This window comes from Cenococcum geophilum (assembly GCF_001692895.1).
Source record: "Cenococcum geophilum 1.58 unplaced genomic scaffold K441scaffold_17, whole genome shotgun sequence".
Lineage (NCBI taxonomy): Eukaryota > Fungi > Ascomycota > Dothideomycetes > Gloniales > Gloniaceae > Cenococcum > Cenococcum geophilum.
Window position 1 is genome coordinate 2,431,928 of NW_027137575.1, and position 142,296 is coordinate 2,574,223.

General features: G+C 40.7%; 16 protein-coding genes across 16 annotated transcripts; 9 read left to right on the forward strand and 7 right to left on the reverse strand.

Annotated features, from left to right (window-relative positions):
- Positions 1-47,147: 47,147 nt before the first annotated feature.
- Positions 47,148-50,742, forward strand: K441DRAFT_695948 (uncharacterized protein). Its single transcript, XM_067652850.1, has 2 exons — positions 47,148-47,520; positions 47,570-50,742. The coding sequence occupies exons 1-2, from the start codon at positions 47,284-47,286 to the stop codon at positions 50,528-50,530; spliced, it is 3,198 nt and encodes a 1,065-aa protein (XP_067504962.1). The 5' UTR covers positions 47,148-47,283; the 3' UTR covers positions 50,531-50,742.
- A 2,005-nt stretch (positions 50,743-52,747) lies between these two features.
- K441DRAFT_676919 (uncharacterized protein) lies at positions 52,748-55,284 on the forward strand (the record flags this gene model as incomplete). The annotated part of the gene is made up of 2 exons (XM_067651006.1): positions 52,748-54,553; positions 54,616-55,284. The coding sequence occupies 2 exons, from the start codon at positions 52,748-52,750 to the stop codon at positions 55,282-55,284; spliced, it is 2,475 nt and encodes an 824-aa protein (XP_067504963.1).
- A 1,214-nt stretch (positions 55,285-56,498) lies between these two features.
- Positions 56,499-57,846, forward strand: K441DRAFT_658921 (PR-1-like protein). Its single transcript, XM_067648440.1, has 2 exons — positions 56,499-57,047; positions 57,211-57,846. Exons 1-2 carry the CDS (start codon positions 56,778-56,780, stop codon positions 57,622-57,624), a joined length of 684 nt encoding a protein of 227 aa, XP_067504964.1. The 5' UTR covers positions 56,499-56,777; the 3' UTR covers positions 57,625-57,846.
- Positions 57,847-58,025: 179 nt separating this feature from the next.
- On the reverse strand, positions 58,026-60,612 carry K441DRAFT_609986 (uncharacterized protein). The gene is made up of 2 exons (XM_067645525.1): positions 59,293-60,612; positions 58,026-59,220 (listed from the first exon to the last, which is right to left on the reverse strand). The coding sequence occupies exons 1-2, from the start codon at positions 60,150-60,152 to the stop codon at positions 58,227-58,229; spliced, it is 1,854 nt and encodes a 617-aa protein (XP_067504965.1). The 5' UTR covers positions 60,153-60,612; the 3' UTR covers positions 58,026-58,226.
- A 258-nt stretch (positions 60,613-60,870) lies between these two features.
- On the reverse strand, positions 60,871-64,619 carry K441DRAFT_82905 (kinesin-domain-containing protein). Its single transcript, XM_067654480.1, has 2 exons — positions 63,248-64,619; positions 60,871-63,189 (listed from the first exon to the last, which is right to left on the reverse strand). The coding sequence occupies exons 1-2, from the start codon at positions 64,122-64,124 to the stop codon at positions 61,130-61,132; spliced, it is 2,937 nt and encodes a 978-aa protein (XP_067504966.1). The 5' UTR covers positions 64,125-64,619; the 3' UTR covers positions 60,871-61,129.
- Positions 64,620-66,872: 2,253 nt separating this feature from the next.
- K441DRAFT_557140 (WD40 repeat-like protein) lies at positions 66,873-69,722 on the reverse strand (the record flags this gene model as incomplete). Its single annotated transcript, XM_067643364.1, has 3 exons — positions 66,873-69,406; positions 69,457-69,484; positions 69,546-69,722. The coding sequence occupies 3 exons, from the start codon at positions 69,720-69,722 to the stop codon at positions 66,873-66,875; spliced, it is 2,739 nt and encodes a 912-aa protein (XP_067504967.1).
- Positions 69,723-70,249: 527 nt separating this feature from the next.
- Positions 70,250-72,374, forward strand: K441DRAFT_557077 (uncharacterized protein; the record flags this gene model as incomplete). The annotated part of the gene is made up of 4 exons (XM_067643359.1): positions 70,250-70,285; positions 70,384-70,758; positions 70,816-71,057; positions 71,129-72,374. The coding sequence occupies 4 exons, from the start codon at positions 70,250-70,252 to the stop codon at positions 72,372-72,374; spliced, it is 1,899 nt and encodes a 632-aa protein (XP_067504968.1).
- A 1,679-nt stretch (positions 72,375-74,053) lies between these two features.
- Positions 74,054-77,639, forward strand: K441DRAFT_82956 (uncharacterized protein). Its single transcript, XM_067654481.1, has 6 exons — positions 74,054-74,119; positions 74,190-74,588; positions 74,661-74,964; positions 75,036-75,876; positions 75,943-76,278; positions 76,390-77,639. Exons 2-6 carry the CDS (start codon positions 74,415-74,417, stop codon positions 77,141-77,143), a joined length of 2,409 nt encoding a protein of 802 aa, XP_067504969.1. The 5' UTR covers positions 74,054-74,119; positions 74,190-74,414; the 3' UTR covers positions 77,144-77,639.
- Positions 77,640-77,803: 164 nt separating this feature from the next.
- K441DRAFT_658944 (N-terminal nucleophile aminohydrolase) lies at positions 77,804-79,270 on the reverse strand. Its single transcript, XM_067648441.1, has 4 exons — positions 79,115-79,270; positions 78,907-79,064; positions 78,532-78,781; positions 77,804-78,382 (listed from the first exon to the last, which is right to left on the reverse strand). Coding segments are annotated over exons 1-4 (612 nt in total). The 5' UTR covers positions 79,117-79,270; the 3' UTR covers positions 77,804-78,180.
- A 123-nt stretch (positions 79,271-79,393) lies between these two features.
- On the forward strand, positions 79,394-81,703 carry K441DRAFT_658945 (WD40 repeat-like protein). The gene has a single exon (XM_067648442.1). It carries the CDS (start codon positions 79,423-79,425, stop codon positions 81,244-81,246), a length of 1,824 nt encoding a protein of 607 aa, XP_067504971.1. The 5' UTR covers positions 79,394-79,422; the 3' UTR covers positions 81,247-81,703.
- K441DRAFT_686801 (geranylgeranyl transferase-like protein type i beta subunit) lies at positions 81,569-83,123 on the reverse strand (the record flags this gene model as incomplete). Its single annotated transcript, XM_067652023.1, has 4 exons — positions 81,569-81,901; positions 81,957-82,348; positions 82,399-82,444; positions 82,494-83,123. The coding sequence occupies 4 exons, from the start codon at positions 83,121-83,123 to the stop codon at positions 81,569-81,571; spliced, it is 1,401 nt and encodes a 466-aa protein (XP_067504972.1).
- Positions 83,124-83,611: 488 nt separating this feature from the next.
- On the forward strand, positions 83,612-86,415 carry K441DRAFT_556774 (rho-GTPase-activating protein-like protein; the record flags this gene model as incomplete). The annotated part of the gene is made up of 6 exons (XM_067643346.1): positions 83,612-83,657; positions 83,709-83,890; positions 83,945-85,100; positions 85,154-85,249; positions 85,301-85,486; positions 85,562-86,415. 6 exons carry the CDS (start codon positions 83,612-83,614, stop codon positions 86,413-86,415), a joined length of 2,520 nt encoding a protein of 839 aa, XP_067504973.1.
- Positions 86,416-106,424: 20,009 nt separating this feature from the next.
- Positions 106,425-107,552, reverse strand: K441DRAFT_686803 (alpha/beta-hydrolase; the record flags this gene model as incomplete). Its single annotated transcript, XM_067652024.1, has 4 exons — positions 106,425-107,009; positions 107,149-107,151; positions 107,185-107,244; positions 107,301-107,552. 4 exons carry the CDS (start codon positions 107,550-107,552, stop codon positions 106,425-106,427), a joined length of 900 nt encoding a protein of 299 aa, XP_067504974.1.
- Positions 107,553-109,756: 2,204 nt separating this feature from the next.
- On the reverse strand, positions 109,757-110,604 carry K441DRAFT_83148 (uncharacterized protein). Its single transcript, XM_067654482.1, has one exon. The coding sequence runs from the start codon at positions 110,146-110,148 to the stop codon at positions 109,894-109,896; it is 255 nt and encodes an 84-aa protein (XP_067504975.1). The 5' UTR covers positions 110,149-110,604; the 3' UTR covers positions 109,757-109,893.
- Positions 110,605-110,705: 101 nt separating this feature from the next.
- On the forward strand, positions 110,706-113,208 carry K441DRAFT_635278 (uncharacterized protein). The gene is made up of 2 exons (XM_067646427.1): positions 110,706-111,799; positions 111,850-113,208. Exons 1-2 carry the CDS (start codon positions 111,003-111,005, stop codon positions 112,820-112,822), a joined length of 1,770 nt encoding a protein of 589 aa, XP_067504976.1. The 5' UTR covers positions 110,706-111,002; the 3' UTR covers positions 112,823-113,208.
- Positions 113,209-114,231: 1,023 nt separating this feature from the next.
- Positions 114,232-116,090, forward strand: K441DRAFT_610012 (uncharacterized protein). The gene is made up of 2 exons (XM_067645526.1): positions 114,232-115,315; positions 115,472-116,090. The coding sequence occupies exons 1-2, from the start codon at positions 114,325-114,327 to the stop codon at positions 115,627-115,629; spliced, it is 1,149 nt and encodes a 382-aa protein (XP_067504977.1). The 5' UTR covers positions 114,232-114,324; the 3' UTR covers positions 115,630-116,090.
- Positions 116,091-142,296: the final 26,206 nt, after the last annotated feature.

The following is a 142,296-nucleotide window of genomic DNA, read 5'->3' on the forward strand; positions in this document are numbered from 1 at the left end:
CTAATCTTCTCCTTCTTATAAATGCTACCGTCATTATTTTTAAAGGGCTTTAAATCTATTTATTAAGTACGAGTTTCTACAAAGTTTATAAACTGGCAGAAGTTATAGCGGTTAAACTATATTTTATTCTAAAATAGCTCTATATTATTATATTATATAATATATAGATCTTAAGTCTATTTCCTTAGGAAGGTTTACAGCTATAACTATATAGTAATTTGCTCTTTTTTAAGCTAATTAAGTATAATTTAGTTTAGTAATTAGTCTTTAATCTTACTAATAATCTAATATATATACTCTTTAGTATTATCTTATATTATTAGCATATTAAAGAAGTTATCTACCTTACAAACCCAATCGCCTAACTACTAAGTATTAGGTCTATAGCGGAGTTCTAAACTACTAAAGGCCTTAGCCAGTTAATCTATATCCTTTTTCTATTTATAGTATAGATACCTCTTTAAGTCTTTTATACCTTTTTAGGTAGATACTAAGTAGCTTTTAAAAAGCCTTTAGCCTTAGCTAGGTTATAAAAGATTTTATTTAGCCTAGATTAAGCTTTACTAAATTTAAACCTACCCCTAGAGGTTTCTAATATATTTATTAATAGCTCCTTCCTATATAGCTTCTAAGAGCCTTATAGTAGCTTTCTAATATCTATCTTAAAGATAATTAGTTTAGGGCTCTTAACTTTTTAACCTTAGCCTTAGGGAAGCTCTAGATATAGAGGTAGTATTAGTACTAGTAGCTAAAGTGGATTTCCTAATACGGCTTAGGTTTTAAGTTAGTGGTTAGGTTAAATTACCTAAAGAGGTAGGCCTACTTAGCTTATAAGCAGTCTATATACTACTACTATACTAATTATAGGCCAGTAGTCTTCCAGGAGGGTTCCAGTTAGGTCCTTAGTTAGATATATTAGTATATTTCTCTAGAATTTCTAGCTTAAGGGAAGATCTTAAAGTTACCTCTAGCGCTTAATCTTCTAATTAGCCAAGGTAGGGCTAAAAGGGCTTTAGTTATTTTCTAGTAGCGTTATAACCGTTATAAAGGGTATCTATATTTTCTTTAGTAGTAACTATAGGTGTATAAGAGTCTTTAAGCTCCTAGAGTATCTAGGTATTAGGGCTTATTTAGCTATCTTACCCAAAGGGTTATATTATCGCAATCTCTTACTATTAGAGGGACCTTTTTACCTTACCACGACGGCTTTCTATAAGGTGCCTATAGGGTTTCCATTTAGGTTGTCGCGAGATTTTAAGAGAGAATAGTGGTTATAAATAAAAGATATAAATAAACAATCTAGTCCTTAAAGCCAACTACCCTTTTAGGAAGAAGTAGAAAGGATTTAAATATAAGGGGACTTTATAGATAGGGAGCTATAAGGATATAATTGTAGAATAAAATAGATTAGTAAGAGAGACAAATCCTTAAAGAGGTAATGTAAGGGGATCTTGTAGACAGGGGGCTATAAGGACACGATTGGAACAGGATAAATTGGTAAAAGAGACGAATCCTTAAGGAGGTAAGGCCTCTGGGATTGTAAAGACTATATACTACAGGCATGTGCCTCCGGCACGTAACCGGCGACTATCTAAGGGGCGTCTAGGGGTTGTCCTAAGGGCAACCCGAGGTGTCCGCAATAATATCCCTTATATTACCCCCCCCCCCCTTCTTGCGGTTAGCCCTTGATCGCTATTACCTTACGGTAAGGAGATTATAAGGGCTCGTCCCGGAAGAGGTTTAGAAAGATATCGGAGAGGTGTTGGCATGCTACTGTATATTATCTATCTATCTAACCCCTACTTTAAACTCCTAAAAAACCTTAATAAGGAAAAAATATAACTGGAGAAAAGATATAAGGATTGCTAAGAGACCTATTAGAAGCCTACTAGAAGTATACTAGTGACTACCTAGGCTAATATAGGGATTTTTATACAACTCTGCTTTTAAGCCTTTATGCCAGTCTATAATTAATTACAAGTATTATAGGTAATTTGGTGTTCTAGTATAGTTCCGTAGAACCTTTTAGTATAGGGTTTAACGTATAAAGCCTTAGCTTGCCGTTGTCTTTAACTGCTAAGATATAGTCTATAATCCTTTCTTATAATCCTTTTCTTATAATCCCCTACATTACTAACGTATTGCTCCCACATTTGCCCTTAGGCTATTAGATGCGGTTAAGGTATTAATTAATTAGTTAAAGAGACTTGTCTCCTAAGATTTAGTATATATGGTTTTAAATCTAGTGGTCCTGTGCCGTATATTTAGCGTAGCTCTACTGCCTAGTAAACAGGGACATTTCGCGATAGTAATTGTAGCTATTATACGATTGTTAAGAACGTCTATAACATTATTCTTTAATACTATAGTATCGTTTTAGGTCTAATTTAACCTATATACGACTTTAATTTAACGTCTTAATTGCCTTCCCCTAGCCGCGTAGTTAGTTTTTATAAGGAAGTAATGGTTAAATGACTTATACGCGTATTTCCTTCCTTCTAAATAGCGCTATTATAACGGAGTTATATTAGTAAGGTTACAGCTATTTACTAAAAGGGTATTAGACGGTGAAGTATAAGACACTTTACTTATTAAGCTTAATCCTTTTCCTTAATACTTTACTTCCCATTATTAACCTTCGTCCAATTTAGACGTATCTTTAATATATTATTAAGATTTTCTTCTTTTTTATCATTAATTTAATATGCCTCTTTATTCTCCTACTAACTGCTCTTTTAAGTAAATTCCATAGCGTATCCTAGCCCTACCTTTATATATGGAACCCTAACCCCCGCTAACCCGTAACTGGTATTAGTCCTACCTAAATGATTTTGCCTATACGTCTTTAAAAGACTAGAAATCTGATAACAGGATTCTAGAGGCTTATAATAAGACGTACTGCGTTAGATCTAATACCTTTAGTCCTTATAATCAATGCATGCGTACTAAGAGCGGCAGTTGCGTTAAGGTAAGTTTTTCTATCCTTAATAGATTTCTATTGCTAACTTTAAGCTTTAATAGCCTAGGCCTAAGTAGCGACGTTCCTTTAGTGTCCTTGACTACTATATCGCCCGGGCTCTCTCTTATTTTAGCGTAAATGCTAAATGACTTAGCCGAATTTAAGACTATGCCACAGCCATCTATACTGCCTATAATTCCTAGCAAGCTAGCTAGTAACGCCTAATGCGAAAGTAAGGTTGGTATACTGAGGATAGGGTAAGGGATGGGGGTGGTAAGAAGAAGGTCGCTGTCTACTATAGGAAGGAGTTTGCGTATACGCGTTAAGTTTTAAAAGAGTATAATATAATGCGGTATTAGGTAGGTTACCCTTTGGGTACCTAGCGGATAGGTAACTAATAGTTGCCGTAGTAAGGTCTTAGTGGTTCTGGACTATACCAGCTAGCTAATATCTCTGTTTATTCTAGGCTTAAGCGTATTTTTATTAACTATAAGCTTACGCCATAAGAGCTTCGTTGGTATTAGTTTGGACCTAATATTGGTGTTAAGCATTTAAGAGTCTCTGCTCTAGCTACACCTTATCGTCCTGCCCCTGTTTTTATGCCTACTTATATACCTACTAAGGAATCTAGATCCCATTCTTGTTAGCTATCACTTAGTGGCCTAATAGATACTGATCCTACTTCTAATAATGAGGTATAGTGGCTTTTTAGATTGGGCATTTATGGTTTAGACTTTTGGGATTCGTTCTTATATATAGTAGCAATTGAGGACCTTAATTAGGTGCTTAGAAAGGCCTCGGAAGGCTTTTAGGAAGGGCTTAAAAGCCCTAGAAATAATGTTCCTGGTATAGATTAATAAATGGGAATGTAATTCTAGCAAAATGCCCTATTAACTCTATGCTATGTACGTAAAAAGGCTGAGGACCCGTCCTGCCTTGGGCCGTAGCCTTATCCCTATGGTTTTCGGAGCTTATCCGTTCCATATCTAATTTGACCTATTTACTCTTTTCGCGAGCTTTCTTTATAGGTCGCGATAATACCGTAGTATTAGAGCGCTTTCTATGACTTGCAGATTGTGGACCTTGGTCCTAATATTCTTTTAGAATATCTTTGCAATAATTGAGGTGATCCTCTAGTTCCTATATAGAGTCCTTAGCGGGCTAGCCTAGCTATTTGACTTTAAATTGAAGCTTGTTCTTAACAGACTTATAGTATAGTATAGCTTCAACCTTATACCGCTCGCCCACCACCTTAGGGTGTTTAATTAGGCCTAGACAGAAGTTCTTTTTTGGCGGTAGTCTATGCCATAGCTCTAGTAGGTTTATATAAAACACTAGATATATACGGGCTATAGATAGGGGTAGCTAGAGACGATAGGCTAGCTTACTAATTCGTTCCTTAACTTGGAAGGGACCTAGGTATCTTACATCGAGCTTCTTTAATAGTTAACGGGTCTTAATATTTGTTAAATGTAATAGAACCTCATCGCCTACTCCGAAATGCTTGTTTTGGTGCTTATGGTTATACTAAAGTCTCTGCTGCTCTTAGGTATCTTATAGGCTCTACTTTATATACTTTTATTACTTCTTTTATTCCTAGAGGTATTCTTATACTCTTTAGTGGATGTCCTTAGACTTTCTAGTAGGGTCCTATAACTAATTATGCGGCCTTAGCCAGTAATTGTTGAGTATATTATAATAATAATAATAATAATTCTTTGATTAACGTCTGATACGGATACTATCTAGCCCCACGCAGACTACTCCGTACATAAGGGAAAAGTAATATTAACGGGAAAAAACCCTTGCTGCTAGGGGGGAGGAAAAACCCTATAAGCCACCTCAGTAGGATAAAAAAACCCCGATTTGCCATGTCCGTCCGTAGCGGCGGCCCTACGGGTCTACGGCTACGTCCTATCCTCCTTGGATGTTCGAACTTCTTAGAAACCACTGCTTCCTTCTCTAGCTTACCCTAGCTAGGGTTTACTACGTCCTAGCTAGGCCTTGCCAATTAATTACCGTACTGCTGTTTCCCATATCTTGGCCATCCCCTATATACTATTTCTTGTCTGACCATTGCCATATACGCTATACCTTCCCCCCCCTAGGGCCTATTAAAGGCGTAAGGGGGATTCATCCATTCTAACCACCGTAATACTAATAAGCGAGCGGGATATTATATTATATTTGGGTATCTTTTATACCTAAGCCCCAGCTAGGCCCTTTCTAAGGGTCACCACTCCGTTAAAAGAAGATAGGGAAAACCGTGGGTCGCAATCCAGGCTGCTAGGTAGTATTTGGTAGAAAAAACGGCGAGTAACCGCATGCTCCGCGGGCGATCGCCCTAGGGGTTAGGAGGGGCCGTATATTTACTCATTCGTCTACTTACTTATTCGCGATCGCTCGTTCGTTAATATAAGAGGTCGTCAATGCTTTCTATTAGGGGTTGGGGGATGCTATCGAATGCCGTATATCCACGTTGGATTGTATAGGTGCCTTAATAGGAGAATAGCGTAGCTAAATTGTAGAGGGCCACAGTAGTGGTTTTCGAGATCTCACCATCTGAAAATTTTTCACTACCGCCCACAACGCTCACAACCACGACCACCAGGTCCTATCGCACGCTATACAACGTCTCTGCGTTGGCTCTAAGTCTGAACTTCAAAGACCCAGGTTTGTAGCCGTTACCACGTACAGGTGCAGAGTCCGTTTTCAACGGCCTTGAGTATATTATTAAACCCAAATAGTTAAACGCTATAGGCAATCTAGATTGGTGCATACTTATATAATGCATATTGCTTTAAATTGTAAGCGTACTCTGCGTACGGAAGTAGCTTATACTAGTTATCTTACTAGTAGTTTAAATATATCTATAGGTAAGACTCTAGTTCCTAGTTCTAGTGTTCTGTTTACCCATCTATCTACGGGTAGAAAGCTATACTATACTAGTGGTCTATCTTTAAATGGAAGCATAGGTCCGACCAGTATTGGCTTATAAAGACGCTGCCCCTATTAGTAATAATAGAGTGTGGCTAATCTACTTTAAAAAAGCATTTCTCCTTAATTAGGTTGGCGAGCTTTTATATATTAATTGTCTTATTAATAAGAAGGTATTAGATATACTTCGAAAACCTATTAATAAGTATAAGGACTAAATTGTATGTTCGTCCTTAGCTATCTTTAGATAGCGAGAGATCCGTAATAAAGTTTATGGCGTAATGTTGCTATAGCTTACTAGCGGGGGAGACTAATTTAAGTAGACCCTATAGCTTGTGCCTACGGATCTTATATACTTAACACTTCTTATAATAGCTAATATACTCCTTTACTTTCTAATTAAGCCTTAGCTAATAGTATTTACGTTAAAGTAATTCCACTATTTTTACTTAACCATAGTGGCTGCCCAGAGAATCATCGTAATTCTTTATAAGAATCTTCTATTATAGATTTGCTTCTTATAGTACCCAAACCTTACCACCTCTACGTAGTAGGCCCATTGAGTTTAGTTTCTAATGGTGGCGCCTAGCAGCTTCTTTTCCATTACGTTTCCGGTCTACTTCCGCATTAAGGATAGTATAGAAAGCGTCCCTTCGTTACACCTTACAGATAAGGTTTATTAACCTTTTGGATAATTTCTAGGTGAAAGCTGTTTTGTCCTATACTGCTCTAAGTATAAGACTAGATAGTACTATAGATCTTATAACTCTTTAATACGCGTACATTAGGAAGGCCGCTACAAGGTTAAAGTCCTTTAGTTATTATAGGGCTCCGAGTTCCAATTGCTCTATAGCTTCGCTATTAATTTAAAGGGATAGCTTAGCAATTAGGGATGGTGTATTACTAGGTTCTGAGAATGTATTAGGGACGTCCTATCTAGGTATATTTGGACCCTTATCGGTAACGGACCGGGTACTAGCTAAAACGTCAGTAGAAACCAATAGGGCTTACACCGCCTAAGACTCGGTGTATAGAGCTATAGGTACTTAAGTATCCTATACCTAGAGCTTATTCTATAATATAGGGAGTAAGATATTTATTATTTGTTTTCCTTCTTCCATTTTAAAGCCTTTGGCATAGTCTAGCCGTCGTGACGGTCTATTAGTAGGGTTGTTTTCCCCTAGCTTATATTTAATCTTAAAATTAAATTAGGTAAGCTCCTCTACCTATCTAGCTTATTAAGGTGTAAGCTTCTTTATAGTTATAAAGTAGCGTAAATTATAGTAATCTAAGAGTATACGAGTGGTATAGCTCGCGTACTCAAGGTAGTATCGCCACTATTTAAAGTAATTAACTATAGCCAGCAGTTCCTTATCGTGGGTATAATACCTAACTTTAGGTCCCTGGAATTTTCTACTATAAAATGCTACTAGTCTTTAATGGAGCTAGGTAGCGTCCGGATGCCTATTAGGTTATAGTAGGATACTAATAAGGGTAAAATTTAATATATTAGTAATTATTATTAATGGCTAATCTAGGTTAAAATGCCGTAGCAATAGAGCTTTTATAAACTTTGCGCGAAGTTTTTAAAAGGCCTCCTAAATCTTTCTGGGCTATAACTATAGCTTATACTATTTAGTTAGTCCCTTCTTAGTTTTCTTCCTTGCCGCCTTTAAGCTTTTTACTCCTTAGGTTAGGTTTTAGAAAGCTTCCGCAATATAGTTAGATAGGTATTAGGTAACGTCCAAGTAGTTATAAATAAAGCGCCTATAGAAATTGGCAAAGCCTAGGAATACTTAAATATCCTAGTAGCTTTTTAGCTCCGGCTACTCCTAGATTATCTACACCCGTATTAGGTTTATAACTATACCTATAGGCGTTATAATATAACCTAGGAACTTGACCTACTTAGTGTTAAAGATATACTTTAATACCTTAGCGTAGAGGCTCTAATTATCTAAACGTTCCAGCACTTCGCGGATATATTACTTATGTTAGTCCTTGTCTTCTAAGTAGATTAAGATATTATCTAAATAGACGACGTATATGCGGTTAACTAGTCCCCCTAAGGCTCTGTAAATATACAATTAGAATGTTATAGGCGTATTAGTATTACGGAACGCCGCCGTAGGAGCCTCTATAGGAGACTCCCTAGCGGAACCCCGTGCCCCCGCGTACGCTTCGCGTACAGCTTACGTCAGCCACGCGTAGTATATCACCTTCCTACGCCCTCGATCCTTACGATCGATCGCGCAACGTCTTATAGACTCCTTGAATATATACGTCTTGTAGCCATTACCCGCGTCCCGTGACATTACGTTACGCCTTTTTTTTTACAGACACCTAGCCTACGACCAATTCTACGTCTCTACGATACTGCAGGCGCTACTAGAAGCAGCGTGTCTATAAGCAACCTTTGCACTATAATAGTAAGACGATATTCCTTACTAACCACTATATTAAGCCTAAAGAGCAACCTAATACCCCGACCCAACCTATAACGCCAATTAATCCCAGGAGAATTTAATTTATTAACCCTAGCCTTAACCCCTAAGGGTAAGCCTAGCGGCTTAGAAGAGTTATAGTTACGAGTACCCCCGAGTACCTATCACTGCCTTAAAGATAATAAGAGTTAACCAGCCTAGTAGGATAGGTACACCCCTATTGGTATAGGTGGCCACAGTAATAACCTTAACGAGATAGACACCGGCGATATCTTATCCTTTATTAATTACATAGCCACGGAAAAGCAACTAGAAGGGCAGCTACCTATTAAGATCGAAATACGAGACGCCGAGATGTTTGTATAAATGGTAGTATAAGAACCTAATAAATACTACTACCTTTTATAGAACTACCACCTAAAGCTTACACGAGCTGAACTGCGTACTGCCTAGGATTATAATATTATCTAAGACTTATAAGCTAGTAAGGCACTTACTAATAACACACGCTAAGAGACTAAAGATGACCTCAGCATATCTAAGCGCGACGTTTAACGATTAAAGAAAGCTAAGATTGTACTTATTGCCTAGGTTACTAAGAAGGAGGGTATAATTAAATACCTATAGTCTTAGCTTAACGAGCACATCCGTAACGATGCTGAGTACCTTTTTACTACATACTACACCACCTAAGTCTCTATGCCTCCGGCAACCTTACCTACCTAACACTTAGTTAAAAGTCAGCGTTAAGCAGCTTTACCTAATAGGGACGATCCCTATAACAGCGACCGAACTTAAGCTATAATTATAGGGTCTAATATATGATACCCCGATCCCCTAGTCTTTAAAGGAGACCGCAAGGAATACAGCTACTGGAAGATGTAAATCTATAAGAAACTAACCTAGAGCGCCTACCTCTTTCCTAGGGAGGATACTAAGATTAGTTATATTACCGGGCGTATAAAGGGTACCCTATTTAATAGACTCTTCGCCTAGTAGGAGACCAATGGCCCCTAGAAGTGGTAGTCCTACTATAAGGTCCTCGACGATCTTAACTTAATGTATCGCGACCACGACCTAGTGGCCACTAGTTAAGCCAAACTACGCGCTCTAAAGATGAGTCCTACTAAGTCATTTAATAAGTTCTATGTTAAGTTTTAGGAATACACTAGAGTCCTCTTCTAAGACGATGCTAAAGACTAGGAAGGCCTTCTTAAAAAGGTCACCTATTGTCTTAGTTACGCTGCCGCTAGTTATAATTACAATGATATTTATAGTATGGTGGCAGCCCTACTGAAGATTAAACGACGGCTAAATTAGATCTTTACTGCTAACCCTCGCCTAAAGGCTCCTATATAAAAGCCCTTTGGGCCAACTACACCTATATATACTAGGTTACTAACGCCTACTACTAATACTATTACCGGAGCCAATATTAACCTCTCTATACTAACCTTCCTATGTAAACTCCTAGACGGAGAGCGTAAGCTACTTTAGAAGCTAGGGCGCTGCTATAGATGCTGTTAAGAAGGCTGTTATCGCGAAAACCTGAACTGCCTAATAGCTAGGTTTAGTAATCGCCGCCTAATACCTAACTTTATACCTCGAACACCGAATACCTTACTATATACCGTTACCGTATAAGATAAAGAAGCAGCAGCAGTGGAAGTAGCAGGAAATGCTTAGTTCTAGCCCTAAGTCGCGAGCTAGGACACCCTAATAATAGAGGGATCTTATTACGGAGTGAGTATAGGCGGCGATAATATATAGCAAGGTAGATATTATTAAGCTATGTACATAAACTGTATAAGGAGGTCAAGACGTTGCGTAAGGAAAGAAGGTAGGGTATATATTGTTGACTTAGTTGCTTAGTTAATACGTACATAGGCAGAATAGGGTTTAGGTCGTAGTCCTAGCAGAACTTAGTAGAATTTGGTAGAACTTAGCAGAATATGGAAGAATGCCGTAGATTGCCGTTAGATTGCCATTAGATTGCCATTCTACGGTTAGTCTCTAATTGCTAAGTTAGTAGAAATAGGTAGATGTATACAAGGTGTTACGGGGGTGTCCCGTAACAGTACCCCCCCTTTAAACTCGAGCTTCTATAAGATGGGGCTGTAGTAGTTCTAGGTAGAGTTTGTAAAAGTCTTTTATGGCTTATATAAGTCCTATAGAGTTAACGGGTTCCTATAAGGACTTAGTAAAGCCTCTCCATTTTATAAGATATATATATTAGCGTTTCCGTTTATTATACTTAATATCGTTAATTCTTTTAATAAAGTACTCGTTCTCACTATCTACTTTAACTAGTAGGGGAGGTTCTTATATCTATTTAGATAGGGCGTCTAATATAGGGGTAGTAGGGCGGAGGACTGACGTATAGAATATGGGGTGGATTTTAACCGTATTAGGGAGCTTCAGTTAGTAGGTATAAGGAGAGATAACCTTTTCAACCTTATAAGGACCAGTGTTCTTCCAATTAAGTTTCTTAATAGGTTATTTCGTGTTTAGATTTCTTATATCTAGCCAAATAAAATTACTAATTTAGTAGGCTAGTGCTAGGGTTTGTTTCTTATTCACTACGGCTTTATAGATAGATTAAGCCTATATTATCTTATCAGTAAAGAACTATTATAGTTCCTCTATCTTCTCTATAAATTTATTTACTTTTATAACTTATAAGGCGTAATAAGCGGGGTAAGGAATATTACTAAAGGGTTTAAAACCTATTTGTAGGTGCTAGCTGTAATTAGCTAGGAATAGGGAGACTTTCATGGTTTCTAAGACGGAATTATTTATAGTAAACTCGGCGAATACAAGCCAGTTAATCCAGTTATCCTATAAATACGACGTGTATATCCAAATATACTATTCTATTATAGCATTTACGCGTTCTATTTAGCCATCTATTTCTAGGTAATACGTAGTAGATAATAGTACTTTATTACGGAGTTAAGTAGTTAGCTCTTTCTAAAATGCTAAGATAAACTAGCTGCCTTTATTGGAGATAATTGTTTTAGGGAGTTTATAGAGTTTCTATATATAATCTAGGAATAGTTGGGCAACGGCAGGTGTTAATATATTAGGGCAGGTGATTAAGTATCTTATTTTAGATAGTTGGTCTATAACTACTATAATGTTTATACAGCCTTTACTCTTAGGAAGGTTAATAATAAAGTTAATTAAGATACCCTTCTATCTTCGGTCCGGAATAGGCAGTGGCTTTAAAAGGCCGTTATACGTCTTATATAAGGCCTTAGCTTATTAGCAGGTGTAATAGCTAAAGACGTACCTTCGTGTTATATTATACATATTTAGCTAATAATACTCCTATTAGAGTAGTTCTAGGGTCTTTTCTTAGCCTAGGTAGCTAGCAACAGGTAGATTATATACATGTTTAAGGAGTTTAAGCTTAAGCTTATCGTAATTTAGGATAACTAGACGGTTTTAATAATATAAGCGGTTTCTATAGGCTTTATATTTACTTAGAGAAATCTTTTTAAAGCGTCTAATACTATCTTGCATTAGCTTAAGCATCTCTTAAATAAACTTATTATTTAGGTATTCATTACCTATAATCTATTTAATTAATTAATTAGTTATTTTAAGAACGTATACTATAAGATCTTTAGTAGGAGGGTTAAATAGTTTAGGGCGAAGTAGGGTCTAATTTCGGTAAGAGCGCGCTTCTTCTAGGGCTGGCGCATATTATAAGCATTAGGTTAGGGTATTAGGCTTCTAGCCTTAAACGCCTAGGCGGTATATAATTAAGAATTAGAAATAAGACAGATATTCTAACTAATAGGCCTAACGATAACTTAGCTGTTTTATAGTTGTGAAGTACTATAGGTTTTTATAGTCGCTAAGGACCTTAATTAGAAATCCAGCGCCTTCTAGTTTAGGTCGCTATTGTTTAAAATATCTAATAATAGCTAATAATTCCTTATTGTAGATCTCGTAGTTATATTTAGCTAGACTTAGTTATTTTAAAAAGTATGCTATAGGGTATAATACTCCATCCTCATTATATTAAGATAGGATGCCTCTAATAACGTGGTTAGATAAGTCAGCTTTTATAACACTTATTTAGTTTAGGTTAAAGTATTAAAGTACGGGCGCAGTAGTAAACATAACCTTTAGATAGGTAAAGGCCTTCTTATATTCCTTGTTAAAGATAAAAACTTTATCCTTTTAGGTTAAAGCTATAAGGGGTAAAGCTAGGGCGGAAAAGTTATTAATAAACCGTTAGTAGAAATTAGTAAATCCTATAAAGGCTCTTACGTCCTTAACGTTCTTAGGTTCTTACTAGTTTACAATTACTTTAATTTTCTTTAGGTCTATTTATATACCGTTTATAAAAATAAGGAGTTTAAGGTATAGGACTTCTATTTTATAGAACTCGCATTTATCTATATCTAATTGTAGACTAGCTCCGTGCAGGGCTTATAGAATAAGGTTAACGTATTTCTAATATTCGGTTAGGTTATTACTATATATTAGGATGTCGTTAATATAAGCAGTATAGAAAATATCTAGGTAGGGGCGTAGGGTATTATTTATATAATGTTAAAACAAGCTCAGAGCGTTTATAAGGCCAAAGGGTATTATTAATAATAATAATTCATTGCTTAACGTCCGATTTGGATCCCTATTGGGCCCACGCGGACTACTCCTTATTTATATATAGGGAGAAAACTCTATTTAAGAAAAATAAGAAAACCCCGTAATCTATCTCCCCGCCTTTTAGGACTCGCCTACTTAGCGCCTATAAGTCGCCTATAGTGCTCTACTACCTTACTATTTAACCTCCTTAGGAACCACTGCTGCCGTAATAAGCCTACGGACGCGCTAGTATTATAAACTATTACTCTACTACTATAGAGTTACTAGGGGGCACCTACTGCTTACCCCCTTGCCTTTTATTACCATTTCCCTTATAACCTAGAACTAATTTAGCATATTTTAACTAATAAGCCACTAGGTGACCGCCTTAAGGCCTTTTTATATTAAGAGCAGTGTATTATAGTTCTCTATACCAGCTACTAAGAGCATTATTTCTTAATTAATGCGTAGGGGGCATAGCAGTATTACGTGTTTTAGTATCTGTCTTAGCCAGCCATATTCGCATCTCGGGCTACCTACTAGGACACCCACCCAGTAAAGCCAATCTTTTAGTCCTATTATTCCTATTCTTAAAAGTATTGCTATTATATTTTCTGCCTTTATTAGGCCTTCTCGGAGCCCTTAAGTATTTACCCCCTATGGCGTTAACTATGCTATAGCTTAGGTTTATCTTACCTAAGTCAGCCTCTATACCTTTAACTCCTATTTACCTCTCCAGCGTTAGTCTAACCAGTATTATATTGCGGTAGATGGTTTTCCAGCGTTTTTACATATTCTACTTTAGCTCCTTTCTCTGTCTTACTGTTATCTTTACTAACCTCTTACACGTTTCCCTTTCTTCTCTATATAGGCCTAGGCCCTAAAGCGGTACTATTCTTCTTCTACTTTCTTTACCTGTTTCTCTAATATCTCTTTCCTACTTTAGGGTTATTGGTTTGTTCTCCTATGGGGCACCCTAGGGTCCCTCTATAGTTTACTTAGGCGTGTCTTAATGTACTTTATAATATTAGAGTTATATTTATTTTACGTTTTTTATATTACAGCGGCTTTAATATGTAACTATAGGGGGGGAATATTAGATTCCTTCTTAAGCAGTACTATAGCCGTTTGCTTATACCCGCCTATAATACTCTAAAGGTAGGCTATCTAGACCTTTTGAAGTAGTTTAAGGAGTAATTTAGGGGGGCCCTTTTTAGTTTCTCCAATGGCCTAAATACTGGATCTATATATTATAGTTAGCCGGACAACTGCTATATATAGTAGGCGTAACCTCTAGAAGCATGGACCCTATATAGAATTGATAATTCTAGATAAAGCGATAAACTATACTTAGCCTTTACGGGCCGCTTGCGCTATATATGCGCTCTACCGGAGCTTGCTATCTACCTATACTCCTAATACCCTTAGGCCCTAAACTAGTTAACCCTTAAAGCCTTAAATGCAAATTATATGCTAGGGATCTATAGATTGGTTGCGTTTTCTTATAAAATAGATTAGCTAGTATTTCTCTAGTAAGAATTAGACTCTATAACGTTTTACCTATTCTATATAAGTGTTATAGGCTTTCTTTAGTATTCTATAATTCTCTGCGGCTATTAGCCCGTATATAATTAGGTTTGTGTCGTTAACAAAGCCTATCCCCTAGGTCACCCCTTCCTTAAAGAAGTTAAGTAGGTTGCTTATAAAGAAAAGGAAGAGTATAGGCAAGAGGGGTAATCCTTGTGGTATTCCTATTATAACTATAATAGGGGGGCTCTAGTATCCGCTAAAGACCAGTAATATTTCTTTCTGGCCTGTAAACCCTTAGATAAATTATATAATCTATTCTAGGAAGCCCTTTGCCCTAAGGATATATAGGAGACGCTTGTAGGGTATATTATTGTAGGCACCACTGATATCTAGGCTAAGCATTAATACTGCGAAGTCCTTTCGCATCGCCTATACAGATTTAATAGTGGTAGCGAGTAGCGTAAGTGCTGATAGTGTTAAGCGGTTCTTTCTTGCCCCTATTTGGCTTTATAGTAGTAGGGCGTATTCCTNNNCCGTNTCTGCTATNNNNTCCGCTATTACCCTTTCTAAGATCTTACTAAGGGTGTTTTCTAAGGCAATAGGGCGGTAGCTTCCTGGGATTAAGTAATCTGCTTTGCCTTCTTTTTATAGAATAACCGTCGTTATAGATCTTCCGAGTCGCGGGTAGTAGCCTATAGCAAAGTATACTCTAGCTATATCTATAAGCCAAGGTACTATAAGTGGCCTACAGGTTTTTAGGGCCTTATTTAGACAGGTAGTTATATATTAGCTAGTAATATAGTAGAGTTTAACATACCTGCTTATCTAAGCCTCTACCCTAGTTTTCTAGTGCTTTAGTCCTAGTCTGCAAGCAGTTAGCTGCCACCACCACTTATAAGGGAATTTCACTATTCTTTTAGATATCTTATAACGGGTTATTAGCCTAAGTACTAGTCTACCCCCTAGCAGTCTGTATAAGAGTCTCCTCCTAGAGTTAGTACGCTTTTATATAGCTTAGGAGCCTTCCATAGCCTCTAGTTTCACGCCTTTTCTATTATTTCCGCCGGTATAGGCATAAGCTGCCATTTCTAGGGGTCGCAACTCCCATCTTACGCGCCTACTAGCATAATCCTGTAAAGGCGTTATGGCTGCATCCTGTAATACAGACTTAGGCGCACTTTCTATAGTTAGGCCTAGCCAAAACCTTTCTGCCTAAGTAACTCCTATTTACTCCTTAAGCATATCTCGCTAGCGTACTACCCTAGAGACGGACGGTTCCGTCTATTAATATACTAACACGCGCATCCGTTCTCTTAAGCTACGTAGTAGTCTCTTTAGCTAGGACGTAATCCTACCTGCCTACTAGGTGCACTAAGGGTTAGAGCTTAGCTAAGGGGTAAGGTCCTTAGAGCTAGTAGTAGCAGATAGTTATATATTAGCTAGTAATATAGTAGAGTTTAATATACCTACTTATTTAAGCCTCTACCCTAGTTTTCTAGTGCTTTAGTCCTAGTCTATAAGCAGTTAACTGCTACCACCACTTATATAGGGAATTTCACCATTCTTTTGGATATCTTATAACGGGTTATTAGCCTAAGTACTAGTCTGCCCCCTAGCAGTCTGTATAAAAGTCTCCTCCTAGAGTTAGTACGCTTTTACACAGCTTAGGAGCCTTCTATAGCCTCTAGTTTTACGCCTTTTCCATTATTTCCGCTGGTATAGGCATAAGCTACCATTTCTAGGGGTTGTAACTCCCGTCTTACGCGCCTACTGGCGTAATCCTATAAAGGCATCGTGGCTGCATCCTATAATGCAGACTTAGGCGCACTTTCTATAGTTAGGCCTAGCCAAAACCTTCCTACCTAAGTAACTCCTGTTTGCTCCTTAAGCATATCTCACTAGTATACCGCCCTAAAGACGGACGGTTCCGTCTATTAATATACTAATACGCGCATCCGTTCTCTTAAGCCATATAGTAGTCTCTCTAGCTAGGACGTAATCCTGCCTGCCTACTAGGTGCACTAAGGGTTAGAGCCTAGCTAAGGGGTAAGGTCCTTAGAGCCAGTAGTAGCTACTACGCACTACGCCCCGCGGGAGGTTCCCGTTTCGCGTTGCCTATAAGAGTCTCCTTATAATAGGCCAACCGTGTCTTATAGAAGAGGGGCCGTAGAGATACTAGGTCCCGCACTAGACAACCTACTCCCCCCTCTCCTACTAACTAAGCTTATATCCCCCCCTTTTATAAGCTGGCCTATATTTTTAACTATTAAGACCTTATCCAACTGGCCTGTGTTTCCCCTATAGCCTCCCCTATATATATATATTAAGTTACATACACTACACCTATTAAGACCCTCCTATAAGTCGCCTTATATATATGCGCATTAGGTTACGTATACTACGCCTATTAAGACCCTCCTATAAGTCACCTATAAGTCAACTAAGTTGTACGCCATGGGGCTGTTGAAGCTGGCCTATGTTTCCGCTGCCTAGAGCTTTGCCTGTGTTTCTACCTTATTAAGCTATCTAGTCGCCGTTACATCGCCGTCGTGTCGCTGTCGTATCGCTGTCATCTAGGTCGCGCGCACCACGCCTATTAAGACCCTCTTCTAAGTCACCTAGGTGTACTGGATACTAAATAGGCCCTTATAGAGGGGCCTTAATAAGTTCTCTAGGTAGGGCCTTAACAAGTTCTTCACGGTGGCCTTAGGGCCTTAATAAGTTTCGTATAAAGTATCTGCGATATGTTAACCTTAACAAGTTCTTATAAAAAGAGGTTCCCTACGCCCTTGCCGTATCCTCTTAGTTTTAGAGCTAGTGTAAGCCTAAGGGTGTCCTATTATACGCCTAGGGCGCGTCTATATTAACTAGCTAAATAAGGCTAGTTTTAGGCCTGGCTGTGAGCTAGGTAGTTATACGTCGGGCGGTTTTCGTATCCCAGTTTCCCTTAATGGCCCCCCTAGATGGTATGGCAGGAGCCCTAAGTAGGGGCAGTAGGACTCCTAGTGTTGTTAAGGGCGATATACGCGTCGTAGGCTCAACACCACAGAGTCGCAACACCAGCGCGCTGCGCGCGCTGCGACGGCTCTCCTTTATCGCCTCTGCACTTAGCCATCATAGGGAATGATTTCCCGATAATGTTTCCACCCGCGGCAACGTGGACGCGTGCAGTAGGGCTTTACAGGCAAGGGTATTATTAAGTACTTAAATAGTCTATATTGGGTACGAAATGCAGTGAGCTATTTATCCCCTTTTATAATGTGAAGACGGTTAAATGCAGAGATAATATTAAGCTTTGTATAGTAACGAGCCTTACTTAGTTAGTTTAGCGTCTCTTATATTAATAGGATCGGATATTAGTTTTTAATAGTAACGGCATTAAAAGCTTGGTAGTCTATATAGAGGCGTAGACCGCCGCTAGGTTTCTTAACAAAGATTACTAGTATAGCTATAAGTGACGAGCTTACTCTAATAAATCCTTTACTTAGGTTCTCGTCTAAATACTTTTATAGCACTTAGAGTTTATTTTAGGACATCCTATATAAGGGTCCAAATCTGGGCTACTTTCCTTTTTTAAGTATAATCTTATAGTTATATAATCGGTATTCTAGTAGCTTATTAGCTTCCCTTCGTAAAAATACATCTAGGCGATAATAATACTCTATTAGTACCTTCGTAGTAGGGTTAATATACTTCTTTAGTGCTAAGGCCTTCTTAATATCGGCTATTGTAATAGTAAGAATCGTATATTCGGGTTTCTTAGCAAGTTGCGCTAGCGGGGTAGCTCTAATTATACGGATATCTAAGGTGCCGAGCTCGCTTAGATTATCTATAGTTTCTTATTTGGGTTTAGGTTTAGTATTAGGTACAAAGTTAGTATTAGATTTGGGTTTAGGTTCTTTAAAAATCCTTTTTATAGTGAAATACTCGTCCTTCTAGTATTTTTATATATAGAGCTTAAGCTTTTGCTTAGCTTGGGGCGGTATAATACTTAGTAATAACTTATGGAATTTAGTGGAGTTTTCGGATCCTTAGTGGATATTAGTGGAATTCTTAGGCATGGGGTGGGCATTAGTAGAAATCTTACGTCGGTGGAATTTAGTGGAATTCCTAGGTTAGTGGAATCTGGTGGATTCCTCAGGTATAGGGTAAACAGTTATGGAAATTTTAGACTAGTAGATTGTGGTGAATTTTTTAAATTTTAGTTCTAGGTCTAAGTAATAAGTTATAAGGCACTTCTGCTTATAATAGGAGGCAGTAAATAGAAGCTTAAGGTTATCCTAATTAATAGTTACCTTATATAGCTTTATTTAGGGTTATTTAAAAATCACTAAGTAACCTAGGGTAATAACGAAAAGTTTAATTAATTCTTTATAGTTTAGGTATTAGAGTTTTAGGAATACTACGTAGGTAATACAGCCTAAGACGGTACGTTTACTATTAAATCCAAATACGTTAATATGCCGGTTAAGGGGGGTTAAGGTAAAACCATTATCTTATATAAAGATCTTGTTAATAAATCCTATGCCGCTAGCTCCCGTGTTAATTAGGATTTAAATATTAGCCTATTAACCATTCTGCCAAAGACAGCAGTTAATAGTTATACTACGGTCCTAAGAGTTAAAGTTTATAACGTTAAATACGTTTAATGAGATCCTATAGTAGAGCCGTCCTAAAGAGCGACTTAGCTCCAGGACCTTTCTTTTAGAGGTAATTAGGGTAGGGTTCTTATAGGACGTTGGCTGTAGCTTTATTCTTATAAATAGTGCTTACTAGATACAGGGCTAGAACTAGGTAAAGATTAGGGACGGTAACCGGAAAATCAATACAGTAAACGGCTACTGTTATTAGCTGTTTATAATTCGTGTTTAGGCATAGGGACGGAGTAGTAGTTAAAGAGGTAAGAGCTACTTCTATATTTAAAGCAGAGGCCTAGCTTAATGCGTTATTCTTATTTAGAGGACCCTAGTAGGGCGTACCCTAGGGTCCTAGTATCAATATCCATAGCGTTAGGGTACTTAGGCTAAGATAATAACTTAGTAAACGTTTATAGGGTTGCCGTATTATATTATAGAGCGGGCTTTAGTATTAGGCGTAGTATATTATTATATCGTTTATTAATAACATTTACGTAGGCATTAAGGGCTCCTAGTAGGTCTACGCCTATTAGGGAGGTTTTTAGTTTAGGGCTTAGGGATTTAATAAAGCTGTTAATTAGTACGGAGTCGTTCCAGCCTGTTTCCTTTACGTAATAGTTAAATTTAGAGAAGTATACTAGGAAACTTTTCGTTCCTTAAGTTATATGGTTTATCTTTCTTTAAGCAATAGCTTAATAGTTTAGGTTACTATATATAGCTTTAAGAAGTATAACTAGGCTTTACATTAAGTTTGGCTAAAGCGGTTTAATAAGGTTAGCTATATCTCCTCCTAGTTAACTTAGGGCGTAATAAAGTTGGTTAGCTTTAGTTAGGTAACGGTTAGCGTTACTAGTTAGCTTATTTTTAAGCTAGCTTAGAAATAATTAGAGCTTTTATTATTTACTAGTAAATACTAGGAGATCTAGTAGTTGTTTAGATTATTTTAGTGTAGTAGTTGGCTTAGGGTAAGTAGCTACTGTGGGTTTAGGGCTCGCGTTCCACGTATTTATCTCCAAAGATAGCGTTTAGTCTTAAGGTCCTAGCATAGGCATCTTAAGGGCGCGGACTTCTTCTTAGAGGTCCTTAATTAGTTATTAGTATTATACTTCTTATTTAGCTTATTAATTTAATATAGCTTAGTTCTGTTTAAGGGCGTCTATAAAAGACTTCTATATCCCTACTAATTATTTTTAAAGTGCGGATATAATACCGGCGGCCGTTATAGGGGCTTTAGGTTCGTTCTACATGTTAATAATAGTATAGGTAGTTAACGCAACGTAGTATTACGGAGTAAGTATAGGCGGCGATAATATATAGTAAGGTAGATATTATTAAGCTATATATATAAACTATATAAGGAGGTTAAGACGTTGCGTAAGGAAAGAAGGTAGAAAAACGGGAAGAAAGGGTATATATTATTAACTTAGTTGCTTAGTTAATACGTATATAGGTAGAATAGGGTTTAGATCGTAGTCCTAGCAGAACTTAGTAGAATTTAGTGGAACTTGGCAGAATATAGCAGAATGCCGTAGATTGCCGTTAGATTGCCATTAGATTGCCATTCTACGGTTAGTCTCTAATTGCTAAGTTGGTGGAAACAGGTAGACGTGTATAAGGTATTACGGGGGTGTCCCGTAATAGATCTATATATTGGCCTGCTTAATAGATAACTTAGTAAGAATAGACGGACGGAAATAGATAGTTTTACCTATAATAGGAATAACTGCTAAAAAATAATATAAAGACCGTTCTATAATTAACTGTAAAGCTATTAATAAATTTATAGATATCTAATTCGTGCGTAAATATAACCTACCAACCTTACCCCTTACTAAAGCCCGCGCCCTATAACTCGCTAACGGTAGTTATACTATATAAAAGATTACTTATATAGTATAACTCTACCTAGATATAAACGGACACCAAGAAGAGCTTTAGGCCTATGTTATACCACTTACTAATTACCCTATTATCCTTAGAATAAACTAGCTTAAGCAGTATAGCCCTATTATTAACTGGAAGAAAAGAGAAGTAACCTTTAACTCCGACTACTATAGAGAGACCTACCTAGGGTATAGCCTAGCCGCCTCTACCTACTCCCTAGGGTATTAACCTAAAGAACCTCTAATTACACCACCCATAACTAACTGTTACTACGTTAGTGCTGTAGCCTTCTATCGCATAGTATAAAGGAAGAGCTGGGTTATTATAGCAGCCTCCCGCTTACGGCTATATAAACTTAATAAAGAATAGGATTACGTCCTCTATAGTAATAGGATAGATCTAGTGGACCTCCTAGAGGACGACACGCTCGTAAAACTTAATAAACTCTTAACCTTGGACTTTAAGAAGTTTATAAAGCTTAAAAAGGGACTTACTAATAAGGAACTCCGCAAGCTCCTCCCTAAGAGGTACTACGACTTTATTAACATGTGCTTATAAAAGGGCGTAGATATACTCCCCCTATATTGACCTAATAACTATACCATTAACATTAAATAAGGAAAAATGCTACTTTATAAGAGACCCTACCCAATATTAAAAGATGAACTTTTAGTTGTAAAAAAGTATATCGACGAGCACCTTAATAAAGGGTTTATTCGTCCCAGCATATTACTAGCAGCCGCCCCTATCCTTCCTGCTAAGAAGCTAAGAGGAGGTATCTGATTCTATATTGACTATAGAGGACTTAATACTATTATAATTAAGAACCAATACCTAGTACCGCTTATACGTAAGACCCTTAAGCGGCTTAGTTAAGCCAAAATCTATACTAAGCTCGATATTATCGCCGCCTTTAACTATCTCCGAATATAGGAAGGTGATGAATAGAAAACCGCATTCGCATTACGCTTCGGCTAATTTAAATATACCGTTATACCCTTTAGCATATATAACGGCCTAGGCACCTTCTAAAGCTATATTAATAACGCCTTATGGGACTACCTTAACGACTTCTGCTCGGCGTACCTAGACGATATACTTATTTATAGCGACGACCCTTCTAAGTATACTAAGCACGTTTAAAAGGTCCTACAGCGCCTTAGGGAAGTAGGACTTTATATTAATTTAAAGAAGTGCGAATTCTTAGTTATAGAAGTAAAATACCTTAAACTAATTGTTACTACTAAGGGTGTCCGTATGGACCCTAAGAAGGTACGCATAATTACCGAATAGCAAGCCCTTAACTGCATTAAGGACGTATAAGCCTTTCTCGGTTTCGCTAACTTTTATTAAAAATTTATATACAACTTCTTAGGCGTAGTAGCACTACTTATAGCAATAATGTAAACGAAGGGCCTTTTTATAAAAGGAAGAAAAACGTACTTACGCTTTACCTGGACGCCTAACTGCGAGAAGGCGTTCTAAGACCTTAAAAATGCCTTTACTAAAGCACCTATCCTAGCTTACTTTATACTATGATAACAACTCTATTTTAAAACCGACTCCTTAGACCACGTTAACGCAGGCGTCCTTTCCTAAATGGGCGACAATGGCTTCTTCTACCTAGTCGTATTCTACTTGTCTAAGCTTATACTATAAAAGTATAACTACGAGATCTATAATAAAGAACTCCTTATAATTATATAAGCGTTTAAAGAATTCTAACCGGAGCTTTTCTTAGCAGAACTTAACTAGCTAACTAAAGTCCTTATAGATTATTATAACCTTAAGTACTTTATAACTATAAAGCAGCTAAACTAATACTAAGCACGTTGGAACGAGTTCCTCTTTAGTTTTAACTTTAAAATTATATATAGGCCGGGAGTATAAGGCACAAAACCTAATAGCCTAATACGCCGCTTGTAAGATCTTCCTTAGTTAGAGGATAACCCCTATAATCAGTTCCAATAGCAGATAATCCTAAAAGTAAGGAACCTAGCCCTTAGTATGCTACCTATAATAAAACTATCTACACCTTAGCTTTACACTACAGACTTAGAGCCGCCCCCCGAAATTGACGAGCTTATTACTGCTGTATATAATATCTCTATTGACCCATTATTATACTAACTTATTACCGCGAAAACTGCTAGTATCCGTAAGCTACCTACTAGCCTCTAAAACTTAGGCTAAATTAATATAGCAGCCTTAGAAGTAAAGGAGAACAGACTCTACTATAGAGGCCGTCTATTCGTCCCTAATTTAGAAGACCTATAACGGCAACTAATCTAAATAGCCTACGACCTCCGGTTAAGCGGTTACCTAAGTAGAGGAGGAACGTACGAACTCCTTAGCCGATACTACTTCTGGCCTAAGATAATAGACTTAGTTAAATACTTTATAAGCGCCTGCCACGGCTGCAAGCGCGCTAAGGCCTTTTGTACTAAGTACTAAGGACTACTATACCCGCTACTAATCCCTATATGGCGGTGGGCAGATATAGCTATAGACTTTGTTACTAACCTACTACCCTATAAACGGCACGGTTGTACCTATAAGAATATCCTAATAATAATATGCCGACTTATAAAGGAACGTCACTACGTCTTAACCGAAGGTATAGCCGTTAACAACGTCGCAGACGCTTTTTTTCGCGAAGTCTATCGACTATATGGGATACCTAACTCTATTACGTCCGACCAGGGTATGTAATTTAACTCTAACCTATGGAGACGGATTTATTAACGTCTTAGTATCTCCGTTAAGATGTTTATATCCTTCTACTATAAGACTACGAGATAGCTAGAAAACGCCAACGCCAGTATAAAGGCGTACTTATAATAGGTCGTTGCCTACGGCTAGGACGACTGGGTAGATTACCTCCTACTAGGCGAGTTTGCAGCTAATAAACACGTCTTAGCCACTATAGGACTTACTCCGTTCTTCGCGAATAAGGGTTATTACCCCCAATCCGGTATAGAGCCACCAGAACCTATTAATAAGAAACTGCCATACAGAAAACGCCTTAAGATGCTACTTGCCGACTAGCATGCAGACCGTATAAAAAATCTACTTAACTACTGCAGGGAAGAAATGGCCTGGGCTTAAGCAAAGCAGGCCTACTTCGCTAACTGTTATAGAACGCCACCACCGGAGATACGTGTTGGCGACTGGGTATAGCTAGATGCACGCAATATCTCTATATAAAGGCCTATGAAGTCACTCGATTATAAAAATCTTAGCCCCTATTAGATTAAACGAGTTATTAATAAGGGAGCCGCATATAAGCTAGAGCTCCCACCTACCCTAGCCACCCGTGGGATATGGCCTATATTTTACCTATAGCTACTATACCTTTACTAGCCTAACCCCTTACTAGGACAGATATAGCCTAAACCCCTACTAGTACTAATCTGAGATAAGAACAAAGACGAGAACCACAAGGAGTAGACCGTTAAACGAATTATTAACTCTAAATACTTTAGCAAAGGCAAAGGACGGCGGCTCTACTACAGAGCTATTTATATAGGATTTGATATAGATTAGCTAGAATGGTAACTATAGGAAGACTTTAAAAATGTAAAGGACCTAATTAGCAACTTTTACTACGCGAACCTATAGAAACTAGGCCTAAGTAGAGATTTCGTACCTAATCCTCTATAGGAGCCTTTATAGAGTTTAACTGTTATACACTGCTATATAAGGGCAAATTGCCGTTAAATTGCCGCAGATTGCTATTACGTAACTAAAAAATTGTCAAGATATCTAGGAACTTTGACTGCCGGTTAAAGTTATCTAATTGGTTAAATTCTTAGGTGCCAAGCCTTATTACGTAATATTGCCGCGGACTATAAAGATATTAGTTTAGCTTACTGCCTTCCACTAAGCTAATAGCGATTTTCTATCCCGGGGATAGAAAATCCTAATTGGTCCATTTAACGATTAGAGCCGGTAGAACTCCACACCGCTAACCCCTTTAGCGTTATTTCTTTTCCTTCTCTATGCCTTAAGCGTTCCTTTTATATGTATATAGTAACTATAGCGTTACCAGAGCTCCGCCTCTATAAGAGGGGGGGGTAGTATTACGGAACGCCGCCGCAGGAGCCTTTATAGGAGACTCCCTAGCGGAACCCCGTGCCCCCGCGTACGCTTTGCGTATAGCTTACGTCAGCTACGTGTAGTATATCACCTTCCTACGCCCTTAATCCTTACGGTCGATCGCGTAACGTCTTGTAGACTCCTCGAATACATACGTCTTGTAGCCATTGCCCGCGTCCCGTGACAATTAGCTAGCCTAAAAGGCATTACTAGATACTTAAAGTGGCCGTATTAGGTCTTAAAAGCGGTCTTCTATTTATCCCCTTTTTTGATACGGAGCCTATAGTAGGCGTCTTATAGATTTAGCTTTGTAAAGATCTTCGCCCTAGATAGTTAATCTAGCATTTTACTAACTAGTAGTAGTAGGTAACGGTTCTTAATTATAATCTTATTAAGACCGTAATAGTCTACATATAGCCTTATAGTTTTATCTGGTTTTAGGATAAAGAGGATTAGTACGCCTAACGGCGACTTATTGGGCTAGATCTACCCCTTTTCCAGTAACCTATTAAGGTACTCCTATAGGATCTTAAGCTCTTTACGCGAGAGGTTGTAGATAGGAAGGTTCGGCGGTTATTTACCTTCTTCTAAATTAATTGTATAATCGTACTCTAAGTTCTGTGGTAGAACTTTTACTCTTCTACCTAAAAATACCCTTAGTAAGTCCCTTAGGCCTACTAGAATATTTAATAAATTAGGGTCGCGTTTGTCCTCCGCGTTATTGTTAGGTAGGTCCTAAAGCTCCCTTAGGATACTTACAGGCAGCGCTATACGCTGTAGTAGTTACTTGTATATAGTTGCTACCGTATATTAAACCGTTTTATATAGTAGCTAGTAGAGGGTAAGGAACTCCTTAACGTAGCGTTTGAGGTGCCGTAGTATACTCTCTGTATATTGCTTAAGCTAGAGTAACCTATAACGGTTAAAGTATCTTATAAGATCCTTAAGATCGCCGCCTTCCTATAATGTCTCCGTAACCTATTTAGTAGTTCCCTATAGGGTCTCCATTATAAAGGGGTTATTATTTATACTAGGCTTTATACCCATCTTATTACTAAATAGGGGTTAAATCCAATACTCCTTTAGGTATAAAGCGTACACTATTTTACCTAGGGCTATATTCTCTAGGATGTCCTTTAGGCTTATTAGTAATATACACCCTTCTAAATCTTTATTGTTCTACCATTTAAAGGCTTTAGTCTTAAAGCGTATTTTAGGATCTACTTCCGCTAGCTAAGGGTATCTAAGGATAAAGTTATAACCTATAAAGTTAGCCGCCTAAAAGGGTTGCGGGCCGACCACCTTAGTGCGGTTGTGTATATCGGCCACTAACACTATAAGCTTATAAGTACTGTATAGTTTAATCTAATGCTTATCTAAGAAGCCTATAACAGGTTTCCGCCACCTTTATAATCGGATAAGTTTATACTCTTTTACCAAATTATATTATATAAGATTAATTTCGGCGCCGCTATTATATAGTGCTTAAAACTGTTATACCTTACCTATAGGGAGTGTTATTTCTAGCTTAATAGCAATACGGAGAGTCTCTCCTTCTATATCTTGCCCTAGTTGCAGCTAGAAGAGGTCCATAACTAGGGCTTTTCTTTTTTAGATTATTAGTACGGTTGTTACCCTACTTGTTTTTCTAATAGGATCTGCCTTTAGAGTTTTCTTTTAACTTCTTAAAGTGTTCCTATAAAGGTGCCGGATAGGTATTAGGTTGGCCCCAGAAGTCTTTCCCGTTATTTAAGGTTCCTAACTTTAACCCTTCTAAAGTTCTCTTTAAAAACGGCTTTTTTAAAGGTTAGGTCTGCCCTATATTACTATTAGAGTGCCTACGCTTTTAGTAAACCCCTAGCTTCCTACTGAAAGAGGTCTGGTTTCTTACCGTATCTTTAGCGTTTAGGACCGCTTATTTAAAATCCGTATATATAGTAATCCGCAATAGAGCTCCCACGCGCTTTATTTCGTTATAAATTACTAGCTTAATTCTAGCTTAGATAAACCCAATCTTCTCCTTCTTATAGATGCTACCATTCTTATTTTTAAAGGGCTTTGGATTTATCTATTAAGTATAAGTTTCTATAAAGTTTATAAACTGGTGGAAGTTGTAGCGGTTAAGCTATATCCCATTCCAGAATAGCTCTATATTATTGTATTATATAATATACGGATCTTAAGTCCATTTCATTAGGAAGGTTTATAGTTATAGCTATATAGTAATTTGCTCTTTATTAAACTAATTAAGTATAATTTAGTTTAGCGATTGGTCTTTAATCTTGCTAATAATCTAGTATATACGCTCTTTGGTATTATTTCGTATTATTAGCATCTTAAAGAAGTTATCTACCTCACAAACCTAATTGTCTAACTGCTGGGCGTTAGGTCTATAGCGGAGTTCTAAATTACTAGAGGCCTTAGCCAGTTAGTCTATATTCTTTTTCCGTTTGTAGTATAAATAACTCTCTAAGTCTTCTATACCTCCTTAGGTAGGTACTAAGTAGCTTCTAGAAAGCCCTTAACCTTAACTAGGTTATAAAAGAATTTACCTAGCTTAGATTAGACCCTACCAAATCTGGATTTACCCTTAGAGGGTTCTAATATATTTATTAGTGGCTTCCTCCCGTATAGCTTCCGAGAGCCTTATAACAGCTTCCCAATATCTATCTTAAAGGAGATTGGTATAAGGCTCTTAACCTTCCGAACTTAGGCCTAAGGAAGCTCCTATTATAGAGGTAGTATTAGTACTAGTAGCTAGTATAGGCTTCCTAACGAGGCTTGGGTCTTAAGTTAGTAATTGGCTTAGATTACCTAAAGGGGTAGGCCCGCTTAGCTTGTAAGCAGTTTATATACCACTACTATATTAATTATAAGCCGGTGGTCTTCTGGGAGGGTTTTAGTTAGTTCCCTAGTCGGATATGTTAGTATATTCCTCTGGCATTTCTAGCTTAAGGGAAGATCTTAGAGTTGCCTCTGGCGCTTAATCTTCTAATTGGCCTAGGTGGGGCTAAAGGGGTTCTAATTGCTTTCTAGTAGCGTTATGACCGTTATAGAGGGTATCTGCGTTTTTCTTAGCGGTAACCGTAGGTGTGCGAGAGTCTTCGAGCTCCTGGAGTATCTAGGTATTAGGGCTCGTTTGGCCATCTTGCCTAGAGGGTTGTATTATCGCAATCTCTCGCTGTTAGAGGGACCTTCCTGCCTTTGCGCGACGGCTTTCTATAAGGTATCCGTGGAGTTTCTATTTAGATTATTGCGAGATTTTAAGGGAGGATGGTAGTTGTAAATAAAAGATATAAACAAATAATCTGGTCCTTAAAGCCGACTACCCTTCTAAAAAAGAGTAGGAAGGATTTAAATATAAGGGGATCTTGTAGACAGGGGGCTATAAGGACACGATTGGAATAGGATAGATTGGTAAAAGAGACGAATCCTTAAGGAGGTAAGGCCTCTGGGATTGTGGAGACTATATACTATAGGCACGTGCCTTTAGCACGTAACCGGCGACTATCTAAGGGGCGTCTGGGGGTTGTCCTGAGGGCAACCCAAGGTGTCCGCAATAATATCCCTTATAGGTAAGGCCTTTAGGATTATAGAGACTATATACTATAGGTATGTACGTTTAGTATATAACCAGCAACTATCTAAAAGGCGTTTAGGGGTTGTCCTAAGGGCAACCTAAGGTGTCCGCAATAGTATCCTTTATAGAATTATAGACTATATCTTAGTAGTTAAAGATAATAGCAAGCTAAGGCTTTATATATTAAATCCTATACTAAAAGGTTTTATAGAACTATATTAGAATACTAAATTATTTATAATACTTATAATTAATTATAGACTAGCATAAAAGCTTAGAAGTAAAGTTATATAAAAATCTTTATATTAGCCTAGGTAGTTGCTAGTATACTTCTAGTAAGCTTTTAATAGGTCTTTTAGTAATCCTTACGTCTTTTTTCTAATTATATTTTTCCTTTATTAAGGTTTTTTAGGAGTTTAAAGTAGGGGTTAGATAGATAGATAATATATAGCGGTATACCGATAGCTCTTTAAACCCTTTTTAGGACGAGCCTTTATAATCTCCCTACTATAAGATAATAGCAATTAGGGGCTAGCTGTAAGAAGGGGGGGTAATATAAGGGATATTATTGCGGATACCTTAGGTTATCCTTAGGACAACCCTTAGACACCCCTTAGATAGTTGCTAGTTACGTACTAGAGGCATATATCTATAGTATATAGTCTTTACAATCCTAAAGGCCTTACCTTCTTAAGGATTTATCTCTCTTACTAATTTATCCTATTCTACAATTGTATCCTTATAGCCCCCTATTTATAAAGTCCTCTTATAAAAAGCTATAAAAAGAAAGGGCTAGTGTTACGGAGTGAGTATAAGCGGCGATAATATATAGTAAGGTAGATATTATTAAGCTATATATATAAACTGTGTAAGAAGTTAAAACGTTACGTAAGAAGAGAAGGCAGGAAAACGGGGAGAAAGGGTATATATTATTAGCTTAGTTGCTTAGTCAATACGTACACAGAGTAGAATAGGATTTAGGTAGTGGTCCTAGCAGAACTTAGTAGGATTTAGTAGAACTTAGCGGAATATAGCAGAATATAGCAGATTGCCATTAGATTGCCGTAAATTGCTATCTTGTAGTTAGTCTCTAGTTACTAAGTTAGTGGAAATAGGTAGATGTGTATAAGGTGTTATAGGGGTGTCCCGTAACAGTACCCCCCCTTTAAACTTAAGCTTCTGTAAGATAGGGTTATAGTAATTCTAAATAGAGTTTTTAAAAGTCTTCTGCGGCTTATATAAGTCCTATAGAGTTAACAGGTTCCTATAAGGGCTTAGTAAAGCCTTTCTATTTTATAAGATACATATATTAACGTTTCCGTTTATTATACTTAATATTATTAATTCTTTTAATAAAGTACTTGTTCTTACTATCTACTTTAACTAGTAGGGGAGGGTTTTATATCTATTTGGGTAGGGCATCTAATGCGGGAGTAGTGGGGTAGAGGACTGACGTGTGGAATACGGGGTGGATTTTACTTCTCGATTTTATAAGGGCTAGCGTTCTTCTAATTAAGCTTTTTAGCAGGTTGTTTTATATTTAGATTTCTTGTATCTAGCTAGATAAAGTTACTAATTTAGTAAGCTAGTACTAGGGTTTATTTCTTATTTGCTGCGGCTTTATAGACAGATTAAGCCTATATTATTTTGTTAGTAAGGAACTGTTATAGTTCCTCTATCTTCTTTATAAATTTATTTGCTTCTATAACTTATAAGGCGTAATAAGTAGGGCGAGGAACATTACTAAAGGGTTTAAAACCTATTTATAGATGCTAGCCGTAGTTAGCTAGAAACGGGGAGACCTTTATAGTTTCTAAGACGGAATTATTTGCGGTAAACTTAGCGAATGTAACCTAGTTAATCTAGTTATCTTATAAGTATAATATGTATATCCGAATATACTATTCTATTATAGTGTTTATACGTTCCGTTTAACCATCTGTTTCTAGGTGGTATGCTATAAATAATAGTGCTTTAATATAGAGTTAGGTAGTTAGTTCTTTTTAGAATATAAAGATAAACTAGCTGCCTCTATCGGAGATAATTATTTTAGGAAGTCTGTAGAGTTTCTATATATAATCTAGGAATAGTTAGGCGACGGCAGGTGTTAATATATTAGGGTAGGCGATTAAGTGTCTTATCTTAGATAGTTGGTCTATAACTACTATAATATTTATGCAACCCTTACTTACGGGGAGGTTAATAATAAAGTTAATTAAGATATCCTTTTATCTTTAGTCTGGAATAGGCAGTGGCTTTAAAAGGCCGTTATATGTCTTATGTAAAGCTTTGGCTTATTAATAGATATAATAGCTAGAGACATACCTTTGTGTTATATTATATATATTCGGCTAGTAGTACTCTTATTAGAGTAGCTCTAGGGTTTTTTCTTAGCCTAGGTGGCTGGCTACTGGTAGGTTATATACGTATTTAAGGAGCTTAAGCTTAAGTTTATTGTGATTAGGGATAACTAAACAGTTCTAGTAATATAAGCAGTTTCCGCGAGCTTTATATTTACTTAGAGAGATCTTCTTAAAGCGTCTGACGCTATCTTAAATTAGCTTAAGCGTCTCTTAGATAAACTTGTTATTTGGGTATTTGTTAGTTATAATCTGTTTAATTAATTAATTAGTTATTTTAAGGACTTATACCATAAGATCTTTAGTAAGAGGGTTAAATAGTTTGGGACGAAGTAGGGTCTAATTTTGGTAAGAACGTGCCTCTTTTAGTACTGGCGCGTCTTACAAGTATTAGGTTAGGGAATTAGGCTTTTAGCCTTAAACGCCTAGGCGGTATATAATTAAGAATTAAAAATAAGATAGGTATTCTAACTAGCGGGCCTAACGGTAGCTTAGCTGTTTTATAGCTGTAAAGTACTATAGGTTCTTATAATTGCTAAGGACCTTAATTAGGAATCTAGCGCCTTTTAGTTTAGGTCGCCATTACTTAAAGTATCTATCGGGAATGAGGCAATTTGCCCTTACGTGCGGCATATTGCCGTCACGTGAGGCAACTTGCCGTCACGTGCCGTCGCGGCACTAGCGTGGTGAGGAACCTTAAATTCCTCACCCTCCCCTATCTAGAACAATAACTTTTTCCATCACTATATCTACTCGAGTAGTATTGGTGATTTGCCCTGTGTTTTTAATACTAATTAGTAGTTAAATACATAGTTAACTATAGAGTAGCTAGGTTATCGACAGAAGAGATAGTTTTGTATAGGGGTGCTATATGCGCTTATATGGAATGGATCCCGGCGATACTGTGCTACCTTAAACTTGCGGAAAACTAGTAACAGAAGTGTTACTAAGTACTAGGAGATACCAAGTTGCGTCTATTATATAGAATAATTACGTTTACGAAGATTTGGTTAAGTACTTTAGGTTAGAAGTGTTACTAAACCTAAGGTCCTAAGTTAACGTCCGAAACGCGTTAAACAACATCTTAAATTACCTACCTTTGGACAGCAAACCTACAAGATCCTATAAAACCGAAAATCCTACCTACCTTTGACGTATAACACCTCGTTAATTCTACCTACTATGGCGTTAACCTATCTAAAGAAGTACGAGAAAGATATTAACCCGGAGATATAGGACAAAGCCGTAACTAACTTTATAACTGCTAAGCAATAGGACCTAAATAGATTCTTAGTATACCGCATAGAACACTATAAAGATAGCGAATATAATAATACCGCGCTATAGTATTATATAAAGGAGGACTTTATTAAATAGATAAAGGAAACATAGGTTCCTATAAATAAAGATATTGTATAAGACTTCCGTAACTTCCTTTGGGAGTATAGAGTATTTATCCCTATAGATGGGGGTAGTATTAGAGATAATATTTAGGAACACGTTATTAATGCAAAGGAAGAGCATAAATAAACTTTATAAGAGATTAAGCACCAACTACACACTATAAAGAAGCTTAAATTATAATAGAACCCAAGTAATACACCACTAGAGACGCGTTTTAACTCTATTACTTTAGGCACGAGTTCTAATATTCCACATCCATCGCCTCTACCTCTGTCTTTAACTCCCCTATATTAACCAGCTCAACCCACAGCCTTAATTAATAACCCCTAATAAGCGTAAGATCCCCTTGCTTCGCGGTCTAATAACCTTTAAACTCCGCTAACTAGATCTACGTCACTATCGTAGCCTATAATATAATGCAGCTAAATACCAATTAGAGGTACCTTAAAAATGCTTATAAAGCTTATAAAGCTCTATTTAGAATAGGAGAAGAAGTTTAGCGGAGAACTGTATAATATCCTTAATTTAAAGTTACGTATCTTCTATGACTATTGCTAAAAGGTTAAACTAGAACCTAATTAATACCATATTACTTATTTAGTTATACTTAAGGGCTAAGCTAGTACCTTCTATTATAATTGTTTAGCAGAAAAAAGATATAATTTTAACCGAATAATATATAAAATAAGATGCTACTTTAAAACAGAGGAGAATAAGCAGCAGTATATGTTGGAGTAAAGAGAGACTACCTTCCTAAGAATTATTGCTATAAACCTAGGTGCCTCTTAACTTAATTGTCTTTAAAAGCTCTTTAATTAACTCTAGATAATTTAGTGTGGTTTATCCAAATTATATTAAGAGGACTTTAGCCTACGCGATTAAGTTATTAATATATGCTAAGGTGTTAAAGAATATAACCTTACTCTCTTTAACCCTATAAGTACTTATAAAGGAGTATGTACTTAATTAAGATCCTCTATTAGCACCGCCCTACGCTCTTAAGAAGTATAGTAATTTAACGCCTAATTTTAACCTACTTTAATTAACCCGGCCGACTAACATAATTATAACTAGACTAATTAAACATATAGTGGTTGTAGTAGGGGATATAGTAAAGGGTATAATTAACGTTAACTATAAAGCAATTATGGAGGTCCTTATAGAGGTTCATTTTATAACGATTGGTAGAAGAAATGCTACGTTTGTAAGAAGCCAAATTACTAGTTAACTAGACACCCCCTTAATAGATAAAAGGAGGCATATAATAAGTTTCGCTAGAGCGTACGAAACGTTGGAAACTAAGAAGTTACTATAGCCTACTTCTAAAGCTTCCTAGTTTAATATAAAGGCGAAGAAGATCTTAAGGGTAAGATTAACGAGGCTAAACAGCTCCTTATAGATATAGAAATTAAGGACTACTCTCCTAACTAATACTTCACTAAGTATAGTAAGGTAAATAGCATATAAACCGTTGCTGTCCTTAATAACTAATTTACGCTCTATTCTGTTATAAGGTTAGATATCTTTAATAAGCTAAAGGAAAGTTCCGCGTTCTCCTTTAACAACAGATACTCGGCAAACGTTTTTTATAGTATTATACCAGATACTAGAGCCGCAGAAGTATCTATAGTAGGAGAACCTTAAGTCCGAGCTCTTTAGTAGCTTAATAGTTCTATTTAGATTAACTAATTAACGGCAGGCTAATATACAATTTGCTTTAGTAAGGGTACTATAATTTCTCTTAGCATAATTAAGGTCTAAACCCCGTTAGGATATATCACTTTCTATATTATTCCCGCGAATACCCCGTTCCTATTCTACATCTAAGATATAGATAAATTAGGCGTTAAGCTTAACAACCTTAAGAATATGCTTATTTAGGGAGATAATTGGGTACCCATTGTACGTAAGTAGGGTTACCCTTAGTTGCTCCTTTAATAGCTAGAAAGGAGCGTTGCTTAAAGTTACTTAACTAAGTTAGAGCTACGTTAACTACATTATCGTTTTAGCTACCTATCCGTTTACTAACTACTTAGGGTTCTTTAACGAGCAGGTTATGAAGTTAAGGTTAAGGCGATTAAATATCTTATAAAGTACTACTATTACTACCAAATAAACCAGAAGTCCCCTAGCCGATTTAAGTTTACCCTTAAAAATAACTACGACTTTAACTTCTATATTATTATGGATGTTATATATCTTAGCGGCAAGCTAGTACTTTAAGTTATTAACTTCTTAACCTCCTTTTAAGCCGCACGCTTTTTAAAAGATATATTAGCTAGGAACGCATAGGATACTCTTTAATTATACTAGATTAATGTCTACCTAGGACCCCCTAATTAAATCGTTTATGATGTAGAAAAGAACTTTTTATCTATAGAGTTTTAATAATAGGCAAAGACAATAATAATTAAGGTTAAGGAAGTCCCTATTAAGGCACATAATAGTATCGGAAAGGTAGAATAATACTATATACCATTACGCCACGTATATAAGATTATTTCTTTAGAACTAGAGGGTGCTAGTAAAGAGCTTATCCTATAGATAGCTGTTAAGGCTATTAACAATACCGCTGGCCTAGATAGGCTCGTACCTATATTGCTAGTCTTTAGCGCCTACCCTTAAATAACTAACGATTCTTTACTATCTCCCTCTATTATATAACGAGCTAAGGCAATTCGTAAGGCAATAAAGGAGGTATAACGTCTCTACGCCACGCGCTAGGTCAACGACGCACTAGGAATAAGAAATGGCCCAAATACCTTAACTACGCTTAATCTGCCACTCTAATCTAAGGTACGCGTATGGCGTAAAAAGGGAGGATAGTTAGGCCCACATAAACTTATTATAATTAATAGTTAGACTTATACTCTTTAGATACCCTATAGACCTACTTAATTCTATTTAACTATTATTAAGCCTTACTATAAAGATAACAGTTCCGAGCCTTTACAGGATACCCTAGAAGATACCCTAGGAGATGCCCCAAAGAAGAACCACGATTAACGTGCCCTAGAAGGCGACTACGACCCCAATATAACTATAGTAGATATACCGTAACTATAACGCGGTAGAGGTTACCTAAAAGAATTACAAAACCGCTAATACCTTATTAATTTTAAAGAGCAACTTATTGCCGCCATTAAGAATAGAGTTAAGCTGTTAGTAGCCTTTATAACAGCTAAAGAGAAGACTAACTTCGAGCTCGCAAAACAGCTCTAAAAGGAAGGCCGTATTATAACTTTAGGAGCTCCTTTCTAAGTATCTAATAAGTAGGAGATTAACAGTCTTATTATAAGAGAAGTCTTTAAGTTTAAGAAGTATAACCCTACTAAGTTTAATAGGGTTTGTATATTTAGGTTAAGAATAGTTAATAAGATTAAAGGTAAAGCTACCGATACCCTATTTAAGAAGTTAAGGCTANTTATTTAAGGTTATAANNATAANNGTAAGGAAGTAATTCTTATATAATCCCCTATAATTTAACGAGCTAGTTAGCAAGTTATTATTACGCTAGCTCCCTCCTTAATAAAGAATAGAATGGCGGTTTATTTATAAGATATTACCTAGGCCTATACCCAATTAGAGATACGCCTTTAGCGTTTAATACTAGTATACCTTCTAGAGCAAATTCGCCACCAATATCCCGAAGATATAATTATGGTTATACTTAAGCCACTATATAGAATTACAGAGGCAGGAACTTATTAGTGGGCTACTTATAGCAAGTACTATAAAGAGAAGCTTTTAATAACTACTTCTATATTTAATCCCTGCTTCCTTATTACAGCTATAGGAACTCCATTTGGAATCGTTGGCATACAAATAGACGATATAATTATCTTAGGAGACGACTAATTCTTAGCTCTTAAAGAAGATAAGCTAGTAAAGGCAAATCTTATGGCAAAGCCAAAGGAAAGACTTAATTTAACAACACTATTACTCTTTAATAGATGCATTATTTCCCTAAACAAGGATTCTATTACCCTACGCCAGAAAGGTTAAGGTAAGAAGATTAACGTTATTAATATTAATTCTCTAAAGTAAGGATACGTGGAGTAACGCGCTTGTGGAGCTTATATGGCTTCTATCTATTAACCTAAAGCTTCCTTTAATCTCTCTGTTACCGCTTAATACTAAAAACTAACTAAGGAGGACATCCTTGCCCTAAATAAGCGTCTTTTCTAGCAAAGGAGCCATCTTAATTAAGGACTGCTCTATATGCCTATTAATTTTCCTACTGCTAAGCTTTTCGTATTTATTAATAAATTGTTTATAAATAATAAAGATTTTAGCTTCTAGCTAGGATATAAGATTATTATCGCGAATAAATCTACTAGAGAGAGTAACTTTATAATCCACGGTAATCTTATTTATTAGAGCTTAACTAAGAGCAAACGCGTTATTTAAAGCGTTTTAGCGTCAGAGATATATAGAATAGTTGGCGGAGTTAATATAGTAATTGCAATTAGAACTACCTTAAAGATAATTATAGATCGACTTAAACTCCCTATTATCCCTATAATTGTATACACCGACTTATATTTCCTCTATAAGTGTTTAGTTAAGCTTAGTACCACAAAGGAGAAGCGCCTTATAATTAATATTATAGCACTATAGTAATCTTACAAGCGTTAAAAACTCTTTAAGATTTAATAGATTAATAACTAAGATAACCTAGCAGATATAATAATAAAGGTAAACCTAAATAAGGCACTAGAGACGTTCGTTAACACAAATACTCTATATATACGAGTTAAAGGTTAGGTTAAGAGGGAGTAGAAGATATGGCGAGGGCCGCTAAGGCGCTAGTGGTAAGCGAGCTAATAGCGATTTTCCATCCCGGGGATGAAAAATTGTAATTGGTTAGTAGAAGTCCGGGTCAGTAAAATAAGGCGTATTACCTACCAAATTCTGCCATAGTCTGCCTATGGTCGTATTATCGTATACTGTCTGTTTGTATATAGATAGCAACCACAAAAAGAAGAGTTGCCAGTGTTGGGAATAAGGCAATTTGCCCTTACGTGCGGCATATTGCCGTCATATAAGGCAACTTACCGTCACGTGCCGTCGCGGCACTAGCGTGGTGAGGAACCTTAAATTCCTCACCCTCCCCTATCTAGAACAACAACTTTTTCCATCACTGTATTTACTTGAGTAGTATTAGTGATTTGCCCTGTGTTTCTAATAGTATCTAATAATAGCTAGTAATTCCTTATCGTAGATCTTATAGTTATATTTAGCTAAGCTTAGTTATTTTAAGTAGTATACTATAGGATGTAATATTCCCTCTTTATTATATTAAGATAAGATGCCTCTAGTAACGTAGTTAAATAAGTTAGCTTCTATAACACTTATTTAGTTTGGGTTAAAGTATTAGAGTATAGGCGTGGTGGTAAATATAACCTTTAAATAAGTAAAGGCCTTCTTATATTCCTTATTAAAGATAAAGGCTTTATCCTTTTAGGTTAGAGCTATAAGGGGTAAAACGAGGGCGGAGAAGTTGTTAATAAACTGTTAGTAGAAATTGGCAAATCCTATAAAGGCTTTTACTGTCACGGAGTAAGTATAAGCGACGATAATATATAGCAAGGTAGATATTATTAAGCTATATACATAAACTGTATAAGGAGGTTAAGACGTTACGTAAGGAAGGAAGGTAGGAAAACGGGAAGAAAGGGCATATATTGTTGACTTAGTTGCTTAGTTAATACGTGCATGGGCAGAATAGGGTTCAGGTCATGGTCCTGGCAGAACTTGGCAGAATTTGGTGGAACTTGGCAGAATATAGCAGAATGCCGTAGATTGCCGTTAGATTGCCATTAGATTGCCATCAGATTGCTATTTCGCGGTTAGTCTCTAATTGCTGAGTCGGTGGAAACAGGTGGACGTGTGCAAGGTGTCACGGGGGTGTCCCGTGACACTTACATCCTTAACGTTCTTGGGTTCTTGCTAGTTTATAATTACTTTAATTTTCTTTAGGTCTATTTATATACCGTCTATAGAAATAAGAAGCCTAAGGTATAGGACTTCCGTCTTATAAAACTTGTATTTATTTATATCTAATTATAGACTAGCTCTGTGTAGGGCTTATAGGATAAAGTTAACGTATTTCCAATATTTGGTTAGGTTATTACTATATATTAAAATGTCGTTAATATAAGTAGTATAGAAGATATCCAGGTAGGGGCGCAGGGTGTTATTTACGTAATATTAAAACAAGCTCGGAGCATTTGTAAGGCTAAATAGCGTCACTAAGTATTTAAATAATCCATACTAAGTACGGAATGCGGTAAGCTATTTATCTCCCTTTGCTATACGGATGCGGCTAAATGCAGAGATAATATTAAGCTTTATATAGTAGCGAGCCTTACTTAATTAGTTTAGTGTCTCCTATATTAATAGGATTAAGTATTGGTTCTTAATAGTAATGGTATTAAAAGCTCGGTAGTCTATATAGAAGCGTAGTCCACCACCTAGTTTCTTAATAAAGATTACTAGTACGGCTACGGGTGAAGAGCTTACTCTAATAAATCCTTTACTTAGGTTCTTGTCTAGATACTTCTATAGCACTTAGAGTTCGTTTTAGGACATCCTGTATAGGGGTCTAAATCTAGGCTATTTTCCTTCTTCTAGTATAATCTTATGGTTATATAATTGGTGTTCTAGTAGCTTATCGGCTTCCTTCTATAAAAATACCTCTAGGCGGTTATAGTATTCTACTGGTACCTTTATAGTAGGGTTAGTGTACTTTTTTAGTGCTAAGGCTTTCTTAATATTAGCTATAGTAACAGCAAAGATTATATATTTGGGTTTCTTAGCGAGTTACGCTAGCGGGGTAGCTTTAATTATGTAGATATCTAGGGCGTTAAGCGGGCTCTAGTTGTCCGTAGTTTCTTATATAGTTCCTTACTTAATTTTAGGTTTGGTGTTAGGTATAAAGTTAGTATTAGATTTAGGTTTAGGTTTTTTAAGTATGCTCTTTATAGTAGAGTACTAGTTCTTTTAGTATTTTTATATAGTAAGCTTAAGCTTTTGCTTAGTTTGGGGCGGTGTAGTACTTAGGATCTATTTATAGGGTTCGGTGGAGTTTTTAGATCCTTAGTAGATATTAGTAGAAATCTTACGTTAGTGGAATTTAGTAAAATTTCTAGGTTAGTGGAATCTGGTAGATTCCTTAGGCGTAGGGTAGACATTGGTGGAAATCTTAGGCTAATAGATTTTAGTAGATTTCCTAGATTTTGGTTTAGGGTTAGGACGGTGCGTTATAAGGCACTTCTATTTATAACGGGAGGTGGTAAATAGAAGCTTAAGGTTGTCTTAATTAATGGTTACCTTATATAGCTTTATTTAGGGTCGTCTGAGAATTACTAGGTAACCTAAGGTAGTAACAAAAAGCTTAATTAGTTCTTTGTGGTGCAGGTATTAGAGTCTTAGGTATACTATATAGGTAATTCGGCCTAAGACTGTATATTTACTATTAAATCTAAATACGTTAATATGCCGGTTAAGGGGAATTAGGGTAAAACTATTGTCTTACGCGAAGATCTTATTAATAAATCCTATGCTACTAGCTCCTATATTAATTAGGACTTAAGTATTAGCCTATTAATTATTTTACTAAAAATAACAGTTAACGGTTATGCTATAATCCTAAGAGTTAGAGTTTATAATATTTAAAGCGTTTAACGAGATCCTAAGGCAGAGCTATCCTAGAAAGTGACTTAACTCTAAGATATACCTTTTAGTGGTAAGTAAGAAGGGGTTTCTATAAAACGTTAGTTATAGCTTTGCCCTTATAAGTAGTGCTTACTAAACACGGGGCTGGAACTAGGTAAAGATTAGGGGCAGTAACTGGAAGATTAATACGGTAAACGGTTGCTAATATTAGCCGTTTATAAATTGTTTTGGGGCGTAGGTAAGGGGATAAGATAATATTTTAAGATATAGTCCTTACTTCCGCACTTAAAGTAGAGGCCTAGCTTAATGCGTCTTTCTTATTTAGGGGACCCTAGTAGGGCGTACTTTAGGGTTCTAGTGTTAATATCTATGGCGTTAGGGTGCTTAGGCTAAGATAACTTATTAAACGTTTACGGGGCTGTTATATTATATTAAGGAGCGTGTTTTGGTATTAGGCGTAGTATATTATTGTACCGTTTATTAATGACGTTTACGTAGGCGTTAAGGGCTCCTGGTAGGTCTACGCCTATTAGGGAGGTTTTTAGTTTAGGGCTTAGAGATTTAATAAGGCTGTTAATTAGTGCGGAGTCGTTCTAGCCTGTTTTCCTTATATAATAGTTAAATTTAGAGAAATATACTAGGAAACTTTTAGTTCCTTAAGCTATATAGTTTATCTTTTTCTAGGTAGTAGCTTAGCGGTTTAGGTTATCGTATAAGGCTTTAAGAAGGACAACTAGGCTTTATACTAAGGTTGGCTAAAGAGATTTAATAAGGTTAGCTACCTTTCCTCCTAGTTAACTTAGGGCGTAATAGAGTTAGTTAGCTTTAGTTAGGTAATAGTTAGCATTACTAGTTAGCTTATTTTTAAGCTAGCTTAGGAATAATTAGAGTTCTTATTATTAACTAGTAAATACTAAGGGATCTAGTAGTTATTCGGATTGTTTTAGTATAGTAGTTGGTTTAAGGTAAACAGCTACTATAGGTTTAAGGCTTACGTTTCGCGTATTTATCTCTAGAGATAGTGTTTAGTCTTAAGGCCCTAATGTAGGCGTCTTAAGTGTGCGGATTTCTTCTTGGAGGTCCTTAATTAATTACTAGTATTATACTTTTTATTCGGCTTATTATTAATTTAAAGTGGCTTAGTTTTGTATAAGGGCGTTTATAAAAGACTTCTATATTTTTACTAGTTATTTTTAGAGTGCGAATATAATACTAGCGGCCGTTATAGAGGCTTTAGGGTCGTTCTGTATTTTAGAAGTAGTATATAAAGTTAATATAACGTAGTATTACGGAGTAAGTATAAGCGGCGATAATATATAGCAAGGTAGATATTATTAAGCTATATATATAAACTATATAAGAAGTTAAAATATTGCGTAAGGAGAGAAGGCAGAAAAACGGGGAGAAAGGGTATATATTGTTAGCTTAGTTGCTTAGTTAATACGTATACGGAGCAGAATAGGACTTAGGTAGTAGTCCTGGCAGAACTTGGTAGGATTTAGTAAAACTTGGTAGAATATAGCAGAATATAGCAGATTGCCGTCAGATTGCCGCAAATTGCCGTCTTATAGTCAGTCTCTAGTTACTAAGTCGGTGGAAACAGGTAGACGTGTATAAGGTGTCACGGGGGTGTCCCGTAACAGCTAGGGGGAACCTTTACCGCATATGCAACCTTACTAAAAGGTAGCGCTATACTCTAGAACTTACGCATACCCATCTTACCATTAAAAACAATTGATTTTCCAACTTTTAAAACCTAATTCCTACTGCCTAGCGAGCTAGAGGTGGATTTATTTGTTATTTTACCTCCTTTTCCTAATAGAAAAAAATTCTTTAAGGGTGGCCCTAGCTTATAAGCGAGGCACGGACAGAAACACTAAAACTACTACTACTACTATTAATACTAAAGCTATAAAATAGGAGCTAGTTTTTCTACTACCTTTTAGCCTAATCCCCCCAGAAATCTTCTAGTAGGATTAGTAAGGAGAAAGGGTATAAGGATAGTAAAACTAGGGAACCCCCCTATAAGATATAAAATGCCAAGGCCTAATAGGTCTAAAAAAACCCTCCTGTGGAAATAAGTGATAAAGAGTCTATATCTACTTTTTCTCTCCCTTCTTCTTCTCCTAGCCTATTTAGGACAGGAGAAAAAAGAGGGCATTCTTAGTCTTCTTCTAAAAAAGAAACCAAAAACCTATAAAAAGGACAATAAAACTAATAACTACTACGGATAGGATACCTAGTATACCTTTTCCTCCCCTCTCTTTAGAACAACACCTATAAAAGGCTTTAGAAAGCCTACTCTAGGCCTATAAAGGGCTAAAAGAAGAAGAAGAAAAAGAAAAAGAATAAGTTAAAAAGATAGGGAACTATATACGGAGTATTTTAGTAAGAGAAGATCCCTTTACAAAAGAAGAAATAGAAAAAGATGTCCTAAAAGGACTAGTTAAAGAAGTAAGAGCTCTTCGTAAGGAGGTAGCCCCTACTAAAGAAACCTACGTAGAGAGGCTAAAGAAGGACCTCCTTACTTTATCCTTTCTATCCTCGTCACTACCGTTTCCTACCCCCTCTACTTCTACTAGAAGTAAAAAAAAGTAGCTATAAGAAAAGAAGCTAGTCCTAATTATAGATAAAAAGGACTAATTCATAGATATCTTCTCTATACAAAACAAAGTTAATTAACTATTTACATTAAAACTGTAAGTAAAAAAGCTAGTACTAGCGTCCATAGCTAGAACTAAAGGAAAACAAAATATTATCCTTATGACTACAGAAGAGTATAATGTAGATTTCCTAGTTAAATATAAGGAGATCTAGCAGAACTACTTTACCTTTTAAAGAGAACAAAAACTAGAACCATAGGTTTAAATTATAGCCTATAGGGTTCCTACTTTACCTTTCTTAGAAGAAGGAGGCTCTAAGCTTCTAAAAGAAGAAATTGAGACCTTTAATCCTATAAGGATATAAGGACTATCTAGATGGATCTTATCTAGCGAAAAAAGACATAATCTATAGACCAGATTTGGCTCTATAGTTTTTACTATAGAGAACGAAGAAAAAAGACAAGAAATCCTTAAGTAAAAAGAGATATTAATTGCAGGTACAGCTACTAAGGTAGTAAAATACCTTAAAGTCTCTCCAACTATACAGTGCACCAGCTGCTAAAAATTTGGCCATATAGGAGATAGATGCTCTACTAGAGCCTATAGATTTTATGCGGCTGTATATTTATCTAAAGACCACTCCTGTTCTACCTATATAACAACAGGCAAGCCCTATAGATATACTACCCCCCTTTACATTAACTGTAAAGAAAACCACTTTGCGAATAGTAAAGACTGCGAGGTTCTAAAAGCAGCTAAGCTAGTAGGAAGTACTAGCTTAGAAGGTTCTATAGAAGAATAAGACAAAATAAATAGGATTCTAGAAGGAGGTAACTCCTACTAAGCTCTTAGAAAAAAGATATTAGAGAGCAAAAGGATAGAAATAAATTGAAAAAGGACAGGGATAGGTGTTATGATTTCCTATAGTTTTTCCTACCATTTTCTTATTCCCTAGTAGTTGTAGTACCTTAGTGTTTTACTAAGGAGCTATAAACTCTTAGGGGTTTATAAACTACTAGGATATAGCTACTAGTATATATTAAGCTGCCTAGAAAGGATTCATATATATAGAACTATAGCGTCATAGCCTGGAGGCTGCATGCGCAGTATTGTACGTAGTATAATATAACGGATATAAAAAAAAAAAAAAAAAAGGGCTAGGGGGGCTTCCTTTAACTATAAAGTAGACTATAGGGTAAGAAGATTCTTAAACAAACTCTATATCTATAAAAGGGAAGAGGGAAGACGTATCCCTTGCATTGATAGAGTCCGTAGAGTTGTGGCCCGTGCGCGCGCGATCAGGAACACGAACTTCCTCGCGTCAAGATAAAATAGACAACTTCATCAATTAAATACACCACCAAAATGGTGCGCAACTATATATCGAATGATATAGACCTTGTGCAGCCTACTCAATATATTGTTCCCAAAAATCGGATCGCAAAAAAGCCACCGCCAGAACCCGAACCACTGCCTCATTTCGATCCTCTCCCGATACATAACGAGAATGAATATGGTCAGCCAAAGCTTCCTGCTGATATTGATAACACCGATCCTTTACAGCTATTTAAGCTATTTTGGACGGACGAATGGATAGACCGACTTGTGAAGTATACAAATAGAAATGCAGAGCTGCACCCGGCTCCGGAGGATAAGGACTTCCTACGCCGGTGGAAGCCTACATCGCGGCAGGAGATGCATGCATATTTAGCAGTGGTAATTTATATGGGGCTCCACACAGAAAGTAGCATTGAGGACTATTGGCATAAAGACTTTAGCCATGGCTTAATGCACATCCTTCAAAACTATATTGGAATCAACCGTTGGCAGTAGATTAATCGCTACTTCTATTACACTGAGCTAAGATCCGAAGACGACGAAGCCTTCCAGAATACATTTAAGAGGGTTAAGGAACTTAGTGAGCAAATGCGCCTTACCTCCATTAAATATTATAGGCCTAGAATACACCTCACCGTTAACGAGACAATTAAACGCTTTACCGGCCGCGCCCCTGAGATTATAAATATACCAACTAAGCCTACACCAGAGGGCTTTAAAATATGGCTATTAGGCAACCAAGGCTATGTTCTAGATTGGATGTTTTATACAAAAGGTGATAATAAAGGACCGGTGGATTTGGATAGATACTAGACAGAGAAGGAAGGCTTTTCAAAGACGCAGGCAGTAGTCCTCGATCTTTTAACTCAGGAAGATGAGACTAGGCAACGTCTCTATTAGCCGAATATACACACCGTCTGGCTAGATAACCTTTTCACTTCTGTTAAACTACTTCACCAACTTCGAGAGCTTGGAATTGGGGGCGCAGAAATAGTACGCACAACAAAGACAAAGCGTAAGGAACTAGATAAGGCTAAAGGTAATAGAAAGGGGCAGGAAAAAGGGCAGGAAGAAGGGCAGAAAAAGGGACAAGCTTAATTACCAATTAAGCAAATTAACCGATAGCTTACGGACCTAAAATTGATACACTAAAGCCAGATTAAATGGGGTATATTGTATGGAAGGCTTTCTAAAGACGGAACAGTTATGGAGTTCGCCTAGAAGGACGCCAATATAGTCTTATTTATGAGTACTGTCAGCAATAGTTTGTTCTTAATTCAACTTTAAGGCTCTACGGTTAATAACGTCATACATCGCAGGTTTAAACTTCGTTAAACGAGAACGACGAAGACCTACTACCACCTCTAGCGGCGCCCAACAGACTCGCAAGGTATTCGGCGGTGCGGCTACGAAGTGGTTACCTATACCGGAGTTCATTGACATGTATAATCGCTTTATAAAAGGCGTTAATACTGCTAACCAAATGCGATCCTATTACACCTCGCTTAAGGTCCACCGGAAGACTTAGAAACCACTATTTTACTTTCTCCTTAATACAACCATTACCAATTGCTATAAGCTCTCCTCCTATACAACACGAGGCTGGACAAATCACGCTGGCCATAAAGCCTTCCGTGAAGCTCTCGTCAACTCTCTATTTAAGAACTCTACCCGCGTACCTTAAAGTTACAAAACTTGCGTCCCTATGACCCAAATACAATGGCGCCTGGTGGTGGAACACGGATATAAGCCAGAAAAGATTAATAAGAAGGATGTCTCTTGCGCGGCATACGTAGAAGTAGGAAGGAAGTCTCAAATTAAGAGGCCTGGCGCCCGAAAGCCTCTATGCGAGCTATCACCAAATACTACAAAAAAGCCTCGTAATAGCGATGCGTGGAAGAGACCTCGGAGGGCTCCAAGAACTAAATTCGGGTGTAGACTCTGTCGTATACCACTCTGCAGGACGGGCTCGTGTTGGCAGGAACACCTAGATCGACTCAACTCTAAAGAATAAGGGTCTATATATAAAATATACCAATATTTCAATCTATTTGTGGCTTCATTTAAGAACTCTGGTGATGCGGCAGAACGATTGACCGCCTAAATATGCAACTTATTGATTGGTGCGCACGGGCCACAACTCTACGGACGTTATTATCAATGCAAGGGATAAGCGTAGCGTAGGTAAGTAAAGCTACTAAATACGTAAATATTATAGGAGGAGAAGAAGAAGAAGAAGAAGAGAGCTCTATATTATAGAATTAGAATTATAGCAGGTATTATAGCACCGTTACGCGTAATATGCCTAGTTAGGGATTTGGCTAAAAGCTTGGCGTCTTAACGCGTATATAATACGCGTCTCCCTCTTATATATACCTTTTCTTCTTTTCCTTAGCTTAGTATCTTTATAATATAGCATTCGTTTAAGCTTCCTTAGAGGCATTTATTCAAGTCGTCATAGCGGGCCTTTATATATAAAATTAGAAGCCCTATATAAGCTAGGAACTAAAGCTAGTATAAGAATAGAAGAGGGTTGGAAAATAGATTATCGAGGCGAAGATAAGGTCGAAGGCGCGCGACGGGCCCTCTATACTAACCTAGTACTAACCTAGGCCTTAAAAACGCGTCCGAAAAGCAGGGGCCACCCCTAGGGGGAGGTAATATAGACGATATATGTCGCGGACCTTAGGGGACCGTCCGTAACCCGAGGTTACGCCAAGCTTAACCCGGACCTCCGATACTTTACAATACCGCACAAATGAATGGATGAAGCGGCGGGAGGTCATGACGATCCCTTCCCACACTGGTTTGCGTCCAAACATATCGATAAGGGTTTGGCCAATCAAAGGCTCTCGCTCGACTGAGAGCTTGGCGTGAATACTAATGTTCACAGGCTTGGCGCCAAGCTGTGGACGTCAGTGTGGAAAGGGATAGCAGGTAGAAGCATAGATGTTCGAATATTGTGATAAAGAGAATCTAGACTATAAACGATGCCCTTGGTATTACGATACGCTCGGCCGAGCAAACCGTATCGTATTCAAGACTGTAATCCCTACCCTACAGCGGCGCAGGATTCTGCTAAGCCACTAATCTCGCCACGTCTGACGATTGCCGCAGTGTTGAATCCCCACATCTGCACCCATTACTATCCTACTATTACTTCTCTCATACTGCTCTTCATGCAAAGGCGCAAGCTAACCTAGCTAGCGACTGTTTACAATGCCATTATGACCTCAACCTCACCAACTGGACCTGCCTTGCGCTGGCCGCCCAGCATCTCCGCCTACCCCCGTCATCAACCACGCAAGTACTCTGCGCGACCTTTTGTACTCACGATAGCCGTTATTCTTACGATTGCTCTGTTGAGCTTTATCCCTAATGACGAGGCCCACTGGTCAGAGCGCTCTTACTACCGCGTACTCCAACGAAGAGATCTCTCGCCGTACGCGGCGAACAATGAAGAAGTATGGCGACCTCTATAATATTATATGATGCTAACATATATTGCTCCAGTGCCGCCTCGTTCACCATGCTCCCGACAAATGCGCCTTTGTACGAACCAATTGTCCCGATGAAGAAGCCGGCCTATTCTCCTATCTTACACTATATTACTGCCGACTTCAACACGTAAAACCCATCGCATTCGCTATCCTAGTATTATGGCTAGCTCTGCTCTTCAGCACAATTGGCATAGCTTCAAGTGATTTCTTCTGTGTCAACCTTAGCACTATCGCAAATCTTCTCGGCATGAGCGAGAGCATGGCAGGTGTTACATTTCTGGCGTTTGGAAATGGAAGTCCAGATGTGTTTTCCACATTTGCTGCTATGAGCACGAATAGCGGGAGTCTTGCTGTTGGAGAATTAATGGGCGCCGCTGGGTTCATTACTGCAGTTGTCGCGGGATCTATGGCTCTAGTTCGGCCATTCAAGGTTGCACGAAGGAGCTTTATTAGAGATGTTGGGTTCTTTATTGTTGCAGCAAGCTTTAGCATGGTTTTCCTATGGGACGGGAAATTATATCTTTGGGAGTGTGCGACCATGGTGGGTTTCTACATTTTTTACGTGGTAACTGTCATGGTTTGGCATTGGTGGCTTGGAAGAAGGAGGTGGCGACGTCAAAGAACCGCCACAATAAGAAGTCACTATGTTTTACCTGGTGGTGATGAAGAGGAGGTGAATGAAGAATACCATGATGAGGATGATGGCTCATCTAGAGGTGGTCGTACTCCTCTGAGGGGCTTGTCAGCAGACGATATTTTTGCTTTGGAGCGGGCAGGGGATGGAGGCCTCTTAGACCTTGATGAAGATGAGGAAGAAGAAGCGCGAGAACGATGGCTGGGGGAGTTGAGTAGCAATATGCGGTTGAGTAGGCCTCGCACGGGGGAGCGCCGAAATACGCAGACACCTATTCGCCCAAGTCTGGTTGGTGCGTTGGAGTTTCGAGCTGTCCTGGCGTCCCTGAAGAAGTCGAGAAACATACAATCCATCCCTATCAACCTTCGCCGTTATTCTGATGACCCCACCTTCACCACCGCTCAGCAACAAGACCTCCTATCCAGAGTGTCAGATTCTATACCTCGGCCGCCGAACGATGTGAGACCTGGGCACTCCAACGACCCAATTTCTGTGTCCAGGCCGAATTTGGATGTGAGGAGAGCTGGCGCTAATCGGGCTAGGGCTGTGTCTGCCAACGACGCAGATGACATGCGTCTTGATCCGCGGACTCTGCAGAAGGGTGCAGTGCCGAGCATTGATCTTTTAGGTCCGTTGACTGAAGACAATGCTAGTATACACAAACCTGCTGATCAAATTCCTCCCTCACCGAGCTTTTCTCTCTCACCGCCGCCATCTGAAAATGGATCAGAGGCGACCAGCCTGGGACCGCCACGGATAAGGCTACCATCGCCGAATAGGCTGGCTCCGCCTGAACCCGGCATTCCCGGGACCCAATCGGTTCGTCAGGCAGTAACAGGCTCCTCGCACTTGAGAACCCCATTTTTGGACGACTCGTCCCACTCTGGCTCGCACTCGTACCCAAAACTCGCTATCCCAGGAACATCACCACCATCCCCATTCCCTGCTTTTACAGACTTTCCTGTCCGGGCGAGAAGCTCTTCAAGAGCACCCAGTCTACGGCTGCCGCCACCAAGCGCATCTCCAGAGTCATTGTACCACCCTGAAAATTTTGGGGTGTCTGACCAAAACGAAAAGCCATTGAGATGGTGGCCCTATAAAATTCTTCCACCACCACGAACACTCATTTCCACGCTGTTCCCTACGCTGTATAGCTGGCACGATAAGAATATCTGGGAAAAGTTTTTGGGTATTATTGCTGCTCCAAGCGTGTTTTTGCTTACCATCACTTTGCCCGTCATTGAGACGCAGAGGGGTGAGACTGAAGGAATGGATGAAATTCCGAGTCTTAGTATTCCGGGATCGTTGACTCCAATCGAAAACAACTCTACTTGGCGACAACGAAGTACAATCACTATACTCGAGCCGGAAAGCCCAGCTACAGAGGATTCTAATAAGGGTTTACAGGGGGTTCATAATTTTAATTCTGTAGGAGGCATAGGATTGTCTGGGCACGATGACCCAATGACATCTACACCTTTGACGGAGCAGCATCATCAGAATCTTCACCGGCCTGACCTGATGATACTCTCCCCAACAAGTCCTCGAATCCTTCAGTCTCCCGAACAGATTCCCACGGACCGGAATACATCGCCCGAAATAAAAGAGTGGAACCGTTGGCTTGTAATTCTGCAGGCTTTCACCGCGCCCTACTTCATAGTGCTCATTGTCTGGGCCAATACGTCTATTGATACGCCCTCTGCTCTAGTTAAGCCTACACTCTACTCTGTTGTCGTTTCGCTGTGCATCCTTCTACTTCTTCTTTCTACTACAACACCGACTCGACCACCACGCTGGAGGGTTCTTCTCTGCTTTGTAGGTTTCGTTGTAAGCATCTCATGGATTAGCAGTATCGCGAACGAAGTTGTTGGTGTCCTAAAGACACTAGGTGTGGTTCTTAATATGAGCGACGCCATCCTTGGACTTACTATCTTTGCTGTCGGCAACTCGCTGGGAGATCTTGTTGCTGACATTACTGTGGCACGCCTCGGGTTTCCAGTGATGGCGCTCTCGGCATGCTTTGGCGGGCCCATGCTGAATATTCTGCTGGGAATAGGGGTTAGTGGGTGCTATATGACAATTAAAGGAGGAAGGCAGCGTCAGGAGAAGCATCCGGATCGTCCCATGAAGTTCAAGCCATACCACGTGGAAGTTAGTACGACGCTGGTCATTTCAGGAGCGACGTTGCTGGTTACGCTGGTCGGCCTTTTGGTGGCAGTGCCTTTAAGGAAATGGAGAATGGACAAAATGATTGGGTGGGGCTTAGTGGTGTTGTGGTCTGTTAGCACTCTTGGAAACGTCATAGTGGAGGTTGGTGCCTGGGGTAGAAACGTAAATTAAGGGATCAATAGTAGCATCTGGTATCGTGACGCGGGCGTAAGCCGTTAAGCAACCAATCTGCAGCACTGGCGTTGGGGTTGTTATTGTTCTGGAAAGTTTGGATACCCCATTTTGAGGTGTTGGGTGGCTTGTGTTCATACTGTCCTGAACCAGTAAAGCCTAGTTAGTACACAGCCTTATGTAGGGAAATGGTGTATGAGTTGTACGCATGTTGGCTGGGCTGCACCTTAGCAGCCCCAACACCTGCAGGGTGGCGAAGCTTCTGGTCTTTGGGTGAATATATGCCACACACGTGTTCCCATCTGCTAAAAAGATCGTCCCGCCTCGACCTCAACATTCATTTGAGGGCGTTTGGATGTGCTCCCAGCATATCGGGCAAGCAGGTCGATATTGGGCGTCGAATGTTGGGCTGCATGAGCTGCCTGCCATCTGCGGGACGCCTTGAAGAGCCTCGATACAGGATGACGAAGGGCCCAGGAGAGAGGGAAAGTATGGGCCTGTCAGGAAGATTGGGGCTTTTAGCGGCCTGCAGGTGGGACCCACTCGCAATGGAAGCGTTGACAGCTTGCCACGTAGTAGGGGGTAAATTTTTTGCAGCCCGAAACTGACGGAGATCCGAAAATAGCTTGAATGGATGACTCTGAGGTTCGCCCTGGAAGCGATGAGAAGGCAATAAAGAGAGCGCGAGAGATGTAGAGAGACGGTCGTGTTATTCACTTCGTTCTGCCCCGACTGCCCTCGACTTCACCCGCTCGTCCCAGCCAGCACGTCACGTACGTGTTGCATCTGCAAAGCCACGCTAGTACCCCTTCAGCAGCCCATATGTCGCACCAAGGACAGACTCATTCCCGTATTAGAGAGAAACATTGTTGGAGAACTCGTCGGAAGACCTGAAGCCTCTATTATTGCCGTTGCGTTGCGCAGCAACACCCTCCGCCTCACATAAGCCCTTCCATGCCCGTTGGAATTTTCCAACCCTCAAACATCCAGCAGTCTCCGGTCGCAGTTCTGCGCTGGACTTCTTTGTTGTAGTGTCTGCTCACCGGAAAGATCAACTGGCGAATTGGTACGTGTCATCCTCTCCCGCTTGTTTCAGCGTGCTCTGCAGCCAATGCGCCCGTAGTGCCCAGCAGCGCTTGCATGAAGGCATGAAGCTCATTGTCATTTACAAAGCAGCAGTTTCCATCACGACACTCCCGCCCCCAAGCCCACCGCACTTTCCAAGTTTCAGGCACTCATAATTATCTTTCGCCCCTTGCCTTGTGCCCTTGCCTCGCGCCTTGCCCAGCACCTTAGCACCTGAAGCACCTTAGCACCTGAAGTACCCTCGCCTCCTAACATACCCACTCCACCCACCCTCAGCACTGTCCTGTCGCGTCTATCCGGCCCCTAGCAACCCCACCAGCCCACAACCTTCCGGCCCAAGCGACCAGGAACATATCGCTTCGCGCTTCGCTCCTCCAACTCGGATAGAAATCTGGCTGGTTATCGATTGGGGTCCTCCTTTAACCCTCATCTATCCTCTTGTGTTGATCCTTCTCCCAACTGCGCCCCGCTGTCATCGGCCTCCGGGACGCTCCTCATCATCAATCACCCGCAACATATTACGACTAACTCTCCTCATACACACACGGTTGTTGGGGTTTTTGGTGTGGATTAGCAAGCGACCTCTTCTTGCTTCACCTTTCGAGACGCCAGACGGCCCCGCGCCCAGTCAGCTTCAGCCCTATCGTCACGCATTTTACCGCCTGGCCCCCTTATCCACTACGCTCTGCGACTCATCAAATCCGGTTGCCATCCCTTCTCCCTTCCTTCCCCCGCTTCGCAGCTGCATCGCCACCCCAAGCTGCAGCGCACACAACATCTTTCCTTGTTTACAGCCCATTTCTCTCTGGAATTCAAACGCTCGGAGCTAGAAACATCTGTTACCAGCAGCAACCAACCCTGTCAACTCTAGTTCCGGCGCCAGGTTCAGCCTAAAGACGTCAAGTCCATCTCTCTCATCTCATCCCAAGGTTATCGTAGCTCGACCGTTCTCTGGTAGAAAGGTCTCGAGTACGGTAATTCCTTGAAGGACTTAGCCCCATGCCGTTAGTCATTGCTCTTCCTCATCGTCGCCCTGTTTCTCGTCGGTCGCTTTCGCGTCGCCCTGTTCAGCGTCGCGCTGCTTCCACTTCATCTCGCGCTAGCGTCCCGCCGAGTTACATCACATCCGCAATGGATGAAGGCGATACTAACGTCATGCTTTCTTTTAGGAGAAACATCACAGTCGACGACTCGACGGGCTCGGAACACATCTCCATTTCTGACGAAGAAGAGTCCTCCGGCGTCCAGGTCCCGTCACATTCTACTGGCAGTCACGACGACGAATACACGGATTCCGCGGAGGAGGAAGAAGAAGACGAAGAAGAAGAAGAGTGGGACTATATAGAAGCCGAAATTGAACCCTCTGACTCTGCGTCGAGACCGCGTGTCCAGACAAAGCACAGGTCAATCCCACCTCCCGCGCCCCGCCCGGCGCCCATTCGACGCAAGTCTTCGCATCGCGTTCCTGTGCGCGAAGCACCACCCCACCACAGATCGCCATCACCCAGTCGGCATAGGAGAGAACGAGAACCGAGGCAACGTCGACGGCGGCCAGAGTCCGTCCATTCCGACAGCCTGGACGAACACGACGATTATCCGGGCTACGCCCGTGGTCCACCCCCACACCACCCTCACCCAACCCAACAATGGGCCCACGTACCACACCAGCCACCTGCAAGTGGATACGCACCCAGCGTCCTATCTGTTCCACCCTACAATCCCTTCACTGGCGGAATGCCAGCACCGAGTAATCAACTAGTGCCTTTCTCTGGTGCTGACCCTTATGGGTATTCGCAAAACCCATTCTCGCCGCCGCTAGGCCCTGGGGGAAATCCATTCTCACCTTCCTCGGCAACCAATGCAGGCGGGTACTTCGGTCCAGAAGGTCACCGACCAGGCAGGTCTCGAAATCCGATGCCGCCTGGACCGCCTGGACCTCCTGGACCGCCTGGTGCTGAAGTGATGCCTTATAACGCTAACGGCTATAATGCTAATGGCTATAATGCTGGCGGCTATTATCCATACGGCGCACCGCCATATGGTGTGCCCCCAATGTACTACTTTCAACCGCCTCCAGCTCACACCCCAACTCCTCCCCCACCAAAGAGACCCACGCCTGGTCCTCAAACAGACCCACCTCCTCCACCGCCACCGCCACCACCTCCACCTCCACCTCCACCTCCACCGCCGCCGCCGCCGCCGCCTCCTCCTCCTCCTCCGCCTCCTCCGCCTCCGCCTCCGCCACCTCCACCGGACACTAGGAAGGAAGAGGAAGATGCTAGACTCAAGAAAATAGAGAGAATGCTTCTTGGTCAACGTGATGAGGAAGACAAGAAGCAGGAAGATGCGCGATTTGCCAAATTGGAGCAGATTCTTCTCGATCAACAAGAGGCGCGCGTCAGAAAGGAAGAGGATAAGAAGAGAGCTACTCAGGAAGCAGCGATGAAGGCAGCCGAAGCCAAGAAAAAAGGAGATGAGGACAAGCTAGCCAAGCTCGAAAAACTTATTCTTGCTCAAAAGGACGAACAACTTAAACGGGAGGCAGCAACCGAGGCGGCACGCGCCGCAGAAAAGGCTGAGGCCGAATCGAAAGCGGCTAAAGAAGCTGCGGAAAAGCAGGCGGCCTCGGAGGCTGCGGCAAAACTTCTTGCGGCCGCCAAGAAAGCTAGGGAAGAGGCAGAAGCTAAAGCTGCAAAGGAAGCCGAGCAGACTAAGGCGGCTCATGATCAGGCGCTCGCGGAGGCCAAAGCTGCCGCCGAAGAATTGGAGAAGGCGAGAAAGGCTGCAGAAGATGAGGCCAAGGCGGCAAAAAAGCGTGCAGAAGAGGAGGCAGAGAGAAATAAACCTAAGCCAGATGAGGTGAAGGCACCAATTAAGTTCAAGGACGCAGTTGGCCGCAAGTTTAGCTTCCCTTGGCACCTATGCAAGTCTTGGAAGGTACGATATGAGCCACTTCGGTATACCTTTAGCTATAAGAAAAAACTAACTCGGTTGTATAGGGAATGGAAGAGCTGATCAAGCAAGCCTTCCTCCACGTCGATATTATCGGCCCACATGTTCATGATGGACACTATGATCTCGTTGGACCAGACGGCGAAATCATTCTCCCACAGGTATGGGAAACCATGGTCCAGCCCGATTGGGCGATCACGATGCATATGTGGCCAATGCCAGAACCGCCGCCGCCACCACCACCACCACCACCTCCTCCTCCAGAACCTCTTCAGGAACAATATCCGCCTCTCCCACCAATGCTGGATCCACACATGGTAATCGTCCCCCCTCATCCGGGCAAGAAGACGAAGAAAAGCAAGAAGATTACGGCGCATCATGGGCAACCTCCGCCGCCGCCTATGATGATGGGTGCTCCTCCGCCTCCTCCGCCTCCTCCGCCTCCCCCACCACCACCACCTCCACCTCCACCTCCACCAGTGGATGTTATGATGGCGCCACCGCCTCCGCCAACTCATCCTGGACATGGTATGGTGGTTGTAGAACATCACGCGCCCAGGAGAAAGAAGGAGCAGCCAATCTCACCATTTTTACGATGGACGGCTGGCGGAGCTTCGCGGAGTCAGTCTTTAAAAGGGGTAAAAAAACCTGAGAGCTATAGCTCGACTGCTTCATCAACTTCCTCCAATGAGGAGGGCGGTTGCATTATTATGTGAAAGGAGAAATTGACACTAGAGCATTGAGAACTCCAGCTAGGATTGTCCATGAAACTTTGGTTATGACGAGGAAGAAGTTGCTCGATCAAGAAGAGATGAGATAAGACATTTTGCAGTTGCAAATTGAGCAGGTGTGGTCAATTTGGATTACTGGGAGGCATCACCGTGTTCGGGCGGAGATCTCTTAATTTTTTCGGGCTTTTCGTCGCTTTCGACGAATTATCCCACACTTGGTCCGGTTTCGTGGCTCTTCTTTTCTCGCCTTCACTGGGTTGACACCTTTTTCTATACCTGTGGCCTTCCTGGGACAATCTTTACTGGATTTTTGCGCTCTTCGTTAGCAATTCCTTTTTGACCACGATGATGCATTATAATGTTGAAGCGGTTGGGAAGCTTTCAGGGGGCATGGTTTTTCTCCCGCGACTGCGCGGGTCTTTCATGCCTCGGGGATTTTAGTGAGGAGGTGGATGGTGCTTTGGTTGGTGTGATACGTTTTCTCTTTGCATGTTGGCTCACCTATTATTCCCCTTTTTGCACTTGGTTTTAGTATGTTTGTTTTCCAGCTTTACTGGAAGCAATCTGAGGATTTTCCTCTTTTATTGTCATTCGCGTTTGGATTTTGACTTTGGTCCACCTTTACCCCTTCATTCCCTTCAAACAGGCTGGGAACTCTGGAAATCTCTGGTCCCATTTGGCTCCCATTGGTCCCCGGCTTCACCGGAGTCTGAGCTGGTACAGGTCTTTATTTTGGGATCCTTCAAAAGTTTAGATACCATTAAGTGCATTGAAGCGGGGGCTAGCAGGCTTGGGAAAGGCGTGGGTGGGGTTGTTTTGACTGGATTGAAGTCTGCTTACATACGCTCTGCATGGCGTTCGGGGTTCATAACCCTCCTCCCTTTTGTGCTTGTGCGGGATTTTGGTTGAATGGATGAATAGGACGGAGTATATGTTGCGGGAAAGAGATGAAGAGATGAGTATGAGGATTGGCGTGTCGTTTTAGGATTTCTTTCTGGCAGGTTGCAGTCTCCTTTGCTACTAATATGAACGATATCCAAATCATTCAGAACCAAATATATAAAAAAAATTGTTAACATATATGCTTGTCCGCTTGCTCGCCTGTCCACTTGGTTACGCTTTGCAGGTTCTCTCACGTTCCGGGCGCAGGCTACGTCACAGCTAAGCGCCATGCTCCCTTCACGCACTTGCTCGAAACAAAGAAATCCAAAACAAGGCCAACATCCTTGACCACCATTGCGTTCATTGGGCTAATCACTAGGAATATAGCGTTGTGAACGTAAATATCATAAAACTGAGCTTCTTTAATGTTTTTGTTCCAAACTCGAGGCAATTCACTGGTCTTGACCTCTCCTAACGCTTTGCTCTCGACCCTCGCAGCCTGATATGCAACTAGCTCTACATCGTAGCCTTCCCCTACCCCTCTCTACTTTCCCTCTCTACTTTCCCTCTGAAATCCCTTCAAGTAGCTTCTCATCATGTCCTCTATATTCTCAGTTCTCTTAATACTACTCCCACTGTTCTCTTCCCTACTGTCCTCCGTTGATGCCACATCCGCCGCTACTGTAACAGTTTCCGCGCCCGTCTCTACATCTACCGAGTATACGGATACAACAGATTTTAAGAACGCGGTTTTAAACGGCACGAACACGTACCGTGCTCAGCATAACGCAACTGCAGTGACATGGAATCAGAGCTTAGCGGATTACGCGGAGAAGTGGGGGAACGCATGTATATTCAAGCATTCCGTGAGTGTTTTCACCAAACCGAAGAACCCAGCTAGCTAGCCTGTTGAAGTGCAAAACCAGAGCTGCGCATGAGCTTTGAGTGTCCCCAACTCTCTCTCTCTTCCCAAACATTGCAGGCCAAAGCGTCAGATTCCAGCGTTACCACTGACAATACAATGCCCAGGGTGGACCGTACGGTGAAAACCTCGCTTCCGGATATCCCAACGCAACCGCTGCCGTCGCCGCCTGGGGCGACGAGCGCACCCACTACGACTTCGCCGCCGCCCAATTCTCCGAAACCACTGGGCATTTCACTCAGCTGGTCTGGAAATCAACCACGTCAACCGGATGCTCTGCGACAAACTGCGAGGGCAAAGGGGATGGCAGTGCACCCGGCTGGTTTGTGGTCTGCGAATATCACCCGCCGGGGAATGTGATTGGAGGGTTTAAGCAGAATGTGCAAAGTCAGGTGAAGGAGCAGGGAGGAGACTGTCCACAGGGCGCCGTCTGTGCAGCTGCGGGAACGGTAAGGGCCGATGTGCTGGGGAGGTGGTGGTGGTTTGGTATTTGGGCAGTCGTTGGCTTACTTTTGCTCTAAGCACAGTGTGTTAACGCGTTGGAAATACTCAAATGACGGCCGTACATGCTCTTGAGATCGTGAGACCCAAGACTTCATAATGTCTCGTCAAGTGTTACTGTCTAAGCTATAGCTATATTTCATTATGTATCAACCTTTGAAATAGATCAGTTAAATCATATCGGAAGGTTTAGGAGCACAGGAGCCGTGTCGGGGTATACCAAGCCTGGATCATAGATACCCTACGCTCAATCGAAGGCTTGCATAGCTCGTCGCTCTAAATAGTCACGGGCGCGATTTGCTTAAGAAGCCTGGGTTACTTTTTCGGCCCTGTCGAAACATTTTTAGTGTCCACCAGATCCGCCGCCAACGGGAGAGAAATATCACAAGAGTGCAATATCATTTGATTCAGAAAACAGTATGCATTTCTGTTTCCATATTTGTAGCGGTAATGGACCTGATAAACCTGCTCTTACGCCCGCAATGCTAATAGCTATGCCACTAAACGCCTTGACTGATGTTTACAAGACATACGAAAATAGTCAGACCGTACGCTGATATGCTCACCTGGAGATATTCTACTAAAGAGACACACGCACACGCTACCCAACCTCATTGCCTCATCACCACTGGATTCCTCTCCAGTCGAACTCTCCATCGACATTTTTCCAGCGCCCCCCATTAATTGCACTCTCCCAGCCCATCATAACCGCCAAGATCCTACATCCTACACTGCTGACAGTGCAAACCACCGCATCAGCTTTAGCTAGCACAGCCAAATCCATAAGATATGCTCGCCCTACTAACTCGCGGAGCCGCATCGCCTGTTCTGACACTTCCTGCGTGGTTTCCTTGCTCACCCCTACGGCAGCATTCGCTGTGGACGTTGATAGGCCGAGCGACCAGAATACATCACGGAAGAAACCGCCCTCCCAACCAGATATCTCGTCGATATACCGATGCTTTTTGGGAGCAGCTGCCTCAAGTGTTGTTTTAGAAGCTAAGATGATACGGTCTTGAGCGCGAAGGGCTTGGCTCATTTCTGGGGTTGTGTAGATATCAGGGTCGTCGGACGCAAGAACGAGCTTGGATGTCGTTTCTCCGGCCACGTCTTCTGCTGAGCCACTCAAGGTCCTAGTTTTGCTCTTGGATTTGCGTGATTTGGTTGAATTGGCGAAATGGGCGAGGAGAATCTCGCGAGCGGTATCGATGTAGCGGTCTAATGGCAGGTAGTCCTTTGAATACTGGTACTCATAGGGATGGCGATCACCGCGACGGACATGCATGCCAATGCTCATGCCGCCGGCTTCGGTGACAGGACCATAGAGAGCATCTGTTCGCTCTGTGACATATTTAGCATCGTCGGAGCGAAGGCTGAAAAGCGCTTCGTAACCCTCACGAAGAAGGGCAAATATGTTGTGCTGGCGCTGCACCTCCATTTTGCGCGCATCCTCAAATTCTTCTGTGAAAGCATGGCCAAAAGTATGGCTAGTAGTAGCAGCAGAGACAACTATATGGCGGGCAGTATGAGGGCAAGGAAGAATTTGTGACTTTGGGGGTGAGAGGCAACCCGGAGAAGGTGGCGGAGCGAAATAAGTCGAATAATTGCCATATGGCCTGTTACGGTTAGTGAACGGCAAGTAGCCGAGGATTATGATAATTAGGATAAGGATCAGAAATTGGGCATACCATCGACTATCATCGACAAAGAAAGCCCGACCTTCCTTCTGTGCCAACCCATAAGACATCCACAGTCCCATCAATGATTTCCCGAACCCAGCATCTGACGTCTCCATCACATATGTCAGACTCCTCTCGCAAACCATCATTCCGTTTTCCTCGTCAGATTGTTTCTCGATCATTCCTTCGTCATCCACTAGCACATTTGGCTTTCCACTTGGCTGCGATGAGGGCAACAGTCCTTGCTCCTCTGCTTCTTGCACGTCTAAGAACCACGGGTCCTCCTGGTAATAACTTCTCATGCGCTTGGACAAAGTCTTTCCGGTTTCGGCAAGGTGGCGTGAAAGTTCCATAGACTGAGAGCATATTTCCAGGTACTGCGCCGGCTGTAAAGGAAAGTCGTAGCTTGAAGGTATTGAAATAGTCCATTTAGATTTACCCTTTTTATCCGTCACGATGACAGCAGAGGGATCCTGGGGAAGGAGGCTGCCCCCGACCATTTCATAGTCTCCATCTCCAACTTCGCCAGAGTATTCGCTAGGGTAGTATGATTCAGTAGATAAGAGATGGCGAACACCTAGCCACACTATAACTGTGACACCACAGAAAGCTATGAGTAGTCTTCGTACCAGGCGGAAATGGCTCGAGGAAGCCTTCTTGCCATGACGGGGGATTAGAGAAGGCAAGCTTGGAGAAGGTGGGGGAGATGGTGAAAGCAAGGCGCGGTGAGAGCCCATTCTCGGAGATAGAAAGGATGCAGAGCTGAGAGAGGAAGGACCGAGCGAGGCGGATGCCGCCGACGAGACGGAAAGATTGGGATTTCGTCTGGCATGCATGGTTTTGGCGTGATGTGAGGCGTTAATGATCATGTCGACTTTTGTTCATGGAGCGAATTTGTGAATCAAGCACGAAGGCAAAAGGAAAGGTACAATTGAATGAGTTCCCAAAGGTAGGCTGACGGGAATGCAGAAGATGATGCACCTTGGCCTGCAGGTGCTTCGGAATGGAAAAAATATTGTTGTGTAGAGGCTGGCTAGGGGAGGTTTCTCTAGCAAACGGAAGCGACAGAGAAAGCAATTGTAAGAGGAGAATAATGAGAGCAGCAATGGGGGACGGTCAATGGCTCATTCCAAGCACGTAGATGTATGCAGGCCAGGCTCCGTCGAGGAGTGGCATGGAGGGATAGAAAAACGGAGGGGGGTGGGCGAAGATGAGAGCGGGCAGTGGTAGGAATGGTGAAACAAGGCCAAAGTCAAAAAGGCACCACCAGAGGTCCCCGCCCCCCAGAGAGGCCCGGGCTTAGGCTCAGGTCTTCTCTTTGGTGGCATTTTGGTGCAGAGGGTGCAGAGGGTGCAGAGGGTGCAGAGGATGCAGCGCTCACTGCCTCAGCGTGGGCATAATGCGCTTTGATACGTCAATGAAACAGACGGTGGAACGAACTTCGCAGGTCCCCCCTTCTTCCGGGCATCCACCCCAGAGCCCCAGAGCACAGACAACGTCACATTCGACTTGAGACCCACCGCCAGTCTTTATACGGTTATACTATACATAGCCATCTAATAATACACGACTGCCCGCATCTCCACAATTATCCTCAATTAACTCGTACAGCATCAGTCAGATTGAATCGATGTCGACATGCAAGACAGGGTATCAAGTTGAACCTCCCAAGCGGGATCAAAAACAAAACACCGCCAACACCAGAACGACCCTCTTGATGCAAAGGATGCGAAAGACGCCATCCCCAAATCGCTGCTCTTTTCCGCACTCAACGCCAGACTCCAAGCTCTGCTTACCCCACAATACCCCTGTTGATCGATATTCTCTCTCCCTCCCCCTGTACTTCTCACCTGCTCTCGCTCACCATACGAAGACTGCTCCGCTGTGAACCCTTGGCTGAATGGCCCCCATCCACGCGTTCCGAGATCATTTCATCCAAGATTCGCGTCATCTCTTCCACACCCTTCCCAGATTTTTGCGAAGTGGGTGACAGCAGTGCTACAGGACTGATCGGCGAGCTCTTAAATTTCGAGCTAGCATTGCTTCCTTCGCTCCGGTGGTGGGATGTCCTTCGACTATCATGTGACCCTGATGTGTCGATACCCAGATCCGCGACATCCCGTTTTCTCGCAGCAGAGCGAAGTGCTGCAACCATTCTGTCTTTATCATCCAGTCTTGCTCGAAGATCAGCAATCTCGGCATCCTTCTCCTTAAGAATCGCATCTATACCGCCATCTTCACCGCCGACAATCCTTTGAGAAAGGCTCATTGAGACGCGAGAATGACTAGATCGTCTTGCTTGCAACAATCTCTTTTCAAGTGTCCCGATGTAACGGTTTTTATCGGCCAGATCAGCCTGCAACGCACGAATTTGCACCGCCTGGCTAGCAGTGCCATCACCATTCTCACCCAAAGAGTCGTCCTCCTCAGATCCGGTTTCGCCAATTGCACCGTTAGCACCAACAGGAGGTGAGGGAAACGAAGCTCCCGATGCCCCTGAGGATGTCCTATTCAGTGCGGGCACTTCGAGGGTAGCGTGGCTTGCTGAAGAGCGGGCTGAAACTGGGGCAAAGTCGCCATTGCTGAGAACCGAATTTCGGTTCTGTAAGCTCATTGATGAAAATGATCGGTTGGTGTTTACTCCCAAGGATTTGGAGCTAAGAATCAACCGGTTCAAGTGCTCGATTCGCTCTTTTAGAGCTGTCCTTGCAAGCTGCATTTCAAGCATCTGCTCTTCGTGCCGTTGCTCGGCTTCTAGTTCACGTGCCTTCTCTTCCTCTTCGTCTTTCTCCTCTTCTCTTGTCTCCTTGGCCTTGTTCTGCTCCTCGAGTTGCTTCCGCAACTCCTGAATTTCCATGCGGTATCGGTCGAGAAGCGCTCGACTGCCGGCATCGGCACCAGAACCAAGGGCTTCATCGGCCTTCTTAGCATGACTAACAATGTTGTTTTTAGCCCTTGAGGCAAACTTCAGCGTGTTCAAAGTTTCGCCCGTGTGGCTATGTGCTGCAGCAATGCTTCCCGTAGATCCAATCTGAATGGTGCAAAGAATACTAACCAACGAATTTCCGGAAAGTGCAGGCTGAAGTAAACGAGTAAGCTTGCTATCCCTGTAAGGCAGATGCTTGTCCTTGTTTGCGCCTCCCGCCTTATCCTTCTCTAGGCCTGCGGCTTTATCCTTATCACTAGAAAGGCGACCAATGACAGTGCCTAATGTGAGTAAACTCTTGTTGATATGGGAACCTTCTGTTCTCCTCTCCTTATTTTCTGCGGCCTTTTCGGAACCCGCCAGATCAATTAAACTCAGAGTTGAGACACGCACTCCTCCAGGTGCTACGGCAGATCTTTTGCTCTCTTGCAAACTTGTTCCGCCTCCAGGGATCCGCTCACGACTCTCAACAACAATCTGAACGACAGCATGACTGCGCGAGCTTCGCGCGTTGAATTGGGTGCCAGCAACCCGCCTTGCATTGTCACCTCTAGCGATGACCCTGAGCAGCTGGGTCGGGCTCTGCACGATCTCTTCCTTCAATGGCGTCGCATAGACTCCGCGTTTACTATCTTCTCTGAGCTTGATCTCCTCCTGAGGCGCAGGTTGTCCGTTCATGCCAATTGTATTCGAACTAGAGAGTAGATCGTGGATCTTCTCATTGTAAATTTCAAGGTAACTGACTCGAAGGAGAAATTCGCGATGTGGTGTCTCCCTAATAAATGAGAATATATCGGTGATAGCCAGTGGAATAACACCTGGTGACGTTGCCGTTCCTTGCATCGAAAAGGTTTTACCGGTTCCAGTCATGCCATATGCGAAAACAGTGCCGTGGTAACCTTCCATGACGCGCCGCACGAGCCGCTTAGCAGCTGCATCGTATACTCTGGAGTTGTTATCTTGAGTGTCGAACACGTTGTCTAGAATGCCTCAAGTCAGAACCTAATCCGTCGGCACGTAGGATCCTGCGAAACGTACCATATATATATTCTCCACCTTCCCGCCCTTTGTAAGTCACCGAAGAACGTTTTGCATTAACCTCCCACTCCAACTCTTGCTTCCCATCATTGCTGCCTGCATCTGGCCGAACACGAACACTGACAATGACGTTCCCTTTGCCATCTTTGTGGAGAGAATGCCTATCTGCTCCTCGCTTGTTATCGGAACGCCCTCTTATTTCCTCCTCGCCAGTATCTTCAAATGCAGTAGCGCTTGTTGCGTAGGAGCCCTGCGCCGATGAGGTTCTGCTTTGAGGCGGAGAAGGCAAGTTGAGCAGAGCACCACTCGAAACTGATCTGGTCTCTCCGCTACCGTTCAAAAGACTCGGCGATGTTAATGGAGATTTTAAAGGAAACCCACGACCGGAGACTCTAGGGCTCTTCCTCCTTAGACTGCTATCTCGAGATGGGACTGGTTTTGAGCCGGCTGAGAGCCGCTGATCTAATGAGGCCCCAGTTGGTGTAGAACTCGTGGACAGAGGACTGGGTGGGTGACTAGCTGTTCGTCCTATACCTTTTGGGGGTTGTGGGAATGCACCAATGCTAATCGTCTTTCGCAAACCCTTTCCTGGAGGGAGAGTAGGTGGCTCATTCGCGTTAAGAGTAGGGACGCTAGAAGTCGAATTTGAGTGAGTCTTTTGCTGTGGCCGTTGTGGCAAAGCTGACGAAGAAACAGCGCGTCCCGCTGTTATAGACGGTAGCAACGACGCCGAGGAACCTCGTCTACTAGAGTCCGTTGAGCCAGAAGTCGAGCCGACGGAGTTCTTACGAGACTTAGGTATCGGTAGGGAGGGCAAAGGGCCGGTTGGAGGATTGAGCGAAGGTCGTGACGGTCGTGGTAGGGTTGTTGTCGCCATGATAACTTCGGTTGTGACTGATAGTTCAGCTCATCAAGAACTCAAACCTGTGAAGAACCGCCGTCCGTCCGGAAATGACAATCCTACGGGCCCTTTCTCGACGTGTTCATATCCTCGGGCTTCTCACTCCCTTGTTGGTAGAAGGTAAGATGCCAATGGAGTTATGCAGCGTTCCAGGATCGTCTTGGGAACTTTGGAGGTAGTGTCAAAGGACGGGGTTCCTCCCTGCGGCAAGTTGCAGAGGGTGACGGGTGCGGAGGACGAGGGACGGACGCAGGGTTCAAGCTTTGCGCACGTCCACGTATCTAAGGGGAACTCGGAGAATGACGTGCCTTGTGATTGCGCGCAAAGAAAATCAGGAGAGTCGAGACGTGGAGAACAGTCGTCCACATTCAACAAAAAAAAAAAATCAAGTATAGTAGCAAGGAACTGCGGGCTCCCAGCAGGGGAATATGAGATTGTCGATAAAATACAAGGATAACCAGTCCTAGGAGACTTTCTTTTGTCGGTCGCGAGAGGAGAGAAACCTCGGCCCTAACGAGAAACCAAAAGCCCCTTCCAAGCGTCGAGAAAAAAAAAAGGAGAGAAAAGAAGGCGAGGGCACCAACGATAAGTGACAATCCCTAAAACGGGTTTCGCAAATATCCCCTTAGGCAAGGCTCCTCCCAGCCGGCTTTCACCTAATAAAATGATCTACCTCGCACCTCCATAAGGCATTGCGGACGAAGATCGCGTACAGTTCACTCCTTTTCAATCAAGCCGAGAGATAAGTTATTCCACGTCTACTTGACACTTCCCACTGCATGTTTTGGGACTGTAATTTATAAACCCCAATGCGGTCACGATATGTACAGTCATTAAGGTCTCAAGTGCAATAAAATGCCCAGAGGTCCAATCTGTAGGAGATATCCGGCTTCGAATCGGCTTCCTCGTATCGGATCACTCGGGCTACGACCAGGAGTTAAAATTAGATAGGGGCATAGCTCTTGGATGCTTTGCGATCACCTGAGGAGCCTATTGATGGCCAACGACATTGAGCAACGAACGTTGAATAGTTCCCCACGTCGTGCTAGGAGATTATATTGTGCCGCCCTCCAGGTCAAAACGCGTCGAGTAACAGGCTCTCTGGAGGGCTGGTTGGATTAATTTGCCTCCCATGGCGCCACACTTGTTGGAGATGGTGTTTCGCAGAGAAGCAACCACCAATCATTCGTGTATCGTACATCACAGCCCAGACCATGTCGCAGTGCACAGCTTTACGCAGATTACTGCTTCGAAATGACGGATACCTGGAATCCCGGGGATACCCCAAGAGAGGACTTGCAACAATGATTGATTAGGCGCTCTGAAAGGTTTGGTACTCGCTTTCTTCCATCACTTCAGCCTGTTAATAAACGACCCACTATCACGACGATCATTCAAGCATCTTCGAAACGATCATATCTGTTCAATCAAAATCTAAGTAATTGGGAATTTAAGAGAAGGAAGCAACAAGGGCACAAAGGAAGGTGATTCCCGCAGTCCTCTAGCAACAACTGAATTACCATACTATCCCTTGAGCTGGTACAATTCGTCCTACCGTTATCGATAAAAACTAGCCAATAGGATTAATAGGATCAAGGCTCCGTGATGGTTGTAGAATCTGCTGATTTCCATATACAATTGCTATATACACCCAATCTTTGGAGTTAAGTCGTTTAAGATAAGGCAACTAATATTTATCGTTTCTATAGAACGGAATTTTGCAAGCAACGAATTTAGAGGAAGATTTAGGGTGCTATGGTTGTTAAAATTCGTGATATACAAAGGCTCGAAGGAGGGCAACGGCCACAGCCGCGGGGGTTCTTTGGCCTTCCGAGTCAATGGAATTAAATGTTGAGTTGGTGGAACAAAGTCTATATCATTAGAAGTACGATTAGAAGGCATGGTTGATTGATGCATAATATTTGAATCTATGTAGGTATTGTTGAATCACACACAAACGGACCCCAACGCTTGACTAACGGCTCCAGTTCTATGCATACAACGGCTTCCTTGATCCTGGGACTCGAAAATAAAGTTCCTGTTGTCAGACGCGCCTTTTTCTCGCCCTCCAATCAATATGTCAACTTGTCCTACCTCAGTTTGGCGTACCCGTTGGTGTAGCCATTGACGCCGTTGGCATCCCTATTGGGTGTAGCGAAGAGTGGGGGAACGGATTTCACGAGACACTTGAGTTTTGACTTGTTGAGAACGAAGAAGTCTCACAGGAAAATACAAGCAAGAACGAGGAGCCTGAGCTGTATTTTATCGAGTGTAACCCAAGAGCACATACCGCCGTTGTTTTGTTTTGAGGTACGGAGTAGTTGGCAGAGCGGTATCTGAAGATTATTGAGGTCGATGGCATGCGCAAAGAGAATGAAGGTGTTCTGAAAACACCTCACGTTGTAGTGCCCAATAATCCAGCCAATTACTACTGCGTCGGCCATGACTTGGTTACACTGCTAGTACTCCCGACCCTTCAGCTGCTAGGTCAAGGATCTCTAGGAGACGTCCACGGAGGCATGAGTGACTTCATCACACACCTGCTCTTCTGGAAGGACGGAACATTTGAGATTTGGGGTCTAATACTATTCTGGTGGCTATACCACGTGTACTGGCCAACACAATTGCTCAATTGTATACTAATGGGAAGAGGATGGAGTCGCATCAACGTCAGCACCACAAAAAGGTTAAAATTTTAAGGAAGAGGTTGATTGGAAAATGCAGTTACTCTGTCATAGCAACATCTTTGTCTTGAGCTAGTAGAGCTACGCTATTAGCTACTGCTGCTGTCCCTGCAACTTCATCCATCTCTCTCAAGGTGAAGTCTAGCAGGTAGCTCTCATCTACAAGTTCTTCCATCCGGCGGTAATGCCTCTCGGTATATGCCTTCAATGCATCCAGAACATCACTCAGACTGCCCTTGGCTTCTCCCTTCCCGGTCGGCTTCAGGCTTGCTAGCCGTGATGCAGGATATGATTTGACAAGCGTCCAGAGAATTCTCTGGGCAATCGAGGCGGTCCGGGCATTCGTGTTCCAGTCTCTGATTCTCAAGAGCAGCTTAAAAAGCTGTTCGTCGGCCAAGTTTGTCAACACTTCATCAACCGCCTTCAGCCCTGACATACTTCCAGGTTCCTGTACCTCACCTTCAACTACACTTTTGAATAGAGCGAGAAGCCTCGCCGGCTGGTTCAGTTGCAGCGCTAATGTAATGGCTTCACGGTAATTCCCGGTATGGGTAAAATTCCGTAATTTCTGATCAAGTTCCACACGCTCTGTCTCCGCACTCGCAGCCGCTTCCACAGTCGCGCTAGTTGTGTCGTTCCAAAATGTGATCACGCTGTCACCTCCACCGGAGACTAGGGCGTTAGAAGCCGGGTGCACAGCCAGTGCCCAGACACGGTCGGTATGGTTATCTAACGTACATGCTACCTCGCTACTGGCGGTGTCCCAGACCTTCACCAGGCCATCGCCGCCAGCAGAAGCGATTTGAGCACCACGTTTGTCCCGCGCATCGACGGGGCGAGTTGCCAGCCAAACAACTTTCAGAACACTATTCGTGTGCCCTTCGAGCGTCAGGAGACAACTATAATCGGCTAGGTTCCAGACTTTAACGGTTTTATCGCCGCTGCCTGTTGCGATTAGGCCTCTGCTGCCGCTGCTACCGATTACAGGTGCATCTTTTGGAGCAAACTTGACCGCCCATACACCACGGCGGTGGCCGCGGAGAACCCCTTGCGTTTCGCCTTCTTCTGTAGAGTAAATCTTGACAGTGCGGTCTTGTGATGCTGACGCAAAGAGCGTAGAGGTGTGGTTGATGTCGATGGCGTTGATGTCCTTCTCGTGTGTTTTCCTAGTATAAGTGGCCCTAGAAGCTCCTTTGGTTCCTTTGGTTATGCTTGAAATATCCCAACGTTTTACGGTTTTGTCTTGTGAGCCTGTTATTAGAAATTGAGGGGGGTGGTCTAGCGGGTTTGTGTGGGCTGGAGAATTAATGGGAGGTGTCGAGTGTGGTAATGAGATTGCCCCAAGTGACTCGGCATGGCCAGTGAAAGTTGCATAGCAGGTGTATGAGTCGTGTTCTGGATCCAGTCTCCAAAGACGTGCTGTGTTATCCTTTGCCCCTGTAGCAAGCCAATGACCTGACCAATCTGTGTCTAAACATATGATAATGCCCTCATGTCCTTTCAGGAGGGAAACGTCGGCCCCAAAGTACTTCCCTCCAATCCCTGAATCCGTCGATTCCGAATCCGGCGATGTTAGCGATATGATTCGAATATCCTCTAGGTTTGTTGCTAATGCTAGTAAAGATAGATCCGGCCCAACATATGCTAGGTCAATCACTTCGTCGTGGGTTCCAGAAATTCGACGTAAGATGGGTAAAGGATCTATGCTGCCTTTTGTCGGTGTGTTCAGCAGTGGTTTAAGAGAGTGAAGGACAAGAGTTTGGTCAGTATGAACGGAGAGGAGGTATGGAAGGCTTTCATGCTGTATGATATCCATAATCCCCTCCGTTTCTGCCCCAGTTCCCTGCTCTTTCGTTATCTCCCTTCCCCCAGTCATTGTCCATAGCCTCAACCGACCATTCTCGCCTCCAGTAAATATCACATCTCCTTTAGATAAAAACCCGACACTTTCAACCACTTCTAGTATGGGGATTGTGCACCGAATCTTCCATGTCCGTGCGTCCCATACTATGGCTGTCTTATCTCTGCTTCCAGACACCAGAGCATTCTCCTCAGGAGAAAAGTCCAGACTGCGCACCACTGAGATATGTGAGTCCAGAACTGCGACAGTGCTTCGCTTATGAAGATTCCAAATCCGTACTTTGCCATCTTCTGCACCCGAAGCAAGTCGAAACCCTAAAGTCGTCTCGATAGCTTCTGCTTGCAGCGCTTCTCCCTCACGAAACCCCCGCTCCTTTTTTCTTCGGCCCTTGGATGAATCTTCTACAACCTGACCAGAATTTTCAACTTCAAAGAAGAGCAGCGCGGATACAATACCGCTGTGCCCATGAAACGTATGCGTTACAAAGCCCCCCCGAATATCCCAGACCTTAACGATACCATCGGCACCTCCAGTAGCAATTATCGTACCTGTGCCATCTACCGTCAATGTGACAACAGGGGAAGAGTGAGGCTTTAGGGTTCGGAGAAGCTGGGTGCGAATTGGTGTATCTTCGGTAGGCGATGGTGTGAGAGAATATATTCGCATTGATAGAGATCGTGAACATATAATTAGGTGGGAGCCAGATGGGGTCACTTGGATCATTAGCGGTTCAATTCCTATGCATTTGCCGAAGTCTGCTTACAGGAAAGAGTTGTAATGACCTCTCCATCCTATTCTGCTTGTTAACAGTCAGATATTCAGATGGAAACTTATACAAGAGTGTAAACTCACTCCTTCTATCCGTGAGAGCTCTTCACCCGTTGCAAGATCAGTAAGAAGCGCATCTTCGACTAGACAGGTCGCAAGGATTCGACCGTCCTGGCTCAGCGCAACGCTACCTCCAGTGTATATTGGTTGTATGATCTTGGTGGCATCGTAGGTCGTCTTAATAGTCGCTCTTTGAGCCATGGTTGCACTTGCTGTGTAAAGGAATTCTGGGTCACCTAGACGAAGCTTTCATCCTCCTTCTCTTTTGGTTGTCCGGGTTATTGATTTTACAGTCACTTTTTCACGCTCTCACAAATTTCCCTTTATCGATAGACAGCTAGGCTGGCTCGTGCACGGACACACCTCGTGCACGCGTAGCTATTGGGGCATTATGTTCCCCTTGTTAGATACAGGTCAAAACGAGGCTGTCGTGGCTTCGACAGCCTATTACGTGGTTCTTAACTGTATCTATCAACCGTATCAGCATGAGTTTTTGGGTTGGGATATAGTTTCTTTACAAGAATTCCTCGAACGCTCTTGCGAGGTTGCGATGTTCCTTATCGATAACATTCGATTATACGGAGCGGGGCGTAGTTCCATGGACTCCTTCATGAATGCCCTGGACGCGCCTGTTTCATTCTTACTTAGCAGTCGCTCTGCGCTTATCATGTTCATAGAGCTCTCCAGCAGTTTTCGTTCGGATCTTCTTGATCCATCGCCTGGTCAGCATGGGTAGGCAGGCTTACCTGACGCGCTTGGCCCTGGTAAGTGCGACGTCTAGTGCGACGTCTAGTTCGACGGTTTCTTTTCGTTCAGTTTGCATGCTTTCCTAAAGCCAACGCTAATCCTGCATTCTTTACAGGGCCGCTCCGCATTTGAAACCCCAGAACAGGTTACACTAGAAGCGTCACGGACAGATGCAGCGATATCTGAATCTGAGCCGATCTGTTACGAGCAGGCCTACGATGAAAGAGGTCATCCTATAAATCCAAGATCCCGAGAGCATGGACGAGCATTGAGAGAAGCCCAGAACGACGTACTCGCTGCAATTGGTGTTGTCGAGAGGAGACTTTCTACATCATCATCGTTAGAGGATTTGCCGTCCCTAAAGAGAAGGATTGAGAGGCTGGAGAGGTTAGAGACAGAGGACTCTGTCGGCAACACCATTGCCCTTGTCTTTGCATTGTCTGAGAATATTAGCACTTGGTGGGTTGGATGTCTCAGAGATCGTATCCTGGTAAGTTTTTGACCTAGTATTCCCCTTTAGCTCCAACATGCTTATATAGTTGTCAAGGTACTCCACACTCCAGCTAATGCATCCTTTAATCAGCTCCTATGTTCCCAATACCAGTCGCCTGGTTTCTGGACTTTTTTTTTTGCAGGGTTTCCTGCACAGTTTCTATCTACAATAGCTGTTCAAGCCTCGATATATGTTGGTTTGGTCCTTCGACCTCTCGACCACTTCCTCCTTTGGGCTCGCTCACCCAGACGGACAAGGCGATTCTTCCAAAGATGGAGGCCTTGGATCAACCAATGGTAAGATTAATCTCACGAGAATCATCAACCTCCTTTTGCCGTAATTTCCGAAGCAAACTGACTCTAGATAGCTTTCGATTGTCCGTTGAGATCGCCTTCTATCCCTTATTTTACCATGCCGGTCTTCAACGACTTCATCTCATTCCGTCGAGGCCTTATCTCCCGCCGCTTGGATCATTTATTCCGTTCACGCCGCTTTCGCCTATCCAAGGAATTCCGCCCCCCGTTAGTTTTACTGGAGAGGCGATACTTGCTTGCAGTCGTTCGTTCTTGAATTCGCCTCTGGTGCTCCTTTGCCTAGAACAATATATGGAACGGTGGGTATATAGCACTGTGTATGAGGCGATAGAGTCCAGCACGATCCAGCCAAGCAACCCTGATCTGGTTACTCCTGACGATTCTTTGAAACGACGAGCGGCCATGATTCTCGGTCTCCAAAGGAAAACCCCAGCTGCTATTAGGAATACTATCAATAGGATACTAGCTTTTGTCCAATGGGGCTACCCCTTTCAATCCGCAGGCCACATTATCAGCTCTACGAGACCGGAAACCCGGCCAAACCAACAGACTATCAGAGAACAACGAGACGTTGGGGTTGTCGGGCAACAACCTACAAATACAAGCCTGCTTGATCTCCCACCAGCCCATACCGAAGCTCTTGTACAGCAGGACATTCATGGGATGGTAGAGATTGAGACTGCGACAGTATTCAATGAGCCGCTGGGACCCCTCTCACCGGTATCTCACACAGCATCCGAAGCAAGCCAAAACGTTATGGATCCGACCGTTCGAATTACGTCGAGGGACGCAGCAGAAGGTATAGTCGAGTTAGAGGTCCGGTTACCGCATATCGCGTCTCCTCCCGTAGAGGCACCCAATTCCAATATAACTGCTCCTGACCAGGACGAGGATCGATTCACTGAAGATACCGACGAACGGCAACAGTGGGTTTTTCATCGAGTGACACACCTTTCCATGGAGCCAGGACAGATGCTAGGGGCAATATTGAAAAGTCAAATGGTAACCTGGGTTACACTGCCTCTGAGGATTGTTGGCCTGCGGATGATGGCTTCGCATTTTCTGGCTACCCATCCTCAAGCCGCCTTAGATCTCGGGAGGACGCCAATAAAATCCCCTTTCTCTGGTGTATGGTCGACTTATTCCTCCCAGCCAGGTTTGAGGTCTGCAGGCGTCCTTGCTGGGAGGGTTGCCCTCTGCGGAGCGATCGAAATGGCAGTAGATCTTAGTCTTTGGGGCTGTCAATGGGTTTGTGTTACTTGGGTAGGCAAGCGCTATTTCAATTGGGGGAAGCTCTGAGTGTATGGTGGTATTTAAAGACCAACAAAACTTGTACCTGGTCTTGCTTTCAAAGTATGAGGCAATCCCCTACCAGGCGCCATTCCAGGTATTAAGCGAGGAGCGACCTCCGGCTTGGAAACCGTCGGGATAGTCTCCCATCCAATGAACTCATCCGCACAGCTAAAGCCTTGTGTCGTTCCCATTTGTCAGGAAATTGGTTCGAGACGTAGGTTAGATCAATGGTGACGGAAATCAGGAATAAATACAACGCTTTACCCCATCTCAAATTGCACTTCGGTTTTTGTGTCATGAAGACTCAGAAAGCGGGTCTTTGGTGATCTTTTCCGTTCGGCTTTTTTCCTTGCGCATGACCTGGTGCGATATATCAACACTCTCAAGGAACCTGTTTCAAGCGGTACTAATTTTCCACTACGTCCCCAACTGGAATCGCTTCCAAACAACAGAATTGCCCACAGAAGGAAAATCCTGCAATTGTGTTCTGCCCGACATCGATCATTTCCACCGCAGTATATCGAACGGCGGTGACGCTCGCATTCTATAGTTTGACGAAAGCTGTCCGAGGTTGCTGCTCAAATTATTGTAGGAGTGACGGTAAGCTAGGAAAGGTAGATACTGAGAGGACCCCGTCTGAGAGGACCCCGTTTCCGATGGATTGATAACCAGGTGACCTGAAGGAAACTGGCTCATCGAAGGGGCACAAGAGCTGCAGGTTCTGGAAAACCTAGCGTTTCAGAGATCATTAACCCGTCCAACAATTCAAGCAGACTGTTAAAACTATGGAACCCTTCCAGCAATCCTCCAGCTATGTACAATTATCAAATGATCAATTCGAACCTCCAGCACCCTAACTACAAGTGCAATTTGTAGTCCTTTCGGCGGTCCTCCAATGGGGAACGGAATCCACGTAAGAGGTACGAAAGCGAGGGTTTAGACTCGTAGGTGGTAAGGCAGTCATGGCCAAAGATGTACCGCTACGTTACAGCGGATATGTGGGTATGTACTCCCATCATTGGCGCGTCCATCTCCTCGCCATCAGTTAAGACGACCCACGAGACAGACGCTTCCTATTCCGGGAGATGACATCCTTCTCCGGAACCACGTCACCGCAGTGACTGGCAACCAAGGGCAATAAGGGCGTGCTAATGGTCGTGGCTGGCTCCGTTACTTTTTGATGAAGGAGAAAGAGAGAGTTGCAAGAGAATTGCGAGGTTTTATGCGCGCGGCGACGGCTGCTTAGTCATATAGGGCACAGACCACAACGATACCATATGGGACATTTCAAAATGGCATCCGATATGACGGCACGCCTTCCTGGAATATTCTCCGCACGCAAGCAACAAATCCCAGCTGCCCGTCCTGGGAGACCCCGAAGCCGCGAGTTCCATAGTCGTGCCCTTGGCTTGGATGCCACTCCAAGTACCCGAAGCTCGCGTCGTTGAAACCGTCACCACTTGGTGGCTAGAACATATTTGTGATGATGTTGGTTCTTTGTATCATCGGGATGCGGTCTGCGGGCCAACCAGAGCCCACTCCGCTTCCTGGAGCTGTCAGGGAAAGACCGTCTAATGCAAATTCCAATTAATAGCCCCCGTTGCTGTATCGCTGCGCCCGCTCGGGGGTCTCCCACCAGTCAAAGATGAAGTGTGGCGATATCGCTCCCTGCCATTTTGAGGGGGAGATATTAAAAAGCATTTGAGACGGGCTCATGAAAAGACAGGGAGAGGGTGTGGCAGCTAAAATAGGTGAGCACAGTGGAGGATGTACAATACATAGGACTTCGGAGTATGCCCGAAATGCGCTGATTGGCCATAGGTGCCACTAGCGCGCCGCTGACCGTCATTCTCTGAGCTTTGACGGTAACGGGGAGGCGGAGTTTCATCCGACTGTAAACCCACTGTCGTATTTTCTAGACTTCGAGCTTCATTTCATCCTTGTGAAGGCGGCAACTCTCGCAAAATACCTTGAAATGCTTGCGCTGGGGAGCCGAGTCCCTTCTCGAGGCCAGCTCCAGTCTTTCCAGCCTTGTCAACGCCTATCATGAGCGCGAGACCTATCCTTCCACTGCCTTCCAAGTTCGCAGCGCTACCGTTCCAGCACGATCAGTCACCCGATCGTTCAGGCCAACCACCAGGACCCAACAGGCCTACCTATGCGAAACGAGGAAAAATAACAATAGTAGCCTGTGTACCATGCCGCCGGAGAAAAACAAAGGTTGATATTCATTCACCGCCCCCCTATGCCCGATGCTCTACAACAAAGGACACTAACACAACGGCGTGGTAGTGCGATGGCAAAAGGCCAGCCTGCTCGCAGTGTATAGCAAGAGATGGTTCATGCCTCTATGATATGACAGATGAGCAGCGACGCCTGACCTTCTTGCGAGACAATGTTGAGCACCTGGAAGAAGAGAAGGGGGCATTAGAGAATCTCGCCTACACCCTTCAAAACGGTACCGAAGAGCAAGTCACTGAAATTCTAAACCGTCTTCGTAGCCATGAAGACATTCATCAAGTCGCCCAGTCCTTATCTGGTGGCCGGTTCTCAGCCGAACGGGGAGAAGGCTCTGTGTCCGGTCCAAGCGGTGGCTGTGAGCTGAAACCCCAGTCGTGGACTTTGTCATGGTAGAGTATCATGTACTAAGACTGTTTGGCTATGTAGACGTATCTAGTCCGGCTAGCCCTATAGGTGATGGGTCCCGACTCGAACAATATGAAACCCTCATCCGGAACATCGCCACCTCGTCACCTCCTAAGCTAAATGAAATTGTACGGCGCCTAAGATTGCACGAAGACGTTGCTTCTATCCTTGCATCTCTCCGATCTGGTACATTGCTACAAGTGCTGAGCACTCGCGACTTCGAAGTCACACCCGGAATCGAAGCGGATTATTCTAGTCGGGAGCAAACGTTCGGACTAGTCAAAGGGACTGGTACACACGCAGACGATCCAGGCCAAGCTCCAGATGCCCACACTCCTATTATGAATCTACCTTGGACTTCCGTGACGGATGACTATGAATTTATAGAACACCTCTTATCGCTCTACTTTTCTTGGCAACACTCATTCTTCCAAAGCTTTCCTGAAAAGCTCTTCCGCGAGGATATGGTCACTGGCCGGACCAAATATTGCTCGCGCCTTCTCGTCAATGCTCTCTGTGCGGCTGGATGTCTCTTATCACGGCGACCCGGAGCTCGTCGCGACCCGAATGATCCGAAAACTGCGGGCCTAGACTTTTTTGACGAGGCTGTGGTACTACTAAATGAGACTCGCACCTCCAGCATACCCACAACTGCTGCTTTATATCTCTTGTGTCACGTTGAAGGCAATCGTGGCCAACTTGACTCGTTATGGATGTATAGTGGACGTAGCTCACGCATGGCTCTAGACATTAATTTGCATCTTCGAAGCGATAAGCTGCCGAACGAGCAGCTGACTGACAGCGCGCATAAGGAGGAGACGGCCCGGCTGCATGCATTTTGGGGATGTTTTATTGCCGACCAGTGAGGTTTCTCGACACCACCATACTTTAGGATTCGAGTGTCATACTTATATCGTGTCTTCCACAGAGTTACAAGTTTCACCTTAGGCCGATTGCCTCAGATACCGACTAATGCAATCACCGTCGATCTCCCACCAATAAACAAAGAAGAAGACGAAGAAGAGTGGCTGGCGTATGACGTGCCAAGCGGTAAAAGACCTGGTGCTCGATCCGCTACATTCAACCAAGTCGCCGCTCTGTCTAAAATTGTTAATTCAACCCTTCAAATGTTCTTTGCACCTGCACAGATACTGAGTGGGAGCATATTGCTAGACGAATACAATAAATACTTGCAATGGTACCGGAGACTTCCCATTATTGTCTCCAGCATTGACGACGCACCACCGCACGTTCTTAGTCTTCAGTAAGTTCAGCCATAAAGGAATTGAAAAGTCCCTTGCCTGAAGTAGCTTGCTCTTAACCTTCTACGCCATTTTAAATATGCATTTCGCAGCATCTGACAATAAAAAATCAGCATGTACTATCACGCCGCCGTCCTCCTTCTCTTCCGACCGTTCCTCAAAGCCAAATTTACCGAATCCGACGTCTCCCCTCGTGAAGTATGTCGGCAATCCGCCAATGCCATCTCAGATATCTTCGCACAACATCGCCGCCTCTACGATCTCGTTGGCATCTATACCTTCCAAGTACACTGTCTCCTTACAGCTTGTACTATCCACATTATCAATGTCCCAACCATCTCCAGCACCAACTACCTTACTGCGGCTTGTGACAGCTTCCAAGACTTAGTCCACCGTAACGAATGGGCCACGGGCTCACTTAACATTATTAAAGGCCTGGTTCAGAAATGGAATATCATCCTCCCAATCGAGGCCGAGACAGCTCTGTATCGCAACCAAGAAGTCCTCTCTAGCTTTGACTTCGGCTCCGGCTCCGGCTCGCAATCATCTCCTAGCTCTGCCTCAGGCGCTTCGGTATCCCGGCCCGAAAAGCGCGCGCATTTCCTGAACCCTTCTTCTCAAGTTATGCAGAAACGTCAGCGACTCGCTCCACGGGAGACAAGCACTCAGCCTATGAACTACCTCTTCGTGCCGTTCCCGAACCAGCCTGCTCCGCTACTTGGACCTATTCATACTAGCACGAGCGCGGATCCAGAATGGAATTATGAGCTAAACAAAGTGGCACAGGGATTTGATGGGCTCAATTTCTCGGGGGATGATTGGTTCGATCCGTTTATGGGATATCAGGGCGAGTCAAGCGGGCTTTGACAACTGCAATCTGGAGGAAAGAGATGGTGAAAGTGGAACCGATTGTAGTGACATAAAAACTGGGAAGACTGAGGATTGGATGAACACAAAAACACAAGGAACCAATGGGGATTGTCGTGGGCCGGCCCTTTGTATTTGCGAGCACCGTTGGGCGTATGAATAGGTTACTGGGGCTCTCCCCTGGCGTTGGACGGCTGTACACAAACGCAGCATTAAACGGCATTATACACATGGATTTCAGATATACACGAAATTTGTAGGATCAAGAAGGATTAATTGTACGGCTGGCTATCTATCTTTTAAGGGTGGCGAGTGGAAATTAATCATACCATAACATAATATACTATAACTTACTTAGTAAGTGGAGGAGATTTCGCAGAGTAGTCCACGTTGGAACTTGTGTTGCCAGGGGGGGGGGTGCTGTAGGCGACATTCAGTGTGGTTTTGTTCGGATATGGCTCGTTGACAACAGCAGCTTCCTGTGATCACGTGATGGCGTTCTAGTATATAGATCTATTCATGGAGTCTCCTACACGCTGCCGTCCTCCTACATTGCAGCGTGATAGCTTGTAACGGAAGGTCTGACAGTTCTAGATGCAGATTTAAGTTCTGCGAATTTCAAGACAGCCTGGTAGTGAATGGGTCGATAGACAAAACTCGAGGGACTGTCTTATTGTAAGCTAAAATTGCAGTAATACGCTGTTGGATTTGTGATCTTCAGATGGCTTTTCCACAATTGTATCCGTATTTAGTAGATAGAAAATTATACATTAGCAGAGCTCTGGTAAATGCGCTTTAGTATATCATTTACAGGCACATGCGCAGAATTTTCATGGTCCTTGGAACCGCAATATCGAAGAGACTTCAATATCCACTCTTGCAAATTGAGCTGTCTCCTTGCTAGTCACACAAGGTCCAGGGTGCCCCATTTCGCCAGTGACTCAGTCCCGCTCAATGCACTCGGCCACAGGTGATCCCATAATATATTTCATATGCATCTGAACTCTACCAAACGCCCAGCCCTAGCACAATCCAGCTCATGGACATGCTACCTTATGATCGTCCGCGTACTCCTCTTCTCGAATGCCCTCCTTCGTTATCACCTTGACTGTAACGCCTTTGAAGTCGATTGGAAGACGTCGCTTCAGCTCGTCCGTGCACATGCGAAGGATCTTCATTCCCTGCCCTAGGTCGATGTTTGGATTATGATGTTTGTCTAGGATGGAAAGACAGTAATATCTTAAATAGACATGTCAGTATCCTATTCTAACGGTATCAAAATTGTATAATCCAGTATGAACAGTTGAAAACGCGTATAAGGGCGCAAGGCCACGGTGACGGTTAGACACAGCACGCAGAGTTGGGAAGCGAATTAAAGGAGTACATACTGTGCATATCCGTGCGCTGCATACGGCACCGGTGCCAAACTTGCCAAATAGTCAATCCAGTATAATGACGGCTTGTCTGTAATCTTGTCATAGCCACCAAGAAGTAGGTTCACAGTATAGGGCTTCCTAGATCGTAGTGCCCTAGCCAGCTCGCCACGGACAAAATTTGCGGTGGCTGATGGTGATAGTTCCATGGCATTGCGCATAGAGTATAGTTGAATGTTTGCCTGGATGAATTCGGCGAATTGAACTGGGGGAAGGATTAGTGTGCTAGTTGTGTGTAAGGTTCGGCTGCGAGGGAAGTAGTTGAGGTCGATAATGGGATGGGAGAGTAGGTGTCGAAAGGAAAAGAATGGTATAGAAGATTAAGCATACCGGTATCCCCTGCTTCTCCGGAGAAGGCCATCAGTGAGTGCGAGTTGAGCTCTCTCGTCTTGTCGTCGGAAGCTTTCAGAACAGTTGCGCCACGCATAGCGGCCTTTGAGGCGGCTATTATAGTGAAATCTTTGCCAGTGATGCCGAGAAGAACCTCCCTGATGATATCGTAAGCGTGAGGTATCAGACAAAAAGTAGTTCTACATACATGGTGAAGAGATAGGGTGTGCAGAGCTGGAAGCAGTGATGAAAGGTTAGATGTTTGTGGTTGCAGAAAGGGCTAGAGCAGAAAAGGTCTATAGCTATTAGGAGGTTTCTATTCTTCAAAAATAGATGTTAGAGGATCAGATTCCAAGATGCGTATGAGTAGCGACGCGAAGCCAGAGCTGCCTTCTAGCTCCCATCGGCGCTGTAGATTTTCCTGGGGCCGACGAAACCCGGAATAACCTTTCGCAATTCAAAAAAGTTCATACCAGCCGTCAGCAACGGGAACTTCTCTCCCACTCTGCACGAACCATGTCCGCTTTTTTCACAACTCCCGCTTCACAGCGGAAGCGTAAACGATCCGAAGCCCCCTCAGCCATTGTCTCTAAAAAAAGGAACATCTCATCAACTCAACGCTCCAATGCCCCTCGCTCACGAAAAGAACGAGAAGAGTCAATCTCAGGAAGTGAGTCTCCCGATGACGATACGTATAATCAAAATATTGCCGGGCAAGGGGAGCAGACTTCATCGTCGGAAGCCGAGGATGAAACGGCCGCCGATAAACGTCTAAGACTTGCTGAGCGATATCTTGAAAATATTCGTGAGGAAGTAGACGATGCAGGATTCGATGCGGCGGATATCGACCGGGATTTAATAGCAGAGCGGCTGAAGGAGGATGTGGCGGAAACAAAAGGGAAACTATACAGGCATATAGCTTCGAACCTGGATTTTGAAGCGGCAACCTATACATTTTTTCGCGGAGACCAGCATGCAGTGACGGGCGTTGCAACGTGTGCGCCATATGCATATACTATATCAAAAGATATCACGGTTATCAAGTGGGAGATACCTACCCCTTCCTCTTCTAGCACCTCAAGCAACCTGAAGAACGGCACTGCACGCCCTACGAATATTACCTGCCGTCGCCGACCTACGAAAGTCGCTTTCGCGAAGGGCAACAAAAACAAAACAGATGACCCGAAATATCTAGGGCATACGGCTGCCATTCTCTCCATCGCTGTCTCTTCTTCTGGAACGTACCTTGCAACTGGAGACGCTTCCGCCCGACTCATCATCTGGAACGCTACAACCCTGATCCCACTCAAGGTCTTTACGCACCATCGTAGCGCCGTAACTAGCCTATCATTCCGCCGCGGGACACACCAACTTTTCTCTGCATCTGCAGACCGCACGGTAAAGATTTGGAGCGCGGACGAATTAGCATATGTCGAGACGCTATTTGGGCACCAGGACAGCGTTCTTAGCGTCGTCGGGGGTCTAGAGGGGAAAGGCGGCCAGGAAATTTGTGTGAGTGTTGGTGGAAGAGATCGCACTGCTAGGCTGTGGAAGGTGGTAGAGGAGAGCCAGCTCGTGTTCCGAGGGGGAGGGACCGCAAGGTCAAAAGCTCTTCATGCTATACGGAAACATCACTATGAGGACAGCAATTTGAATGGGAATACGAAGAGCGCTTCGCAATCGCTTCGGACAGGGCATAGAGATGATGAAGAAGACGAAGCTCAAGCCTACACAGAAGGTTCTATCGACACTATTGCCCTGCTTGATGCTGCCACATTTGTCACCGGCTCCGACAACGGCTCCCTGTCCCTTTGGTCTATTCATAAAAAGAAACCAATGTTCACACTGCCCCTCGCCCATGGTCGTGACCCCCCACTTCCAGCCTCCGATATGTCCGCAGATGCAGACGCTGCGCTGAAAGGCGTCAAAGGGCCTAAGCTGCCGAGGTGGATCACTGCGTTGGCGACGGTGCCGTATGCAGATTTGATTTTAAGCGCAAGTTGGGACGGCTGGCTGAGGTGTTGGAAGGTTGGGTCTGAGAAACGTACAATTGAAGAGATAGGGGTGGTTGGGAGAGTACCAGTTCAACATCCAAGTCAACCAGGTGATGCTGAAATTGAAGGCAATGAAAGGATACTAAAAGGGGTCGTCAATGGCATCTCGGTATTTGAGAGAGGTGATAGGGGAAAGGACGGCCTTTGTGTTGTTGCGGCTATTGGCAAAGAGCACAGGTTAGGTAGGTGGATGAGGAATATGGGCAGGAATGGGGCTGTGTTGTTTGAGATACCAAGGAAGGACGGCATAGATTATGGAGAAAACGAGGAGGATGAGGATAGGTGAGACTGATTCTATGTCTTCAGTAAAGTGTCCATCCTCACAGCGCGCCTTACCTCAACTGCTTGGCTGCGCATGTCAAGTTCGCTGCAGAGCTCTAGATGCTGCTGATAGCGCGCGAGCTGAGATCGCCATGGGAGATTAGCTTCGACACCCAATTCCGCTGTCCAGACTGCTCCACTTGGCTGCTCGTCCCATGTAGCTAGTTTAGTATCGTAGAAAACCCGTAGGCTGCCATGTATGAGATATCTCGCACAGGACAAAAATGAATACGGTAGCAAAGGCTTCCCAAAGTTTCTTAGCCACCGCTGAGTGCTATATAACTTAGCTAGCCGAAGGCCGTATGATCTGCTTGCATCCCATCTGACTCTCCAGCCCTTGCTCCCGCTCTCTCATCACCATCCCCATTCCCCACAATCTTTCTTCGCCACTCTAATGTTTCAAGATGTTGACTTGCTCCATTGCTGAAGCACAATGCGGCGTGGAAGCTTTTCAAACCCTGTTCATGTAGCATTGCCATAGTGGATAGCCCCAGATACGAATGGTAAAGGTCAGGTGGATCACCAGGCATTTTGCCAAAACCGCCGACGAGGTGCTGCACTTTATCAAGAAGGTAGCGGCGCAGTGCGACTTGGTCAATAATGTTGAGTTGGTTTAGGGTCTGTGAAGTTACGGTAAGAAGGGCATAGGGGAAAGGGAAATGGGTCAGAGCTTACGCATAGAGATCCGCAAACCCAAAATGCGTAGCATGTATCTGCTATCTTATTGCAACGGCCGTTCATTCCGGTCCATTGGATTTCGACGTGAGAAGTGGGCTGGCCTTGATATGATATCTCGCCGACTCTGGAGGGGAAGCTAGAGAGCTTAACAAATGAGTGTGCATTGTGGCTTGTTGTGGACGAGCCTGTCTCGTCTTCGTTCGTGTCGAAAGCGTCTTCGTTGTCTAGGGTTGCGGTTTGTCGCGATGCTAGCCAGTGGAGGGTTAAGTTGAGGTTGGAGAGCCCGCGCATGCGGTCGTCGTGTGGTGAGGGTTCTGAGGGGGAAACGACACCTAGAGGGAGGCGCTCGAGGAAGGAGAGAGCGCTGATGGCACAGTATGTGAAGCCAGCTAAACTTTCATGAGCAGAAAAACGCGCTAAAGATTTGATCTATGCGTACCATGTGCTTCATGGAATTTTGCTTCGGATATTCCACCATCATATGTCTTCTCATTTGTCAGAAGGTCCCGTAGCCAAGAGGAGGAGAAGACATGCCTCTGACATTCGTATGCAATTTACAAGTTTGTCCACATTGATATCTGGCACATTGTCGACAGGTCCTTCAACGGTTCCTCTCAGAATATAGCGGACTCCAGTCCCACAGTATCCAAACCTCGTGTCGTTCCCTCCCTCAACTCGCCCATTCTCTCCCAAAGTTTCCCCAAAGCTCCCATCTGGTCTCTGCATCTTTGTTAGCCATTCTAAACAATCCCGCCTCTTTACCCGCTCTAGGTTATCCCCAAGTAAAACCAAAGTTAGCAGTGCGAAAAACGTAGCGGGCACATTAGCTGGGTCCCATGTCTTATTCTCGTCGTTTCTCAATTCGCCGAAGTTTGTAGCGGGGAAGGCTCGAAATCCACCTTCCGGGTGTTGGCAATGGTAGATCCACTGCACGTAGCCTTCCCGTTCTTCGGCGGTTGTGGCTTTTTGCAGATCACCTAGTAGATCTAAGGCGGATATTATGAAGAAGGCGAGGGTCATTCGATTGGAGTCGTTGGAAGTATACGCATCGGGGAGGTAGGTTTTCAGGCAGCGCCTCCAGTAATTGACATGTCGAGCATGGTTTAGAGTGCTCTCATCGCCAGCGACGAGAGACACAGCAGGCGCTGGGGGGTTGGTGGACATTTATTCCCTCGTTTGATTGATCCTGCAGCGGGTATTGGGCGAGCTGGCTGGCTGGCTGGCTGGCTGAAATCAAAGCCCCTGCAGACGCACACGAACGCAGCAGCTCTGGTCTATTCCTGAAGCGAAGCCTGGTCGCGATGACGGATGACGCTAAGCCGTTGGGTTTCTCAGCCGCGCAAGACCAGACAGCGGCTGAAAAAAGGGTCGAACACTCCTAAAGTGAATTCCCATGATACATCGACTCTATCCAATCTGCGACGTTGCTGTGCCTTCCTGCCACCGCTCACCATTGAACCCTTCCCGCCGTCTGCGGCTAACGTGTCACGAACAACAATACAGTGCTCCGAACCTCATTCGCTTTCTCGTATTGCTGCTTCGCTTTCCACGCTCTTTTCTCCTCTTTGCTGCTCGAGCAGAGTCTTCCGATACCTTTTATATTTTAGCCAGGAGTTCCTTCAGAAACGAGGTACCCTTGGGGCCATCACAACATGGCTGGCTTTGCAACTTCCTTCTGGTCCAGCGACTATGCAGGCGGTGCGACCGTCCCCTGAGAGCTTCACATTTCGTGCGCTGACGAACTACTAGGCCTTGGTGTGTTATTTGGGAAGCTGCAGCAGGGTGTTCAGGAAAACCAGCAGGTACTTACTGTAGCGCGGATGCGCGCTGAGGCCGAGGATCTCTATGGACAAAGCCTGGGTAGCATAACGCCGGCAGCTGATCGCATATCTGGTGGCTTCACAAGAGATGAGGGTGCAAGCGTACGAAAAGTGAGCTGAATTCCAGGAATATTGCTGAGCTCCCCAACGGCTTACTGTTCACAGGCATACGAGGGAGTGCGTGGAGAGATGGAGGAAGCTTCAAAGAATCATCGCAAAATCGCATCAAACATTAGAGAGCTAGTTGTTAACCCATTCAGCCGCTGGTGTGAAGCACACGCGCTTCGAGTCCAAAATTCACAGGATGACTTACAAGCTCGAATCAAGCTGCACGACAAGCAAGCTGATGCTGTTCGGAAGTTCAGGTCACAATACTACAATAAATGTCGGTTGGTAGAGGATATTGAAGAGGAGGACAAACTTGCCTTCCAGGATCCACAGAGTGAAGCTGCACAGAGTCCCAAAATCAAGAATATTCCTACGGTCAAGCTGTCGGAGCCCGATGAGATTGAGGAGGAGCCAATTGACATTGGCGATGAGACATATCAACCTGACCAGGTGAAGAAGATACTCACTCATATGTTGGAGAACATTAAAATTGGGGATGCCAAAGTGCCAATTCTAGGCACGTACCAAAACGTTTCCACTGGCGCGGACATCACAGGTTACATTCAGAAGCACATGAACGCCTCCAGCGTTAGCTATGCGGAGAGAATCGGTCAAGACATGGTTAGCAACGGCTTCCTTAGGCTTGTAGGCAACGTAGGCAGCACATTCGCCAACAGCACCAGGATGAACTACCAGTGGCGGCCGAAAGTCTTCCAGATCACTGGTACTCCAGAGAAAAAGAAGCCACTCGAGCGTGTCTCTTCAACCATGTCTTCGGACAGCGTTGACTCCCCTGTCGGAGCTGTTGGAGAGTATCTTGCAGGCTGGAATCCATTGAATAACCCATACCCGAACGAGACCCCGGCTGAGAAACTACGACGAGAGGCACGTGAAGCAGATGAAAGATACAAGGCCTCAGTGAGAAAACTGGACTCTCTGCGCTGCAATCTGGAAGAGGCCATGGTAGACCACCTGAAATTCATGGAACGGTGCGAGTTGGACCGCCTGAAGGCTATCAAATCAGTGATCCTAGATTTCTCAGGAGCTATCAGTAACGTCATTCCAAGCCTGCAGAGCACCGTGGACAACATGATGCTGTTCCAGGAAACCGTTCAGCCCCTCGGAGATCTTAGATATCTTTTAGAGAACTACCGGACTGGACAGTTTGTACCGAAAGTCCAGACGTACGAGAACTATTATAATCAGGTTGATGGTAATAAATATGCCCATCTCAGCATTTCTGTTGGAGTACTAACGATAATGTAGAGCAAACATTCGGTGTGGACCTTGAGGCCAGGGCCCGGTCTGACAGGAAGCGTGTGCCGATCATTGTAACAACCATCCTCACTTTCCTTGATAACCGTATGTACTACTTGCGATTGACAAAACTTTCTTAGCCTAATTTTCTTGCAGATTACCCCCATCTCGAGGGCGACGAAGCACGTCGAGGCATCTGGCTGGTTGACGTACCTCTAGCAGCAACGCACCACTTACGAGCCGCCATAGACACTGGTAAAAGCATACCACACGAAGTTTTAGAGAAGTACGAGGTGCCTGTTGTAGCAAGTGCCTTGAAACTTTACCTCCTAGAACTTCCAGGTACGTGAACCTTTTCCCGTGTTCCACTCATCATTTCCGCAGTGCTCCATTGACCACACACTTACACATTCCCAGACTCTCTTGTCTCCTCCCACGTCTACGAAATCGTCAAAACAATCTATAGTACCACGGCTACAGACGCAAGCGAAGACACGCGCATCTCAGTTATCCAGTCCACTCTCGGCCAGCTCCGCCTTGCCAACATCGCCACCCTCGACGCCATCACCACGCACTTCACGCGCCTCATCGAGCTCACTTCGGCAGACGAGCCCTTTATCTCCGCACTAGCACAAACCCTCGCACAGTGCATTCTGCGGCCCCGGCAGGAGTCTAGCCTAACGATGAACGAACGCTACGCCTACCGGCTGATCCGCGACCTGTTTGCGCACAAGGACGCCATATTCGGCGAGCTGAAGCGCGCGAGCTCGCTCACGCACTCGGCCTCGGGTGCTGGTCGTCCGCGCGCCATCAGCACCGACGAGAGCAACCGCAGGGCGCACATGGAGGAGCGCAACCGCGCCATCGCGAGCCGCTCGCGCGCCAGCTCCCCCGCCCCGTCCCCGCGCACCCACAGGCGCGACCGTAGCTCCGGCGGCCCGGAGACCCGCTTCCCCATCTCGACGACGAGCCCCACGGAGCGCCGCGGCCAGGGCCCCACGCGGCATTCGCTCGAGGTGCCGGGCAGTGCTGAGGCGAGCCCCGTCGTGGATGGGCATGCTCCGCCTAAGATGGGTAGTGGGGCGAATGGCAGCGCTGACGATGCGGCGGGTGTGGTGGGTGTGGCGGGCCAGAGGTTCATGCCTAGCGTGCCGAGAAAGCATGCGGCAAGTCTGGGCCTTGGACCTGGAAAGCGAGATAGCTCGGGCAGTTTGCAGGAGGAAGCGAGGCCGATGGGAGTTGAATTGACCGATAGGCCTATGGATGATTAGACAAGAATGTGGTTGTTGAGGCGCAGTGCCAGGATGGAAGCTAGGATCGAGAGTGATATGGAGGAGCAATTAACGAGAAAGCGACTCTTAGGGGTGATGGAGGCTGACTTATGGGGGTTGATGGAACTGCAGAAGGGTAGGCTGAAAAATAACAAGGTATTTTGACCAAGAGAAACAAGGTTTGTGTATATCGCCATTCGAGCTTCTAGCACTCACCCTGATATGCGGGGGGTCTTTTCTTTCTTGGCAATCATAGTGTTTGAGTAGATGAGGGATGAAGCGTGCTAGGAGAATTTGACGGGCTTAATGCTTGTGGACCTTCTTGGTTGATTTTGAATCAAGTTTGAGAAGGCGGAAAGGGGATGCCATAGTCATGACTATGGCTCTTTATTTGGTTCTGGAATCCGAGGGATCGTACATCTTCATTTATTGCAGAAATGATATATCGCTCAATTTGTGGGGCTTGCATATATGTAATAGAATCATGAGTCTCGAAAATTAACCTGCGCTTCCACTAGCTAGCTAGACTACTCTGTGAACTTGCCGGCACTCCGCTGGAAAGTTCGCTGACCTGCTTTCAAGCCACGAGACATTCCTCGCCGTCGCTGAAGTGAGGGACAACGGTACTCCACTTTTATCAGCCCCAGCATCATCTATATTGCTTAGCGAGTGTTCGTATCATAACTTAGTACGGGCGTTACATTCAGCTCGATTAATTGACTAGTTCTTATCGATAACTGCTGGAGAGGATAGCTATAAGCTCGGACCCCTAGGACTCGCTTCCTTAACCCAATCGATCACTCCCTCTTTAGAAGCCATCTACGGATACACCTAATTAAATCAAATTAATTATTTACCCCTACATGCTATTTGATATATCGGCCTTGGCCTTTCTACCTGACGCCTATTGAGGTTTTGATTTTATGTAAGAGTACATATATTAGATCCCGCAAGGGTCGCGCAAGTTCGCCAGTACTGTCTTTTTGGCCGTATGGCGACGTGGAGCGGGACACGTTACTTTTTAGCTCCTTTACCCTAGCCTCTTCCTCCTCTGCCTCCTCTATAGTGCCCTGGAACGAGGAACGAAGTGAAAGGGGCTACTCCACGCGACACCAAAAAACTTCAAAGACATACAAATTTTGTGCCAAGCCTTACGCTGATTGGTTGTGATTTTTGCCTTTTTGGATCTAGTATTTTCGCCTTTGCCCTGGAACGAGGAACGAAGTGAAAGGGGCTACTCCACGCGACACCAAAAAACTTTAAAGACATACAAATTTTGTGCCAAGCCTTACGCTAATTAGTTGTGATTTTTGCCTTTTTGGATCTAGTATTTTCGCCTTTTAGATCTAGTACTTTTGCCTTTTTAGATCTAGTATTTTTGCCTTTTTAGATCTAGTACGATTTTGCCTTTATAGAATTAGTGTTTTTGTCCTTATTGGCTTATATTTAGTTATTCTAATAGGTTAGAATTTTTATACTTTACTAAGATTGCTATCAGCACCCCCTAAAATTGCTAGCGGCACCCCCCCCTTTATATAACTTAGTGCTCTAGATATAGGAAAAAAGGTCGGCGACGGTAAATTCCCACTAATAATAGTGATAGGGATAGTAGCTGCTGCGCCTAATGAGCACTAATTGGCTAACCGCACCGTAAGAAATAATAGCCTTCTTACTATATAGCCTTTACGTAGATAGAGACGGCATAACAAGATATAATATTATAACTTAGCGTATAAAAGGCGTAAAGCTATAAGATTATAGGATCTATAATATCCGGATTTAAAATTTATAAGGGCATATCCTTTAAATAGGGAAGAGAGGAATAATAGCATAGGACGTAAGACTAAGAGATTATAAAAAGAGGAATTAATAAGGTTTGTTCTATCTAACTTAATAAATTAATTCTAAACTAATTTACTATTTATAGGCAAATATAAAATTTAATCTTGCTTACTTAAAGAAATTATACTAACTAATTATCCTATAATTATCTTTAGCTCTTTACTATTAATTACGGGCGGTTCTAATCCTATAAAGCCTAATTACTCCTATTAACGCTTTAGGAGTAAGCTCTACTACTAGCGGTGGCTAGAACTGCTTAGTATTAACTATAGTAATCTAGAATGCGTTATTAAACACTATGTTTCTAAGGGTGAGGCTATACTAATAGAAAATGCGTTAGTCTACTGCAGCGGAACATTTTAAGTAGTAGTAGAGGATAAATAATTACTAGTTAAGATTAAGACGATACGCTTGCAGAGGTAAAAACAACGTTCCCCTTTTATCTCTTAATTTTCTTAAGACTAATTAAAAACTTTGCGTTTAGCTATTTAGGTAATATAGACAGCGATAACTATATTAAAGGTTATTTAGCTTTAATACCTATATAAGCCAATTTAATTGGCATTATTAGTTAAACTGTTAATCCTAATCTCGTTATAAATGTTGCCTTATAATCTATAGAAATTAAAACCTACGTATGGGATGCCGTAGAGAAGTCTATCTTATTTACCGTTGCTACTCTCTTTCCTAATACTCTACGCTGGCAAAACACGCCAATGCCGCGCTAAGGTGCCTTAGTTAGTGTTACCGGAGACATTATTAGTAAGAAGGAAAGTGGCAATTAGATAGTAATATTAATTTAAGTATTTAGTTTTATTAATGTGTAAGATATAAAAGTAGTAATATAAGGATTAATAAAAGCAAGTAAAGGATTAGCGCCTAGTATACCTTATAAGACTAAATAGATAACCTGGCAATCTAAACCTAATAGTATAAATAATTCTCCCTTAAAAACCTCCCTGGGAAAGAAAAGACCTCATAAGGTTATAGATTTGGAAGAAAATTCTTAATTAGTGGCGTTACTATCTAAACATAACCGGCGATCGCCATTATTAACTTTTAATACGGTGATGGAGAATACAGCTAAATTAGATAGTTCCCTAATTATATTTAATAATAGTATTTAATTTTCTTAACTACTATATAGCAAATATCTACTATTAAGTTTCCGCGTTTTTCCCTTTTTAGTTCTTACTTACTCTTACTCCTATTTTACTCGCTCTTTAATATTAAATTAATGCTTAACTTCGGCAGGTCTTATCCGAGAACCGTTAAAATTTGCCATTAAGAGACTAGCATCGTTATAATAGTGTATGGCTTTTACTGGCTAGAACTCGGAAAATGCTAATGGACGACGACTATTAATATAGTTCGTTTGTACCCGATGTATAACAATTAGCTATTAAAAACCCCTAATAATTTAGAGGGGTGGTTTTCCCTAATAAATAAATAGGACGATTAAGTATAAGAACTTTATAGTATTGTAAGAGGCTCTAGAGCCTCACTATATACACTAAATAGGTGGCAAATAGGTTGACGACTACGTTGTTATTTAGTTGGTAATTGGTAATAGAAATAGGTAATAAGACATTTGATAAGACATATAATAGTAAGTAGTGGGGTAGTAAGACATAGGGTTCTAGTCTTAAAGCTAAAGATAATAGTAAGGAGATCCGATTTAGGTTAATATATATAATTTGCATAGGAAATGTCTTACATACTAAGCTGAAGACCTATTTAAACCTAAACTTAAGGGTTATAAGGATTATCTTCCCTCTAAACCTTTCTTAAGTCACTCCTAGAAGCGGAAATGCAATTAAATACAGGATTAAGAATATGTGGGGAGGAACAGAAAATAGAACTAGGGAAATTTAGTTACTTGGTAATAAAGTAAGTAATCCTTAATAGCTCTTCCCTGGCATATAGATCTGCTATATTACCGCCAGCTTTTTTATAAGTATATCCCATTATTAGCAGTAGTAAAAGTTAATAATTTAATATAAACCCACCCCTTATGATTCCGAGGTGTGTAGTTTATACTTATTTCCTAATTTTCTTCTCTCTTAAATAATTTATTTATAAAATATGCTAATAGCTAACTGGCTGAAGACTAAGTAGATAGCGTGTATAGAATAAGGAAATCTTTTTATTCTATACTCTTATTAATAAGTCTATTAGCACCTATCTCTAAAGAGTTTAAGAACTTTATACTAAAACAACTACTATAAAGTGCACCCTTAACGCCTTCGCCAGTCTTTAATCCGTATAAGAATTCCATATCTAGATTATAATTACCACTAAAAGTTCCCGCGGAACTTCTATCTGTATTAAATTAATTTAAAAATTTAGTGCCTTGTATTAATCCACTGCCTTCTTTACCAATAAATCCACCTAAGAATTCAAAAGTTAAAGATTAAAAAACTGCACAATTATTACTAAAACCCCCACTAAAACTTCTTCCTGGCCCTAACCTACTTGAAAATTCGATATCTTATATAAAACCGCTACCTTTATTAATAAATCCACTTTGGAATCTAAAGGTTAAAAAATAGAAAACTATATAATTATTACTAAAACCCCTATAAAGACTTCTACCTGCTCTTAATACTTTCGGAAATTTAATACCTAATCCTCTACTAGGACTTCTACCTGGTCCTAATATATTCCAAAATTTAATACCCCATATTAGGCCGCTATCTTTATTATTTAATAAACAAAATGTTGTATAATTATTGTTAAAATCCCTACTAAGACTTTTACCTGCTCCTAACGCATTTGGAAATTTGATATACCGTATTAGGCCACTACCTTCTTTATTAGTAAATCCCCTATTAAGACATCTACCTGCTCCTAACGTATTCGGAAATTTAATATACCGTATTAGGCCGCTACTTTATTTATTAGTAAATCCCCTACTAAGACTTTTACCCGCTCCTAACGTATTCGGAAATTCGATACCCTGTATTATACCACTACCTTCTTTATTAGCAAATCCCCTATTAAGACTTTTACCTGCTTCTAATGCATTTAGAAATTCCATGCCTTATATTAGGCCTCTGCCTTCTTTATTAGCAAATCTACCTAACTATCTAAAACTTAAAAAAAGAAGACTGGCTATAGATATAAGAGTTTTAGAAGCTTTAAAGCTTGCTATAGGTTTATTAAAAGAAGAATTTAATCTATAAAAGAGAGCTTCCTAAAAATTCCCTCTAGAGATCTCTTACTTATATATTCGGTCTTTTATTAGCAAATATAAAAATAAAATATTAATCGCATCTAAGATATTAATATGCTGTTCTTATGGTGGCTTTGCTATAACAGAGAATATCCATAAAATTAATAATTAAGATGATTTAATCCTAGAATAATAAAATTCCTTTAATTAATGCGGCTACTATAAACGCTCTTGGCATTTCTATAGCGTCTACTATATAGCACTTATACATCAGACTATTCCTAAGTTCTCTATAGCAAATTTCGTTAATATAATAATATGTTAACATTACCCATATATATTAGAAGATCTTACGGTTATTAAAAAGTGTCTTATTGCAAAATGCCATCCTATTAGCACTATCCTTAAATTACAACCTGGTGGCCACTCGACCCTAGCTAACTATAATACTTTACGGGGTTATATAATTGTTATACCCTAAGACCCTAGACCCCTCCTTTAGATCCTCCCTAGCCCTAAGCTAAAACTAAACAATCTGATTAAAGTTTTTTGGCTAGGTAAATACCCTCCAATTAATAGAGATCTAAAACCGTTCTTATAAGTTCAAAAAGATAAAGTTTTAACAGTATTGCATTATCTTATTTAACACAATCACCTTTATTATTACCTTACTATTAACTATATAATAATAAAAAATTAGCCTTACGACTTTATCCTATATAAGATTACTAATAATATTATCTGTCTTATAAATCCGGATTATTACGAACGTAAAGGATATACTATTAACCTAGAAACTGGAAACTATAAAAATAACCTATAGGTTACGCAAGATAAAGCTTTTTATACTAATGAGAATGATCTATTAATAATAGGCTCTGTTTATACTAATATTAATGGAGAATAAACCGATCTAAACGTTTAGATAATAGATGCCTTGCTAAAACTGGTAACTAGTAGTTCTTCTTAACCTAATAAAATAATACCAGGTATAGAGGATAAGTATCAGTAAAGGTAAAGAGATATACTACTAATCTCTTACGCTATTTATGGCTAGGCTACCCTAGTGAGCAGTTAGGAAGACCCTAGTTACTTTATAGGTGCTTTCCCAACCTTATTTCTAATAGGCGTTAGCGGCCACCTAGACCAAAGACTAATAGAGGTATCTCTTAAGGCTTTCGCATAGTAGGCATTAAACCACTATAGTAGAAGGTTTTTATCTCTGTTAAATACGATAAAACTTAATTAACTTATATAGGTTTGCTCGCTATAAAACGTTTATATACCTTCTTTATAATGTAATATAACTACGCTAATTGTCTATAGGATATAAACTTCTTATTAAACGGCAAAACTGGAAGTTAACTAAGGATAATATAGCGTCTTTAATATCTAAATAACTTTAGGACGCTGTAAAGGCAATTGCTAATAGATAAATTATTAATAACCCGGTAATCTAGAGGCTTTAGCGCGACCTTATAATAATTAGGAGATAGGTACTATAATTATTCTCCTAGAAGCTAATAATGCAATTAAAAATAAAGGGCGTTATTGGACGATTTGGAATGCCTGCATTTTAGATAATAATTAATCTATCGGACTTATAAAACCCCCTTATCTTAATACTAGCCGGAGTTAAGCTTCCTAAAGATTCCCTCCCTACAGCTAATATAGCAATTTAACTTATAATAGTAACCTCTAACCCAGTAGCTGTTATATAGTTTTTTTATTATACCTATAAAGCCGTCTTTAACGGCCTTCTCTGCTCTTTAACTACCTAAATTAGAATCCTTGGACAAGTTTTAAATTACTTTAGTATTATTAAGACGAATAGTTATAGTATGCTATATCTCTATATATTAGTATAGCTGGCCAACAACCTTGCCTTTAATACTTTATAACACTAACTTCTAAAAGATAATAAATTCGCTGCTTAGATAATACGTTACCTAGAAATAATTATTATATAAAGCATAGACCTTAATTATAATACTCTTACTAAAACTAACTAACTAAATATACTACCTTTAGCTAAGGCCTAAGAAACAGATAAAGAATTCTATAGTAAACTGTTAACTAATAGTAATACTATTGCTTATAAAACACAAATTTATTTATCTAAGCATAATGCCATATGTTTTAAATATGGTAAAAATAACTAAGGTAAAAAAGTTTGTAGATTTGGTATGCTACAAGACCTTCTCGCCGGCTCAGAAATTAATAAGCTAGGTATAATCTACCTTGCTTATAACTATAGTTGGATTAACCTATAGAACCCTACTATTACAAGTTATATTTGCTTAAATTACGATATTTCTTAGATTCCTATAGTTACAAAGTCTCTATACCTTATCTACTACCTTATAAACTATATAATAAAGGATAATATTTCTCCGCACTAAGTGTTACTTAAGGCAGCATTATTAAAATAGTCCATTAAAAAGGTAATGACTACTTTAAACCTAAATACTACGGATCTACGGCTTTAGGAGAAGGGTATAGATTAGTTTAAACTTTAATACTATAACACCCTTTTTTAGGATTAAGAGATTAGCGGTATACAAATCGCGAGCTCTTTACTTTAGCTACCTACGTACTATACAGCGAATTATAATTTTGCTTAAATAAATATTTAGTGGCTAAGATAATATATACATATAGCTATGGAACCCCTTAAATTATAACTAGATACTTCTTCTAAGTCTATAAATAAAGAGTAATATACTTTTTACGCTGCTAATATGGCTTCTATAAACCGCTTCAATAATTATAAATAGTATGGCCCGGACCTAGCGCAACTTACTTTCTTTAAATACTGTATATTAGTATAAACTAAGAAAAGAGATAACGCAATCGCTTCTAATATAAGTTTTGACTATATATGTCTAGCGACTGGCTTATAAACACTCTTAGATTATAACGGTCTATTTTAATAGACAACTTTCTTAATTTTAATCCGAGGAAGAGAGTATTTAAGGAGGTCATCTAACTATAAATATGATTAAGAATGATCTTGCTAAAGTGCTATTAGGGTTATTTTTGCCGTGGGATTAACTGCTGTCCCTATTTTAATAATACGCATCTAAATATAGAACGAAATAAGATGCCTGCTTTAAGATATGGAATATTATTAAACCTTTAATTTTATCCTATAACCGAAATTTCGCTTAAAATCTTAACCTCCTTTAAAAGTTAAGAGAAGATGCTTAACTTAATTCTGCGCTCCGATCTTAGAATTATACGGACTATAATATTAATAATGCAGTACTTAATAATCTAAACTTAGACGCTAAAGAGCCTTTAACCTCTTTATATAAGGAATACAGCTCTAAATTATTAATTACGGTCTACTATTTTATTACAACATCTTAGTATAAGGAAAGTATTAATACTAGTAAATATATTCCTTTCTTGTTCTCTAAATTAAGGCCTATTTAGCTACTAAAATTACAAAATCTTTCTCCTATCCATATTTGCGAACACCTAAAACATACCGCTTCTAGTCTTAGATTTCTCCCTAATACCACCTTATAATAATAGGAATTACGGATTAAGAACCTTACTATGCTTAATAATATTAATAATATAGAAATAGAAGAGCGTATCGCTTTTTAAATTAATGATTTTAACCTTAACCTTAATAATGGTGTTTTACGCCCTACTCTAAATATAAAAGAGACTATACTAAACTTGGTAGATTAACGATCTTAAATTAACAACAACCCTTTAGGGTTAACCCTAACTATACTTATTAGTGAAATTCTCCCTCTTAATAAGAAGCAACGACTAGTTGTAGAAAAAGTGCTTTTTAGAGCGCTAGCTTAGAAAGACTATCCTTATAATGCATCTAAGCGCGAATAAATACTTCTCTATATTAGAGGTAAGGGTAAAGTTGGGAAAAGCCAAGTTATTAAAGCCATTATTGCTGGTATAGATCTTATTCTTCGCAAAGACGAGGTTATCCTTATGGCGCCTACGGGAGCTACAGCTAATAATATTAGTGGAAATACCTACTATACTGCCTTAGGTATTAGTCTTACTAAAACGCAGAAACTAAGTATTAGTTCTTATATTACAAAACTATAGGCTAGGAAGACGATTATAATTATTAATGAAATTAGTATAACGGACTTAAGCATACTAAGTAAGATTAACAGACAATATAAGATCGTAAAATCCCTAGACAGAAACTTACCTAATCTCTTCGGCGGGCTACCAACTATTATATTTATAGGTAATTTTTACTAATTCCTACCTGTTAGAGGACTAGCATTATAGAAAGAACTAAGAATAGGAAATAGCAAAGATAAAAACGGTTGAATTATTTGGCATCGGTTTATAGATGTTATTATCTTTAACGAACAAATAAGGTAGGCTTAGGATCCTATATTTTAAGACTTACTATATTAAGTAAGAAACGGCGCCTTTACTAAAGAGGATCTTACTTTATTAAATAAGAAAGTCGCTAAGTCGCTCTTTATACCGGAATTAGAAAATATAATTATTATTATTAAATTAAACGTATATTGATATTATATTAACCGTATTAAAATGGAGTACTTTACTTAATCTTAATCTTAGAAAATATATATCTTTCCAGCGTAGCATATTAGGATTATATCTGCATTTATTTCATTTCTTACTATAAAAGACTTACTGTAATAAATAGATTAAGGTACTAGGGTCCCGTTTTAAGGACTCTTCTTCTATATATTAAAAGTGCCCATAATAATTCTCGCTAATATTTATATACTTCTAGGATATATAAATGGAACACGTGGAATTGCTTTAGGTATTATTATTAACCCCGCTGGTATATCTTTATATATATGTTATTTAACATATAACTAAACTTATAACTCTAGCAAAGTTCTTTAAAATGGATAATTTATATGTCTTATATACTAAGCCGCTAATATATATTTTATTCCGATAAGATAACTTAAAATATACTATATTTAAAGATTTTAAACCTAACGTCACCCCTATTTTCCCTATAACGAGATTAATTAAAATTAAAGGATATTTTATATAAAGGAAGCAGGTTTTAATATACACTGCATTTAGCATAATAGATTATAAAGTCTAAGGATTAACGCTTACAACTACTGTACTTAACCTTAAAAATGACCTAACTACTAAAGGTTAAGATAAGTATAAGAAATTTTGCTCTAGATATGTACAGCTATTGCGACTTTAATCTAAAACTAGGCTATATCTTTTATAAGAGATTAATATAAACGACCTCCAATTCTACCTATATAATAGCCTACTAGTAGAAATAGAAAGACTTTACATACTTAAATAAGAGACTATAGCTGTATGGATAAGACAATAATACGTTTTAATCTACTTATCTATTATATTGTCTATAGTTTATAATTTTGCTTTCCTTTTATAATAGTATATATATAAAACTCCAGCTACTCTAGCTACTCTAGCCATTCCAACTACTCCAGCCACAAGCTATCTTACGTCTTACCTCGCTAACGATACGCAGATCTTCTTATATACCTTCCAATCCGCTTTCTAATACTCCTTCCTATAATACGCTATGACCTTATACCGTGTATATTTTATTACCTTTGTCTCTCTATAGACTCTATATAGTAGAATCTCCCGCATATTCCTAAATCCCCTAATACCTACTAGTACCCCTTAACCATCTACTATAATTAGCGCCATTATATCCTAAATCTGCTACCGCGTCTATATCTCGCACTTGCTCTTATTATATACGAAATTAATAAATATAGTAATAAATGGCTTATCTATAATATAAAGCCACAATATAGGTATTAGGAGGACTTTAATAGTAGGTAAACTATAGCTTTAGTATTTTGGATTTAAGGCGGTATAATATACGGCTTTATGCTCTTATATAATCGGTTAGATTATAGTTATAAAGTTCTTAATATATTTTGGATTACGTTACGTAACTTAAGCAGTAGACGTAATAAGGCTATATAGTATATTGTGGATATATTTAAACTCGCCTTAGAGTTCGGTATTAAAATTAAAGCGGACTAGGCAAGTTGCTATTTTCTTAAACGATTTTTATTAGTATACTAGGTAAAGACCTAGTTATATAGTAAATAAAATAATTAGCGTTACGTAATACGCTTAAATTTTAACCTTAATACTAAGCGCAACCTTAATCTAAGATAGGCACTACGCGCTAAATTAGACTTTATTAACTTAGCTAGACTTAAAGAACCTTTAGAGTGTTAATATAGTAAAAGGGGTTACTACTGCACGCTTTATTAGCATGGTTTTAGTCCTCCCTTACTAACTCTTAGCCTCTTTTCCTAACTAACTCTAGGCTCTTACTAGGCATACTCTTACTAATACTTAGGCCTATTTTAAAAAATATCACTAATATTATCCTTCCGCCTTCCGTTCCAGGGCCCCAGCGTATAACAGCGCGCGTTACTAGTTTTCTTAATGCCCTAGAACGAGAAACGAAGTAAAAGGGACTACTCCACGTAATACTAAAAAACCTTAAAGACATACAAATTTTATGCCAAGCCTTACGCTGATTAGTTATAATTTTTGCCTTTTTAGATCTAGTATTTTCGACTTTTTAGATCTAGTACTTTTGCCTTTTTAGATTTAGTATTTTTACCTTTTTAGATCTAGTACGATTTTGCCTTTATAGAATTAGTGTTTTTATCCTTATTAGCTTATATTTAGTTATTCTAATAGGTTAAAAATTTTATACTTTATTAAGATTGCTATTAGCACCCCCCAAAATTACTAGCGGCACCCCCCCTTTACGTAACTTAGTGCTCTAGATATAGGAAAAAAGGTTAGTAATAGTAAATTCCCACTAATAATAGTAATAGGGATGGTAGCTGCCGCGCCTAATAAATACTAATTAGCTGACCGCACTGTAAGGAATAATAGCCTTCTTACTATATAGCCTTTACGTAGATAGAGACGGCATAATAAGATATAATATTATAACTTAGCGTATAAAAGGCGCGAAGCTATAAGATTATAGGATCTATAATATCTAGACTTAAAAATTATAAGGGCATATCCTTTAGATAGGGAAGAGAGAAATAATAGCATAGAATATAAAACTAAGAGATTATAAAAAGAGGAATTAATAAGGTTTATTTTATTTAACTTAATAAACTAATTCTAAACTAATTTACTGTTTATAGGCAAATATAAAATTTAATCTTATTTACTTAAAGAAATTATACCAACTAATTATCCTATAATTATCTTTAGCTCTTTACCATTAATTATGGGTAGTCTTAATCCTATAAAGCCTAATTACTCCTATTAACGCTTTAGGAGTAAGCTCTACTACTAGCGGTGGCTAGAACTGCTTAGTATTAACCATAACAATCTGGAATATATTATTAAATACTATATTTCTAAGGGCGAGGCTGCGCTAATGGAAAATACGTTAGTTTACTGCAGCGGAATATTTTAAGTGGTAGTAGAGGATAAACAATTACTAGTTAAGATTAAGATAATACGCTTATAGAGGTAAAAACAACGTTCCCCTTCTGTCTCTCGATTTTCTTAAGTAGATAATTAAAAAATAAAAATTTAATAATAAGATAAGGAATTTTTATAAATTGATTGGCTTTAGGTATATATAATAATGCTAAGTAATTATTAACCAATAATAGCAATTATTAATTAATGCTTTATTAATAGCATTAAAAACTAGCCTATAAGCTATAGAGTAAGCCCTTATTTATATAATTTAGAGCTATACTAGTGGGGCTATTAGGGGTATATTTTGGTGGGGGGGGCACGTACTATAATGCTAAGTAATTATTAATAATTATCGATTATTGACCAATGATAGCGATTATCGATTAATGCCTTATTAATAGTATCAAAAACCACGCTGCTCTAGCCACAAGCTATCTTATATCTTACCTCGCTAACAACGCACAGATCTTCTTATGTACCTTCCAATCCGCTTTCTAATACTCCTTCCTATAATACGCCATGACCTTGCACCGCGCACATTTTATTGCCTTTATCTCTCTATAGACTCTATATAGTAGAATCTCCTGTATATTCCTAGATCCCCTAGCACCTACTAGTACCCCTTAACTATCTACTATAATTAGCGCCATTATATCCTAAATCTACTACCGCGTCTATATCTCGCACTCGCTCTTGTTATATATAGAATTAACAAATATAGTAACGAATGGCTTATCTATAATGTAAAGTCACAACATGGGTATTAGGAGGACTTTAACAGTGGGTAAACTATAGCTTTAGCATTTTGGATTTGAGGCGGCACAATATACGGCTTTATACTCTTGTATAATTGGTTAAATTATAATTATAAAGTTCTTAACGTATTCCAGATTACTTTGTATAACTTAAGCAGTGGACATAATAAGGCTATATAGTACATTATGGATATATTTAAACTCGCCTTAGAGTTCGGTATTAAAATTAAAGTAGACTAGGCAGGTTGCCATTTTCTTAAACGGATTTTATTGATATGCTAGGTAAAGACCTAGTTATATAATAAATAAAATAATTAGCGTCACGCGACACGCTTAAATTTTAACCTTAACACTAAGCATAACCTTAATCTAAGATAGGCATTACGCGCTAAATTAGACTTTATTGACTTAGCTAGACTTAAAGAACCCTTAGAGTGTTAATATAGTGAAAGGGGTTACTACCGCACGCTTTATCAGCATGGTCTTAGTCCTCCCTCGCTAACTCTTAGCCTCTTTTCCTAACTAACTCTTGGCTTTTACTAGGCATACTCTCACTAATACTTAGGCCTATTTTAAAAATATCACCAATATTATCCTTCCGCCTTCCATTCTAGGGCGTATGACAGCGCGCGCTACCAGTTGAATTAAAATTTGCGAAATTTATTAACCTAAGGTACGAGTGGTCTATATATTCGGGTTAGGGGGTCCTGGAATTCAAACTTCCGCCAAGCTAGCTTCTAATTGGTTGCCAAGCCAACTTCTTATTGGTTAAAAACAAAACTGCGCGCGGTAAGTTGTGGCAGAATCTACATGACGAACATCAAAATATTATAAACGTCAAAATATCTTAGTATTGCATCTTAATAAGTTATCTTATTAATATTATAAATATTAATATGTAGAATTATAGAGGACTTTACATGCGTCTAATATATCTACTTTGCAGCCTCTTGCGGGCTGTATTGGGTAGAGGAGTAGCAATTGTAAGCTCTGCAGCTGCATAGAGGCCTAAAGCTTTGCGAGAGCTCCCTCAGGGGGAAGTGCACGGAGCTCTACACGGAGCTCTACCAAAGCTCTGCAAAAGCTCTGCACGAAGCTCCGCAAAAGCTCTACCAAAAGCTCTACCAAAGGCTTTGCAGCACCTCTGCACCACCAGTGTACTGGCCACGCAGTAAATGGAGAGTACGCAGTGCGCAGGGGGTCCAAGGGATCTCCCCCTTGAAGCTCTGCTTAAAGCCCTATACAGAGCTCTAAAGCTCTATTAACACGCAGCACTAATATACTAGGAAGGTTCTGCAATCGGCCGTATCACCACCCATACAATTAATCGCCGTACCAATTGTCTCTACGAACGGCTCTACAAACGTCTACACGACCCACCGTACGAACGCCATACAATCGATCAATTAATTAATTGCCCATACAAACACCCGTACAAACGCCCGTACGAACGCCCATATATCGATCAATTAAACGTCCATACAATTGCCCATACGATCGTCTCTACAAACGTCTCTTCAATTAATTACCCTTACAAGCGTCTGCACCCTATACGCCTACACGTGGCTCTATAAAAGCCTACACGAAGCTCTACGCAAGGCTCTACATAAAGCTTTCACCAAAGGTCTGCAAAAAGCTCTACTAAAAGCTCTACTAAAAGCTCTACTAAAAGCTCTACTAAAGTCTCTACTAAAGCCTCTGTAAAAGCTCTGCCCACGCAGTAAATGGAGCACGCAGTCCCCAGGGGGGGGGGGGGGGTCCAAGGGGGTCTCCCCCTTGAGCTGCTCAAAGCTCTACTAACGCAGCACTGATATACTAGGAAGTCTTACAGTTGTCTCTACGACGTCTCTACAAACGCCTCTACAATGGCTCTACAATTGCCCATATAATCGTCCGTGCAAAACATCTCTACAAACGTCCATACAATTAATCAATCGTCATTATAAACGCCCGTATAAACGCCCTATACAATCGATTAATTAAACGCATACAATCAATCAATCAAACGTCCATATAATTGCCTATACGATTATCTCTACAAACGTCTCTGCAGTTAATCGGCCTAAGCGAATGCCTGCCATATGGCTCTGCATAAGGCTCTGCATAAAGCTCTACCGAAGCTCTACCGAAGCTCTGCAAAAGCTCTATAAAGGCTCTACACGAACCTCCATGCGAAGCTCTGCAAAAGCTCTACCAAACGCTCTACCAAAGCCTCTACAAGAGCTTTGCCCACGTAGTGAATAGAGCATGCAGTGCGCAGGGGGGTCCAAGGGGGTCTCCCCCTTGAGCTCAAAGCTCTACTCAAAGCTCTACTTCGGGCTTAATACGGAGCTCCAGTACTGATATACTAAGAAGGCTCTATAATTGTCCGCACGTCCATATGTCTGCACGTCTACACGTCTACACGTCTACACGTCTACATGTCTGCACGTCTGCACGTCTACACGTGGCTCTACACAAGGCTACACAAAGCTCTACACAAGGCTTTACCAAAGCTCTGCACAAGGCTCTACTAAAGCTTTGCATGAGGCTCTACTAAAACTCTACATAAGGCTCTGCCCAAAGCAGGGTTGTATAGAAACGTACCGGTTTCAATACGTTTCATGCGGTACTAAAACGTTTCAACTGTGCGCGTTTTATATAAAATAAACCTGGTACGTTTTAACTGTTTCAGTGTTTTATAGGTTTAGCTAACGAAATGAGGTTTCCCTTGTGGTTTCCCTCCTTGTCGGAATAAGGGAATTATGTGTTTACTACCCATGCTCACGCTGCCAAATTCTGCCATATTCTGCCAACCCTGAATTCAGCCAATTAGGATTTTCCATCCCCGGGATGGAAAATCGCCATTGGCTCGCTTACTACTAGCGCCTTGGCGGCCCTCGCGACATATCTACGTGCTACCCCTAACAACAGATAGAAAAGATAGATTAATTAATACAACAACCTTCCCCTTACACCTAGGTATATACCCCTATAATACCTATACTCCTAGTTTCCCTCCTCTAAACCTTCTATCTTAATACCCTTTTACCTCTACTATGGCTTCTTAAGACAATGTCTCTACTGTTTTAGATTTTACGGAGTATATACAAGATAAAGACAATAACTCCTGCCTAGCATCCCAAGCTAGCACTACCGATAGTGACGAAATCTTATGCCGAGAGAGGGCAAAGGTAAATAAGGAGTTATGGTCTTATACTTGTAAAGCAAATGGTTCTAAGAAGGTAAGGGATAGGTTTTGCCATTAGATATACTATTATAAGTATTGTAGTAGCTATAAGGGCACTCTAAATGCTGAAAGATTCCATATATACCTTAAAAGCCATAGTATAAGTGTTAGCTCTACGCCCCTAGGTCTAATAAAGAGAGCTTTTAACAACATGATAGTGGACGTCTTTGGCAGGAAAATGACTTTATAAGAGCAGCGAGACCTAGATGAAGAAAAGACCCTTTAAGCAGCCATTAAAGTACCTGAATTTAAGGAAGCCTGCGTATGACTTATTACTATTTGAAACCTACCTTTCTCACTACTCGATTGGCCTGAATTTTGGGCTGTTATTCTGTTAGTCAACTATATGGCTAAAGAGACTCTTAAACTCGCGCGAAAAGACGTTCTAAACCTCATCAAATTAACCTATATCCTCCACCGCGAAGAGCTTATTAAAAAGCTTAAGAACTCCCTTTCCTTAGTCCACTTTTTAATTGATATATGGATATCGCCAGCAAATATAGGGTTCCAGGCAATTATAGTATATTGGGTAGATGCAGAGACTTGCTATACGGAGACTGCCTTATTATTACTTAAAGAATTTAAGGGAGCTTATAATAGTGAGGAGTAGGCAAAGGTCTTTCTTTAAGTTATAAGAGAGGCTAGTCTAGAAGATAAACTCGGCTTCTTTACGTTAGATAATTATGGTTTAAACGACATTATGCTACGCTATATTGTAGAGGAGATTAAGAACTTTAACCTAGTCCTTTGTCGAGTACGTTGCTTTAGCTATAATCTTAATCGTGTTACCTAAGCATTCCTTTTTGGATCTATAGCAAGTAAGGAGAGGGATAACAGGATGAGGATAAGGCAATTAAGATAGCTATTTGGGATATTGCTAAACTCTAAGACGAGCTTTAAGGTCGAGGATTATAAAGTAAAGAAGATATTGCTAAAGAGTTTTGTAAGTATGGCAGTCTCGGTAAACTCCATAACTATAATGTCTTCTCTCGCTCTTCTCCTAGTCGATTTTAAGCCTTCCTTACGGCAGTTAGCCGAGCAATTCCTATAGACAATAACACGCGGTGGAACTCCTAGCTAGATAAGGTCACTATTACTTTATAGAAGCGTAAGGAATTTATGTCCTAGACGGAAGATCACTAGTAGGAGCTTGGTAATAATGTTCTTATAAGAGATAACTGGCAAGAGCTTAAAGACATTAGAGAAATCCTCTAACCTCTTAAAACCTGTATGAAGAACATAGAAGGGTATACCGCTACGCTTTATACGACCTTTAATGATATGGAATTCTTTATCCGCTACTTTACCTAAATGTAGGAGAGGTTTAAGGGTAACGCTTAAATAACTATAAGGTTAATAGCAGCTTGGTATAAGTTTAATAAGTACTATAAGTTTACTAATAATACACCCGTTTACGCGGCAGCAGCTCTTTTTTACCCCTAACTACGCGAAGTATACCTTAGGAAGGTATAGTCAGGCAAGGAGTAGTAGAAGTGGATTAAGCCTACTATTACTAAGGTTTAAAACCTATGGAGGGACTATTTTAAGCCGGAGAGCGTATAATTAGTAGATCTCGACTTAATTAAAGATTTAATTGCACGCTTTGTTGCTGAAATGACTATTTTAATAGTAACCGTTGATGAATTCGATGACTTTATTAAGGTATAACTCTAATAATTGCTTATTACTCTAGCTAATATCTATAAGGCGTATAAACCTCTATCGGCGATTAATTACCTCTTAACTGGTGGCTGGAACCTATACGGCAATTTACCTATCCTAACCTTTCCCGAATGGCTATTACCGTCTTTAGTATCCCCCTAATGTCGGCTGGCCTAGAACGAGTCTTCTTGGGAGCTAAATATACAATTGCGCTAGAGAGAGTAAGGCTTGGAGCAAAGATGTTGGAGATGGCAGAGTCACTAAAGAGCTGGGTCCGTATTTCAAAAATAACAGGTAGGGCACTGTTAAGTGGCGTATTTGCGAAAAGCCGCTTTATAAATAAGGCATTGAAGGTATTAGAAGAGAAAGGCGACGGCAATGAGGTAGTTGAACTACCTCTTAAATAAGATAGTTGACTATAGGCTTAACACTATAAATTACTCCTCCTGTTTATATAGTACGACGCCCAAGCTCTGCGCAAGTGCCTCTGTAAGGCGTTATGCTTGGCCTCTATTGCTATAGAAACCCCAGATCGAGTAAACAATGGCTTCGCCTAAGCTTATTAGTATACCTGCGAAACCTAAAACATATTGAAACGTTTCGCATAAAACTGATACGAAACGCCATGAAACTGAAACCGCGTGTCAGTTTCAGTTTCAATGTTTCTATATAACACTGGCCTAAAGCTTACCCCCAGGTCAAAATTTTCGTTGGGGGGTACTAACGATCTGCATGTTATTTAGATCTATAGTTACTGTAAGAGTATATATATTAGATCCCGCAAGAGACGCTAAAGTTCGCGAGTACTCTCTCTGTCTTTTTGGCCGTATGGCGACGTGGTGCGGGACACGTTACAGTTACCCACTTATAAATCTTTAGGCATTTAAGGCCCTTAAATTATATAAAAGTAGTTAAGTCTTTTAACTAAGCGTATACTTATTATAAAAGTCTTAAATTATCTAATATATATCGCAAGGCTTCCTTAGGGTGGCTATAATATTAAAAGATATAAGCTCTACAACCCACTTCCAATACTCTAATTCAATAGAGGAGATATATAAATAGATTTAAGGGCTATAGCGTGCGTTAAATAAGGTAGTAGGAAGACAAGCTATACATTATTCTGTTTATGCTCTAATAGGAACTCTACTATACAGCGGCTCGTATAGCCGTTAATAAGGAGCAATTAAGCATTATGTCGACCTGAATCGGAGTTCCTTACCACCATCGTAATACTGTCTGACGACCTAGATCGTCTATACGAACTATGTCTTAGTTGTCTCTCAACTTATGACTAAATGTCTCATCGAATGTCTCATTACCTATTTTCTATTACCTATTTTGACTCAGTTGTCTAGACCTACCTGATATATATAAAGAGCTTTTAGAGCCCTCATTAATAGACAGAGTTCTCATTCTTGATTGTCCGTTCAACACATTATCACTAAGAAGTTTAGTTTTAGGTAAAAAGATATATAAATATAATATACTTAGCTATTTAGCGGTTCTTTAAAGTTGAATATATTTAATTAAATACCTTATTTTAGTAGAACTATATTAGTAATACTTTCCTTTTAAAGATCATAAAAGATTAAATTAATTAGCTAAGAGCAGATATTATATTTATAATAGATATAAAATCTTCTTTTTAAAAGTATCTCTTATAGCAATTAAGTTTATATATACGAAGGGTCTAATTTATGAGCCATGATTGGTCCCACGATAGGGCTAGAATTAGAGCTCTACGAACACCACAGTCTCGAAACCTGCTCTATCGACTAGGTTGACTAGCTCTGTCTTCAGTGCGAGCTTGCTTTGCAATGGAACTCTAACTTTAACTTAATCTAATTCTACCACTAACTTCCAAGTCTCAATTCCCATAACCTCTCTAACCCTCACTTCTGCACCTCCCCAACAACCATCCCATCCCCTCCACCGTATCCCTCACAAATTTTCTGCTGACATCCCAGTCCGACAAGAAACCCCAAAAGCCATGGGAAACCCCAGGATACACATACCGTTTCGTCTTGACCTCCGCCTTCTCTCTCAGCACCTGCCCATACACTAGCCTCTCATGCCTTGGCGGATCTAGCCCGCACACCTGGAACATAGTCAGCGGCAGGCCCTTGAAAGCGTTCTTCTCCTTATCCGCGCCTGCGGGCAGCACGTTGAAGAGCGTCGAGTTGATGTTGGGCTTGTAGTTCTCCATAGAGGTGCCGATGGTCTCTTGGCCGAGGATCGGCGCGTCATAGTTCTGCTCGTAGCTGGCGATGAGCGGGGCGAAGCGGGCGGGGATGGCACGGAAATTCGTTATTAGGGGAATTAGAAGGAGATTCCCGGTGAGAGGGGGCGAGAGAAGCAGGTCCCGTGCGAGCAGGCCGATGGCAGCGGACATGTTGCCGCCGGCGGAAGTGCCGCCGACGACGAAGCCAACGGAGGGGTTGGCAGAGATGGAGGAGGCATTAGATGCAGCCTAGAGGAGTTAGTTAGGGATGGGCTTAAGAAAGAAAGGGAGAATAAGGATTGCTGGATTAAGACTGCCCGCGAACTCGAGGCAGGACTTCAATCTTGCATATCGCTCTCAAAAAAAAAAAAAAAATTTTTCAACATACCCACTAAACCGCATCCCACGCATCCTCCACCGGCACTGGAAACGGGTTCTCCGGCGCTTTCCTATACTTAACACTAACCACCACACAGCCGTACTCCTTCGCAAACAGTCTACAATTCGTCTCCTCGAGCTCCAGCGTCCCGATGTAGAAACCCCACTATGCAGCATAACTACTAGCAGCCGCTCGCTCTCCTTCCTGCCTCCTGCATCGGCGGCTTCGGGCGAGTACACACGAGCCCGGATATGGCTCCCGTCCCGCATGGGGACGCTGAGGTCCCGCTCGGTTACGCCGGCTGAGTCGGCGACCCCGAGCGCATCTTTGGGCATCGCACACCGTGCGGTGAGGGTTGCACGTATGCTCTGGATATCTGGCGCGGCGACGGCAGGTGTTGGGGCTTTGGTCATGGCTTGCAAAGTGGTGGGTTAGTGGTTAGGGGAGAGCGTGACCTCTGCAAATTCTGGGTTTCCTTGGGGAGCGGCCATTGTGGGTAGATAGTAGAAGTGAGAATTTTATGGAGAGGTAGAGCAGGGAAGGAAAGCTTAGGGTTGACATGGCGGGGTCAGAGATCGGAATTGGAGTATGGAGATTGATTAGAGGGGATTGAGAGAAACACAGTAGAAATAGGCTTTATTCCCTCATCTGTCTGAGCTTTTACATCCGACGCTCAGTTCACCGACCAGTGCGTCGCAGCTTTATAATCAAATGGTCCCCATGACCAGAGCCTCTTCAAGTGCCGAACTTAGGAAGCTTCCCACGGCCGTATTGGTGTTTAAATGGTGCCTAGGTTCATTCTGCATGCGGTGGTGTCGAGCGGGGGTTGCTAGATGAGTTAGTGGGGCCTTCGGGGTAGTGCGGGAGACGACGACTTGAGCAAGGGGGGAGGCACTGCTGCATCCTTGCCTGTACTAGCTGACTTTCCCGGCCGTCATAAAAATATACGAGTAGGGATTATAGTCGCTTAAGCAATGGCTGCCGCGATAATTAAAAGATGGGAGTGGTTTTTTGTGTTTGTTGTTCTGCATGGCTAAGTCTGCACTAGTGGGTAAGCAGGGGGGTTTTCGAAGCTCAAATAAGCAGAAGCATAGGCATAGGCATAGGCATAAGCGGCAACAGGGGCAGCAAACTAGTAAGCTAGGCTGGTAGAAACCCAGAATGACGCCAGCCATAAAGGTCGTCCGTACTGTTTAGGCGCGTGCTTTTCCGATTGAAGTAACACAACGGTGCTGACATATATCTTATATTTGGTGCTCACATCTTGCCTGATCGAATTAAAGAAAGGGACACGGGGCGATTTCAAAACAACGTTTTGATATGAAAGAATGTTCGATAAGCACTAGTTAATTCGCGCCAATTATTTGGACTAAACAAGTAGTTTATACGCGCGATTGGACGATATCAGCTGCGAGCAGGTCTATGGTTGCCGTGAACTGCAAACCCCTTTAAGAGATCAGTAGCTATCCAAGAATAGAAATTGTAGGTATAAGTGAAGAAGTGTTGTGTAGTTCTTCCGATTCACTTACCCAAGCATCATTTGGCTCACTAGACCGGACTGAAGTGTATGAGAACCCCTTTCAAAGATCAGTAGATATCCAAAGCTAGCAGTCTTTGTGGCAGGTGAAGACGTAACTTGCGTACACCCTTCCTAACTACCTACCCAAGAATGTCCTTGACTCGGACACCTACACTTAAAACCAGTCGACATCTTACCCATAACCGCCCTCCAAGTCAAACCCGCCTGATTATAATAATTCCAGTGCACACTCCATCTTTTACTTGTCATGATTGAGCCTGTATGCGGCATATTTTGCTCCGTCCCATTAAGGAACTCCTCGTGAAAACTGCTTCAATCATCAACATACGGCGTGCAATATCGGACGGCGAGACGCTTGACCTGCTCAATGCATACGAATCCTTTATCAAAGCATACCAGCGCATTTCCAGACTCGAATAAGCAGGGTAGAAACATGACCCAAGTTTGGGCAAACGAAAAATCGCGGAATTCGGCGTCAGTGGAGGGTTCGAATTGTATTCAAGGCGCTGTGAGCGTCCAAGGGCGAGAAGACGGTCGGCGGGGGCGTGGTCTGTGACCTGGATGCATACTATCGTTTTGTGCAAGGCGTAGCGGCCATAGGAAACTATTTTTTAGTTGACAAAGGTGGATTGGGCACGGAATCCATCGTTGAGTTGGAGAATATTTTGCGCTGGGAAGCTCAGCAGCGCATAAATGGTTCAAGCGATGGGCGGTGGCGATACTAATAGTGATAGTGATGAATATTCGTAGTAGCGAACGTGAAAAGAAGTTGAGAGTGAATGAGCAGTAATTGGGATCTAGATGATATGCAAACGAATAGGGAAGAACAAGTGTGACAACAGTGGCTGTGAAAGAGATAGAACGACTCTCTTTCACGAAGAGACATCTGAACTTATGATCTCAGTGCCTCTAGAAATCCATATTCAGTCCGATATCCCACACTTACCCGCCCAAGTTTCTCCTCATTGTTCGTTAGATCGGCTACGAACCCCCATTAGATTGCTCAATCACGACTTGGTGGATCTTAGAACCAAGCCCACTCCGAAGGAGCATGAAAACTTCAACGGAGATATCATGTTCTAAAGCTGTGCGGACGAAAAATCCCTGCTTGGTTACAAAATGCTTTCCGAATTTTCGACATTTCGACTCCCCCACCCAGACTCTTTGAGCGAGCTAGCTGACATCAATGACCATAGACGCCAGATCGTCGTACTTTACCTATCAAAGTTCTTCACAAATGACATGAGTTTCGCTGTTCTCGTTAAAGGATGCCGGCAACACCGCAAAGTTGACGAGAAATGCGTATGGAACGCGGCCTCACGAGGTAAAGAGCCTTTGCACAGTATGCTCGAATCAAGATGAACACGACTTGTTCGAGGGTGAGCCGTCTGATGTGCTAGGCTATGTTTCGAGGAGTGAATTGGGTGGAGCGAGGCACAAATACCACTTTGAGACAGCAGTGGTGGCATGGTCAAGGGTTGAAGTAGAGGAGACTAATGATGTTGAGATGGATGATTGGATTGGGGATGATGGTACCTAGGAGAAGGATGAGAAGAACAAAAAGAACATTAGCGTACCGGGGAGTGGGAATTATGAGCGTTTCCTAATCATGTCCCAGTCGACTCAGGATGGAAACCCATCAGAAGGGTGCTGATTGTATTACCTGTGTAAGGGAGGAGGTCAAAAATAAATAAATTGCCACTGTTCAGGGAGCTCGGACGGGATATGCGGTAGTCGGCTAGTCCAAAGGGACAAATACGTGGGCAAATAGAAGGTAGGAGACGTGTAGTCGCGAGACTTGAGACGTGAAGACATGGTAGAAGACAGTACTTATCGAGGGTTTAATGGGTCTAAATAACGGATATACGAGTGTTATCAATATCATGAGCTAGGCCTTGATGGTTAATCAGTGGGCTGGACGGGCCTTGGAGGGGCAGGCTGGATTTGACAAGCTGAACCCTGTGGGAAGGCTCGTGCGCTACAAGTTTCTGGTGGAGAAACCTCTCGGACGACTTAATGGTTGAATTGAGCCTCCCTCCCACCTTCGCTTCCCTCGCAAGATACCTAAATTGTGCGACTCTTTCACAGCATTCCACTCATCATATTTTTAGCTATTCGTAGACCCTTTACTGGTTCTCAGCACAATCGCTCGTCTTGGCACGTGTTCTGAGCAAAGCTTAGCTTAATAATTGGAAGCTTGATTTCGTTGATCAACCTCTCCTGTTCACCACCCCTCTAAGTCCACATGTCCTAATGTAATCTGTTGTATATTACGTACCCCTCTCACCATCCGAACTTACAGCTGAGCGGACCGATCCGAACAATGGCAGAAGAGAAAACAAACGGCCATAATTTGCAAAATGGGCATGCACCTGACCAGCCACAGCAGAATGGAGAGAAGGACGACGCTTCGCCGCCCTCGGAAAAGCAGCGGAAGCAGAAATCAGATCCCGACAAAGAGAAACAATTAACTGGCGGTTTCGATGCCACGCCTCTCCCGCAGACACCTCCTGGATACACCATTAAGATAACCTTTCACCGCGCGACCAACCTCCCCATGGCCGACATCAATACGCTCTCCTCCGATCCCTTCATCGTTGCTCAAATCTACACAGACTTACCTTCAAGACACAAGGAAGATCCGGGTCTTCGGATGCGAACTAGGACGATACGGAGGAAAACTGACCCGGTGTGGAATTCTGAATGGATAGTTGCCAACATACCAGCCTCCGGGTTCAGGTTGAAGGCGCGGGTATATGACGAGGATCCTGTTGATCACGACGACCGCCTTGGCAATGCTCACATCAACATTGGACGGATAAATGAGAGTTGGACTGGAATAAAGGATCAAGCGTTTCCCATTAAAAAGCGGATGGGCAGTAAAAGGGCGTATTTTATACGTGCAGTTGCTGCCTGTTTTAGCCGGGCAAAGCATATGAATGGGCATCTATACATGAGCGTAGAAATCCTTGGTAGGTCAGAAGGCGAAGGGGGCCGGACATATACAATTGGACCCGATTGGTGCACGAGGCATTACTCACCCTTACTTGGCCGAATAGTGGGCAAAAAAGAGCCCGGCGGGGATGATGATGGCAAGAAGAAGAAAGCCGAGCGTTACAAGTATGTGCCATCCACATACAAGCATCCTAACTCTAACAATGTACTTACAGCTTCCAAGCAAATCAATTTCAGCTCCGTGGTCCGGTACCTCCCAAGCTCTACCACCGCTACGTCGAATTCAGGCCTTTTGTGAAATCTATGTTCACCAGAAAAGGCATCCGCGGTGTCCTCCTCCACAAAGCGCTACATCACCAGCACGCACGCGTTTACAACTTCGACAGTACGACGGAATACGAGGTCTTTGAATCGCCTTGTCAGGATATGACGATGAAATTCCTCGACCTAGTTCACTATGATCGAGGTGGTCGGATATTCACTTATGTTCTCACTCTTGACTCGCTCTTCCGCTTCACTGAAACCGGCAAGGAGTTCGGCGTCGACATGCTATCTAAGCACACTATGCACAGCGACGTGTCCATTTACATCGCCTTCAGCGGTGAGTTCTTTATCCGGCGCCTCGAGCACCCGCACCGCGCACCTCCGGAAGAAGGAGGCAAAAACGCTTCGCACCCGCCCGACGACATCAGCGCCGGCCCACCCGAAGACGACCCACCCAAGGACCCAGCCTACTACGAGCTCGTCATCGACAACGACAGCGGGACCTACCGGCCCAACGCGTCCCTCCTCCCACAGTTAAAATCATTCCTCGAATCCAATTTCCCTGGCCTGCACATTAAGACGCTAGACTGCCAAGGCGACGCAGAGTTAATGAATCAGATGAAGCAAGAGCAGCGCGACAAGAAGAAGGCCGAGGGCGACCACATCGTCTATACCCAGCTCTCACGCCCGAGCAGCAGCTTGAGCAGCAGCGACGAGGAGGCTCTAGACGAGCTAGAAGCTGAAGTTGAGCCGAGAGATACCAGGCTCGTCCCGAATTTGAAGCGTGAGGCGGCTGCCAAGCAAAAAGCGAAGAAGACCCATTTGAAGAAGTATAAGCCGGGGAATAATCGCGATGCATGGAAGGAGAAGGCTGGGGAGGGAGCTGGTGATGGAGCTAGGGATGCTCCGCAGGCGGAGCAGTAATGAGGTTGAGCTTTGATCATTTTGACTCGTGCCTTTTCTTTATTCCGAATTTAATGGCTTAATCGTACTCTACACTGGTGGCTTGCTAGACGCGGTGGATGGATTTTTGGGAGACGTTCTCTTAATACCCGTGCGTTTCTTTTCATGTCCTATTTATTTCCGGCTTAGTTGGGCTGGGGTGCGGTACGCGTTGGAGCAAGTTGCTTCGCGGCAACCTTTATTACATTGTTGGGTGTCGAAACTGGTCTCTTGGGAAATTCAGGCTAGCATAGCGTTGTACACGAAGTGGTTTGGCATATCGGCAGAGAATATGAAGTGCACAACCAATCTGAAGAGGACCCTCAAGGTGGTTTTCGTACCGTAGGTTGAATTGGGTGGATGCGTTGAAGATACGTGATCTTAAAGTTACTCGTGAGTAGACGCCACGTCTGAAGGCACTTTACCCTTCTCGTGGGGAATGAACGCCATCACCAAATCTACTATCTCCAGCAACCAAAGGGGAGTATCGCTACGAACACGCTCAATCAGTAAATTCTCTCTCAAGAGCTGAGTAGTGGGGGCTCCTTCAAAACGGTTACACAGTAGAAAGAGAGAGTTTTAATGTTTATACTCCCCGCACGAGATAAGTTTGCCACAGTCCGATAATATATATTCTGCTTTTGCACCCATTCTGCTACCTCATTTGCGCACTTCTCACTGATTGCTTCAATTGGCGCATTCGGAAATAGACATCAACTGACTCGGGCACAAGGCTTCTTCCAGGCGTTGACGTACGTTGCCTGCACGAGGAACAAGTCTTTAGTCACGTCTCGGTAAACGATCGAAATCTCAAACTTATCTCCAGCCCGGGCGGATAAGATCAGTTACCAATGGGGATGACCGCGTACGGTCAAAGCCTCAGTAAGCGCCATTTTAGGACTTTACCCCGCGTCGAAAGAGTCAGTGCCGCTATTTTCCAGACCCATTTACCTAAGTGGCTAGAAGAAGGAGTAAGAGGGTTGTTGGCTTCGAAAATGGGGACCGGGTCCCGTAGAGGGAACTTGGTGCTAAGGTTGAGGCTTAGGCCAAGGCAGAAGCCTGAAAAGAGATAGCGCGACGTTGGATTTATGGATTTTCCGCAAGGCTGCAACCTTCTGCCTTCCAGCCTGCGACGTTTGGTGGACGATGATAAAGTTCAACGAATTTGTTTTCTAATACAGAGACATTTATACTGACACTGGCCATAAAATACAATCAAGCTATCAGAATCAGTTGTAGGCATCATGTGCTCGAAACCCAATCAACTTCAACCATATTTTGAACTATCCATCTCAGCCTGTGGGAACCCCCCACTTGCAGCCTGGTGATCCATCAGAAAATTGATCTTCGCTAGTAGCCGATGATGGTAGCAATGAATTAGGCGCCAACGTCCTGCACTGAGTCACTTCTTCACGCTAACGCTACAGATATAACCTAGCCTTTAGCCTCTAACCTTCTTTCCTTCCTCACTGGATTCAACAACCATGGTTTCGCCTCGACACAATTGCGCACTCTGCCACTCTCGGAAGTCTGAGGATAACTTTCCTCTCACAACCTCTGGTACTCGGGCTCTTGCTACGTGCATGGGGTGTCTAGAGCAAAGCCTATCTAGCCCGGCAGAATGGGCGCTTCTTTCCTTGCAACCACCCGGACAGACTGTAGTCGAGCCAACAGACAGCCTTGGGACCGACCTTCCGTCTACTACGCCGCCCATAACAGCCACAACGGGTACACTTACCGAAGTCGAACCTTCAGTCAACACAGCAGCCCGCAAACGCAAGCGTCGAAGGGCAGCTGGCTCGTGGCCGTACAAAGCTCGCAAGCGTGCGAAGGCCGTGCCTAAACCTCCAGTGGAATCACAAGGTCCAATCGCCTGCCGCATTTGCATCGAGGAGAAGCCAGTTTCCGCATTCGTTGAGACCGCTACCAATCTCCCTTTTGATTGCCAGAAGCATCTGAGTTATAACCCAGACAACAGCAAGACAAACGATGCCGTTTGTAAATCTTGCATTGGCTCATCGCTATCCGCAGGGCTAGACACTATAGGAGCCGCACGCCTTGGGTGCCTAGAGCCGGGTTGCAAGGCCGGCCCGTGGGACTATAGTTACCTTGCCCTCTATCTCCCAGCTGACGCGCTTGAGCAATACCACGAGCAGATGTTTGCTGCGTTCATGGCTGGGAAGACTACATTGCAATGCCTAAACACCGAGTGTGGCTCTATTGGACTGCTAGAGCAAAATGTGGCCGGCTTTCCCAACATCGTCTGCTCCGAATGCAAGCACCGCAGCTGCGCCCTGTGCGAAGTAGAATGGCACGAGGGTTTGTCATGCCAACTGTATCGCGAAAAAAACCAGAAGAAGTTCATCACGTCTGAAGAAAAGGCCACGCTCCGGATGCTGGCCAAGGAGCTCGCCAAGCGGTGCCCGAGGTGTCAAATGGCCATCGAGAAGACCGGGGGCTGTGATTTAATGTATTGTAAGTCTATGTTGTTGAAACAAATTCTATATAATAGCATAACATATCCTTGTAACTCTAAGATGGAGCTTACGGCACGCTTTCGGCTTCGCGCTGGTTGATCACTATAAACAAGCATTGTTCACTTGAAAACACGCTGACCCAGCATTGGCACAGGCATTCACTGCAATCTAAATTTCTCGTGGTCCAACGCCGAGCCGATCCACTCAGTTAGATCGAAGAAGGCTAAGCGGAAGCCTCTACCTAGCTATTCGCGAGAGATCTGCGAAGCTGATGCACCTACTAATCAGCCCCCACAAGCTGAAGCTTCCTAGGCATTCTCTGGATTTGGATACCCGAGTCTCAAGCCGAGCCTTTAAGCAAGGGGTCAGGCAGTGCAAGGGGGTAACATGAATGGGTCAGGCGCCCCCCCTGCTAGTACAGTAAACAAAATAACCTGGTCCCGCTATATCACTTTGGACTCGCTTGTTTCTTGACCTGTACTAGCAGGGGGGCCGTCTGGCGCATTGATGTTACCCCCTTATGGACTCTTTTCAGGATGACTCATAACATTTACCACCCCTGTGACTTGTTCGGAGGTTATAGGGGCCGAACAGGCGACAAGGGTATAGTAGGTGGCTTTGCCTGGGTCATTGTAACGATGTAATGTTCATATTTCCGTGGTCTTACAGGCNCATGGCTAATATTTCTGGTTCAATGATGGCGTTGGTCTATATTGACATTCATCAATAGCTTCTACATACTATAGAATACCGAATCAATCAACTGACATCCTTCTCTCAGCCTGATTAAGGTGATTTTGTTGAACCCCAGAAAAAGATTTTGTGGAGCCCAGCATCTCAAAGGTACCCTGCAGGGCTGCCATCAATATTCAATATCAGTATAAGGCCGTATTGAATATTAATATTGAAAGTAATTCAGTATTAAAAAGATATTGAATATTAAATGTAGTACAGTCTTGGCATAGTGTCTTAATTATAAGTCGGCTCCGTATGCCCCTAAGCTTTAGTAGAGCTTTAAAATGGCTGCTCTCTTGCGACTGCTCTCTTACTACAACCCACCCTATTAAATTATATATAACAACCATATAATTTAATTTTAAAGCTTTAAAAATAGCTGAAGTTTATATTATATATTAAATCTAGCTATTACAGCTTTTTTCGGTTTAAAACCTATAACTCTTTTAGAAATCCTATTAGTTCCCTAATAAGATCTATAATATTTAATATATATTTTCTACTACTAGATATTAATTTTTTTTTAAATTTTTTTTAATATCGCATAAAGATTTATATTTATTGTAACTTAGTATATTTAGAATATTATTTTAAAAGTATAAAAGTTTATTATAACGTTATAAAGTTGAAAATTTTTAATTTGTATGGAGAATTTCTTTTTTTTCTACTTTTTTGACTTTATAACCCTACAATAATTATATATATATTTTAAACAAAAATTTAAATATAGAGAGTCTTAGTAAAAGCAAATCTCTATAAAATATTAGAAATTTAAGAAATATTTTTAATCCCTAGTAGTAGAAAATATATGCTAAATATAGTAAGTTTAGTAAAAAATCGGTAAAACATCGAGACTTTTAATAAAGGACTAAAATATAAGACTTTAAAAAAAGTTATAATAGCTAGATTTTATATAGTAATAGGCCTTATAACTATTTTAAAGCTCTAGAATTAATTTTGTGGTTGCTATATAGTAATTTAGCAAAAAATATCACATTTGGTGTGGTCTGGGCACGGACACTTATGACACCCCACTGTACTATCGTTACATCAGCAAATTGTTTATGCCTCCTAACAGCTCCTGTCAGGGCTGCCAGGATCTCCAGGAGACACTCACACTCGGCTTCCTGTCAGGAGCCTGTTAGGAGGCCGCCCGGACCACACGGACCATTAGGACCTCCAGGACCATCAGGACCATCAGGACCATTAGGATAAGGGCACTACTAGCCGGACACCCCCTAATTACTGCGCGCACACCCCCCAATTACTGCTCGCACACCCCCCCGAAACAGGCTTAGATCCTGCCTCTTCAGGTTAAAACATCACGTGTGTTTGACTTGTATACATCTGCATCAGCGCGCAACTGTCGCGCGCCTATACCCAAATCAACACCTCGCATTTGCATACTTTTCCCTATATCTACCATAGCTCTTAACCCACCTCCGTTAAAGCTGTATAATTGCGCAAACTTTACCCTTAATAATATTAACGAGTTCGTAAAAGGGCAGGGCTATGCGGTGTTAAAATTCCGCTCAAAAACCGATAAGTAGATACTACCTACTGTGCGCAAAATATGGCTCTAATGCGCTAAAGGCGACGCCTACTAAAGGACTTCTAGGTAGCGCCTTACTGGCTCTCGCATGACTGGTTGCCCTTTTAGACTTACTATTATACGTACAGCAATTAGATGGTAGGTGGAAGTATAAGATCCTGCTTATAATTATAGAGCCTTTATATATACTGCAGCTCTTTTTTTTTTTATTTTTTTTTTTTAGGTCCGTTGTATTATACTACGTACAATACTGCGCATGCAGCCTCTAGGCTATGGCGCTATAGTTCTATATACATGAATTACTGCAGCTCTACCACATTACCGCCAGCGTACTAAGGAAATAAAGAAGACGATTACTGATATATTAGCTAGTAGTATTGCGCCTAGTAAGACACTTATAAATCTACTAAAGAAGGACATTATAATTAGCCTTAAAGATATCTATAACGAACGGCAGCTAAATAAGAAGCTGCTGCTTAGTAGGCTCTTGTCTGTGCAGGTATTACTTAAGGCTCTTAATGAACACGGAGGCGACGATTTTAAATTAAAATACTACTTCGCGTACGAGGAAGATGATAGCAATTACCTTAAATACTTATTCTTTGCTTATCTAAAGTCTCTTAAATACTTTCAGAAGAACCCTAACGTCTTACTACTTAATTACACCTATAAAACAAATAAGTTTAAGATGCCCTTTCTACACGCAGTAGGCGTTAATAATACTAGGTAGAACTTTAAGCTTGCTTATTACTTTCTACTAGGCGAAATAGAAGGCGATTACAACTTCGCAATTTAACAGATCTACCTTCTTTACTCTCGATATAATGTTACTCTAAAGGTTATAATCACGGATAAGGAGTAAGCTCTTAAGAATGCACTGCGGCGATACTTCTGATTAGTTCTTTAGCTACTCTACCTTTAGTATATAGCTAAGAACGCCCTTACGTATATATAGGATAATTAGGTTATAAGGGTAGATTAATTAAATAAGGAAAAGGTTAAGGCGTAAGAGCACTATAATAACTTTATAAAGCGCTGGGCTAAATACTATAGCTAAAAGTTTTCTAAAGGGTTTACTGCTGCCTAGGACTAGCTTATAGAGGACTACCGCGATTAAGAGCGCCTTAATAACTACTTACGCGATAAGTAGTGGCTATATTAGAGGGAGTTTGTAAGTTGCTATACTAATATTTAGATGCACTTTAGAATTCGGTAAGTAAAATATTAAGCTATATAAAATATTCTAAGCTAACTAAATATACCCTTTTTAGTGTCTTATTGCGACTTAAGGGTTCACACTCTAAATTAAAGCGCTTCCTTATAGTATCTAATAGCAACTTATTTAACGTAGTTTGGAATATTAAGAACCTTATTATAAATAATATAGGTAACTATATAATAATAATCGCAAGGCAGAGAGACCGCCTACTGCATAACGTTCGCGAGCTAGAGTTTAAAGATATCCTTACTAAAGTAACGCCTGTATGCCTCCGCTATTTTAAGAACTAACTATAGCTTGCAAAGTCAGCTAATTACTAGCCAAATTATAGCGGCTAATGGACTGCAGTATACGGCCTCCTATACTGCTATACTCTCTATAGGCAGCTATACTAAAGTGCCACCTTAGTACTAAAAATACAACTTACCGAAATCGATGTACACTAGTGGTTTGATTGCCCTTTACTAAATCCTTCTACTAGCCTACCTATTGATCCTCTACTTCTTATCTAGGAGCCTCTAACTATTAAGCGCCGCCGTAGCCGCCCGCCTGGCTCTATAAATAGACGTTATATTAATACCTTAACTCGTCGCAAGCCTTTAGCATTTAAGGGAAATACTAGATATACTACCTGTAGGCATAGGCATAAGCGCGGGCGTGCCCGTAGAGGCAGCTCGTAGACAATAAGTAGAGGTGGTAGCAGCTAAATTAGTTTATATACTGCCTTATAAGTCACTGCGCAATCTAATTAATTAGCATAGGAGTATGTAGGTAGTATTATAAGTAGTATTACAGGTGGCAAGAATAGTAGAAGTTCTGCAGACGGCTTACTAAGTATTAACGGTAATATTTTATAGGCTTATAGCGGTTGTAAGGCCTTTCCCTTTTAGCAAGACTTTACTAAGGGGTCCTTTAGCGCATTCTAGCTTTAATTTAAACTCTATAAGTTATACTATAGTTAAAATTAAGACTTAATTCTAGTGGTATAGTTATAGAAGTTATATTTTAAAAGTTTAATTTTCGCGACGCTAATATATATAAGTTAAACACACGTAATGTTCTAACCTAAAGAGGTAGGATCTAAGCCTATTTCGGGGGATATGCGAGTAGTAATTAGGGGGTGTGCGCGTAGTAATTAGGGGGTGTCCGGCTAGTAGTGCCCTAGGATAATTAGGACAATTAGGACAATTAGGATGATAATTAAAATAATAAAAATTATAGATTTTAAAATAAAGTTTATTAATACTTTAGTATTTATAGCAGTTAAAATATAAAAATTAGTTTAATTTTAGGCCCTATTCTATATACGGGATACTTTAAGCTATTTAAATAATCTAAATTAATCCTTTCTACCTACTACCTATATCTGTCTATGTCTATATCTACTTAGGCGTTAAGTAATTAATTAAGGAGATAAGGGGTAAGGCTCTCGCAGAGGCTCTAAACCGTTAATTAGCGGTATTCCCGATAATCCGCTAGCCGTATACTAATTTCCTAACTAGGTATAGTGCCTACCTACCTACCTACCTATCTACCTGCCTACTTACTTACCTACTTACTTACTTACCTACCTACCTACCTACCTATTTATCTACCTATATACCTACCTACCTACCTATCTACCTACCTATCTACCTACCTACCTACCTACCTACCTACCTGCCTACCTGCCTACCTATTTATCTACCTATCTATCTACCTATTTACCTACCTACCCGCCTACCTGCCTATTTACCTACCTACCTACCTATCTATCTATCTGCCTACCTACCTACTTATCTACCTACTTATATTTATATCTAATTTAATTTAAGGAAGGGGTCGGCCCAATTAAAGGCTCTAATTTATTTAAATCGTTCTCTATAGCCGTTCGCTGGCTATATATTTAAACGGTAGTTATCTAGGGTGCCTCCCTAGGAGGCCTTAATTTGATTTAGTAATAAGCCAATATTAAAGCTCTGGTTTAATTTAATCAATTAATTATTCGTAGTATTTGCTAGCTAGTTATTTAAACGGTCGTTATCTAGTTCTAGTAACGGTCGTCTAGTTCTAGCGACGGTTATCTAGTTTTAGCGACAGTTGTCTAGTTCTGGCGACGGTTGTCTAGTTTTAGCAATAGTTGTCTAGTTTTAGCGATAGTTGTCTAGTTCTAGCGACGGTTATTTAGTTTTAGTAACGGTTCTTTACTAGCTGCCGTTCTAGTGCCTTTCTAGGTAGGGAGGATATAAGAAAGGATAGGTTAAAAAAATAAGGTGGCTATATAGGGGTATACTTAGTAGAGGTATATATAGAGGCTATTAGGAATATAGCGGGGACCCGATGTAAAGCCTCCGTATATAGAGCTTTGCGTAAAGCCTTATACGGAATCTTTATATAGAGAGTTTATATAGGGCTTTATGCAAAGCTTTAGGGGTACTAATTTTAATATTTATTAATAAAGTATATATAAAAATTAAAATCATTTAAAATCATTAAAATTATAAAATTATACTTTTATATATGCTTATAAATATTAATAAAATATATATAAAATATATATAAAATATTAAATTTATAAAAATTATACTTTTATATATGCTTAGTAATCTTATAGTTAGTACTTAGTAGCTAAATACTAAGACTTAATTAGTAGTAGTAATTCTTGATTAACGTCTAATACGGATCCTATCTAGGCCCACGCAGACTACTCCGTCACAGGGGGAAAACTTATAATTTACAGGAAGAAAACCCTGCAGTTTAGGGGAGGAAAAACCCTATAAGCCACCTTAGTAGGATAAAAAACCCTGGTTTGCCATGTTCGTCCATAGCGGCGGCCCTACGGGCCTACGGCTACGTCCTGTCTTCCTTAGATATTCGAACTCCTTGGGAACCACTGCTTCCTTCTCTAGCTTATCCTAGCTAGGGTTCACTACGTCCTAGCTAGGCCTTGCCGTTTGATTGCTGTACACTTATAATTATATTCCGTATTTTAACTACCCCCTATATACTATCTCTTATTAACCATTGCTATATACGCTATACCTCCCCCCCCCTAAGGCCTATTAAAGGCGTAAGGGGGATTTATCCATAAACTACTATACTAAAAGGCGAGCGGGACGTGTGTGCCTGAGTATCTTTTATGCCTAGGCCCCAGTCACTAGGCCCTCGCTAAGGGTTACCACTCCTTAAGAGGAGATAGGAAAACTATACGGTGTTGTCTAGGCTGCTAGGTAGTATTTGATAGTTAATGGCGAGTGACTGTATACTCCGCGGGCGATTGCCCTAGGGGTTAGGAGGGGCCGTATATTTACTCGTTGCTTGCTCGCAATCGCTCGTTCGTTAACGTAAGAGGTCGTTAATGCTCTCTACTGGGGGTTAGGGGATGTTATTAAATGCCGCGTATCTATGTTGGATTGTATAGGTGCCTTAATAGGAGAATAGTGTTGTTGTTATTGCTGTAAGGGGCACTTAGTAGTTGTTTTCGAGATCTTACCATCCTATGTAAAAACTTTTCACCACTGCCCATAATACCTATAACCACCACCACTAGGTCATATCGCACGCTGTGCGACGTCTCTGCGTTGGCTCTAAGTCTGAACTTCGAAGACTTAGGTTTGTAGCCGTCACCACGTATAGGTGCAGAGTCCGTTTTTAATGGCCAAGACTTAATTATAAATGCTGTATTTAGCAGCTAAATGCTAATACTTAATTATAAATGCCGCTTTTAGCTACTAAATGCTAGAAAATGCTAGAAATGCTAAAAAAAATATTAAAATGGCAGAAAAGTAAAATTAAATGCTAGTAAATTCTTTCCTAATATATTAAAGAAGTATTTATAAGGTATAGAGTACTAAATAAAATTATATTAGATAGAGATATAAAATTTATAGTAGTATTTTATAAGGTATTTTTAGCGAAATAAGGGGTTTACGTAGTAATGTTAATAGTATATTACCTATAAACAGATAGCTAAATAAAAAGATTAAATTAGACGTTAGAATAGTATTAAGGCACAAAAAATAAGCAAATTTTCTAAAGAAATTTTCAAAATTACTAACTTATAGCTACTTATTTTGTATAAGGGTACTTTTAGTCCCTTACTTAGCTATATCCTAGGAGCTCTTAAGGGCTACTAAAACTAGCCTTCGGCTAGGCCTTAGCCACCCCTTATAAGCTCCTTAGGCTTACAGCCTCCTTCCTCCCCTATTAGTTCGTCTTTATACCTAGGCTATTACCTACCCTTATTACTATATCGTCCTCTTCCATTAACTCTTCTTATAACTCATGCTTGGCTTACCTACTCCCTCCCGTACACCCTGGCAATATGCCTTACATTTTAGTCCTTAGAGAAATTTACTTATTTTTCACGCCTTGTCACGGGGCGCGGAATAGTGGCTGCTAAACGTATGTATTCGAGGAGTCTATAAGACGTTACGCGATCGATCGTAAGGATTAAGGGCGTAGGAAGGTAATATACTACGCGCGGCTGACGTAAGCTGTACGCGAAGCGTATGTGAGGGCATGGGGTTTCGCTAGGGAGTCTCCTATAGAGGCTCCTGCGGCGGCGTTCCGTAATACTACCCCCCCTCTTATAGAGGCGGAGCTCCGGTAACGCTATAGTTACTATATATATATAAAAGGAACGCTTAAGGCATAGAGAAGGAAAAGAAATAACGCTAAAGGGGTTAGCGGTATAGAGTTCTGCTAGCTTTAATCGTTAAATAAACTAATTAGGATTTTCCATCCCCGGGATAAAAAATCGCTATTAGCTTAGTAGAAGGCGGTAAGCTAAACTAATATCTTTATAGTCCGCAGCGATATTATATAATAAGGCTTGGCACCTAAGAATTTAACTAATTAGATAACTTTAACCAGCGGTCGAAGTTCCAAGATATCTTAACAATTTTTCAGTCACGTAATGGCAATCTATAGCAATCTGACGGCAATTTGCCCTTACGTAGTAGTATATAACGGTTAAACTCTATAAGGGCTCCTATAAAGGATTAGGTATAAAATCTCTACTTAAGCCTAGTTTTTACGGGTTTGTGTAACGGAACCTTGTAGCAAGAACTACAATAGGCTCGTTAATAGGCTAAGTATATAGGTAATACAAATTAAAGTCAACAACGTAATAATAACTGGTAGAGTGGTTGCCTAATAGATTAACTCTAATTATATTCTAAGAATTATAATAAGGAAGGAACTATCTAGGTAGGGATTAAGGGTCCTTAAATACACAACCGTACTCCTATAAAATCCTTCTTATACGTAATATACGTATACTCTATTTACTCTATTATAGATTATATAGATTATATAAATTATATAGATTATATTATATAACCTTAGTTACTATTCCTTATTATATAGCTCTACCGGCTTTATCCTAAACTATGCTTATATTAACTAATTAGCTTCCTTTAACTCTTCTCTAAGTAGTTATAGTATTATACTTAAAGCGTCCGTAATACTATCTCCCTCCTCTTTATCTTTATCCTTAAAGATTTAAAATATCTCTAAGTTATTTACTAGAGGTGTAATATCTATCTAATTAATTTAGTTAATATCTTTACTTATTATACCTAAAGCAATTTCTTCTTCCTTAACTGTTTGTCACACTCGCACTATTACTGCGATATTATCTCTTAGTAAAATTATACTATCTCCATGTTCTTATTATTTAAAAGAGGGGTTAGTTTACATTACGTTAGCGAACCCATCCTTATAATAACCGTCCTCTTATTTAAAGTATACTAAAGCGAATATTCGTTTATCCTATAACGTTTGCTCTATCTCTAATGCTAAATATACGCGACCTATTACTCTTAATAGTTATTTAGTTCCCTAATTAATTTATTTTAGGGTCTTATATTTAATCTACTGCTACGCGGCTAAATAATAAACTGTCTGTTACTTTAGCGAAGTTATACCGTTTTTATAACGTAGAATAGGAGGCTACTAATACTTAGTAACGGGCCCTTAAGTCTTATCTTACAGCGTTTACTTAGTTAATCCGTCTTAAGAAGGTTTATAAGAAGGTTTATTTTAAGAAGTAGAAACTTATAGAATAAGGTCTATAGGAACTTAGTAATAAAAGAACGGATTTTTTTTTAACTAAGAAGGAAATAGATTTAAGTAGTTTAGTAACTGCTCTTCTTAGGTCCCCCTTAGGTAACTTATTCTTTAGTAATTCTTTTTTATTAATGCTGCCTAACCTAATCTCTTCTAATACTCCTATACCTTTTCTATAGCGTTTTTTAAATTCTCTAGTAGTTTCTAGGTAGTCTTAGTATAGCCTATCTACTTAACCTTATACTATATTTTATTATTAATGTCCTTATAACTAACGATCTTTAAAACTTATTATTTATCTTCTTTCTGTCCTCTATATATGTCTACTTTATAAGCTAATAGCTTAATATTTCTATATACTGGCTCTAGTATTATAATATGCTATATAGGGTAGATCTTTATTTTAGCTAGTAGGTTTAACTTAAATATAACTAGTAAAATCCTCTATTTAATTTTAAAAGGTCCTAGTCTAATATAGTTTAACTTCTTACTTAGTTATTAATGTTGGTTACACAGGGTAACTCACCAATAACGACTACTCGAGTAGGTTACAGTGATGTTGGTTAATAAAGCTTCTTTTTATTGGAATGAGGAAGGGCGAGGAGCTTAAGACTCCTCGCCACGCTAGTGCCGCGGCGTCACGTGACGACCGCTTGCCTTATTCCCGACACTAGCAACTCTTCTTTTATAGTTGCTATCTATATATAAATACTGCTTAACTAGCGTAATAAATATAAATCCTCCTTACTTACTATTGCTATTGTAATATAAGTCTCACTACCCTAAAATTTACCTTTTAGCACGTGGTGCTCTCTTGCTAAGGGGTTGTAGATAAACGTTGCGTTAGGGCCGCTAAGGCGCTAGTTATAAGCGAGCCAATAGCGATTTTCCATCCTAGGGATGGAAAATCCTGATTAGCTGGTTAGAGTTAGGGTCTATAGAATATTATACTCCCCCCTTTAAAAAAGTCTTGGTAAGAGAATCTGACTAATTAGATAACTTTAACCGCTGGTTAAAGTTCCTAGACATCTTAAGACCTTACGTGACTAAGAAATTTCTGGGGACTCCCTTTTAACCCAACCTTCAACTCGTATATGTAGAGTATTCGTGTTAACAAACGTCTCTAGTACCTTATTTGGGTGTTATTGCATCTGCCGGGTTATCTTGGCTATTAATCCATCGAATCTCAAAGAGTTCTTGACGCTTGTAGGATTGCCGAAGTGCCATAATATCGATCATGAGGCGCTTCTCCTTTGTGGTGCTTGCTGTAGGTAGCCCACCAATGAGTTCCTGCCTCTGCGATTCTATATAATGGCTTAAGCACAACCATAATTGTATCTTCGGGATATTGGTGGCGAATTTGCTCTGGAAGGTATGCCAGTATCAAGCGCTAAAGGGGCGTCTCTGATTAAGTGTAGGCTTAAGTGATATCTCGTAAATAAACCGCCATTCCATTCTTTATTAAGGAGGGGGCTAGCGCAATAATAACTCGCTAACTAGCTCGTTAAATCGTGGGAGATTGCGTAAGAATTACCTCCTTACTATTATCGTTATAACCTTAGATAATAAGCCTTAATTTCTTAAATAGGGCGTTAGTAGCTTTACCCTTGATCTCGTTAACCATTCTTAACTTAAAGATGCGAACTCCATCGAACTTAGTAGAGTTATACTTTTTGAATTTAAAGACTCCTCTTATAATAAGACTATCGATCTTTTACTTATCGGATGCTTAGAAAGGAGCTCCTAGAGTTATAATATAACCTTCCTTTTAGAGCTGTTTTGCGAGTTCAAAGTTAGCCTTTTCCTTAGCTATTATAAAGGCCATTAATAGCTCGACTCTATTCTTAATAGCGGCAACAAATTGTTCTTTAAAATTAATAAGATATTAGCGATTTTATAATCCCTTTAGGCGACCTCTACCACGTTATAGTTGCGGCGTATCTACTATAATTATATTAGAATTATAGTCGCCTTCTAAAGCACGTTGATTATAGCTCTCCTCTAGGGCATCTTTTATAGTATCCTATAAAGGTTCGGAATTATTATCTTTATAGTAAGGCTTAATAATAGTTAAATGGAATTAAGTGGGTCTGTAAGGCATCTAAATAGTATAAGTTTAACTATTAATTATAATAAGTTAATATAGGCCTAACTATTCTCCCTTTTTACGCTATACGCGTACCTTAGACTAGAGTGATAAATTAAGCGTAGTTAAGGTGTTTAGGCTATTTCTTATTCCTAATACGTCGTTAACCTGGCGTATAGCGTAGAGATGTCGCACCTCTTTCGTTGCCTTATAAATAGCCTTAGCTTATTACACAACGGAGGGAAATAATAGAGAATTATTAGTTATTTAAGGGTAGGCGCCAAAGATAAGTAATATAGGTATAAGTCTATCTAGGCCAGCGGAATTATTAATGGCTTTAACAGCCATTTATAAGGTAAGTTCTTCGCTAGCATCCTCTAGTTCTAAAGAGATAATCTTATATACGCGGCGTAATGGCGTATAATATCGTTTTACTTTTCTAATACTATTATATGCCTTAATAGGGACTTCCTTAACCTTAATTGCCATTGCCTTTATCTATTATTAAAACTNTATAGATAAGAAGTTCTTTCCTATATTATAGACGATTTAATTAGGGGGTCCTAGGTAGATATTAATTTAGTATAATTATAGGGTATCCTATGCGTTTCTAGCTAATATATCCTTTAAGAAACGTACGGCTTAGAAGGAGGTTAAGAAGTTAATAACTTAGAGTACTAGCTTACCGCTAAAGTATATAACGTTAATAATAATATAGAAGTTAAAGTTATAGTTATTTTTAAGGCTAAACTTAAATCGGCCAGGGGACTTCTGGTTTATTTAGTAGTAATAGTAGTACTTTATAAAATGCTTAATCGCCTTAACCTTAACTTTATAGCCTACTTACTAAAGGACCCTAAGTAGTTGGTAAATAGATAGGTAGCTAAAGCGATAGTATAGTTAACGTAACTCTAACTTAGTTAAGTGGCTTTAAGTAATACTCTTTTCTAGTTAATAAAGGAGCAACTAGGGGTAACCCACTTACGCACAACGGGCACCTAATTATCTCCCTAAACGAGTATATTCTTAAGGTTATTAAGCTTAACGCCTAATTTATCTATATCTTTAATGCAAAATAGAAACGGGGTATTTATAGGAATAATATAGAAAGTAATGCACCCTAAGGGGGTTTAGACCCTAATTATGCTAAAAGAGATTATAGTACCCTTNCNAAAACGAATNNTNTGTTNGCCTNNNGTTAAATAGTTAATCTAAANAGAGCTATTAAGCTGCTAAAGGGCTTAAACTTAAGGTTCTCCTACTATAGATACTCCTACGGCTCTAGTATCTGGCATAATACTATAAAAGATATTCGCCGAGTATCTGTTATTAAAGGAGAACGTAGAACTCTCCCGTAGCTTATTAAAAATATCTAACTTTGTAATAGAGTGAAGCATAGATTAGTTATTAAGAATGGTAACGGTTTGTATACTATCTACCTTACTATACTTAGTAAAGTATTAGTTGGGTAAGTAGTCCTTAATTTCTATATCCATAAGGAGCTATTTAGCCTTATTAACCTTACCCTTAAGATCTTTTACGCCTTTATATTAAACCAAAAAGCTTTAAAAGTAGGCTGTAGTAACCTTACGATTTCTGATATTTCTTACACTCTGGCGAAACTTATTATATACCTCCTTTCGCTTATTAAAAAAATGCCTAGTTAACTAGCAATTTAGTTTCTCATAAACGTAGCACTTCTTTTAGCAATTACTTTAAAATAAACCTCTATAAGGACCTCTACCTTTACCTTATAGTCGTTAATTATACCCTCTACCGTATTACCTACCCCGGCTACTATATATTCAATTAGTCTAGTTATAATCGTATTAGTCGGGCGGGTTAATTAAAGTAGGTTAGAGTTAGGCGTTAAATTACTATACTTCTTAAGAGCGTAGAGTGGTGCTAATAGAAGATCTTAATTAAGTATATACTCCTTTATAAGTATTTATAGGATTAAAGAAAGTAAGGTTATATTCTTAACACCTTAATAACACTAATAACTTAATTATATAGGCTAAAGTCCTCTTAATATAATTTGGATAAACTACGCTAAATTATCTAAAGTTAATTAAAGAGCTTTTGAAGATAATTAAGCCGAGGGACACCTGGGTTTATAGCAATAATCCTTAAAAAGGTAGTCTCTCTCCATTCTAACATATACTACTACTTATTCTCTTCTATTTCGAAGTGGTATCTTAACTTATATATTATACGGTTAAAATTATATCCTTTTCCTACCAAACGATTATAATAGAAGGTACTAGCTTGGCCCTTAAGCATAACAGAATAGGCGTTATAGTATTAATTAGACTCTATTCCTACCTTCTAGCAACAGTTATAAAAGATACGTAGTTTTAAATTAAGAACATTATATAATTCCCCGCTAAACTTCTTCTCCTAATCCAAATAAAGCTTCGTAAGCTCTATAAGCAATTTTAAACTACCTTTAATTTAAGATTAAGATAAAGGAGGTAGGGGTTACATTGCAGGCTGTAGTAGGGATGTAGGTCTAGTCGGTAGAGTCCGAAGGTTATTAAATCGCGAAGCAATAGAATTCTATACCTGCTCTCGTTGGGGTATAGTATCTAATATTAAGGCTACGGGTTAAATTAGATACAGAGGAGTTAAAGGCGAAGGTAGGTTCGTCTCTAGAGGTATATTACTTAGGTTTTATTATAAGTTAAGCTTCCTTATAGTATGTAGTTAGTGCTTAATCTTTTATAGAGTCTATTTATACTCTTCTTTTATATTAATAACCTGCTCCTAAATATTATCTCTAATAATACCCCCGTCCTTAGGGATAAATACTCCATTCTTCCAAAGGAAGTTACGGAAGTCCTATACAATATCCTTATTTATAGGGGCCTATGTTTCCTTTATCCATCTAATAAAGTCCTCCTTTATACATTCCTATAGCGCGGTATTATTATATTCACTGTCCTTATAATATACTATACGGTATAATAAAAATCCATTTAAGTCTTGTTTATTAGCGTTTACAAGGTTAATTATGGCTTTATTTTATATCTTTAGGTTAATATCTTCCTTATACTTCTTTAGGTAGGTTAATGCTATAATAGGTATAAAATTAACGGGGTGTTGTACGTTAAAGGTAGGTAGGATTTTCGGTTTTATAGGATCTCGTAGGTTTACTATTAAGAGGTAGGCAATTTAAGATGTTATTTAACGCGTTTTGGACATCGTTTAACGCGTTTTAGACGTTAACTTAGGACCGTAGGTTTAGTAATACTTCTAACCTAAAGTACTTAACCAAATCTTTGTAAACGCGGTTGTTCTATATAATAGACGCAACTTGGTATCTCCTAGTACTTAGTAATACTTCTATTACTAGTTTTCCGTAAGTTTAAGGTAGTATAGTATTGCCGGGATCTATTCTATATAAGCGTATATAGCACCCCTACACGAAACTATCTCTTCTATTCAAAAAACTAGCTGCTCTATAGTTGACTGTGTATTTAACCACTAATCAGTGTTGGTTATATAGGGTAACTCACCAATAATAACTACTCGAGTAGGTTATAGTAATGTTGGTTAATAAAGCTTCTTTTTATTGGAATAGGGAAGGGCGAGGAGCTTAAGACTCCTCACCACGCTAGTGCCGCGGCGTCACGTAACGACCGCTTGCCTCATTCCCGACATTAACTTTTAAAATTTTTGTATAGTAGCTATACTTTATCTCCCTCCTCAAGATCTAGTCCCTTAAATCTCTTAGTATTATAGTACCTTTTTATTCTCTTTTATACTTTCTTTACTAATTCTATAAGGTCTATATAAAGATTTATTAACGTTTTTATTCTTTCTTTTCCTATACTACTTATTTTCTTCGCTTATTATAGTAATAACGATATCCTTAGCTTATATCCGTAATTTGCCTTAAATAGTAATATACCTATTCCTTCTTAAGGCGTTATATTATATGCGAACTATATAACTAGTAATAACGATACCTAATTATTCTATGCGTAATTAATATAGTGCCTTAGATACTGCTCTAGTGTCTAATTTAGTCTTTTTATTTAACCATCTGTCTACGGATAATATATAGTAGAAGTTACTGCTCTAACTCCTTATTCCGCTAAGAATACCTTTTAAAATACTGCTATAATTCTTAGATCTCTATCCGATATAATTTTACTTAGTGCTCCGTACCTTATAAACACTTCTCTAATATAGATTTTAGCGATATCTTCTACTAATATTTCTTCTGTATACGCTATAAAGTATCCCTACTTTATAAGCTTGTCTACTATTACTAAGATTACGTTATAATCTNATCTGGTAATAGGATCTCTTAACTTTAGTAACTTAATAATAAAGTCCCATAATATAACCTCCTATAGTCTCTTTAATATTTTAATAGGTTATAGCCTTCTATATAGCTTATGCCTCGTTAGTTTATTTCTCTAGCAATCTAAATATTTCTTTATAACTTCCCGCGCTAAGCCCTAGATTCTATTAATAATATACTTTTCTTAGAGTTTTAACACTAAGCCTATGGCTCCATTGTGTCCTTAAGTCATTCCCTTATAGAAATCTTCTATAAAGTATTTTGCTATACTTTTTAGGATATACGTCGCTTCCCAATTCTCGTATATATCTACTTATAGATCTTCTAGTTATGCTTCTAATATCCTTTATACCTAAAAGCTTTTTAGTAACTCGTAAACTCTTTCTAGTTCTTCCTAAGTTACTATAATTTTTAGATAATTGTATCTAATTAACCCGTCTATATCTTTTTGCAGTAAAGCCCCTAATAGCTTTTCCTTATTTTATAATTCAGCTTTTTAACTTAGAGCATCTGCTCGCGTGTTATCTATACCCTTAGTATATTAAATCTTAAAATAGTATTCTGTAAGCATCTCTACCTATCTAACCTATCTTTAGTTAAGTTCCTTTGTTATTAGGAATCCTATTAGGTTTTTATAATCCGTCTTAACTATAAATAGTTTCTCTATACCTTATAAGAATGCTCTCTATTCCTTTAGTGCTATAACTATACCTAATAACTCCTTATTATAGATATCGTAGTTTAACTCTAGTAGTGTTATTTTCCAACTATAATATATTACTAGGTGCTATCTATTATAATATTTCTGCATAAAGTATGCTCTTAGTACGTAGTCTAATGTATTTATTTCTACAACCGTTTCTAACCCTAGTTAATAGATTTTAAGAACTGGCTCCTAGGTAAACAACTCTTTAACCTTTTTAAAGAGTTCCTACTGTTCCTTTCCCTATGCCCATAGTTCCTCTTTCTTTATTAATCGCGTAAGCGGTTTAATATCCTTTAACTATTGCGCTATAAACCTTTTACGGTAATTGTAAAACCCTAAGAACGACCTTAACTGCGTAATGTTCTCTAGTTTTTACCAATTCACTATAGCCTTAATCTTCTTTAGATCTATGCTAAGTTGGCCTAGTTTAATAATAAATTTAATAAAATCGGTCTTCCTGGTAAAGAACTCGTATTTCTTAATTACTACTAGCATCTATTCCTCTTATAGTCTCTTTAAGACCCATTTAACGTGTTCTCCGTGTTCTTCCTTATTTATTAAGTAGATAATAATATTGTTAAGGTATACTATAACAAATTCATCTAAGTGTTCTTCTAATATATTGTTAATGCGCTTTTAGAACGTTACTAGTATATTTATAAGCCTAAATTGTATAACTAATGGTTTGTATAGTCCTTCCTTTAACTTAAAGGCTGCCTTTTATTCGTTGCCTTCCTTAATCCTAATCTAATGGTATACCTATCTTAGATCTATCTTTATAAAGATTTGCGCATTACCTATTCTGTCTTAGATTTCGCTAATTAAGGGTAAAGGATACCTATCCTTTCTAGTGATGCTGTTTAACTATTTGTAGTCGATATACAGCCTTAGCTTGCCATTCTTCTTTAGTATAAATAGTACTAGATAACCCGCTAATGACTGCGATGGTTTAATATATCCCTTTTATAGATTTTCCTAGATAAACTCTTTTATACTCTACCTTCTTCTTTAGTGAGCTTATAGATTGGAAAGAACCTTAGACTTATTCCTAGTTCTAATTCTATTTTATAGTCCTACGCTATATATTCTAATAGCTTTTCACTTTCTGGTGACTATAGTTTCTTACCATACTTATAGTATCTCTTTAGTACGTAACTTAGTCCTTTTTCTATTTCTTTATAGGTCGCCCCTATTTAGTACTATACTAACTTAGCTTGTTGTTATATTTTGCGTTATTAAGTATCTCTAATATTAACCTAGCCTATAATCTAATCAATCTTTAGATTATATTCCTGTAACTAAGGCATTTCTAGTACTGCCTTATTATTCCCTAATGGTAATATATTAAAAGACATCTTAATTTATCTCCCTTTAATGGTTAACTAAATAGGTCCTGTTTTAAGGTTAATAATACCTCCTCCGTAGGCTATTGGATCTCCTAAAATTGTTACTAATAGGTAAGGATACTCCTTCTTTCTGTGTGGTAATCCCATTCTTTTAACTGCTGCTAGTAAGATGTGGTTCCTTATTACTTTACTATCTATTAATGCTTCGAACTGTTAATCTTACTATTTAACTTATAAATTTAGGTGTTGTCCTTAAATTTCTTTAAGGGTTTAAGGCTCTATTACTGGCTCCCTCTGGTTCCGTAGGCCTCTACTTTTCCTAACTATTAGCTACTTAATCTGGTTTATACTTAGTCCTTCTTTAGCTAATACTTAGTTCGCTTTTTATCCTTAATATACTATAGACATATATTCTCTAGGTATTTCCACCACTATTATCCATCTAGGTATTCTTCCGTAAGGAATCTTTCTAGCTAAAGTATTAAGTCTCCTAACTTCTAAACTTCTACTAGATGTTAGCTATATATATACTTAGCGTTTCTATATTTTTATTCCTCTATTAACTAGTACATTCTTATAGGATATTTTTAGTACTTATCCTTAGGTGTTTTATATATATTATATGCATCGTCTACGTACGCAATCCATGCCAATGTATAATGTGCTTAGTGTCTTAGGTTAACTCTCGGCTCGTCTCCGTCTTTGAGTTTAAACCTTTCTTATATTGATTTAAACGCCGCAACTTCTTTTACAGGTACTAAGATACGTCTTTCGCTTCTCTAGTCCTCTAAACGCTCCTCTAGATCTTTTAATGTTATAATTAAGGCTCCTTTAATGTAATTTATAGCCTTTTCCGTAATTGGGTAGTCTTAAATAACTTTTTTATCTAACTATATATAGAAATCTTTCCACTTATTGTTATGCCTTTATCTATACCACTTTTAGTACAGCTACTAGAGTATATACGGCTTATCTGTAAGGAAGTATCTCCTTATTACTGTATTGTAACAGCCTTTAGTATATCGTTCTTTAAACCTAGTTAGAATCCCTAAATCCTCTTCTTGCTCTAGTTTAGTAAGCTACTTAGCTCTTAGTGTACCTATTCTAGGCCTATTAATAATTCTTTGTATAGGTGCTCTGTCCCTTATACGTCCTAATATACTAGATCTCTTGTCTAGTTTCTGTTCTTGCTATACGATAATTCTTTATCTAAATTCTTCTATGGTTTTCTTTAGTTTACGTCTTATAGATAGATCCTTAAAGTCTTCTTACTTCTTAATCTTGGTATTAACTTTTTAATCTTTAGGCTAAATGCTACGTTCCCCTAGTAAGTCCTCTAAGTCTATATATCTGTCTCCTAGTCTAGTTGCTGTTTATACTATAGATTCTCTAATCTTGTTAATAGTCCTTATTTATATCTCGAAGTCTTAGTTCTATAGAATTCTTAATCCTAAGCTTGCTTCTTTCTTAAGCCTTGCTCTAGCCTTAGTCTAACTAGGCTTAGGTGTTCTTATCTCGTCTTAAGAGTCTTAAATCTTATTTATCTCGTCTTAAGAGTCTTAAATCTTATTTATCTCGTCTTAAGAGTCTTATACCTATAGGAAACTCTGTCCCAAGTTTATTCGTATATCTTTAAACTAAGCTACTGCTCTATTCTATCGGTTTCTGTCCATTATAGGTCCTTAAGCTTACCTTACCTTATCTTAAGAATCTTAGTTGTCTCTTATCTTGTCTTAAAAATCTTAAGCCTTTAGCCTTTTACCTTTATTAAGTAATAAAGTAGCATTAGCAGTTGTCTACTTGCTTAGTCTCTATAAGACACTCTTCCTTTTATCTTATAAAGTGATAGATGCTATATCTAACGGTGTTATAATGCCCGTTATTGAACCTTACTCTATAGCGGTCTTAGTCTTTACTTCTAATATAACTTCTCTAAGGTTTGTACGTTTTTAGTAAACTGCCTTTATTTCCTTATTGTCTGTAAATGTTTTACCTACGTTAAACTCGTTATTCTCAATGTCCGATCTACGCGATGGTTTATTAGTTCCCCTATATTCTATAGGTTTTAGCTTCTATAGCTAATAGCTTACGCCATACTTAGCGTCTTTATAAATTTGGTATGCGTTATTATAACAAAACGTAAAACTTCTAATTAAATATTTTCTTGTTCCTTGTAGTATACTATTATCCCTCTATACGTATATGTCTTCTACTATTAGTCTAGTTCCCTTTATTGCATAATACCTCTAACTATCTTTGCAATCCCTTACAAAATAACCTTGTTTCTCGTAATTTATATAAGCTCTGTCTTTAAACCACTAACTTTGCTATAGAGTTCGCCTAAACGTCTTCTACTGCTAAGATCCCTGGTTTAGCCTCTACTTCTTAGTCCTATAATTACTAGATCCTTAACCTTTAGGTTTTTATAGTTTCTTACTCCATCTCTTATGGGCTTTTTTAGTACTACTTAGGTCTATTAGCTCTGCGCCATACTATAGTTTCTAACTTAGCTTTAGTCGTTGCGTACTTTACGCCTTATATAACTATAGAACTCTATCCTAACCTCTCTTAGCCTATTCCCTTTGGTAGATTCAATTATTAATCTTAATCGCTTAATCCATTAACTCCCTTAGGGTATCCGCATCTTCTATTAGGATAATCGCGTCCTAGACTTTAGCCTTAAGTCCTTACTTATACTATGCCATAAGCGCCCTATTATTCCACTTAACTTATATAGCTAACGTCTGGAACTATATTATATATTTAATTGCTAAGGTTTGTTATATAATGTCTTAGAGTTTTCTTTCCACTATAGTTGTTAATTCTAGGTCTCTAAATATTTACGTAAGTCGCTTCGCGAACCCTTCCTAGTTTAAGAATATAAATCGCACGTCTTAGTTAGTGGTCGTTATTCCGTTCGCCTATATCTCCGTAAGGTAAGGCTTAAACTACTTTAGTGCTCTTCCTAATAGGAATAGTCCTACATAGGCTATTCGATCTATGGGTATTAGTAGCTTTGCTCCTTCCTATGTGACTTTAAAGTACATTTGCGTAAGAAATCCCTTAAGCTTTAACCTTTCCCCTAAGAATCTCTTAATAGATGGTAACTTAATCTTCGCTACTCCTATCCCGTTAATCCTATTTTCTAACGTTGCATTATTTTCTATTAGCTAGTCAACTATCTCTTATAACTGTTTAACCGTTATAGGTTGCTATAAGTTAGTGTTTGCTATACTAGTGTCGTTACCTAATCTCGGTATAGTTGCCGCCGTTAATAGCGTTATAGTGGCTGCTTTTGGTGGCATGTTATTCGACTTTCTATATTTAATACCGTAACTAGGTAGTAATTGTGTAACGGAACCTTATAGTAAGAACTACGATAGGCTCGTTAATAGGCTAGGTATATAGGTAATGTAAATTAAAGTTAACAACGTAATAATAACTGGTGGAGTGGTTGCCTAATAGATTAACTCTAATTATATTCTAAGAATTACTATAAGGAAGGAACTATCTAGGTAGGGACTAAGGGTCCTTAAATATATAACTATACTCCTATAAAATCCTTCTTGTATATAATATACGTATACTTTATCTACTCTATTACGGATTATATAGATCCTATAGATCCTATAGATTATATTATGTAACCTTAGTTACTATTCCTCGTCATATAGCTCTACCGGCTCTATTCTAGACCGTGCTTATATTAACTAACTAGCTTCCTTTAACTCTTCTTTAAGTAGTCGTAGCATCGTACTTAAAGCGTCCGTAATAGTTCGTATAGTAAAAGTCGCTAATTAAGTCCTTTGCATTTTTAAAGTCTTCCTATAGTTGCCATTCTAGCTAATCTATATTAAATCCTATATAGATAGCTCTATAGTAGAGCCGCCGTCCTTTGCCTTTACTAAAGTATTTAGAGTTAATAATTTATTTAACGGTCTACTCCTTATAGTTCTTGTCTTTATTCTTATCTTAAATTAGTACTAGTAGGGGTTTAGGCTATATTTATCCCGGTAAGGGGTTAGGCTAGTAAAGGTATAGTAGCTATAGGTAAAATATAGGCTATATCCTATAGGTGGCTAGGGTAGGTAGGAGCTCTAGCTTATATACGGCTCCCTTATTAATAACTTATTTAATCTAATAGGGGCCGAGATTCTTATAATTAAGTAACTTTATAGGCCTCTGCATAGAGATATTATATATATCTAGCTATACCTAGTTGCTAACACATATCTTTAGTAGTGGCGTTCTATAACGGTTAGCGAAGTAGGCCTACTTTGCTTAAGCCCAGGCCATTTCTCCCCTATAGTAGTCGAGTAGATTTTTTATACGGTTTGTATACTAGTCGGTAAGTAGCATCTTAAGGCGTTTTCCGTATAGCAGTTTCTTATTAATAGGTTCTAGTGGCTCTATGCCGGATTGGAGGTAATAATCCTTATTCACGAAGAACGGAGTAAGTCCTATAGTGGCTAAGATATAGTTATTAGCTGTAAACTCGCCTAGTAGGAGGGGGTTTACCTAGTCGTCCTAGCTATAGGCAACGACTTATTATAAGTACGCCTTTATACTAGCATTAGCGTTTTCTAGCTATCCTGCAGTCTTATAGTAAAAGGATATAGATATCTTAACGGAGATACTAAGACGTTAATAGATCCGTCTCTATAGGTCGGAGTTAAATTATATGCCTTAGTCGGATATAATGGAGTTAGGTATTCCATATAGTTGGTAAACTTCGCAAAAAAAAGCGTCTGCGATATTATTTACGGCTATGCCTTTAGTTAAAACGTAGTGACGTTCCTTTATAAGTCGGTATATTATTATCTTATAGGTATAATCGTGCCGTTTATAGGGTAGTAAGTTAGTAATAAAGTCTATAGCTATATCTGCCTACTGCTATATAGGAATTAGTAGCGGGTGTAGTAGTCCTTAGTACTTAGTGCGAAAGGCCTTAGCGCGCTTATAGCCGTAATAGGTACTTATAAAGCGTTTAACTAAGTCTATTATTTTAGGCCAGAAGTAGTATTAGCTAAGGAGTTTATACGTTTCTTCTCTACCTAGGTAACCGCTTAACTAAAGGTCGTAGGCTATCTAGATTAGTTGCTGTTATAGGTCTTTTAAATTAGGGACGAATAGATAGCCTCTATAGTAGAGTCTATTCTCCTTTACTTTTAAGGCTGCTATATTAATTTAGCCTAAGTTTTAGAGGCTAATAGGTAGCTTACGGACGCTAGCAGTTTTTATGGTAATAAGTTAGTGTAATAATAGGTTAATAAAGATGTTATATATAGTAGTAATAAGCTTATTAATTTTAGGGGGCGGCTCTAAGTCTATAGCGTAAAGCTAAGGTGCAGATAGTTTTGTTATAGGTAGTATACTAGGGGCTAGGTTCCTTGCTTTTAGGATTATCTACTATTAGAACTAATTATAAGGGTCGTCTTCTAACTAAGGAAGATCTTACGAGTGGCGTGTTAGGCTATTAGATTTTATACCTTATACTCCTAGCCTATATATAATTTTAAAGTTAAAACCGGAGAGGAACTCATTCTAATGTGCTTAGCGTTAGTTTAGCTACTTTGTAGTTATAAAGTACTTAAGGTTGCGATAATTCGTAAGGACTTTAGTTGGCTAGTTAGGTTCTACTAGGGAGAGTTCTAGTTAGAATTCTTTAAACGCTTATATAATTATAAGGAGTTCTTTATTATAGATCTTATAGTTATACTCTTATAGTATAAGCTTAGACGAGTAAAATGCGACTAGATAGAGGAAACCATTGTCGCCTATTTAAAAGAGGACGCCTACGTTAACGTGGTTTAAGGAGTTGGTTTTAAAATAGAGTTATTATCCTAGTATAAAGTAAGCTAGGATAGGTGCTTTAGTAAAGGCATTTTTAAGGTCTTAAAACGCCTTCTTATAGTTAGGCGTCTAGGTAAAGCGTAGGTGCGTTTTTCTTCCTTTTATAGAAAGGCCCTTTGTTTACATTATTGCTATAAGTAGTGCTACTATGCTTAAGAAGTTGTATATAAATTTCTAATAGAAGTTAGCAAAACTAGGGAAGGCTTATACGTCCTTAATGCAGTTAGGGGCTTACTATTTAGTAATTATATATACCTTTTTAGGGTTTATATAGATACCCTTAGTAGTAATAATTAGTCTAAGGTATTTTACTTCTGTGACTAAGAATTTATACTTCTTTAAATTAATATAGAGTCCTACTTCCCTAAGGCGCTATAGGACCTTTTAAACGTACTTAGTATGCTTAGAAGGGTTATCGCTATAAATAAGTATATCGTTTAGGTACGCTAAGCAGAAGTCGTTAAAGTAGTCCCGTAAGACGTTATTAATATAGCTTTAGAAGGTGCCTGGGCCGTTATATACGCCAAAGGGTATAACGGTATATTTAAATTGGCTAAAGCGTAATACAAATGCGGTTTTCTATTTATTACCTTCCTATATTTAGAAATAGTTAAAGGCGGTAATAATATTAAGCTTAGTATAGATTTTGGCTTAACTAAGCCGCTTAAGGGTCTTATGTATAAGCGGTACTGGGTATTAGTTCTTAATTATAATAGCTTTAAGTCCTCTATAGTTAACGTAAAATTAAATACCTCCTCTTAGCTTCTTAGTAAAAAGGATAGGGGTGGCTGCTAGTAATATGCTGGGACGAATAAACCCTTTATTAAGGTGCTCGTTAATATACTTTTTTATAACTAGAAGTTTATCTTTTAATATTAGGTAGGGTCTCTTATAAGGTAGCATTTTTTCTTATTTAATATTAATGGCATAGTTATTAGGTTAATGTAGGGGGAGTATATATTAATAAAGTTATAGTACCTTTTAGGGAGGAGCTTACGGAGTTCCTTATTAGTAAGTCCCTTTTTAAGCTTTATAAACTTCTTAAAGTCTAAGGTTAAGAGTTTATTAAGTTTTACGGGCGTATTGTCCTCTAGTAGGTTTACTAGATCTATTCTATTACTATAAAGGACGTAATCCTATTCTTTATTAAGTTTGTATAGCTATAAGCGGGAGGCCGCTATAATAACCTAGCTTTTTCTTTATGCTATATAATAGAAGGCTACGGCACTAATATGGTAATAGTTAGTTGTGGGTGGTGTAATTAGAGGTTCTTTAGGTTAATATCCTAGGGAGTAGGTAGAGGCGGCTAGGCTATACTCTAGGCAGGTCTCTCTACAGTAGTTAGAGTTAAAGGTTACTTCTCTTTTCTTCTAGTTAATAATAGGGCTATACTGCTTGAGCTAGTTTATTCTAAGGATAATAGGGTAATTAATAAGTAATGTAATGTAGGCCTAAAGCTCTTCTTGGTGTCCGTTTATATCTAGGTAAAGTTATACTATATAAGTAATCTTTTATATAGTATAACTACTGTTAGCGAGTTATAGGGCGCGGGCTTTGGTAAGGGGTAAGGTTAGTAGGTTATATTTATACACAAATTAGATATCTATAAATTTATTAGTAGCTCCGCAGTTAATTATAGAATAGTTTTTATATTGTTTTTTAGCAGTTATTCCTATTATAGGTAAAAGCATCTATTTCCGTCTGTCTATTCTTACTAAGTTATCTATTAAGTAGGCTAATATATAGATCCCTCTATTATTAGGGTATCCTAGCTCGCGACTTAGGGCTAGGACTAAGTATTTCCTACTACTTCTACTACTGCTGCTTTTTATCTTATACGGTAACGGTATGTAGCGAGGTATTTAGTGTTTAAGGTATAAAGTTAGGTGTTAGGCGGCGATTACCGAACCTAGCTATTAGGTAGTTTAGGTTTTCGTAATAATAGCCTTCTTAATGGTATTTATAGCAGCGCCCTAGCTTCTAAAGTAGCTTACGCTCTCTATTTAGGAGTTTACGTAGGAAGATTAGTATAGAGAGGTTAATATTGGCTCCGGTAATAGTATTAGTAGTAGGTATTAGTAACCTAGTATATATAGGTGTAGTTAGCCTAGGGGGCTTTTATATAGGAGCTTTTAAGTAAGGATTAGTAGTAGAGATCTAATTTAGCCGTCGTTTAATCTTCTATAGGGCTGCCACTATGCTATAAATGTTATTGTAATTATAACTAGCAGTAGCGTGACTAAGACAATAGGTAACCTTTTTAAGGAGGTCTTTCTAGTCTTTAGCGTCGTCTTAAAAGAGGACTCTAGTATATTCCTAGAACTTAACATAGAACTTATTAAATAACTTAGTAGGACTTATCTTTAGGGCGCGTAGTTTAGCTCAACTGGTAGCCACTAGGTCGTAGTTATAATATATTAGGTTAAGATCGTCAAGGACCTTATAGTAGGACTACCACTTTTAGGGGCTATTGGTCTCCTATTAGGTGAAGAGTCTATTAAATAGGGTACCCTTTATACGCCTAATAATGTAACTAATCTTAGTGTCCTCCCTAGGAAAAAGGTAGGCGCTTTAGGTTAGTTTCTCGCGGATTTATATCTTCTAGTGACTGTATTTCTTGCGGTCTCCCTAAAAGACTAAAGGATTAGGGTATTGTATATTAGACCCCATAATTATAGCTTAAGTTTAGTCGCTATTATAGGGGTTATCCCTATTAGGTGAAGTTGCTTAACGCTAACTTTTGGCTAAGCGTTAGGCGGGTAAGGTTGCTAAAGACATAGAGACTTAGGTGGTATAGTACGTAGTAAGGAGGTGCTTAGTATTGTTACGGATGTGCTTATTAAGCTAAGACTATAGGTATTTAATTATACCCTCCTTTTTAGTAACCTAGGTAATAAGTATAATCTTAGCTTTTTTTAATTATTAAATGTCGCGCTTAGATATACGGAGGTTATCTTTAGTCTTTTAGTATATATTATTAGCAAGTACCTTACTAGCTTATAAGTCTTGGATAATATTATAATTTTAGATAGTACGCAGTTTAGCTTATATAAACTTTAGGTAGTAGTTCTATAAAAGGTAGTAGTATTTATTAGGTTTTCTTAGTACTATTTATATAA

Excerpts from the sequence above, each read along its gene's own strand:
- K441DRAFT_695948 (XM_067652850.1), top strand. The coding sequence starts at position 47,284 with ATGACCTCAACCTCACCAACTGGACCTGCCTTGCGCTGGCCGCCCAGC. Across the intron at positions 47,521-47,569 it reads ACGCGGCGAACAATGAAGAA|TGCCGCCTCGTTCACCATGC; the intron begins GTATGGCGACCT and ends ATATTGCTCCAG.
- K441DRAFT_658921 (XM_067648440.1), top strand. The coding sequence starts at position 56,778 with ATGTCCTCTATATTCTCAGTTCTCTTAATACTACTCCCACTGTTCTCT. Across the intron at positions 57,048-57,210 it reads CATGTATATTCAAGCATTCC|GGTGGACCGTACGGTGAAAA; the intron begins GTGAGTGTTTTC and ends TACAATGCCCAG.
- K441DRAFT_609986 (XM_067645525.1), bottom strand. The coding sequence starts at position 60,152 with ATGATCATTAACGCCTCACATCACGCCAAAACCATGCATGCCAGACGA. Across the intron at positions 59,221-59,292 it reads TTTGTCGATGATAGTCGATG|GCCATATGGCAATTATTCGA; the intron begins GTATGCCCAATT and ends TAACCGTAACAG.
- K441DRAFT_82905 (XM_067654480.1), bottom strand. The coding sequence starts at position 64,124 with ATGGCGACAACAACCCTACCACGACCGTCACGACCTTCGCTCAATCCT. Across the intron at positions 63,190-63,247 it reads AGGTGGAGAATATATATATG|ACAACGTGTTCGACACTCAA; the intron begins GTACGTTTCGCA and ends GAGGCATTCTAG.
- K441DRAFT_82956 (XM_067654481.1), top strand. The coding sequence starts at position 74,415 with ATGAGCGCGAGACCTATCCTTCCACTGCCTTCCAAGTTCGCAGCGCTA. Across the intron at positions 74,965-75,035 it reads GTCCGGTCCAAGCGGTGGCT|ACGTATCTAGTCCGGCTAGC; the intron begins GTGAGCTGAAAC and ends TTGGCTATGTAG. Across the intron at positions 76,279-76,389 it reads CCGCACGTTCTTAGTCTTCA|CATGTACTATCACGCCGCCG; the intron begins GTAAGTTCAGCC and ends ATAAAAAATCAG.
- K441DRAFT_658944 (XM_067648441.1), bottom strand. Across the intron at positions 78,782-78,906 it reads CGGAGAAGCAGGGGATACCG|TTCAATTCGCCGAATTCATC; the intron begins GTATGCTTAATC and ends TCCTTCCCCCAG. Across the intron at positions 78,383-78,531 it reads GCAGCGCACGGATATGCACA|ATATTACTGTCTTTCCATCC; the intron begins GTATGTACTCCT and ends TGTCTATTTAAG.
- K441DRAFT_658945 (XM_067648442.1), top strand. The coding sequence starts at position 79,423 with ATGTCCGCTTTTTTCACAACTCCCGCTTCACAGCGGAAGCGTAAACGA.
- K441DRAFT_83148 (XM_067654482.1), bottom strand. The coding sequence starts at position 110,148 with ATGCCACCACTGCTGTCTCAAAGTGGTATTTGTGCCTCGCTCCACCCA.
- K441DRAFT_635278 (XM_067646427.1), top strand. The coding sequence starts at position 111,003 with ATGGCAGAAGAGAAAACAAACGGCCATAATTTGCAAAATGGGCATGCA. Across the intron at positions 111,800-111,849 it reads AAGAAAGCCGAGCGTTACAA|CTTCCAAGCAAATCAATTTC; the intron begins GTATGTGCCATC and ends ATGTACTTACAG.
- K441DRAFT_610012 (XM_067645526.1), top strand. The coding sequence starts at position 114,325 with ATGGTTTCGCCTCGACACAATTGCGCACTCTGCCACTCTCGGAAGTCT. Across the intron at positions 115,316-115,471 it reads GGGCTGTGATTTAATGTATT|GCATTCACTGCAATCTAAAT; the intron begins GTAAGTCTATGT and ends GCATTGGCACAG.